At 44.2% G+C, this 144,179-nt stretch overlaps 1 protein-coding gene across 2 annotated transcripts; it reads left to right on the forward strand.

The window, feature by feature from the left end:
• The first annotated feature begins 3,770 nt into the window (after positions 1-3,770).
• Positions 3,771-118,922, forward strand: fat4 (FAT atypical cadherin 4). Of its 2 annotated transcripts, none has more exons than XM_061253194.1 (18): positions 3,771-8,993; positions 63,799-63,930; positions 68,432-68,693; positions 70,135-70,485; positions 75,218-75,405; positions 76,056-76,790; positions 78,632-78,806; positions 92,119-92,299; positions 94,491-94,741; positions 96,591-100,946; positions 102,536-102,640; positions 103,124-103,431; positions 108,241-108,326; positions 109,042-109,221; positions 111,223-111,347; positions 111,809-112,038; positions 113,103-113,364; positions 115,776-118,922. In XM_061253194.1, the coding sequence occupies exons 1-18, from the start codon at positions 3,888-3,890 to the stop codon at positions 117,722-117,724; spliced, it is 14,982 nt and encodes a 4,993-aa protein (XP_061109178.1). In that variant the 5' UTR covers positions 3,771-3,887; the 3' UTR covers positions 117,725-118,922. The 2 variants fall into 2 exon arrangements, with proteins under 2 accessions (XP_061109178.1, XP_061109179.1); XM_061253195.1 differs by having other exon boundaries at positions 94,497-94,741.
• Positions 118,923-144,179: the final 25,257 nt, after the last annotated feature.

Below are 144,179 nucleotides of genomic sequence, written 5' to 3' on the forward strand. Positions count from 1 at the left end.
GCCTAGGCAATGGAAGAGGAAAACAGATGGGGTGTCCCAGTAGACACACTGTGCACTACATCCGGACATACTCACACACACTCATGCACACACACTGTTAAAGTATATTGTTTTGGAAAGGGATTTTTATAAATTAATTATTCATTTAAATACTACAAAGCATAATTCATTTTATTTTAAAAATGCATGTATATTTGTAAAAACGGATTTTTTTTCAAATTATGTTAGACATAGGCCATTGTAGATTTCATGTTTAAGAATGAAAGTCTTTATTTTTCATTTGTTTTATTGAAAAGAATGTACTTTAAGCCTATGCACAAGTTCTTGTGTAAATGTAATAGTATGGGTCTGATTTAACTTTCCTGTTCCCGTTACATTCATCCCACGGTAGTGCTACGACTCACCCTGGAAGTGGTGTAGGTTGCATCAGTGACAGTCCTTGTATTAACTCCATGTCTAAATGACAATGAGTATTTGTAGCAGACAGTTGTAGGTACTGTAGCATATATCAAAGTTTGAGAGCTCTAGCATAAACACTCATTGAGTTATACATGTTGGAGCAAAACGTGTTACAATTGTCCCCGGTTTCCCCAACAACAACTACTACTAATAATAATAATAATCTTATTAGCGGTGGCACATGCATAGCACCGCTGCCTCACAGCAAGGAGGGTTCGAATCCCAGTCGGCCGTGTGGAGTTTGCATGTTCTCCCCGTGTTCATGTGGGTTTCCTCCGGGTACTCCGGTTTCCTCCCACAGTCCAAAGACATGCAGGTTAGGCTGATTGGAGAGTCTAAATTGCCTGTGGGTATGAGTGTGTGAGTGAATGGTGTGTGTGCCCTGCGATGGACTGGCGACCTGTCCAGGGTGTATTCCTGCCTTTTGCCCAATGTATGCTGGGATAGGCTCCAGCCCCCCTGCGACCCTGTTCAGGATAAGCGGGTTAAGATAATGGATGGATGGATGGATGGATCTTATTAGCGGTCAATGACTGTGATATACACTCACTGAGCACTTTATTAGGAACATTTTTACTTTATTACACCTACTTATTCATGCGATTATCTAATCAGCCAATTGTGTGGCAGCAGTGCAATGCATACAGTCGTGTAGATACAGGTCAGGAGCTTGAGTTAATGTTCACACTAACCATCAAAATGGGGAGCAAATTTGATCTAAGTGGCTTTGACAGGGTGGTTTGAGTATCTCAGAAATTGCTGATCTCCTGAAATCCAGTGGGCAGCAGTTCTGCCGACAGAAAGGCCTTGTTAATGAGAGAATGGCCAGACTGGTCAAAGCTGACAGGAAGGTGACATTTAAGCGAATTACCACACATTACAACAGTGGTATGCAGAAGAGCTCTCTGAACACACAACACATCATAACTCTTAAGTGGATAGGCTACAGCAGAAGAATTCAAAAAAATAAGTCTAATAAATACCTAATAAAAGTGCTTAGTGTATGCAGTAACTGGAGTTCAATGTATTGTTCAATGTTTTTAACTAAAAATAGGCCTAATAATATTTCTAGGCCTAATTTTCTAACAAGCTGTCACTGACTGTGATATATGCATTAACTGGCAGAAAACTTTATTCTACAATGTGATAAACCGATGAATCAAACTTTAGCGCATATTTACACGCGCACGCACACACACACACACACACACACACACACACACACAATACATACAAAAACACAATCTAATGTAATCTCTCCACATTTGACTACTCAGACAGATATCTGCATTTCAAAGTAATTCAAGGCTTTAGAACAAACAGACAAACAGCGTGGTTAATGCGTGTTCTACATTAAAAACATCCTGCTAGTCACAGGCTTAGACATAATCGGTTTACTTTCTTAGCAGGATGGAAAGCCGCATAGGGCGTTAAGCTGCTTTGATACTGTCTGGGGCCCGAATATTAGGTAGACACGTGTATGTTATAACAGCAGGTCTTCTGGCCAATGGCAATTAAGCAAATATTTCATTACCAATGACAAGTCTACAGCCATTTTTATCAGTTGTCTATTCCAGATATAAAATGAATGAGCAACCCATGTCGATATCAGAATATTTTATTTCTTATGTAAAATAATATATACACGTCACCGTTGTATTTATATGTATGCAACTATGTAACTGAAGATGTTTTCAACTTTTCTGTCAGGTGGAATATATCTTTGGAGCGTTATACTACCGGCAGAATTAATTGAGTATGGACACTAGATGGCGATATTTACCTTCATGAGACTAACAAAAACGCATACCAAATCATTAACTTGGTCTGCATAAAAAAAATTAAACTCTAAATGTAGTCTCTGTAAAATGAAATTAATAACAACATAATGATAAGACAAATAATAATAATAATAATAATAATAATAATAATAATAGATCACACATTATTATTATTTTTATTAATTATTATTATTATTATTATTATTATTATTATTATTATTACTATTATTATTATTATTATTATTATTATTATTATTATTATTATTATTATTATTATTAGTAGTAGTAGTAGTAGTAGTAGTAGTTGTAGTAGTAGTAGTAGCAGCAGTAGTAGTTGTAGTAGTTGTACTGGTAGTAGTAGTAGTCGTAGTTGTAGTAGTAGTAGTAGTAGTAGCAGTAGTAGTAGTAGTTGTAGTATTAGTATTAGCCCAAGTAATAATTATATAGCCTATAGTAATACGAAAAAGAGGACTGGTGATCTGGTGGACTGGTGATTTGAAAAGTAATTTTCGATATGAGTAGACTTTATAATAGCCTATATTAAATGCTGCATAAAATATAGGCTGCTATATGACAGTAATGATATAGGCCATATCTGATCACATATTGTTTTGATGACACATATTGTTTTCCTTGATGTGGTGAGGCCGATTTAGTATCTCGTCAATCTATGCCACTAGACGAAATTAATTAAGAACGTCTGTCAACTGAAAGAGTCCTTAAATGTTCTGACATTCTTCCAATTCTTGCCTCAACGAAACAGTTAATAAAACGGATCCGTGCGCATTCCAAGACAAAACACATAATCCCATATGAGTTATTATAGCAGGCTAACGGTCCTGTATCCAGGTCTTCTACCTGCTCCTCCCTTACCGTACTAATGCCTGCCCTTCAATCTGATTGACACTCCCCTTCGCAAGCATCGGCAAGACTTGTAGTTCACATATGGAGGTAGGATAGAGCCAGGGGCGGGACTGTGCGAAAACGTCCAATAGACTGGAAGGGGGGCGGGACTTCTCCAAAACTGGAGCTTTGTTGTAAATTGGACTACCGAGCGCTTCAGCCTAAATGACTGAAGTTTGCTCCCCGTTATTCTCCCTGAGACTGCGCTGCTGCTGGAGTTGTGATAATTTGAAAGCCAGCGTCCGAGTGTATAACTTCTTTCCTTTAATTTCTTGAACGTGGGAAAACGTTACACTTCTAAGAAGTGCTATAGTTTCTTTTTTATTTTATTTATTGCTTCAGTGGTTTGTTTCTTTTTTTTTTTTTTTTACTTAAGATGAGAGTTATTTTAAAACGGAAAAGTTTGAATCACCACACATAGGTGATGAGTTCTCTCGCAGTAGGGAAGTTCTGACTATTTTAAACCGAAAAGCGAAGGGATCTTACAGCAGCGTGAGCTACCCGATGATGCGCTGAACACTTCGTTGGGATTCCTCTGTTTGAAAAGGAGACACAGCTGAAGGAATTATTGGACTTTTGGACACGTTCTGTGAGGAATATATTCGACTATCCGGCAGTACAAAACTGGAGATCACATTTACCGTGCCATCATGAATATTATGCTTTGCGCTTTGTTACTGTAATCAAAGTTGATGAATTGTTGGAAAGGACTTTGTCCTAAAAAGGTGGACTGGGATTCTGACAATGGCGTTTGCAGGTAGAAGTTTCAACCGATGTTATTTGATTTTGCTGATGCTGTGGACTTTATGGCAGCATTCCGCCTCCAGTCAAATTCGTCAAGAGTTTAAGGTACTAGAGGAACAGCCGATCGGGACTTATGTTGGCACGATAGAGACGAAACCCAGCTTCACGTACCGCTTCAGCGAAAACCACAAGCTCTTTGCGATCAACGGAACTACGGGCGTCATTTATACCACATCTGTGATTGACAGGGAGGTTTTGCAAAGTAGCATTATCAATGTTGTGGTGCTATCCAGTCAGCCTACGTATCCCACTGAAGTCAGGATTGTCGTTCTGGATATAAATGACAACTCGCCAGTGTTTCCCGACGCATCAATTGTTGTGTCTTTCAAAGAGGATGCGAGTAGCGGCAGACAAGTGATTCTAGACACCGCTACTGATTCGGATATTGGAAGTAACGGAGTAGATCACACGACGTACCGAATTGTGAACGGCAACGAACAAGGAAAGTTTCGTTTGGATATTACAGTGAATCCGAGCGGAGAGGGGGCATTCTTACATCTGGTTTCAACTGGAGGATTAGACAGAGAATTGGCCCCTTTTTACCAGCTCTTGATCGAGGTTGAAGATAAAGGAGACCCAAAACGTTTTGGATACTTGCAAGTGAACGTAACTATCCAAGACATAAACGACAACCCGCCAGTTTTTGACGAGGAAGATTATCAAACCAGTGTTCTGGAAGACGCAGCGATTGGCAACAGCATCCTTCAGATAACGGCTAAAGATCATGACGAGGGATCAAATGCAGATATCAGGTACATTTTGGATGAGGGGAGCCCTTTCCAAATTGATCCAAAGTCTGGGACATTAACAATAAAAGAAACTCTGGATTATGAGAGCAAGAGGGAATATTCTTTAACTGTTCATGCGGTGGATAGTGGGGTTCCTTCTCTGTCAGGTAGGTCAGAGGCTACCATCAAACTTATTGATGTCAATGATAATGACCCAGTGGTGAAGTTTAGATATTTTCCCACCAGCTCAAAATTTGCCTCTGTGGATGAAAACGCGCAAATTGGCACTGTCGTAGCCCTGCTGACAGTCTCTGATTCAGACTCACCAGCTGCCAATGGCAACATATCGGTCTCCATTTTAGGGGGCAACGAACAGAGGCACTTTGAAGTGCAGACTTCCCCGGTTCCCAATTTGAGCCTAATAAAAGTAGCCAGTGTTCTGGACAGGGAAAGGATCTCCTCGTACAACCTGACTGTCTCTGTGTCTGACAATGGCAGGCCCACCCCCAGGTCCTCTTATGCCAGCCTGGTTATTTTTGTGAATGACATAAATGACCACCCCCCCATATTCCAGGAGGTTTTCTACAGGGTCGACATCAGTGAGGATGTCCCAAAGGGCAGCTACATCAAAGGGGTTTCAGCCACAGACGGTGACTCGGGGCAGAACGCCAACCTGCGCTATTCACTAGTGTCTGGGAACAGCCTGGGCTGGTTTTCCATCAGTGAAAACAGTGGCCTGGTCACTAGCGCCGCCCTGCTGGACAGGGAGATTGCATCAGAGGTGGTGCTGAACATCAGCGCCAAGGACCAGGGGGTGCAACCCAGAGTCTCCTACACTAAGCTGATTGTGAACATAACGGATGTCAATGACCAGATCCCCACTTTTACACAAAGCTCTTACCACGTCTCCTTTGTGGAACACTCACCAGCAGGAAGCGAGCTCCTGGTGCTGTCTGCCACTGACGACGACCTTGGCGCGAATGGAACGATACGGTTCTTGTTCGATCCCGAGACCCCAAGCAGCGTGCAGAACCTGTTCCGTCTGGACTCAGTTTCTGGCCGTCTAAGCACAGCCGTAGAGCTGGACAGAGAAAACCAGGCATCCTACCTGCTGTCCGTCCAGGCAAAAGATAGCGGCTTGCCCCCTCTGCACTCAGTCAGCAAGGTGAATGTGATGCTGCAGGACATCAATGACAACAGGCCTGTCTTCTACCCGGTGCAGTACTTCGCCAACATCAAAGAAAATGAGCCATCAGGGTCCTACGTCACCACCGTTTCGGCCACTGATCCAGACCTGGGCAGAAACGGGACAATCAGGTACTCCATGACGGCGGGAGATAACTTCAAATTTCACATCAATGCCAACACGGGCCAGATCACAACCCTGGTGCCACTGGACCGCGAGGAGAAGACAGCCCACCAGCTGCAGGTGAGAGCCACGGATGGTGGTGGACTCCACTCTCGTGCCCAGGCTATTGTCACTATCACCGTCATCGACACACAGGACAACCCGCCCACCTTCTCCCAGGTGATCTACAGCTTTGTCATCTTTGAGAACATCAAGCTACACTCCGTCATTGGCATTGTGTCGGCCTCCACATTGGACCTCAACACCAACATCACCTATCTGATCACCTCCGGGGACCAGAGGGGCGTGTTTGCCATTGACGGAGCCACAGGTGTTATCAATGCCGCCAGCCAGATTGACAGGGAGGAGCAGGCGTTCTACCAGCTCAAGGTCATAGCCAAGGGTGGGGAGGTGACAGGCCAAGCCTTCGTCAATATAACAATCAAGGACCTGAATGACAATGCGCCCTATTTCCCACATGCGGTGGAGCATGTTAGCGCAGTTGAAAACTGGGGCACGGGTCATCATATATTCCAAGCCAAAGCCACAGACCAAGACGATGGCAGCAATGGGATGTTGACGTACAGCCTCAAACAGAACCCTAAGGGCCTCTTCCACATCCATGAAAAACACGGACTTATCACCTTGACGGGGCCTCTGGAGGTAACCACCAGTTCGTACCAGGTGGAGGTCTTGGCGTCTGACCTAGGGGTCCCTCAGCGCTCATCAAGCCTGATCCTGACAGTTAGCGTCTACGATGTGAATGATAACTCCCCTGTTTTTGACCAGCTGTCCTATGAAGTCACTATTCCAGAGTCGGAGGTCGTGAACAGCCGCTTCTTCCAGGTGGAGGCCACCGACAAGGACTCAGGCTTGAATGGAGAGATCGCCTATGACATTGTAGGTGGCAATGCCGGTGACATCTTTGGCATCTTCCCTGACGGGCAACTGTACATCAAGGCGGAGTTGGACAGGGAGGTGCAGGAGCGCTACCACCTATTGCTGGTGGCAACCGACAGGGCTGTGGAGCCTCTCAGTGCCACTGTCAACATAACAGTGATTCTGGAGGATGTGAATGACAACCGACCTCTCTTCAACAGCACTAATTACGTCTTCCACTTCGAGGAGGAGCAAGAACGGGGATCACCAGTGGGGCGTGTCTTTGCCGAGGACCGGGACTTTGGGCCAAACAGTGAGGTGAGGTATGCCTTCGAGACGCCGCAGGCAAACTTTGAGCTGGATGCCATCACAGGGGAGCTCACCAGCACGCTAAAGCTGGACCGCGAAGGACTGATGCGTCAGAGGGGGGCGGCGGTGTTCAGCTTCACCGTCATTTCCTCTGATCAGGGCCTGCCCAAACCTCTGCATGACCACGCCAAGGTGCAAGTTTACGTGCGTGACGTCAATGACAACCTACCCAGGTTCACCAAGGACATATACCAAGCCTCTGTCTCTGAGTCGGCACAGAACGGCACCCAGCTTCTCCGCGTGTCCGCCTCAGACGTGGATGAGGGTCGGAATGGGCTTGTCCATTACCAAATTGAGGAAGGGAACGAAGAGGGCCGCTTCAGCATTGACAGCGGCTCAGGCCAGGTCGCCCTGGTGGGAGGCCTAGACTATGAGGCCACTGCCTCCTATTCCCTAAAAATCATTGCTGTGGACGCCGGGGCAGTGCCCCTGTCCTCGTCCTGCATGCTGAGCGTCAGCGTGCTGGACGAGAACGACAACTCACCGTCCTTCCCCAAGGCTGCTCTGACTGTCGACGTCCTGGAGAACATGAGGATCGGTGAGCTGGTGGCCTCGGTGACAGCCACCGACTCAGACTCTGGCGATAATGCAGAGATAATCTACAGCATCACTGCTAGCAACAACCATGGCACCTTCAGCATCAGCCCCAACACTGGCAGCATATTCCTGGTCAAGAAACTGGACTATGAGACCCAGGCACTCTACAGACTGAATGTTACAGCCAAGGACAATGGGAGACCATCCCAGTCGTCCACAGTCCCTGTGGTCATTCATGTCCGGGACTTCAATGACAACCCCCCAAGCTTTCCCCCGGGGGACATTTTTAAGTCTATCCCCGAAAACCTGCCTCTTGCCACCTCTGTGATGACTGTCACTGCTCAGGACACAGATGCTGACATCAACGGGCAGCTTGAGTACTCCATCATGCAGCAGATGCCCCGTGGGGGCCACTTCACCATCGATCCCAATACAGGGGTCATACGCACCTGCCGCGAGATTGACCGGGAGTTCTCCAACCTATTTGAGCTGACCGTCAAAGCCACGGACCAGGCGGTTCCGGCTGAGTTCCGCCGCTTCGCTCTGAAGAACGTGACGGTGTGGGTGACAGACCAGAATGATAACATTCCCTCCTTCGTCTCCCAGAACGCCCTGGTGGCCGACACCACTGTGGTGGTGGGTTCCATCCTCACCACCGTCATGGCCTTCGACCCGGACGAGGGGGCCAATGGTGAGGTGGAGTACGAGATGGTGCAGGGTGACTCGGACACTTTTGTCATCGACCGCTATAGCGGGGACATCCGGGTGGCCTCCCGGCTTGAACCCTCGCGGTTGGTCTACAGCCTGACTGTTTCGGCCACTGACCGCGGTTCGGATCGAAGAGCCTCGAGGACGGAGTTGACCGTCATCCTGCAAGGCGTCGATGGGCCTGTCTTCTCCCAGCCCAAATACATCACCATCCTAAAAGAAGGCCAGCCCGCCGGCACCAACGTCATCTCGCTGGACGCCTCCAGCCCCCGAGGCTCAGGGGCTAAGGTGGAATTTTACATTGTGTCGGTGCGGTGCGGAGACAAATCTGCCGGACGGCTCTTCACCATCGGCCGCAACACCGGCATGATACAGACTGCTGCCGAGTTGGACCGAGAGCAGGGCTCAGACCTCTACTTGGTGGGCGTGTACGCTATCGAGACCGAGGCAAGCCAGCCCAGGACGCAGAAAGCAGAGGTGAGTCCACCCCACTTTTTACTGCTTTTCTGGGGCTATTTGCTGGATCTGCTAAGGTTTATGAATATTTTTGTGCCTATATTCATGAAGTGATATAATGTTTTAGATATTGTAATCTAAATTCAATTACATTTTTTTTGTAAAACTTTTTTGTAAAAATGTGTTTTATATGTGTACATTATGTGTACATTCTTGCATCACAGTCAACAGTTGTATGTAATACAACTTATCCAATTTTTGTAAGATTCAGACTACATGCACCTCTGTCATTTTGACTGCATTTTATAGATACTGTACCTGTATCTGCTCAGGAGGTATTTTGTAAGATAATTCACTTCAGTGTTTTTCCCCGTCTCTGACATCTTGACCTCTCATTCGAGTGTGTTTATGTTTGGACTAGGTTTCTCTGGGCTCTTATGTTGCATTAAGTGCTATGTTTCTGTGTTGAATGTTGAAGGGCTGCACAGTATGAGCGAAGTGGAGATTGGTTTTGGCAGACTGACCTCATTGTTCCATTTCCCAAAAGGCAGAATGCTCTGGTGATTATTGTGAGCGCTGCACGTTTTATGGGAAGCACAACCCATTCCCACTGCATCCCTGCTGTGACTCACTCACATGCCCTTATGAGTAGGCACCAAGTAAATACTATATATATATATTTTTTTTAAGTTAATGGAACAACAGAAATGTTTTTGGCATTAGTCATAGAAACTGAATGTGTGTTATATCAAAGCCAGAGAGACAAACACATAAACAAATTGATAGATGGATTGATAGATGGATTGCGAGACAGACATATATTGATGTTGCATGTTTTTGCAGTATGTAGGTGTTGCATTGAGTTTCTTTTTTCTAGTGCATGTTAAAAAGTTAAAATCCTCGGTGAATGCCCAATGGGGGGTAGAAAAGGCTAAAAATCTACAGTAAACCAGAGATGCAGAGACTGGTTTCATATTAGATGTCCAACTGCACAGGCTTAAATGGCAGCATTGCCAGGTTGATTAAAAATTCCAAACCAAACCAAAATTGCATTACTTGGCTAAGATGCACGTCAATGCTTGCAACATTTGTTAATTCTGGAATAACTCCTGGAAAAAAAGTTGCCAGCTGAGCATTTGAAAATAGCAAATCCCTAGAAGCAGAAAAATATGACTATTTGCTATTTAGATAAAACCCAGATTCCTAATCATGCAGTCAGCGGGAAACAATTGTAAAATGATATTTTCCTAATTTTGCCAAAAAAGGGCTTACTTGTGGCTTACTTTTGAATTTGTCTTCAAAAGAAGAAAAAGTATTTCCACATTTAAGAGTTACATTACAAAATACATTATTTAGTATCAGTATCTTTCCTAACCATCAGGAAAGAGGGCAGGGGTAGGCTACAGAGGATTTGATTTGGGGACTGTGTTGCGACAGGGAGTGATTTGGGGACTGTGTTGGGATAGGGAGTGTTTTGGGGGCTCTGTTGGGACAGGATGTGATTTGGGGGTTGTGTTGGGACTGGGTGTGTTTTGGAGGTTGTGTTGGGACAGCTTGTGTTTTGGGGGCTCTGTTGGGACAGGGTGTCATTTAGCGATTGTGTTGGGACAGGGAGTGTTTTGGGGGTTGTGTTGGGACAGGGTGTCATTTGAAGTTTATGTTGGGACTGGGTGTGTTTTGGAGGTTGTGTTGGGACAGCTTGTGTTTTGGGGGCTCTGTTGGGACAGGGTGTCATTTGGCAATTGTGTTGGGACAGGGAGTGTTTTGGGGCGGCCTGTAGCAGCCTGTAGGGCGGCCTGTAGCGTTGTGGTTAAGGTAAATGACTGGGACACGCAAGGTCAGTGGTTCTAATCCTGGTGTAGCTATTATAAAATCCACACTGCTGTTGGGCCCTTGAGCAAGGCCCTTAACCCTGTATTGCTCCAGGGGAGGATTGTCTCCTGCTTAATCTAATCAACTGTATGTCACTCTGGATAAGAGTGTCTGCCAAATGCCAATAATGGGTTGTGTTGGGACAGGGTGTGATTTGGAGGTTGTCTTGGGGCTGGGTGTCTTTTGGAGCTTGTGTTGGGACAGCTTGTGTTTTGGGGGTTCTGTTGGGACGGGATGTCATTTGGAGGTTGTGTTGGGACAGTGAACTCTTTCAGTTACAGAAATCCTGAATTTAGTTTGGAGGACTAGTTGAAAATGGAGAACAAATTCTATGTATGTATGTATGTGTTTTTGGAAATTTCAGTTGGAAACTAAAATAGTATTATTACAGGCTCAGTGTTACACATTTATAAATCCTTTTTTTTTCAAGCTCAGCCAAGATGATTTCACTGCAGCTTTAGAGGAAAAAATACAAATAAAAATGTTTTTGGTTTGTTTTTGGCACTATTACTGTTAAACTTGCTGACATTTTAAAATGGCTTTTAGCCTCTGAGTACAATCATGGGTAACACTTTACAGCAATGTTACATGAATTGCTTGAACTAGTGTAGTTGTTAACTATCTAACTGCTGACAAGTTAAGTTGTTCAGCTTTGTTTACATATTTGGACATAATTAACCTTAACAACAACATTAGTTAATGGCAATTTATATTGGAATGAAAATGTATTTGTTAGTGGTTAACTAATTATACATTTATCCTATGGTTTTGCTAATGTATAAATATTAATGTAACTAATACATAAGTTAGTCGTTAAGAAATACATTAACTAATGAAAAGTTTTGTGCTTAATTCATGCATTTGTACATCAAATAATTCATGAGTTAATATCAATTCCTGTACCGTATTGTAAAGAAGGGAAATAACTGTATAGTATGAACTAATTCCAGAATGATTTTCTCCGAATTTGTGCTTTTGTTTTTTGCGAACACTCGTGTAACTTGCTTGAACTTCAAACTGCTGCCATTTTGTGTTTCTATCTTAAACGTTTAAGACAGAAAGTCAAAGCTAAATGTATTCTGGAAAGAATAACTATCCGATTTTGGTACTTATTCTGATTACAAACCACATTTTTTGAGTTTGTAGTCCAGTATATTTTTATAGCGACGTTTTATTTTGCTTGGTGAGGGATGACTTAAGCATGCCAGAGGACTGCAAGTCATTTATTTTTATTGTTCAAATGTTTCAGCTTAAACTTCTCTGATTTGATGTTCTCTGAAATGATTGTTTCCTTTTGGATGATATGACCTTCCCAGTTCTGCAGTAGCTGCAAGCATTAATGCTTATAAAAGGTGTTTGGGTACTTTTATAACTCTCTTAGTTGAGCCTAATTTGCCGTTCTGTTTTGGTAAAGGATCAGTTATGTCTAAGGTGAGATGCTACAGTTCGGTGATTTATGCCTTTGCGTGATTGGAAAATCTAGTACCACTGCAGGATGTCGCTGGCCAATGAAAATAGCAGTTTACCCTGTCTGAGCACTCATTTTATATTCTCTCTGCTCCAAAGCCAGAAATAATGTCTTTCCAATAGATGTATTTATTTATTTATTTATTTATTTGTGTTCTTTTGGAGTGACAGGAACAAAGACAAGTCTACGTAATGTGTTTTATTTGTGATCGTGATCGTGATCCCAGTCTAGGGATATGACTGGAGAGTAGAATGAGCCTGCTGCGGCTGCCATTTTGATTGGATAGCACAAGACCAAAAAGTTGATTTCTCTGTCTCGATCTCTAAATAATGGCTTTCCCCTTCCCATTCCAAAAAAAAGAGATGTTTTGGAGATGAGGTGCCATGTCCACATATTTCATTTTAATGTCTACATTTTCTGTCCACTTGAAAGCACTGCACTCTGCACTCTGGAAATAAACAGAGTTGACCTGCAGCAGACAGTTAGCTCTTTCCAATTCACAGGTATCAAGTTGACCTGTCCTTGCCTTGCTGATGGTGATGGCGTGTGTGTGTGTGTGCGCGTGTGTGTGTGCGTGTGTGTATTGAGCTGAGCCGAGCAGTGCTTCCACATTCCTGGCAGTATTCTTAGACATCACAATAGAGGACACAGATGGTCAGAGCAGATAAAGGTGTCCTGTTATTGTTTGCTATACTCTCTCCCTGTTGGAGTGCAGTGCCCAGAGCCAAGACTTCACAGCCCAGACCTCACAGCCTAGACCTCTGAGCCCAGAACACCAGCAGCCCCCTCTCCCCTGCCTGGGCCTGGTGTATATCACACTGTCCCAGCCACCAAGTCTCACACTGCAGCCTAATGCAGCCCTACACCAGCAATAATCCAACAGAATAAAACATTGTGACATCACCTCACTAGTAGGAAACAGGAAGGGGCTCCACCAATCACAGAGGACATAGGTAGCCACCAACAGAACAATGCCAATGGTGATTGGTGGATAGTCTTCTTGGAAATCCACAGGCCAGGAAGTAATGTCCTTCCCCCATTTCCCCCATCTCATTTTCATTATCAGGCAGTGATAATAATAATAATAATAATAATAATCATGATAATAATAATAATAATAATAATAATAATGATAATAATTGTAACACGTTACTATAAGGATCCATGAATTGGCAAGAACAATATAGTTAATAGTTAACTAACTACTACTGAGAAGTTAATCTGGACAGCTCTGTTAATGTATTTGTACATCAGTAATTAATGTCAAGAACTACATTAGTTCTTGCCAATTCATATTGGAATGAAAAAGACAGTTAATGATTTGCTCATGCATAAATATTATGTAACAAATAGTTTAGTTAGTTGTTAACAAATGCTTTAACTAATGAAAAGTTGAATTTTGTACTAAATTAATGTATTTGTTCATCATTAATTCAAGTTAACAACTACATTATTTAATGCCAATTCATTAACCGTAATTGTAAAGTAAATGGTAAATGGTTGGCATTCATATAGCGCCTTTATCCAAAGTGCTGTACAATTGATGCTTCTCATTCACCCACTCACTCATACACCAACGGTGATTGGCTGCCATGCAAGGCACCAACCAGCTTCAACACACCCTGGACAGAACCGAACTGGCAACCATCCGACTGCCAGACGACCACTCTAACCGCCTGAGCCAATGATGCCCCTGAAGTGTGGCTATAATAATAATAATAATAATAATAATAATAATAATAATAATAAACAGTGTAGTGGCTTAGTGGGACTCTTGTCTCGCAAGAAGGAGGTTCTGGGTTCAAATGCCAGCCTGGCAGATCCTCTCTGCATGGAGATTGCATGTTCTCCCCGTGTTTGTGTAGGTTTGCTCTGGGCACTCCGGTTTCTTCCCACACTCAGGGACAGGCATGTCAGGTTACTTGTGCTCCTTGTGCCCTTGTCCAAGGCTGAACTGGACAGTAGATTAATTTTTTTTTCACAAAATAGAACTGAATTTCAAAGACTGCGTCAACCCCCCCTCTTTCGTTTACTAGAACCCATACCCTTCTGCAGCTCAGAATCCTGTAGACCCTCACTGAGGCCACGCCTCTCGTCCTGCCGCTGTGGGCCTGGGGAGGCGTGGCTAACTGCACCCCGGTCTAGGAAACCGACGCCAGCCAGTCGCACGGCTGCTCAGTCTTCACGGCTACCGGCTCTGCCCGCGTTCCGTCTGGGGACTTCAGCTGGGAATTCTGTGTGGCAGCTGCTCGTGTGGGCACTCATGTTACTCTCTCTCTCTCCCTCACTCTCTTTCTCTCTTTCCTTCTCTTTCTGTCTCTCTTTGTCTTTCTCCCCACTGCTCTTCTCTCTCTATCTCTCTCTTCCCGTCCTCTAGCCTTGTCTTTCTGTCTCTGTCTCTCTCGCTTTCTCTCTCTCCCCTCCTCTGTCCTTCTCACCGTCTCTCCCCCCCCCTCTGTCTCTTTCTCCCTCTCTCTACGTGATTGCTTTTCTGGTGGGCCACCTGGACCTGGGGGGCCACTGGTCCTGTGCCTGTTGCTTAGTGACCACGATACCCGTTTTAGGACACTGGCGGGTCACCTGACACCCTTCATCACCCCGCCCTCTGACCCGGGGATCGGGGTGCAAGACAGGCACCCGTTCCCCTCTCTCTCTCCCGGGTCTCTGGATCCCTCTCCTGGGCACTGGCCTTCTGTTCAGTCCTTGGCAATAAGTTGTTGAAAGAAATCCAAATACTAAATGATTATAGTATGACGACTTGCTTATTTTCCGGATTTTTTCACCATTTCATTTATTGGCTTTTTGTCCAGAAATGTTGGGGGTGAGTAGTGGGGGGGGGGGGGGGGGGGGTTGATGTTCGGCTGCTAAATAAATAAATAAACTAGCTGTGGACTGAGCTCCGGTTGGACCAGACGTCTGCTATAAAATGGTGGACGTTTGTTTTCTCTTGAGACATGGGTTCCTTTCCACATTGCGTCTGATTGTCACGCCTCATTAGCCCTGCGATTTCAGAGCACTGAGCATGTGCCCAGAGGGAGCCAGCGGAGTAGAGCAGTAACAGTCCAACAAGTCGCATTCATAATGCCTTAATAGCTGCTTCATAATGCATCATAACATAAGCACTGTCATAAGCATATATGAATGTTATAATCATCCCATATGACATGGGTTTCATAGTACAGTACATGTCAGGTTATCGTGACAACATTCTTGTCTGTATGTGTTTAATAACCTTGTGTCAGTTTCATAGTGTTATGCAGGGTTATGCAACTATTTACAGCTCATGAGAGCATTACAACAACCTGCTTCGAATAAAGCATTGCCCAAAAAGAATTTGTTGGCACACCCATTCGCACTTTGTCTAAACCAGAAAGGGGCTGCTCTCTTTGAGAGGTTAGTAGCAGTTCAGGACTTGGCACATCAGTACACTTATTTCACTGAATGTTTTACAAAAAATGAGTTTTCAGATAGCTGCAGCTCGTGTGTATTACTGTGTGTGTGGGGGGACTCGCGCTGAGCAACGATTACACATGACTTCAGGCAGGGTGCCAGCATCGGACACCCAGGGAAAATAGCTTAGCGGGTCAGTGGACCACATCGGTTAAAAGGTTATGTAACGGTCACCCGTATCCAAGAGAGGGCGTGTTCATATCTCCTTTTATCCATTTCGTCCTGAAGACAAGACGGACTGCTGGATTACAGGGCTTTCGGGGCCTCAAAGCACGATGACTCATTTCTCAGAAATGCGCGGGATGACAGAAAAAGGTTTATTTGCGCGATCATGCAGAGAAGAGAAAAGTGGGCTGCAGACCCGGCCTTATTTATTACATTTTAACCTTCATTTTGGGATTCCAGTCCAGGGGTAATAGATCTCTTCAGAGTTCATGACAGAATGCTTGGATATCATCAGCCACCATCTATCGAGTCTAAAGTACAATAAAAACCATTTTGAAAAAAAGAAGAAGCTTATTTGGAAAAGGATATTTTGACTATGTTGCAGAGCACAGCAAAATGTTCTGCGTTAATTTAACTCTGAGTTTATGGGGTGTATATATAGCCAAGAAGGATCAAGCACGCTCTATCAGAGAACAAGGTTAAACCAGAGGTGATTTAACATTGAACATTTTGTTGTGTCGATACAGGCATAATATTGTGGGGATTTGGTGGATGTGGAGACTTTAGACTTTCATTATATTCATTATATTCGCTCACACAAAGAAGAACATGTCCAAAAAGCACCCCCATAAATATTCTCCAGGTTTGCTTTTAAGAGCATGAGCAGTTCAGATCATCTTAAAAGACACCGCACAAATCAATATGCGCAGAATGCACAGAAACACCTCTAAAAGTTTATCAATGCAGACGGTACCTATGTCATCAGATATCTGATGCGTCCACACATGCTGAACACACAGTCACACACACATACTGTCCACGCTCTCATGTACACAGACAGGTACGTGTGTGTGCAAATACACATACATACACACACACATGCATGCACACACTGACACAACACACACACATGTGCACGCACTCAGATACACACACTCACACCTATGCACACACAGATTCTCACACACACACACTCGCATGTACACACACATACATACGTGGGGGCGACATGGCTCAGGCAGTAAGAGCAGTCGTCTGGCAGTCGGAGGGTTGCCAGTTCGATCCCCCGCCCAGGCTGTGTCAAAGTGTCCCTGAGCAAGACACCTAACCCGCAAATGCTCCTGATGAGCTGGTCGGGGCTTTGCATGGCAGCCAATCGCCGTCGGTGTGTGAGTGTGTGTATGAATGGGTGAATGAGAAGCATCAATTGTACAGCGCTTTGGATTTTTACCATTTACCATTTACATTTACATACTGTACTCTCTCGTGTACACAGATAGGTATGTGTGCGTACACATACACACATGCACACACACACTGATACATACACACATACGCACGCACACACATACATGCACGCACACGTGCACGCACACATGCACACACCCGCACACACATGCACACACACTGATACATACACACGCACGCACACGTGCACGCACACACTCCCACATACACACACACACATTCTCACTCGCACACAAACAGATACATGCGCTAACAGACAGGTACCATTTGTGCGGCGTTGTTCTGCAGGTTGCTGGTGCAGCTGCTGCTCATGTTCCATCCTCATGCAGAGTCACACTGAGAACCTCAGAGCTCTCGAACTGTACCTGTTCTGCTTTAGCGAGATTTACAGGATCTCTTCACTTTACAGCGCACTAAGCCGGGGAGCAAAAGGGCTCAATAAGAGCCGGAGAACAGTTTCACCTGCGAAAGACAGAGATGGAGAATGAGAGAAAGGAAAAGAGCAAGGAAATAGGAAAAGGCAGACGGAGGGGGGAGGGAAGTTAGTAAAGGAGAAAGAAACGTTAGGGCTGTGAAAGATAACTCAAAGGGTATCTTTTCAGAATGTAGACTACAGCACGTCCCATAAACGGCACATGTATTATAGATACCCCCTGCGGGCTGACTGCACTGCGCCGTGCCACACTAGAGGGCAGTCCTGGGGGTGTCTGGCCTGCTCCACGTCTTTCTGGGTCAGCTTCATCTCTCCTCGCATGTACCGTAACACTCCTGCAGTTAAGCACCGCAGGCTGTTTGACATTTGATGACATCAAAAAAACAAGGGTGGGTGGTGGGGTTCCCACCCAGCTTGCACCTTGGGTACCCCCCTCCCTATTGCGATGGGTAACGGAGGTATGGGTTCGGAAGGCTGCGGTATCTTCACCCGCCCCCCCCCCCCCCCAGCCCGGATAATTTAGGATCAGAGGGGAGCTAGGAAGAGGCTGTGGGAGGGTTGTGGAATTGCGGGAGAGAGTACTGGAATGGTCTCTGATGTCAGGCCTGCAGACGGGGAGAGATACGCTGGCACCACAGAAGAAGTCCGGGAGGGTTTTTTGTTATCTTCCCTTGTTTTTATGGCTTTTCCAAAAGAGGAGTGCACAGATGCCCTGCCCCTCGACACAGCCTGCTCAGGCCCGCACATCCAACAGGGCACAGTACTACATCCAGGGCACTTAGTACAGAGCCAACTAAGGCCCGTGCACCCAGCCTAGAACAGCTCTACAGCCAGGGCACTTAGTATAGAGCTGGCCGTCGCATGGGGAACAGCACTGCAGGCAAGACACTTCCTACGGAGCCGGCTGAGGTTACCAAGTTCAGTGTAGACACCGTTTTCTTATTTTCTTGTATCCTAACACAGGCTCTGCGTTACTGTGTAATTCGGTGATAAAATCGATCCCCTTTCCACCGGCCCTAGCAGGTGTTTGGTTCCCTTTCCCGGTATGCTTTGAAGTAAGCAGTGAAATCGTAATAAAAACAGTCTTTTTTTGTTTACCGCCAATTAGAGCAGGGAGGAAAGGAATCTGACAGGTGGTGTGTAGACTCAGCGGGCCGCAGGGCTCCTCCGGGAAAAAGTAAAACATGCTCAGAACTCAGCGGGCGCTCGCTCGCTGCCACACGGATCCTGCATTGAGATGAGTCAGTGAACTCAGCGACCTCTTGGTGGGGTGGGGGTACCCCCCTTTAGGGTCATGCTCTGTATCCAACGTTACTCAGCTTCACAGCGGTCATTTTCACATTTTCATCGTCGGCCTTCTATATGTTAAATTATTTCAGAACTAGGAGGATGCTCTCAGTGCGTCAAGCCAAGTAACTTTACCGATGAGTTCTCTTCATAAATGAAACTATTATTATGGATTATGAATGCGCGTATTGAATAAGCAGCCTGAAAAAAGACAGTGAGCGAAAATTTGCAGAACATTCTGGCCCTGTTTGCAATTACAAAAGCTAATACAAGTTGTGTTTTTATGTGCATCTATGTGCCATTCGTGCCCAAATACGTAAAGGAAAATGAGTGCATATCACAAATAATTAAAATGCACAACCACTGCATCTTTTTATGGTAGAGAGCTGGACCAGATCGCTGCTGAAGGGAAGCACATTATTTGAATGACCTCAGTGAAAATAAAACTCGATTTTTCTGTTCATTTCTTTTCCAGAAACTTGCAGTTAAAAAGGAAAAAGAGAAAGAAAGCTAAAGTGAGTTAAAGAAAGAAAAGCACAGTGCTTAAATAGCTGCCCGTTCTCTCTCCCTGTTCTTCTGTCTAATTAAAGACATCTGGGTAACAGATTAGGCTGTGATGCACAGGCCCATGTGACTCCAGTTCTTGTCCCTGATTGGCTCACCTGAGCTGCCTGCTTGGCTTGGTTGTCGGGGAAAAAGTTTTGCCTTTATTAAACAAGCTGATATCTTGAGGAGGTTTTGGCCCCGTTTGGCCAGTTTGTGCCGTAATCGCCAGGGAAAAGAATGCAGCTCTGGCTTTGATTACCCATGATGCCAGGCTGTTTTTAGTTTTTGACTTCTTTTTTAAATCATACGAATAAAAATTGTCGAAAAGGCCTAAGTTGGTAGGTTTTAGAGGCAAAAAAGGTGTGTGTGTATTTTCTCACAGATACATAGATAAACTCACACATCTAGCGGTGGGTTAAAAGACGTAAGGCTATAAGGCTGGGGTGTTTCTTTCCCATAATATTCAGCCAAACTTTACAGGTTTTAATAAAGGGACAGTGAATGGGGTTGAACAGTGTATTCAGGCCTTATTGTGTTAACTTTTGACATAGATTAATTGGGACTAACCAAATGGCTTTTATTCAATTAAATGTTATGTAAATGATTCTCCCTTCACTGGTAGTCAGGGAAAATTTTGTGAAAGACCATTTTTGAACAACAATGAGCACATTTTATTACATTAATATTTTGATGTAATTATTACATACAATATACAATTAATTTGTATTTGTAAAATGTACTAACTGTTAAATCATTTTTTCCCCATAGAGTCATTAAGTAAAAAAGTGTCTTTCATTACTTAGTCTTTCAATGCCTTAATTATTATTTTTTTGCTCATACAATATTTTTTGCTTGGACATCATTTTGGTTCTTGTTTTCCATCATTTTAAAGGAACACATTTAACCAGAGAAGGAACGTTTGTTTCTGGGGTTGAGTTTCAGGTGAGGCAGTTCGCATGGTGCGCTCAGTAGGAGTTGTCACTAAAAGCTACCCTAGAAAGGACTAAACACCACGGGCATAGGAACCCTATTGGCCATAATGTGCCCTTAAATGGCTGGCATGCTAGGATTAATACAACACACGTTGTTCACAGGGCAGGACTTCTGTCCTTTCTAGGGTAGCCATCTAGTGGCAGCTCTTGAAGTGGGCTTTGAAGGGTGGTGCACTATCTGTGATATCTCTGATAACCCTAGGAAACGTAGGCCAGTGTCCAAGCATACAGCATACACCGCATACATCATTTCTTCTCAGCTGCAGACTTAGGCTTGTGCCAGCATCAGTTTTCACTGAGAACTATGGAAACAGACTTATGTAATTATTTTTCACATTTAAAAAAACGCAGACTGATAGTTCAATGATCAGAGACGTTCATTTAAAGGCCAAGCTGACTTATTGATGTTGAAATGAGTCCTACTGCTAGCACTCAAGATTCAAGCAGCCACAGAGGCAAACTATCTGTATCGGACAGCTGGACTTTTTGGGTTCCGCTGCCTTTTCCTCTGCAAGCGGACAGGCAGACAGCTCATTACAGAGTCACGTCTGATTGGGCGGCAGTATCCAGGCGGACATGGTTATAACATTTAAGGGAGTTGTTAGAAGATTAATAACCTGTTTCCACTGGAGAGCTTTTGAGTTTTTCTTTCTGAAGATATTGTTCCGTGACAGAACAAACTGCATAAGGCCACCATTGGGCAGTGCAAGCCCCTGTGTGGAGATTCCTGCCAGGCATAAATCATTTATATTATACTTTTATGGCATTTTGGCTTTATTAAACATCTTGGGTTCATTCCATCACCGCAGAAAAGTGCAGAGATGGAATTTCCTTCTTTTTTTTTTTTGGTACGCGTTCTTCCTGCTTCTGGGCCAGGCAGGAACAGGATTGCCAAAGTTACAGTTTTCCCCCATATATGGGGAAATTTGCTGGGAGTAAAAAATGTAATGGGACTCAATGGTAGATATGGGATTTTAAAATGAGGTTTTGGTGGTATGGGGCAAAGTCTGTATGGGAGGGGACATTTGTATGGAAAACATTTTGAGGAATGTTTCAGGGGATAAAAACGCTAGCATCTGGCAATGCTGAGCAGTAAATACCCTGCTTATCCAAAAAAAAAAAAAAAAAAGAACAAAAGGACATAACAGATGCTTTACGAAAATAAACTAGCAAACCTTCACGAGCGCTAAGCTTCCCTGCTGAAAAAAACAAAAACAGCTCAAGCTAGGTTTTGAACCAACGTGGTTTGACCAGCTCAAACTGATAGCTGGACATTTCGAGCTGGATTTTACACTGGGGTTGCTGGAGGTGATGGCAGACTCGGAGGGGGAGAGGACCTGCGAAACAGACCCTCAGCGAATCCCGGCTGGCCTCGGCCGGATGGGCGGGGCCGGGGGTGGAGGCGTCGACTGGCAGGCCCAGGCGTGTGTGTGAGGGGCCACCGTGGCAGGGGCCGGTTACTGGCCGTGAGCTCCACACGGGCACCCTTTGTGCGGCTGGCGTCCGTCAGGTCCGTGACGCTGTAACAATCATCGGCGTGTTATTTCCCAGCATTCCCGCTGCGGGCCATAAGCAGGAAGCTGCCTGCTCGCTCAGACTTTCCTTCCTTTGTTACAGATAGGTAGCTGTTAGCCAGGAGTTCACAGATAAATGATCCCCTCCCCCCTTCTCTCTATCTGTCTTTTTTTCTCTTTCTCACTCTGTCTCTCTTACACGGTCTCTCACACACTCTCATTATTTCTCTCTGTCTTGCCCACCCCCTGCCCCCCTCAAACAGGCTGGCCCACTTCCTCCATCTCTGTTGAAGTGGTGACTGAAGTGCAGACACACGTTCGCTCTCAGACGTTTCGCTCCCGAATTTGTCGCCGAAAGACTCTCCGCTTTCGTTTTAATGCGGTTAATAAAGCTGATGAATACTTTATCGCGTAATTAGAGAAAGGATATGCCGCACTGTTCCTGTCCTTTTGGAGCCCTTGCCGTGACTTCCTGAGACGGGTTTATGTGCTTCCTGTGAACTCCCGTGCACTGGCTCTTTAGAGCCCTTGCCCTGGCTGTGCTCGGCCTGCCCTCTGCTCGCAGGGTTACTGTTTCCACCATTAAAGATTCACACTTTCTGCAGAGACCTCATCTTCGTTCCCGCAGGGTCGCGTTCCTGCCGTCCTTAAGTTTCAGGCTACGGGGTCGCGGAGTGTGTTTTTTTGCGCGTACGCGTGTGCTGTATGCGTGCGTACGTTTCTGCACACCGCGGGGCAGCCGTGTGTTTTCCCAGGGTTGTTGCGGTATATTAGTCAAACGGAGTCGGTTGTTAAAGCACAACTCGATCCTCTGACTGTCAGGCGACCTACCTGCCGCCCGCGTCGGGTTTCGGCGGCAGTACAGCCTCGACGCTCCGCTCCGTGGAATTACAGGAACTGAGGTTGCTGCGCTCTGCGTGCAGCCCTAGAGCAGTGCACCGGCTTCTTATAATATTTACCAAGGAATAAAACGTTTGTCTGGACGTATTACAGCTAAACACACACACACACACACACACACACAGTGCTTTCCAACAGAAACTTCTTTTCAAAATGGTATTGGACCGTAGGTGGGTTCATTTTAATTTTCGCCCCGACTCTCATTTAGTCAAGTATTTCAGTATCACAGGTGCTTACAGTCACAGAAATTATGTGTGTATTAAAATAAGACAGAACATGACAGGAAATGGAAGTTATGAAGCGAAACGGGAAATCAAGAGGATTTCCACTGACAGCAGTTTGGAGTGTTGGTGTGTTCATTCACACCTGTTTCCACATTACAGGCACAAGTCTCCTGTTTTATTCATGGGCCAATGAGCTCGGGAGAGAAGCTGCTTTTCTGACTAAGTGAGTGCCAGCCCACTCACTTTCACACTCATCACGATGCAACTTATCATATATTTGGACCGTATGCTTTTCAAACAAATCAAACCGGCACCAGGCTCGGTGGCTAAGGGCTGGCTAGATCAGTGTAGATCAGAGGCGCAAATCCTTAGCAGTCACACCTTGTCTATACAGTCTGCTCGTTCTGACATGTATATTGCTCATAGTTCAACGAAAGAAATGGCTGACTTTGCATTGAGCATTTACACCAATGGCCTCTTACAGATATTTAGAAAAAAATAAGGAACTTAGAAAAAATATGGTCACAAGCTGAAGCAATTTGTGGTAATATTTAAAAGCATTTAGATAACCGTGAGTGTGAGAGTGATTGCACGGCCTTGTAAATATTGTAAATATTGTGAATATTAAGTAATATTCCTTGATAAACGATGCCTTGATGTTTTTGCCCATCCTAATAAAGGCTTTTTCTCCATAATTTCACCTGGAGAGTGCCTTGGTTTTCCTTCCTTGGTGTCTATCTGCCGTAACAATGAGCACCTATCGCTCCTGTATCCAAGCAGTGCTTCATTTTGATCACGGCCTTTTGTAATTTGGATTTAACCACACAGAGATTAATGTTTCACTGTGTCAGACAAAAGCTAGACCACGCTTGTCCAAATCTCCGATGGGGCTCATGAGAAACAAAGGGCGGCACAGGTGTGGGAGCCCCCAACCGGTACTTCAGAGAGCTGAGTCAAGGTGCTCCATCTGGCATTTCCAGCTGGTGCTGACGAGCCCTTTCTCTTTCTCCTGATACAGACTGCCCCACCCAGCTCTCGCACACTGAGGTCATCTCCCCTGTTCACCAATTCAGGAAAACACGACGAGTGTATATCAAGTGCGTGGCGCGTGTATGTTCACATGGCCACGTGCGTGCATATTAGCGTAGGCCTCCTGCAGTTTCTCCTCCGAGCGTCTCCCGGGATTTGACGGGAAGCTGTTTAGCCATTTAGTGTTTTTTCTTTTCGCTACCGCTAATGCTAACCACCGGCAGGGCCTGATGAGGCCGACCCACGATGTGCTGAGCCCCGGCCGGGTCCCGTCACAGGGCGCTCTGAAAGATCCGGGACTACTGCTAGCGCACGCTAGTCTGTCCCAAAGTTATGGCTCCTTAACCGCACCTGTTTTTCCATCCTGAGCGCACGAGGTTGTCCCATCAGTTTTTGATTGATTGATTTATTGATTTAATTTGACATTTAAAAAAATAGAAATAGTGTCAGTAGCCCTTAGGCAGCAAGAATATACGCTCACTGAGCACTTTATTAGGAACACTATATTAATACTGGGTACGGCCTCCCGTGGCATGGATTCCACAAGATTCCTTTGAGATTCTGTTCCATGTTGACATGATTGTATCATGCAATTTCTGCAGATTTGTCAGCTGCACATTCATGCTGCGAATCTCCTGTTCTACCACACCCTAAAGGTGTTCTATTGAAGTCAAAAAAGCAGTTCTTCTACATTCACTATAGCAGGCCACGTCTACTGATCCAAATGCTTGATCAGCACATTACTTACGTCACATCCAGAGTGACTTTTGCTTGGTATTAATATACAGCTGAATATACAGTATGCTGAACAGACCTGGGTCAAACACGTGATTATTATGGATTCAAATACTGTTCTGCGCTCAATGGATTTTGCCTGGAGCAATTGATCCAACCAAGAGGACCAGAAGGCAGGGATTGCACTTTTTGAGAGTATTTCATGGGTTCCGGTACACCACACAAGCTCAGTAAAGTGTAGAAAAATATTTGAATCCAAAAGAACTACATATTTGACCCATTACTGATCCTGAAAACATTCAGGTTAAGAACCTTGCTCAAGGGTATGATGCCATTGCATCACCTGGGAATCAAACCTTCACCCTTTAGGTTACAAATGCAGTTCCTTACTCATTACTCAGTACACTGCCAGCCCCAATATAGAGTTCAAAAAGTCAGACAAATGATCAGTAGGCCTTTGTTCTTTAAGATGGATTTTGATTTCTTTATCTCTCTCATTAAGCGAGTGTTCATTACGCACTGCATTGATGTAATTACGAATCCCCAAGACAGCGTGCTCTGCATCCTTATCCCTGTTGTTGTTTTTCCTCTCAGACCAAATTTATTCAGATTAAAAGTTCCATCCTAATTAATTTATAATGAAATCATCTCAAAAACCCCAGGACAGTTCTGTAGGTTTATGAGGCTGTTTTTAATCACTCTCGCACTGACACACACGCACAAACACAAAACCACAATCAGCCAATTACTGTAGTGTTGCTGTTGTTACTGATTCACACCTCAAACAGTACAGGAGTCTTGTGAGATGGTCTGTGTTGTTGTTGATTTCCAGTTGAAACAGTAGAGAAGACGTGTATGATTGTGTTGTTATCGATTCCCAGTTCAAACAGTAAAAGAGACTCATATGATTGTGCTGTTATGGGTTCCCTGCTCTTTCTCCCTCTGTCACACGGTCTTATTCACACCATCAGTATGAGAGCCAGAGATTACACGCATGCTTGTTATCCCATTAACTGCTCTTATGTTACCAATTTTATGCTTTCAATTTATCATTTTAAACCTTCAAAAACACTCATTAAATAATAATAATAATAATAATAATAATAATAATAATAATAATAATAATAATAATATAATGTATAATAATAAGAATGATAATAATACTACTAGTAATAATAAGACAACAACAATAATAATCATAATAATAGTAATAATAACAATAATACTACTACTACTAATAATAATAGTAATAATAAATATTGTTGCTAATACTAATATTATTAGTATTGTTGTTGTTGCTGTAATAATAATGTAATGACTTTTTTGTTAATAATTGCTTTTTTATTGGTGAAGCCTAGTTTAGAGTAGGTGATGGGAGAAATGACTGGCTCCATTGTTTTAGCAAAGTTGTAAAACCAAAGGCAGTTAAGTGATTTTATCGTAATGGCAAGATTCAGTACCGTTGGTTTTAGACTTGGGCCTTATGTTTATTCGTCTCAGCTATGGGCAGCATTTTATGATCAAACAGCATTTGCCGAAATCATCTAAAAAGTGAAAAGGACAACTTACTCAAGGTTTTCTGAAATGGGTTAAAAATGGAGCTGGTCATCCTGTTGGATTTCAGTTGAATTCTTGCAATTTTCAGCATATTAATCTTTTTGAGGGGAGTACTGAGGGCTTTTTCCCCCTCCTATTTTTTTAAAGACTGGCTGTCAACAAGGCTTTTTAAAGTAATGCTCTTAGCAGGTCATTTAGCATTCGGAGACTTTTTCAGCGAGTTAGCCCAAACACTAAGACCCTGTGTCTCTGGCTTCTGATTAGTGACACTTTAATAAAGTCATTTGAAGTTCAGTGGACTGAATTTTCCACCTTTTCTAGTGTTTCTATGGTCACAGGGAAACGACCTGTATTCAGCCCCATATACAATCTTTTAAATGCAAATCCTTTAAAAGTAACTGTGTAATTCTGTGTATGGGACTCTAGGCTGGCAGGGAGAGAAAGTGTCTTTTATATGTGACCACAGTGCCGTTTCTCTCCCTGTCTTCTTGATCTGACAGCAATTGACTAAACCGACCCTTAAAAGCTCGACAAAAGGTTGGCAAAATCTTTTACCCGTCTTTTTTTTTTTTGTTTCCTTTTTTTTTTTAAAGCCGCAGCACTTTTTGTGGAAGGGGGCGAGACAGACAAAGGTCGCCCCCTCTTCCACTCGATTAGCCCGCAAGGCTGGAGTAAATGTTTGGTTGAAAAATTTCTTAACATTCTCCGGATTTTTTTTTCTCTCTCCCACTCACTCCACGTCTCTCCTTCCCTTCTCCTTCTCCCTCTCTGTCTCCTCTCCTGCGCTGCCAAGAGAGAGGAGAGAAAAAAGTATGTCGAATCGGCCACAATTGAATCCTTCACGGTGAGCTCACGCAGAGGGAATTAATGCGTTTTGTATTGGGCCCGTGGAGCTGGGATAGACAGCCGCCCCCCGCCTCCCCTACACGTGAGAATTCCCAGTGTAAAATTATGGCTGTCACCCGCTTCGCGAGGGAGCGGGAAGTGGACCATTGACTTGATTTTCATGGGAAGTCGGGCACCGTGGCACCGACAGTCCCAGTGTGGACAGGAATCTGGGGGGAGGGGGTGGAGTGCGCATGGGGCATTGTGCTGCGGTTTGTTTGGGAAAAACAAGAGTCCGGAGACAAAGCGCTGAATGGGAACAGTGGTCCCTGTGTCCCGTTCCCCCACCAACCCCCGGACAGGCCTTCACGGGCCCGATTCGGTAAAGAACTGTCTCCTCTCTCCCTCTCTCTATTGCTGTCTCTCTCACTTTCTCTCACTCTCTCTCCCTCTGTCTGTCTCTCTCTTGCTCTCTCTCCCTTTATCTCTCTCTCTGTCTTGCACACACACACACATACACACACACGCTCTCCCTTCCCCAAGAGGTATGAGTGTTGGGACTAGCTATCCTCACATAGTGCATGTGTGTGATTGTGTGTGTTAGTGAGAGAGAGAGAGAGAGAGAGAGAGAGCGCACGCGAGTGTTTATTTACCAGCTCCTCAGATTCTGCCTCAGTAGTTGGCGGTTTGCTGGTCTGCAGGTTCTCAGGCTGGGGGGGGGGTACTAGCGTTCTTGCCCGGTGCAGACGGTGTGGTCATAGAGCAGTCGGCCCTTATCTCTGCCGGGGTTTAGGGAGCAGCGGGACAGACAGCCGCCCCTCGGACTATCGGAGGGGATGGGTCGAGCAGGGCAGTAGCGCAGTTATCCGCTCTTCCCTTTGAAAGCAGCGCTGGCGGGGTTTCTCACACATGAAAGAGTCAGTGAGTGAGTCAGTGAGTGAGTGAGTGAGTGAGTGAGTTGTTCACTCAGCCAGACAGTTCTCTCCAGGTTCTGCGCCAGTGTTTAATCTAATATATTCTAATATATTTAGTCTAATATAGTCTTGTCTGTGCCCTTTTAAGTTTTTCTTTAGTTCATCCCAAAATAATCTGTTTGGAGATACATTACACGGAAAGTCCCGAAAAAAGTTTGAAAGCTTGTCACTGGGGTGGTACCCTATAGGTACATAAAATACTTCCCCTTGCCATTGGATTAATAATTAATTTGTACCTTTATAGTATCAGTCTCTTACCTTTCAGCGTACATTTTGGAAATTTGTTCCTGAAAGAGCAAAAATGTACCTCCACTGTACCCTTATTTCTGAGAGGGTAGGATCTTCTGCAACCTTGTTTCTGAATCTACAACCTCTAGGGTCATGCCCTTTGACCTATCGGAGTTATTGTTATGTGGCCAAGAAATAACAAGGCCAGTCTCTGGTACTGCAGAGGAAGCAACACGCCCCCCCCAAAGAATATGAAGAACTGTCAACAATTGAACTTTATACTGGTGTTTCCAACCTTATTGTTCATGCAAAAGTGTGTAAAACAAAGAGGAAAAAACACAATACCTCTGGAAATACTAATACAGCACTCATAGTTTTTCCTGTCCTTGTGTCCTTGGCTGGCAGCTTCCGTGATGAACCGCTCTTTGTTCTCCTGCTTTTTATTCTTCTCCTTCCCTAGTTCTGCAAATAACAGGTCCATTCTGTTGACACTTTGTGTGTCGCCATTTTGTTGTCTGCCAAATGAGTATCCTTTTATTCATAAATATGAAAAATCAGTGAGAAACAGTAGAGGTTTGTCCTGAGCCTGAGGTTTGACACCTGTATGGGAAAGTGCCACTAGAATCATCCAAAAAGAAATCTGAGATAAAAGTAAAAAATGGTTCTATTTTATATTTTCTTAGATTTTATATAGATATAGACGGTAAAGCTAACCCCATGCAACACCTTTGCATGCAAGTTTGTACAGTACTTTTGAAAACATAGCATTATTATTATTATTATTATTATTATTATTATTATTATTATTATTATTATTATTTCATGTTTATTGTTTAATCCCATAAAATTAGACCAATGGTTAACTGGTTTTTAAGAGTTTTCAAACACCGAATGGGGACAAATAGACCCCAAACATGAGTTGAAACAGCATGTGAGCAATACTACTCATACTAGATTTCAGGCTGATAGTCATTGAAATGTAGTGTGAGTAGTATGCGGTTTAGAACAAAGCCGTGATATGAAGGTTAACAGAGTGCAAGGTACCGGGGTCTGCTTCCTCCCGCTATGCGAGGATTGAGAGGAATGGTCATGTGAGGGTGTGATTAAGGAACTGTGCGGCCCCCAGGATTAAACCCTGTCGCTTTCTTACGGCTCCTGTCCTGTGTGCTGTTCAAAAGTTTGGAAGAATATTTAACTTAAAAAAAACTATCATAATTGCAGCTTATGTTGTGAAAAATGAAATAGTAAAGTAAGCTGATTTTACGATTGAGGCACGCTAAGTATCAGCGCGCGGAATCGGACAGAACCGGACCCCTCACCCAGAGCCAGCCGGCGGCAGTCCGATGGGAATCTTTTTGTTTTCCGCTGCATTTCTGTGCTTAAAAGAGGTGGCGTATCGTAGCGTTGAAGCGGTTTCTCATGCGACCGCCCCCCCCTCCCCTCCCTCTTCCCGGCCCGACGGACTTGGCGTCTCGGCGTGGGCCGAGACAGACCGGGCTTAGCACAGAGGGCTGTCCTGTGACCGCGACGGAACCGCCGACCGTGGTACCGCCTGGGACGACCGAGATTATGCGCCCCGCCGCGGGCTCCAGGCGTCACATGGTGGTCACCGCCGGCTTCAAAAGCGCCCCCTCCCCCCCCCGCCCCCCTTCCACCCCCTCCTCCCTTCTCCTTTCGTCAACTTGCTATCACGTTCCAGCAATAAATTTGGAAGCGAGATGGGGGAAAAAAAACCTGATGCTGCTGAAGTTTATTTCTCCGCGGATGGAATCACAAATCTCTTTCTTCTCCCCTTTCCTTCTGCCCCTCTCGCCCCTTTTGTCTTACACTTCCACAAAGGTTTTGTGAGAGACCTTTTTGGAAACGCGTGCTTGGAATGTGCGCCCTTTTCTCTCACCATCTGTTAAATGTTCATGGTCAGAGAACTGTTCTCGGAGAACTGAGATCGCACCTTGATCCAAGGAGTAATACTGAACTTTCTCTCTAAAGCTGAACATTCTCTCTCAACCTGAACATTCTAATACTGAACTTTCTCTCTAAAGCTGAACATTATAATACTGAACTTTCTCTCTGAAGCTAAACATTATAATACTGAACTTTCTCTCTAAAGCTGAACATTCTAATGCTGAACTTTCTCTCTCAACCTGAACATTATAATACTGAACTTTCTCTCTCAACCTGAACATTCTAATACTGAACTTTCTCTAAAGCTGATTATTTGATTGCTGAACTTTTTCTCTAAAGCTGAACATTCTAATGCTGAACTTTCTCTCTAAAGCTGAACATTCTAATGCTGAACTTTCTCTCTAAAGCTGAACATTCTAATACTGAACTTTCTCTCTCAACCTGAACATTCTAATACTGAACTTTCTCTCTAAAGCTGAACATTCTAATGCTGAACCTTCTCTCTAAAGCTGAACATTCTAATACTGAACTTTCTTTCTGAAGCTGAACATTCTAATGCTGAACTTTCTCTCTAAAGCTGAACATTCTAATGCTGAACCTTCTCTCTAAAGCTGAACATTCTAATACTGAACTTTCTCTCTGAAGCTAAACATTATAATACTGAACTTTCTCTCTAAAGCTGAACATTCCAATGCTGAACTTTCTCTCTCAACCTGAACATTCTAATACTGAACTTTCTTTCTGAAGCTGAACATTCTAATGCTGAACTTTATGTCTAAAGCTGAACATTCTAATACTGAACTTTCTCTCTGAAGCTGAACATTCTAATACTGAAATTTCAAAAGCTGAACATCCTCTGGGTTTGTGTCCTCATGACTCTTCTTTATGGATCGGACATTCAAGTGGGAAAGGCATAATTTCTTGGGAGGATTTCACTGGCAGGAGTATTTAAGAAGGCAGCGTTAAGGATGAAATAAGAGTGGTACTGTATTGGTTTTCCATACTTTGGAAAGGAGGAGGAAGATGAAGATATCTTCAGCCTAGCCTGGTTGTCATGTTATGGTTGGGTAAGCGTGTAGAGCCATGGAGAATTAGACAGGACTGCACGCAGAGACTGAGAACCCCTCAGAGACAGGATGGAACTGCAACTCCTGTTTCAGAGCCAGAGAGTCCCGTCTGTTACACACTCTGTCTCTGGAGAGAGAGAGCAAGAGAGGGAGAGAAAGGAAGGGACGAGAGACAAGAGATAGAAGGCAAGAGACGGAAAATGAGAGCATGAGAGAATGAGCAGAGATGTTTGGAGAAAGAGAGGGGGAGAAAGACAGACAGAGAGAGAAAGAGGGACAGAGAAAGATGTGAGATGGGAGAGAGGGAGAGAATGAGAGGGGGAGACAGACGGAGGAAAGCGGGGCAGATCTGTCTCGGTGTGTTTAAGTCATTAGCGGCAGCCGTGGTTTCAGCCCGGCAGTCTAGTTCTAATTGTCATTACTTCATTCAGAAAAGATTTATCTTCCCTGGCTAATGTTTACACTGGAATACTCAGAGGTTTTTTTTTCTTCTTTCCTGGTATGAAGGAGGGAACAAAAAATATTAGGGATGTTAATATAATATTCTTCTCTACTCAAGCTGATTATGTAATTCAATAAGACAAGTAAGAAAAAGTATTTGAATTCTCACTTGGTTCTGTAAAATGTTTTCCTTTGTCACAAAGCGTAATTGGTAATTAATTGCTTCTTAGTGAGACATCCAGAAGGAATGTGCTTCATAGCTGGAGGAATTCGCCACTTTGAGAATATATCTTCATCGTTAGTGAAGAAAACTGACAATATTATATATATTGCCATTTTTCTTCAAAAACACTAAGCTACCATACTCCATGGTTGGCATTTTTATAGCGCCTTTATCCAAAGCGCTGTACAATTGAAGCTTCTCATTCACCCATTCATACACACACTCACGGCGATTGGCTGCCATGCAAGGCACCGACCAGCTGGTCAGGAGCATTAGGGGGTTAGGTGTCTTGCTCAGGGACACTTCGACACAGCCCGGGCAGGGGATCGAACCGGCAACCCTCCGACTGCCAGATGACTGCTCTTACTGCCTGAGCCATGTCGCACTCCATCTCTTAGCAGGCACATTCTAAACAGATATTTCCTCGCACACGCCATACTAGCACCAGCACACCATCTCTTTTGACAAAGGTGGGAACCTCCATTCGCCTTTTCACATTTAAGACTTTTATATGATCTTGTCAGCTTTCCCTGCTGACAAAACAGCTCAAGCTAGTTCATGAAACAGCTGGTAGCTGGTTAACCAGCTCCATACTCAACATGGTTTGACCAGCTCAAGCTATGTATTGAAACAGCTGGTAGCTGGTCATTTCAAGCTGGTCATATCTGGATTTTACACCAAGGTTAGCAGGCCCCAGTCTATAGATTAGCTAGAGCCTGGTTGTAGCTTAGCCGTTAGCCGAGCTCTGGATGGGGCAGAGAGTAGTCTCAGATTTGGCCGATCCCTGCTGGGGAAACGACAAAGGCTATGTGTGACGCTGAATGGCGGAGTGAGAGGATTTCCTGGCTTTGAAAGGCAGCTGTGATAAATCAGACACAATCCCACCCTGGTGGTCCTCTGCATTATCGCCCTGTCGGAGTGTATCGGTAATTAAAGAGGAGTCTAACCCACCCCCTCCCTCCCGTTCCTCCCAAATTTGCCCAGCACCACCCCCCCTCCAGAGTAGACTGCGCACCATGTTACTTAACGAGGTGCGGGGAAACATCTAACATCCCAGCACCATCCGCCCCCGAAGTCGTCTGACAAATAAAAACAATCGAGTCCCTATTTCCGAATGCATTTGTTTACACGGCTCGTTGTGAGCCTGGCCCCCCTCGTCTTATGTACAAATGGAATGGTGTATTAGCGTGTGAGTGGGGGGGGGGGTTTGGTCCATTATTCTAGAGTGGGGGGGTCTCAAACAGGGCTGAGTATAGATTGGCGGTTTTGGGAGTAATTCCAGGGTACATTCTTTCAGGCGGTAATTACTAATGCAGATTTTAATCGCAGATTACTCTTGAGAGGATCTAACGGTGGCTGGGCACCACTTATGATTCTTTTTTTGTTTTGCTTGTGCGCTTTTTCTTTCCTTTTTGCGTGAGCTTTGCTGTCGCATGCGGCTCAAACCTCAAGCCATCCCTTGTGCTGAGAAAACAGCTGACGGTGGGCTCTAGCGGAACACACGCTGCTGTGCCTGGTTTTACAGCGATTTTTACAGCGATTTTGCTCCTTCTCTTGTTTCAGCCACGACAGACGAACCTCCATTAACTTGACGCATATGACCCTGTGTAAGAGGATTCTTTTTAGTCCTGGATGTGTTTATTTGTCAATGAAAAGAACAAAAAAAGGACAAATGCAGTTTAAGTGATATTACGCAGGACTGATCCCAAGATGATAATTGTTTTGCTTTTGTATGTGTGCCTGTGGGTTGGTGTGCATATGTGTGTGTGTGTGTGTGTGTGTGTGTGTGTGTGTTCATGTGTGCCTACGTGCATGTCTGTGTGCATACTGTATATGTGTGTGTATACAGTATGCATGTGTGCGTGCATGCATGTGTGTGTTGTGTTTATATGTTATTGTGTGCATGCATAGGGGGGCAGGGGGAGAGGATATAGTTCCAGCCCACTCCCTTCCTCCTGGTCGACACCAGCGCCCCCTCTCAAAGCCCCCATTCCGACTGCAGTCTGCACAGTGGAGGTGAATACTGATCCCCGCACCCCCCACCCCTCGCGATTCAGGGGCCCCAGGGGATGACAAATACGGGGCCGAGACCCTGAAAGGCAGGGTGCGGGGCCCCTGCGGCTCTGTTTGCAGCCGGCCCCCGGAGGCCAGCACTCCTCCGCCTGGGGGGCTGTCAGTTACTGACGGCGCTGTTGTGTTCAGGGGTCCGGCGTGAAAGAGGGCCGGAGAAGCTGCAGGAACCCCCTAACACACATGCACTGAAACACACACACCTACACACACACACACACACACACACTGAAACACACACACACACACACGCACTGAAACACACACACACACACACACACACACTTACACACACATGCATTGAAACACACACATACACACACACACATGCACTGAAACACACACACACACACACACACACATACACACACATGCAATGAAACACGCACACATGCACTGAAACACACACACACGTACTGAAACACACACACACACACATGCACTGAAACACACACATACACACATCCACATACACACACATGCACTGAAACACACACACATACACACACTCATGCACTGAGATACACACACACACACACACACACACACAAACACATACATGCACTGAAACACACACACACATACACACACACACACATACACATACATGCACTGAAACACACACACACATACACACACACAGATGCACTGAAACACACACACACATACACACACACTCATGCACTGAAACTCACACACACACACATAATCACATACATGCACTGAAACACACACACACATGCGCGCACACACTACACACACACATGCACACACGCACCTATGCATGCACACACACAGCACATATATGCACACATACACTACACACACACATGTGCACAACCACCACGCACACTCACACAAGCACACACACAAACACCACGCACACAAACACACTCACACAAACAAACACACATACACACGCATGCACACCACACATAAGCACCACACAGACAAACTCACACACACATGTGCACGCACACAACACAGACAAACAAACTCATACAGACATGCCCAAACACCGCACACACACACACATGCGCGCACACTCAAATGCGCACAAACAGCATACAAACACACACACTCATTAAACAGTGTGAATTAATGAAGTGCCGAAGCTGGGAACTTCTTACCCCCCCACCCTTTCCACAAGGGGAAAAAAGTGCTTCACTTCCTTAGCATTTCTATGGGGGCCCCCCTCTTTTCTTTTCATCCCCCCCACGTTTTTTCACTTTTTTGAAGTCATTTAATCCTTCGGATTTATGCCGGGGACTGCGGCCACATCCCATGAGCAGTTTTAATAAGCAAAAAAAGAGAAAGAAAGAAAGAAAGAGAATGAAAGAAAAAGGAAAGTAAAACCGGTGGTTTTGGGAGTGGGGGGGTTGTGAATTGGTATGTAAATGTGAAAACGGGGGGCCGATAGCACTGGTGGCTAACGGAGCCTGCTGGCTAATGGTGCTGAGGGAGAGAGGGAGGGAGGGAGGGAGGGAGAGAGGGAGGGAGGGAGGGAGGGAAAGAGAGGGCGGCGGATAATTCTGAAATATGTGCTCGCAAAATCAACTTTCTGACTGCACTGAAATAACTAACCAAGAAAGTAGTCTGATGTTTGCCATCAACCAATGCTTGAAGTGGGCCAGGAACTCTTCGGTACGTTGTAGCGGCACTTCTTCATTTTGCTCGAGTTCCGTGAGCTTTTCTTGCATACCGGCACTTATTTTAGGCTCCTGGTACTCTATTCTCTCCCCATCCAGCCATATACTCTCCCCACTAAGAGAGCGTTGGAGTTAGCATGGTATTGTTAGAGTGCTTGAAGTCAGCTGGAACAGGCCGGTACGCCATAGCCTACCGGGACCTGTGTGTTTTGTTATGTTTATTTATTTCCGCTTCAAGCACTGCCATCAACATTTATTCTAATAATTTGACTGGCTTTATTGACATTATGCGTTGACTCTGAGACTCAATCTACATGTTTGATATTCCGAATACTCCTCGTGTCCTTTTGTGACCGTAATGCTGTGTGATTTCCTTCAGAGCACACGGAAAACAAACTGAAATTACTGTGTTTTCACGGCCCTTGCTTCTACATTGTTGGTGGAACTGCTCTACGCAGTATTTGGATACTTCTCATAGCATCACATGTGCAGAGATGGCCAATACCACCTAGTGATCTCACTAAGACCTAAAAGCTAGCAGTGATAACCTTTACAGAGGCCACATCTGTGTATTTTTTAATCTGAAATCCACGACATCTGCCAAACAGTTACGCTACTGACCACGCTAAAATTCCTACTGGCATACTAACCGAATCATACAAAATAATTACCCTACTGACATAATAAGGACAGAAACACACCAAATAACTACACTAATGGCATACTTAGAACAGAATCCTACCAAATAACTAACATACAAATAGGCTACTACCAAGTAACTACCCTTCTGGCCAGCTGTACTAACAATCAGATCCGATCAAATAACTTGCTCTGCCAGCATACTAACCACCAAATCCGGCAAATAGCTACCCTACTGGCATACTAACAAAAAATCCTGAAATAACCAGCATGCTGGGATACTAACAAGAACCAAACAGATAGGTTCTTGAAATATATATGTACTTTGCAAGGCACAAATAACACTTCTTTGTTTCAATGTTTTCATTTTGTGAGTGTTGTCGCTGCCAATGTATATACATTTATTTATTAATTAACTTGTTATGGAGGCACAGCAAATAGTGAATAAATACCCTATACATCCTACATTCGACTATAGCCAGAGCTAATTATTTACTGCCTCCTTCTATGTGTGTACACCAGCATTGCTGGTTTGCTGCAAGTGATTTCATTTCTGAAAAGCGGCAATGTATGTTTACTCAGCCAGTCGAGATAAAAAAAGAGAAATAAAAAAAGAAAGAAACGCAGAGAAAAAGTAGCTTCTGTTTTTTTTAATCGAATTGGTTGTGGAGAAATAACTTTATTCTGGACATGAATGTCAATCCTCTTATTCTCTCCTTTTCGTGAAATATTTCTTTATTAAGATTAATCATGGCTGGGCTGTCTGTGTGGAGTTAGGCTGTGCAGAAGTCTGGCAGTGAATCTGCCTAATGCACAGCGTGGTGCTGCGCAGATAACACTGTTCTCTTTGAGGTGAGCTCTGGGCAGGAGCCAGGACTTAATGGGAATATGTTTATACTTTGCATTTATCAGCTGGTCTGCTCGAGAGCGCTCAGACGCACGGACAAAGGGTGGGATTTCACCCACCGAGCCTGTACTGCATAGCAACAACCGCAAAGAAAGAAACAACAAAACGAAGGAGAAAAAAAACCAACCGGTCAGAAAAAAAAAAAAAAACGCAGAGTACTGTAGCTTTGCCGAGTTCGGTTGAAAACATTAATTCCTCCGATGTTATCGGTGGGATTTCGCCTCTTTTTTAGTTTTTACGAGGCAGACTGCGGCAGCAATAAGCCACGCGGCCCACTTTACCAATGCAGAGAGTGTAAACAGGTTTTGAGCGCTGCCCCCATTATGAGAGGAAAATTCCTTTTAGTTTGGGGCGCTGATGGTGACATGCGATACGCTCTCACATAGGGCAGGTTCTGTGGCGCAGAACTACATCTTTATGCTGCACCTAACTGATGCAGACACGCTATACGACTGTCTGACAGCGCCAAATTTTATGGTGCACATTCAAGCGTAATTATTAAGTCGACGACATGCTAATTCAGTCTCGGGAAGGCTAAGAGATCCTCGTATGCACTCCAACCCCGGTTAGTCCCCTGTAAAGACGCAAATATAAAGTTACCATGACTTTGAAATACTCTGACGTGAAGCTGCTGCTCTTTCGACCTGTGCATATTGTATCAAAAAGTGCATGAAAGTCAGAAAATATTTTTTGGAAGGGGGTTCTTCTGTGTTCCTATGATTAATACCCCAGTGCAGTAGTACTGTGTGCCCTGGAAGGTGTTCATGATTTAGCCCCAGCTTTGTGGCCTCCTGGGAGCCCTAGTGCACCTAGTAGCAGCTTGGGTTACTCATTGCATGCACTGGTGTGTCTTTCCCAAAGTCCCCCCATCCCTTCAGCGGATAGTGTCAGTGTCACTTACACACTGGAAATAACTAATGGGCCTGTGGCTCTCTTTTGGGGACCTGTGGTGGGGGTGGAGACCCTCTGTTCCTGCTCCCTACCCCTGCCCCCTACCCCCTACCCCCCTACCCCCTGGCTTTTGTATACTTTGTCTACTTCCCCCCTCTGCACTGTGCCCCACAAGCGCCCCCTGGTGCTGTGGAGGACCACTCTGCACCCTCTGCACAAAGAGTGAAGGAATGCAGGCAGAGAAACGGACGCCCCCCCCCCCCCCCCAAAGGCCCAGAGACTCGGCCTCACTTGAAGCATTTTAAGGCCTTTCATTGAGTCCACTTTAAAGAGGGTTATGAAATTAGCCAATTAGAAAGCACAGGGAGGGTGGGAGCAAATGAACAAGACAGAGCCAGAGACTGAGAGCGAGAGAGAGAGGGGGGGAGGGAGAGAAACTCCCAGTGAGAATTAATCACTCTGTCTGGGAAAATGAATGGCCGTTCACATCGCCGTAATTTACAATTAAAGTGGTTAAACAATAAAAACTCAGGATATAGAGTCTACTCGGGCTTTGCCTGCCCCCTCTATCCATCTCTCTCGTTCTCTCATACACACATACAGTACTCACAGTCTGTCCATCGCTCTTCTTACACACACACACACACACACACACACACATACACTCCCTCTTTCTCTCCCTCCCCCACCTCTACCTCACACACACACACATATGCGCACACACACATACACAAACACACAGACACAGAAACACACACTCACATAGACTCACTCAAAAACACACACACACAAACCCACTCACTCTGTCTCCCTCCTTGACCGTGTTGAGAAGTAACAGACGGGTGGAAGCAGAGGATGTAGTAGGAATGTCCAGGCCTGTTAAAGTTTGTTAAAGTGGCATGTATACCTGTTACATACAGTCTGTATGTAGTCTATAGCCATACTGTCATACAGCCAGACAAACACTTTTTTATCCGTTTTCCTTGCTTTATATTGTTTCCCCCTCTCAGGGAGGGAGAGGGGTCCTTTGGGACTTTGGGAAACCTTAACCAAACGGGACCTGCGTTCATTACAAAACAAACAACAGGAAGCCTGGCCTAGACAACAGATTGGCAAGGACACCCTCTCTATAATACTTGATGTGGTCAAAACAGGACCCTGTCGACACTGCACTTCTGTATGGGGGGAAAAACGCTTGTTCTTGTATTGTTGTTCATCAGTTCTTTGAGCGATTCTGCAGCCAAGTGTGTGTGTGTGTTTTTTTAAACCTCCCTTTGTTCTATTAATAAAAGGGAAGCAAGAAAGATACAGTATGATTTCAGCTGGGAAAATACACTCACACCTTATCAGCTTGTCTGAAAGTACATCGGAAGAGCATCGGCTCCAGCTGGACCGCCCTTGGGCTGGGGTTGAGGATGAGGAAGAAGGACACCATTTTATTTGCTGATTCTAGTCGCCTGCTAACACTTTAATTAGCATCGACGGCATCTATGTGCGGTGCGCTGTGTGAGGTAAACATGTGCGGATCCATAATGAGGCCTACAGAAAAGGACCATGGCGTCATTGAACCCTGCAATTTTGCAATTTGAAATCCTCTCCCCACTTAAATAAAGGGACACTCCTCACAGATTACCTTGACATAAGATTGGAATCCTTTCGATCTCTCTCTCTCGCTCTCTTTCTCTCTCTCTTTCTCTATCTGGATTTTATGTGCTTTGTATAAAAAATATTTTAAAAGGCCTTACTTTTACGGGTAGGAATCACTTGCCATCGTTTCCTGGATTGAAATGAACTTTTTATTTTTAATGGGGGTGCTGGGGAACAATTGTAGAGAATTTTAATTGTAGCGATTTTACCGGAGATTCAACATATTAAATGTGCTACATTCCAGGAAAAAAATGTATGGAAAAAATATACAGAAAGATTGAAAATGTTTAACAGAAAATAGCATCACTCCCTTCCATTGCCAGGTCAGTGGCTTTGCCAAGAATAACAGCAAAGGGAGCCTACAGTTAAGGCAGTTTACTCTTTTCTGGAGCTGAAATTTCATGGCCTTTGTTGAACTCGACCAAAAAATTACCGCTGTCACGCTCAGGAAAACTCTCCCCGACTCCAGAGTGCAAACGATCATGGAAAGATTTCGGGCTGTTTGGGACGGCACGTTGCCGTCTAGCTCGCTCATACGGTCACCTTCCAGAAAGCGCTGGAAAAACTTCCAAGAAAAAAAAAAAAAGTGCGGGCTCCCCTCCTGTTAGCCTGTGCGGTGATAGATAGTTATCGCGAACAATGAGGCGGGATTTACATCAAAAAGAGTGCCGCTCGGAGGCCGGGCGGCCATTGAGATATTAGTACTGTGTCACCTCCTCTGTAAAGACCTTAACTTAAGCCCGCATAAATTACAGGGCAGAGGTGAGAGGAGGCGCTGGACCCGTCCACGTAAGAACCTTCCGCACGACGCGGCCGCCGTTAGCATCCAGGGAACGCCGCCTGTGAAAAGCTTCTGGCCGGGGAAGGGAAGTGTGGAGTTCCCTGATTTATAGCTATGACCTCCTGGGCTGTGAAAGCGGACAGGGAGACTTCTCCATCGTCTGCAACTGAGATTAATAGACCATGCCGTCTTGTAAAAAAATAAATAATATACCAGCCTGTACTTAAAAAAAAAACTTGAAAATATATGACAGTGCTTAGGTTGGATCTCCCCCTTGTCAGTCTAGGAAGGTGCAGTGCGTGAGCGCTATTGTTTATAAAATGGCTGTCTGGTGTTGATGTGCTCGGATGATGTGAGAAACATATGAGGCGGAGGACAGAGGCTGTGTGTGTCGTAATTTAAGGAATATATTTGACAGGGGCACATCAATAACATTTCTGTACGTGTGCCAGAGTTAGCCAGAAAGGTTCATTTTCATCTGTTGTCCCTGAGTAACTTGTTTTTGGCGGTGGAAGGAAAGCAGAGGACTCTGAGGAAACCCGCAAAAACACGGGGAGAGTATGCAAACTTCATGAAGAGAGGATACGTGTCAGTCATGTTCAATAGCCAGTAACCTAAATTCTTTTTATGAAAACAAATGCCGGATTCCAATGAAATACATCACCTGGTGGCTAGGCTATTTTCACGTCAAGAAGGCAAGACATCAAATGTTTGTCAAACGTTGTCATGACATTTGATTTCCAATTTGTCGTGGAGGACAAATTCATTTCCAAAGTGAGGGAGGCTGAGTTTGTCGGTACATTATCGATTGACAAGGTCATATTTCAAATTCTGGCATGGAAATGAGGGCTAAGTGACAGTATATTACAACCAAACTACAACAGCTAATCATCATACATTGATATGAATATTATATAGGCTGGCGAACCAGCATGGCCACTATGGGGCTTTTTGGCACCAGAACATGCACACTGGGTACCTAAATGGGAAGGAATGAATGGGAATTTAGAAAATCTTGTAGTGGATCAAAAAATAAATTCGCCCCTGGAGAGGAATGAGTTCAGAGTGAAGCACCTTTTTTAAAAGTACTGTCCGAAATAGTGTAAGTTCACCAGGGTAATTCAAAGTTTTGAATGGACTTCAATCTCCTTTTTGGCACTAAAGCATTAATAAACTCAAGCTGGAATTCACAAGCTTTTGGGGAAATGTCAATCCCAGGACCCCCTGGAATGCATTGGTGACGACAAGCGGTCACGCCTTTCCCAGTCACCCCGGCTGGGGGGTGCCTGGCATCGATAAACGAGCGCGCCCATAGCCGGTAAAATGTACGTCTTATTACCGAACTTCTATAATACCATGACACGATTGCGTGATGGATAGGCCTGCCACTAATCATATGCGTAGGTGACCAATTCACCAAATTGGTCAGCGTTGCCGGAATCCCCGAACGGGTCTGTTCGTGCAATTCGTTGCATTCCTCTATTATCTTCTTTTAAAACAAGAACTTCCTCCTTAACAAAAACACTGAAGCATCATCCATTTGTCTCAAGCTGAGTCTTATTTATTTTTCCCCTGACATACTTAGTGGATTTATGAGATAGTGAGCCTTTCCCTGCCGCTGATGGAGAGGTGATAGCCTACGGTCTGGGGCCACCTCGGGAGATTTATGTTTGTATTGTTTTAGCGCTCGGAGAGAACTGGCTTCGCTGTCTTCCTCGTCTCCGCCGTTAGCGGGGTGACTAAACTGCGCTGATTAAAATCAGCGACTGTGGTGTTTTATGGACAGAGTCTAACCGGGACTCTCAATCACGTAGCGTCACGTTTCCCACTGTCTTCGAAACAAGCGCCCAGGCGCCTCTTTTCATTTTAATGCGTCCCCCTGGCCTTATTCATATCTCATTTGGAGGCGGTATTGACATATGGAAACCACTAAATACTTGCGTATTCCCTACTGAAAGCTTTCCATGATTTTGTCATTTTGGAAAGGCGCTGCATTGAATTGGCCACCCGTCTCTGCATTTCATCGTCTCTGCGTTTCATTAAATAACTAACGGCCATCGGAGTTAATGCCCAGCCTTGTAGTAGGCCTATGTCTCACTGCACATTTCAGCACAACGACCCATAATGCAATGAAATATGAAATAGGCTACTTTAACATGTGAGGATTGCCTAGTTTGCTCGTCCTGGTCCCGCTGCACGGAGAAAGAATGCACTCAGTGTTGACAGACGTGCTTCTGGACGCTTTCTAGTGACGACCTTAGACGAGATGAACCAGCCTGTTCTTTCATTTAAGCTTTCTCATGTTTCTTATGAATGGATACACTGCCGCAAACACTACATTTGGAGCGAAATTAGTCACAGCCATTTTGTATCATTAACTGCAACAGGAAAATCCCTGGTGTTGGTAGGGACAATATGCAATTCATTACATGACACAAGCATTACAGTTTAGTCCACTGTGGACTCGGAGTGTGATAAAATGAAGTCTAGGTCCTAATCGCTTTAGCAGCTGCTAACATGACGTCCATTGAAGCCCCATTTGCAAACCAGATCCAGAACACAAGCCCTGACGAGACTAAGAAACTGGGGTTCATATATTATTCTGTGTTTCAAAACAGTTCACTTTCCCAAACACATCAGTTTCCTTTTTTTGTGCTTGGAAAGCAAGGCGAATAAAGAATCTGTCCCAGCGTAAACAGTCTTTTTCAGGGAGGGGGGGGAAATGTTGGAAACATTATCCCATCCCACCTGCGAAGTACCGTTTGACCCCCAGATCCGTAGATTACCACACGGTAGTTAACTCGCCAAGGCAAAGAGCCCTAATAGAACAAGCTGGAAGAAACAAAAATTGTTTATTGGAATCGCTAGCCGTCTGATCACAACAGGGAGTGTCAGGTGTTCAATGTTATTCCTGGTTTTCGCCAGTTTTTTGACAGGTTTGGTGCAGGCCCGGGGTCGCTCTGACTCATTTTCCCTTTTTTTTCCGTTTTCTCAACGGCCGTGGCGTGTAGGCTGCGCTGGGGAGCGCGCTTTAAGCCTCTCCAGATGTTCTGGAGCGCAGACGTGCCGAGGAGGCACAGTGACTTCAGCTGAGGGGGTATTTCAGCCCGGACCAAGAGCGATAGCTAGTGGACCGAAGCAGACTCTTTGTCAGATTGCATTATGAGCTTCCATTCAGTGAATCAGTGCCAGTGAGACACAGTGCATTTATTCCAGCTCATTAATAATAAGAATAATAATAATTACTCTTCTTCTTAAAATCATTATTATAGTATTTTTCAGACTACCATCATAGGCGGTATTGGCTTGCCTTGTTCCCTGCCATCAACCCCTCCCTTCAGCATGACCAAGCTGGTCATAAAGCTGGTCTAGCTGGGTATGCTGGTGGCCCGGGAGCTGGTCTGAACTGTTTCAAAACCTAGCTTGAGCTATTTATTTCAGCAGGGATGCCCCCCCATCCCCCACGTAATCTCGGCCTAGGACAACCATATCAAGTATTTGGTTTGTTATCCACATAGTGCTGGACGCTTTATGATGACCTTTAACCTTTCTCCAGCAGCAGTTTCTCCAGTGTGTTGGTGTTTATAGCAGTCTCGTCCCCACCACTTTTGTGCCCGAGCTCTCAGCACAAAATCCCTGGGCTGATCTTACCCCTAACTCATAATGACCACGTGGGGGACAAATCCAACATAAATAAACACGCAAGCACACTGATCCTGGGTCAGCCTTCGGTGATGCACTCCCTCAAACAGAACTTTCTACGCAGGAGAGTTCCACTTCTCTCACAGGGACTCGGACTAAACTGACCATATTACTGAATTAATGTTATTATGTACATTTTTGTACATTGTTTTGCTTTCTTTATTTTGTTTAAGGCTGTTGGCATTTCACTTATCTGAATGACGGCGGTCACGGTGTCCGTGTGTCTTCCCTCATGCCTGTGTGAATCCCTTCCCTATCAGGTCTGCTTAGCTTGCTAGCGCAGAGGTGTTTGTTGCTTTTATGGCTAATGGCAGTGCCGTGCAATTTTCCATCTGGTTTGACCCTAATATGCATTCGAGGCCTGTCTCCGCAAATGAGTCATTCCTTATTTATCTCGCATGGGATAATGGGTTTGAACCCGGGTGCTACGGAGACTGAACCAAACTCTGTCAGATAGAGGAAGTCCCTTCTGTTTGTCGTCACTCGCCTGCAAGGACACGGCTGTTAACAGGAAAATGGCCGCCGTAGCGTTATTCAGTTCCTGTGATATATGATGGATGTACGTACATTAATTTTTAGGTATTTAGCAGAAACCCTTATCCAGAACAACTTATACAGCTTGAATTATTTAAAAAACTGTCCATCAACAGTACACAGCTGGATATCTACTGCAGCAGTTCAGGCTAAGTAGGTTGCTAAATGGCAGTGGGAATCAAACTTACCAAAATAAATTTGTTCCCCAGAAAACACAGCAGTCAGGTACTGATATTATGGAGGTGCTGTGGAATGTGCCACAATTGATAAGTACTTCATGCCTGTGTTACAAAAACATGAGCTCTGATGAACCAGGTACGTTCACATGTTGTTTCTTCATATGACATATGAGAGGGCACAGTCATAACAGGGTAACTTTGTTTTAATGTTAAAGGTCAGTGTTTCTGTATTTGACATAGTTGGTACTGAGAAAGCAGTTTAGTTCTCTTGCTTCTCTACTTATTTTTTTTAAAATACTACTGTTTTGGAAGACAAAACATGTTGCCGTAATTTTTTATTTATTTTTTATTGATTGCCTCTTAGTGTCAGTATTGGAATAGTACAATATAGGTTTCTTGAGATTAAGACCAGATACTCAGGTCCCCTACAGGGGACAAACATTAATTGGAGGATAACACAAAAGTGATGAGGAGGAAAGCAGTCCAGTTCATGCTTTAGCAGAAGTCCTGTGCTCAGATTGGGGCAGGGTACGTAGCAGGTCCCAGGTTATGGGAGATTTGTAGAAGTCCCACTTCCACTCTGAGATATATGAGTCCACAAATGGGATTAGATGTCCCAGCAAATGCAATGTTGCTATGTATGAGTACGGGATACTCATGAACCCCAGCTGATTCAATGAGCACGACCCTGTGTATGAGTACGGGATACTCATGAACCCAGCTGATTCAATGAGCACGACCCTGTGTATGAGTACAGGATACTCATGACCCCCAGCTGATTCAATGAGCACGACGCTGTGTATGAGTACGGGATACTCATGAAACCCAGCTGATTCAATGAGCACGACGCTGTGTATGAGTACGGGATACTCATGACCCCCCCGCCCTCCCCTTCCTCCCTGCCCTCCCCTTCCCCCCCCTTGCCCCAGGACAGCCCCAGGGTCAAAGTCAGGCCCTCTGGCAGTAAAAGACAAGGCGTGTCACTTTTAGGAGCGAGCACTCAGCCTTGTCCCCCCTCCTTTGTGAAACCAGAGCCCGCTGGGGTTATCCCTGGCTGAACAGACGCGGCGGGCAGGCCACGGGTCCTGGGCGCGGCCCTCCTATGCCAGGGCTGGGTTTCAGCTGCGGGGCGAGGGCAGTGGGGGGGGGGGGGGGGGGGGGCCTGCAGGGCATGGAGAGGGAGAGGTGCTGAGTGCTCCTGTCTAGGAGAAGATCGTGTTTGACACTTTAAGCCTTTTAACTCCCCCACTCAGAGGCGGCCCTTCTTAAATCACCACCACTCCGATGATTGACAGCGCCCAGACACTGGATAGGATTGCCGATTCGCCTCCCCCCCCTCCCCCGCATGGGCTGCCTTTTGATTGTGATGTCACAGTTTATTTTTTTGGTTTTGTTTTTCACTGACATCTTGAACTTGTAGCTCTGGCTATCGTCAGAGCTTTCATTGGTCGCTTTTTAACAGTGGGAGGGGCTTTGCATACCTATATACTGTAACTCAGTTGGGCTGTCCAAACTGTCTTTCATCTTACCGCCCATATTTATTTATTTATTTTAACGTTTTGGCTTGTTCAAAGAGTAAAGTTTGTCTTTTTGTATATGCACTTCTCAGACCAGACAGACCGTAATGGTTTTGTAGTGTATCTAGAATAAACAAGACTGAAGAGTTTGACCTTGCTTTTGTCATTTTGAGTGTACCAAGAAAGAAAAGAAATATTCAAAAACAAGTTATCAGATCAGCACGTGTGCTGTGCACACCAGCATGTAAATGTTTCCCTTCAAACTACATTGGCTAGGTACAAAGGGATAGTTCACAAACACAGCTGTCTTTATTATGAGTACTGCCTACTTTTTATCAATACATTTTGGGTCAGAGTGTACAGGATTGACTTCGTAGGTACGCTCCTACTAACTCTACCCAAGTAAGTCTTTGGGTGAATTAGAATTTTTTTGAACACATTTTATCTCTTTATGTTTCACTTTTAAACAAATTTTGAATGATGTTCATCGACTCGGCGGAGCACGGTGGGGGACGTGCAGATGAGGGCGCACTCTCCTCAGAAACACACCGCTAAACCAAAAATAAATTCATCTCAACAACTGAGACTTTCTTTCACTTCTTTGTTAATTAAGACAAAATTATTTCAGATGCTGTAAGAGTTTGCCTTATTTCAAGATTCGCCAATTGTATCTTGCCAAACAAACAGCTACTTGAAAGATGGTAATATTTTCAAACGTGAGAGAAAGTCTTATACTTGAGATCTTAAGTCTTATTACAAGACATTTTTTTTTCTGTGCACGTTGCACGATCGCAGCGACAGCCTTCGAGTCTCAACGAGCCAGGGAGACAACAGGGGCTCCGGTGAAGAGTGCAGAGGGGACGGCAGGGACTTGTATTCTTATTCGCCTTCCGCGCGGTCGGTATCAGGCACTAGAGCACTGCCTGCTATCGCCGAACCGATAAACCAGTGCTCTGGTAGGACAGGGTGCTCGTCAGCCCCTGAGGTTAAAGAGTTTTGTTGATCTGAAGTGCCTTTGGGGGCTGTCCGGTCCCTCCTCCCAGGGGAACACAAGCCTGCCCTCAGTACATTCCCTAACCCCCAACCCCACCCCCGAACCCCCTCTTCCCCAAACTCGTGAGAGAGAAAGCACTGGGATACGGATTTGTAAAGCCCCCCCCCCCCCCCCACCCCTTTCACCCCCCGCACTCGCCCATTGAAGATTCGGAGGGGCGGGGTAGGGTGGGGGGGGGGGGGTGGGGTGCAGAAGAGGACACAAAGTAGATGTCAGGACAGAGTCAGACGGAAAATAACAAATGACAGTACACTGGTGATCTGAAGAGCTGACCCTGGATCAGCCAGGGGCCCCCAGGGAGGGCCCGGGCACAAGAAGGATTAACGATGACCTCTTACCCTACTGAGCACTGCTCTGTGAGACTAAAGGCCAGTCCACACCAAGAATGATAAGTATAAATATTCATTCTAAAAATCATTCCAGCTCAAGTCTGTGGCAGAGTCCACACCACAACTATAACTACAACAACGGTGACAGACAGTATTGTTGGGATCAGTTTCAGAGCGATTTCGCCAGCTGCATGAACGATAAAACACTGACAGCCAATCAAAATACGTAATAATTAAAGGGCATCACATTAATAATGGCAGATGACGTAACCAAGAGGCTATTTACAGAATGTTATCGTTCATCAGTGTGGATTCTCGCATTGCTGTTGTTATAGTTGTGGTTATCGTTCTTGGTGTGGATGGGCCTTAACACAGTAACTCTCACCCTACTGAGGATTGCTCTCAGAGACTAACAGGTTATGGAGAGAGAGAAATAGAGTGATAGGGGAGTAACAGGTTAGAAAGGGAGGGAAAGAGAAAAGGAGTGGTTGCACAGAAAATGTAGGTTAGTAAAAATAATAATACACTTTTTTTGCCATTTGTCATACTTGCACTCAAAGCACTTCACGGATAATGTAAGATAGACAGAGGGTCCTCATAGTTTAGGGAGATTGGGAAGGAAGGATGGAGGAATAGATTTGGACATGATTGGTTAGCGGGGAATATTTAGGGTCCTTTTTTGGTCACTTTAACACCGTTTGATGGGTTTATGGGTGTAGAAGGACTGTTCCGGTGAGTTCTCTGTGATAGATTGTTTGTGAAACTATTCAGCTTCGTTCAGGCGTGGGTGGGACAAAGCAGAGTGGGCATGAAGCAGCCATGCCGTACGGCTTTTTAAATGCTTCTTTCTGCTCCTCTGAAAGAGCTTGCAGCTGTGGTCGAACCTGTGCCAGCCGGCTCGCTACACCCAATTGGTTCAGCGGTCAGAACACAGGACTGGCAGCATTTCACGCACGCATTTATGTATGTTTTATGTATTTCTGCGTTTGCGTGCACATTGTGTCTAATATAGGTTATAGGCCGGTGTTGTTTTTGTTTGGTTTATTCCTCTATGCCGCTTGCAAAGTAGCTTACGCAGTCGCCATTTTCAGAGGAGTTTGCAGGTGCATTTATTTTGGAGGTATTTTGTAGCAAGCTACCAATTAGTTGGTTGTTTTCAGTCTGTTCTGATGCATCCCCAATCCTTTGGGGGCTTTGTATGTGTGTGTGCGTATGTACATTCACGCCAAATACAAAATACCAATGTTGGCTCGGTATTATGCATGTAATTGTAAACGCTTTATATGTGGTATGCTATGAATTGTGTAAAAATGGTCTCTTAAAAAGATGGAACAATGATCACTGAACAAATAAACATGTATTGTGAAAGTATACAGTAACATAAATAACTATTTTGTCAGTCCAGAGTCATGGCACAGATTGTTGGTTTTAATCATCGTAAATGGAGTTTTAATTGAAACAAATAAATCCAAAAAACGTCCATCTCAGCACTATCTTCAGAACGCACCGCAAACAGCCTGAAGAACAAAGTTCTCTTCACAGTTAGGGAAGGAGCGAGAGATTAAACATGTGAACTCAGCTACCCCCCTCCCGGCATGAAGCTGGTTAAGAAGCAGTTTGTGCGCAGGGCCCACAGGAGGGTAACCATCTCCGACTGTCAAGTTATTTTGCAGAAACCTCTTTCGCTGCCTCATGCTAAATGCATCAACATCTCTCTCTCGCCCTCTCTCGCTCTTTCTCTCACTCTCGCTCTCTCTCTTTTTTTCTTTCTCCACTCAAAATGTCTTCAAATCAAAGGCTCCAAAATGGCTGACAGACGCAGGGCACCAGAAACCAGTAAAGGTTCTGCTGTGGAGAAAAGAAAAACAAAAACCTCGCCTCTTTCTTTTTCCGGGGGGCAAAGTTGTCAGGGGCTGGAATTAAAACGGCGTTTAACTCTTGACAGTATAAATCTGTTTCGGTCCTGTGCCGGGAGTCTGAAGTCTTCAAAATGAGTCGGCCACCTCCTTCTTGCCTCTTTCACTTGCAGCCTGAACCCCTGTCTGATTGTAAAACTGTCACAGTGAAAGAGTCTGGTAATTGCCCAAAGCCTTAATACTGAGAACACAATTAATTCTGTTTCCTGCCTTGTTTACCTCCACTTTAATTTGACAGTTTTTTTTCTTCCATACTTTCTTTTTGCAACACCAGCGAAAGACGCAGCGATAACCGGGTCTGATGGGGTCGCACTTTGCATGACAAACGCTTTTTGCGAAAGCATACGGTTCGAGAAGAGAATGCTAACGTTGTTCCAGCCACCAAGCAATTTTCACATGGTATACACAATGCTCGTTAGGGGAAACATTATCGCAAATTCAAAAAGAGATTAAAATCACAGAAGTGGTGTGAATATTTAAGACAGGAGAGCCTGGTCCTGGTAGCGTTGGGCGTGTTTTGCCGTTAAGTTGATATATTTAAGTCAGTGATTGGCTAAATAGTTCACATGCATTGTTTTCCGAGGGCCTAAATTGACTACGGGGTGAAAGAGAACCACAAAAGCGTGCAGACACTGCGGTCCTCCAGGCCTGGAGGTTGACAGCCTGATTTAAGCGGTAGCTAATGACGAAACACACAAAGGTGTGATTGTGGTTCGTGTTCGGGGCTGGGGTCTTGGCGCAGGCTCTTTTGCATTGTTAAAAAGTGGGTGGGTGTCTGGAAGCACCCTTGCCCCCCCACCCACACCCTGATGATGAGGTGCTGAGAGCCCCCCCCCCCCCCTACACAGCTCCTATTAGGATTTTGGGACTTTGTGCACAAACAGAGTCCATGGGGTGCTGCTGCCACCCTCCTGTCTCCAGTGGTAGGCCTTAGAGCCCGAATGGTGTCCCTTCCCCCCTTCCATTAAACTTCCACCCATTTAGAGGCATGGGTCTCTTGCACCATGACATAGGCCAGCATGTCCCAGAAACACATCCATCTCTCCCTCTCACTCACTCAGTCTATTTCTTTTTCCTTCTCATTCTCATTCAAATACTGTTTCATTCTCTATCTCTCTCGATCACACATGCTCTCTAACAGTCTTTTTCAGGGATTAAAAGAACTTGTAGTCTCTCTCTCTCGCGCTCTCTCTCTCCCCTCTTTCCCTCCCTCTTCCTCTCTCTCTGTTTAAATAAGACCAGGCAAAGCTGCCTGAGGGCCTACATCTGATCAGGGGATTAATGTGCCTGGCAGGTGACAAACACAGGGCGCTGGAGAAAAGAGCGGCACATTCTTTTTACGGCTCCCACGACTCAGATGATGTCATCGCCCAGGCCCCCGCCATGCCTGCATGTGTCGCCTCAGCATCTCAGGCACGTCGCCCGCTTTCCGGAAAGATCCGGGAGCGTCACGTCTTTCATTTAATTGATTTTTAAAAAAAACTTTGCGTTGTACATTTTTCTCGTTTTCTCTTCTCGTGCCCTTTCTATAAAATTAACATCATATTACATGTCTGCATTAGACTAGGCTGCTAAGTCTTCCTTCCAGGCTGTAAGCCATCTGGACACTCAGGTCTGTATTCACAACACAGAGGAGTACTGAACTAGAGTCAGCTTGTCAGCCTGTTAATTTGAAGTTCACAAAGACAAATGTTCCTGGCCACTGACCACAGATCAGTAGCCCTACTCTAGGAAGCTTTGTGAATATAGGTCTCGGTCGTTCATAGGGAAGCAATCTTGGGACGACTGGTGTCTTTCAAAAGCCACAGGCTCATGTAATGTGTAATGCCGATATTCTGGCCATTCATAACTAGGGGGAACATTTTTAAAAACATTTAAAAAATATCAGAAATTTCAGTCCTACATTGAACTGACACTGATATTATTTTAGCTAAATCTGCTGCTGAACAAATGTGCCTTTTGAGGGTATCAATAAAATGGTGGCATATGGAAGGAATAAATCTGGTGGGGTTTCTCAGTCTGTTCAGTTTATATTTTAAAAACGTTCATTTGGAGAGGAAAAGACATCCTTAGGAAAACCAGTTCCTCTCTGTGCATATTAATCTGTGTCAGATAAATACTGTATTAAAATATTGAAGCCTGTTACATATCAGTAAAACACCAGCAGATTTTTGGGGCATTTTTAAAAGAACATCTGTTTTCAGAATTCTTAACATAATTTCTATTCCATGTGACTGCATTTTTGTTTTATTTTTTTCTTTTGCTAAAATACAATGTTTCTTCTCAGGAATTCGCTGGAGCATTTTCAAATGTAACCCCTTTCTAAAGAGTTTAATTATTTCAACTGAAATTATTTCAACTAAGCCCAGCTGTGGTGTAAAATACAAATGTTTTGTTCCTCTGCTGAATAGTCTTGGATTAGACTCCTCCACTCCAAGACGTGTGTGGTCATATGCCCTTTTATCAGATAAATACAAATCAGCCCCATCTGAAAATTGAGTTCGTTTTGATTCTTTTGTGTTCTTTCTGTATGCATTATTGTCCGCATTGCTAGTTTAGAAGCTTTCTCCACCACTTATTAATACCAGCTCGTCAGGAGCTATCGCTGTTGTCCAGCGCATTGAATGTCTGCAGTCTTTGAACTGGAGCTTTTGCTATTTCTCAAAGGCCTGTCTCAATGCCTAAATCAGCCAGCGGACACTGACAACTGCGCTTAATCCCGAATCTAACAGAAGATAATCTTCTGTTTGGGGAGAGCACGGTCATCCCTGGGCACGCCTCACTCCAATGTTTTTTTTTGTCTTCTTCTACTCATCCTTCTCTGCTTCTGAAGGTGGTCGTCAATCATAGCTTGACAGCAGCTATTAAGCAGATAGTCTTTAAAGGCGAGCTATGCTCTTCTTAAGGTCCTGGAAGCCCACATCAGTGGCTTGAAAGAGACGTGGTTTGTTTCGCTCAGATTTAGGAGATTTTTCGCCTGTGTCTCTGGAGCTGGAGTTGAAAGGGGATGGCCGACAGGCGCAAGGGGGGAAGGGGTACGGCATCTTATCCCTTGCCCCTAAATCTTTGTGATTAAGTATACGGTTGCAAATCTTATAAATGCCCATTTATAAATCTCTTATCACCTGCTACCACATGGTATTTTCAGTTTAGATTTTTTTTTTCCTTTATTGTGGTCCCGAGAGTTGTAGGGTTAATATCGCAGTCCAGTACAAAATTGTTTTGTGTTTTTATGCGGTTGCAGTTCCTTCCTCTTTCTTTTGTGTTTTATGAGCAATTAGCATGTGCTGTATTGATTAGTTTCATGCCGGGTGTGCTCTGAAGGCAGTAATCTTTGGTAATGACAGATAAACAGGCAGCGATAAGGGCAGCTCAGCTCACGCCAGGTCCCGGCCCCGGCCCCCAACAGGCTCTGATGCGGGGGCCCCCACTCCCCCCTCCCTCCCAGCAGTCTTTGCGTTCACGTGTCTGTGTCCATACCGAAACTGCAATGCGCTAACAATGACAAGCCGTTTTATATATATATTTTAATTTGTCTTCAAAGCATAATTCCATATTTGATTGTATCTTCAGGATCTTATAGGGGGGAGGGGGGGTTGATGAAAAAATAAGGTAGAGTTGCTTCTTTGATCTCCACACATTTTTAATTCTTCTTGTTATATCTTGGGATGTAGTGCCAAGCCTAGCGAAAATCAAAGGCAACAGGACACTGTCTACAGTCCGCGGGAACGATGCGTATCTAAGCACGTGTGTCACGCACGCACAGTATAGCGAGGCCAAGGAATGCAAATCATGCACAGGGCATCGACATGTAAATTTGTATCCCTTTTTTTGCTTTTTTATGTATCATTGTGTAAACGTGCCTTAAAGAAACGCTAGAACACTTGCTTTCCGTTTAGGGTTGCTTCAGGCATGTTTAGATGGCAACCAGTGAAAATATCTTGAGTGACAGTGGGCTGATGTCGATAGATGTCACCGGTGAAGTGGGGGGGATGGGGGGAGGGGGGAAGGCAGGAGGGTTCTGTGGTGTGGAAGGGGGGGCCTGAAGAGGCTATGCAAGAAAAACTGTCTTTTAACAGTGAATGAAGTGCTCCTTTGAGAGGGGGTGACCAGGGCTTTCATTAAAACCACTTGTTTGGTGTTGACTCCTCACTCTGCCTTGTTGGTTACATAAGGAGAGAGTGCTTCATGACGGTCTGCAGACTCACAGAAAGGCCTTTTCTGGGATGGGGGTGGGGGCATATTCGGGAATGTGGGGAATCCTCTGTCTCTCTCTCTCTCTCTCTCTCTCTCTCTCTCTCTGTCTATATGAACTCAGTGAGCAATTTGTTAGGTAGACCTGTAAACCAGCTTGTTCATGCAAATATTTAATTAGCCAATCATGTGGCAGCAACTAAATGCATAAAAGCATGCAGACGTGGTCAAGAGGTTCAGCTGTTTTTTAGACCAAATGTCAGAATGGAGAAAAAATGTGATCTAACTGACTTTGACCATTTAATGATTTTTGGTGCCAGACATGGTGGTTTGAGCATCTCAGAAACTGCTGATCTCCTGTGATTTACACACACAACAGTCTCTAGAGTTTACAGAGAATGCTGCAAAAAACAAAAAAACATCCAGCAGTCTTGCGGGCAAAAATGTAATGTTAATGACAGAGGTCAGAGGAGAAGGGCCAGACTGGTCAAGGCTGTCAGGAAGGTGACAGTAACACAAATAACCACACATTACAACAGTGGTATGCAGAAGTGTTGGGGGGGACTGATTGGAACCACTTGCAGACTCAGGAATGTAGTGAATGGCAGGCTTTAATGGTGGTACACGGAAACAGGTCAGATAACGGCAATCAGGGCAATTCAGGTGAGGCAGTAACATAGTGAATTCCAAGCCACAGGTCAGAGTCCAAGCAAAGGGTACGGAAGTTCAGGCAGGGTGAAGTACAGGACAGGCGGAGGTTGAAGACAGGTAGTCAATCCAAGGGGAGCGGGAGAGCAGGAGGGCTGAAGGGCAGGACGCAGATGGGTAGACAGGCAGAAGGGCTGGAGCAGGACTGAACAGAGAAGCAGGCAGGTAACAGGAACAGAACAGGCACTGGCAGGGTCTCAGGAACTTGCAGGGGGTACAGAAACGTGCAGGAACCAAGGCTAGGAAAACAGGACACGAACACAAAGCACAGTACAAGACGAACTAGCCAGAACAAAGAACCAGGCAGGCTCATGCCATACTAATGACTAGACAACGAGAAGCAGGTGAGACGATTACACATGAGGAAACACATATCAGTTGCGGGGGGCTGAGACACGGGAGAAAGGGAAAACATGGAACGGAATGTAAACACAGAACACATTGAAATGGAGATACAGGGAAATGAACTAAGACAGAGACACGGGACGTGACAAGGAAAACATGAAACAGAACATGGAACTTGAAAATACATGGGAACAGGGAAATCAGGAAATGAAAAGAATGTGGGATAGAGACACGGAACATGACACAGAAGAGCATCTCTGAACACACAACATGCCAAAACTCTTAAGAGGATAGGCTACAGCAGCAGAAGACTTAATAAGTCTAATAAATACCTACTAAAGTGCTCACTGAGTGTTTATAGATCAGTGACAGTCGCTGAGCTTAAAACTGAGGCAGAAAACACCCCCTGACACTTATTATTTATCTCAGCTTATTTTAAGTAATTTTCCTATTGAAAAGTCAGAAAGTATTCAATACCATCAGGTGTAGCCAGAGCTCAATTGGGTAAGATGAGAAATAAGGCAACAAATCAATCAACCTTATTCAAAATACAAGCGACTAGCTACTCTCTGTTTTCTTCACATAATCAGAGTATTCAATATGCACATTTTGGAATTCAAACAATCTTGAAGCGCTGGCCTTTATTGCAGCACAGTTAGTTAACAGCGTATATGTTGTCATGTCAACATTGTGCCAATCAATTTTTGTATTATGGCAGTGACAAAGCTTACTGGGTAGGGAATAAAAAATATCTTTCAAAATATCATTTTTGATCTCCCTAATATTGTGTGAAGAAAGAAGCAGTGTCTGTACCTGCCAATGGATCATTCAGACCATTGGTAAACTTGTTAATCAAGGAAAATGATTGAAAACAGGTCAAGACCAATAATCAATTTCAGGGGAAGTTTTCAGCTCAGCAGCCTATACTGATGCTTGTCCTGGCGCTGGGATTTGGGGACCTGGCAGCCCTCCAGCTGAGCCCCCTGGTCCCCGGCCCCAGCCCGAGGCATACGCTTGTCAGGGTCGCTCTGTGCCTCGGACAACTTCCTGTACCCTTCCCCACACGCGTCTGTTCCCCCGAGACGTCCCGCAGGGTCAGCGATCGAGCCCTAGCAACAGCTTTTATTTACGTCTATCATTTTCATACTTTAAACCCATTCTTTTTTGTGTAGGTGTAAAAAAAAGTCAATAAACAGTGAGGTTAGGTTCATTTATATCTGGAAGATTTAAATGATGATTCAAAAAGCCTTTCTTGATCATGCATGTAAAAAATGGCAAACAATTTTTCATTACTTGATCGTTTATATCATTCAAAAACTGCCCTTTATGACTTTTGTCCCTTTTCTTCTTTTTTTTTGCATAACAACAGAGCTACTTCAGGAGTGTGGATAGATTAGAGTTTTGACCCGTGAAGCTCATGGGTGCTTAAGCCAACATGGCTGTAAATCTTTGGGCGAGCAGAGCGGTTTTGACGTCCTATCCAAACACTTAAATGAGTAAGGAGGAATGGGGGAAGACCGAAGATGTGAAATAAAGATGGTCTTTGTCTGCATGGCCCCTGGAGTCAGAGGAAATGAAATCCGTTTCAAATGCGGTTTGCGTATATCACTGAGAACCACTGCCATTCTCTAACCCAGCATTCAGCAAGCCTGCTGTGTGTGTGTGTGTTTGTGCGTGCGTCTGTGTGTGTGAGTGTGTGTTCCCACTTGTTTGTGTATGCATGTGCGTATGCATGGGTCTGTGTGCGTGTGTGTGTTCCAACTTGTATGAGTACGTGTGTATGTGTGTTTGTGGGTGTGTATACATGTGTGTATGTGTGGGTGTGTGTGTGTGTGTATGTGTGGGTGTGTGTGTGTGTATGTGTGCATAGGCATGGGTGCGCGTGCATTAGTGTGTGTATTTGTGTTTCTGCGTGTGTGTGTCTGTGCGTGTGTGCTTGGGTATGTGTGTGCATGAGTGTGTGTATTTGTGTGTGTGTGTGTGTGTGTGTGTGTGTGTGTCTGTGCGTGTGTGCTTGGGTATGTGTGTGCATGAGTGTGTGTATTTGTGTTTGTGTGTGTGTGTGTGTGTGTGTGTGTGTCTGTGTGCGTGTGCTTGGGTATGTGTGTGCATGCTCGCTTGCTTATTATTTGGAATATTCAGTAATGCAAACAAAAGAGAGGATTGTTTTTCTTGTGTGAGCTGTGTGAAATCCATGGATCCGTGTGTGAAAGGACAGAATGTCTCTTTTGATTAGATTACATTAGATTTATTTTATTTGATACGGACATCACAATAACATTGGAACTCTAACATACAATTATGCACACTCACCAGATGCACTGTATTTAGTGTTTGTCACAACACAGGAGACTTTTCTTTTCTTTTTTTAAAGCAAACAAACAAACATTAAAACAAATTAATTTTCCATACAGGTTGTATCTCTTTCAGCCGTGACTTAACACCTCTATTAAAAACATTGAAAGTGTGTTGCCTTTTCAGCGCAATGGGTTTCCATAGTTTTGCTCCTTTAATAGAAAAAGCTGATTGACCAAATGAGGTTTTGCACATGACATCATCTGACTTCTCTCTGCCCATGTTCCAAGGGCAATTTAAAGTAAACTTTATTATCCATGCATAAAATACCGTACCGAATCCAGATTAAAGCAGGATCAGGTTACTCTTTAATTGATCATCTGTTATGCTGTTTGTTCACATGGAAGAAGAGAAAAAACAAGTGGATGACTTGGTATGCTTTGAACATCAGCAACATCTACATGTAGTCATCTTATCTTATTGCGTCAAACTTGCCTTTTTAATGAAATCAGATTGTATTTGTTACAGTCCAAATCCTTAGGCATTACTTTCAGACTGACTCCAAGTCCAGTCCTGGAGGGCCGCAGTGTCTGCAGGTTTAACTCCAGTCCTGGAGGGCTGCAGTGTCTGCAGGTTTAACTCCAATCCTGGAGGGCTGCAGTGTCAGCAGGTTTAACTCCAGTCCTGGAGGGCCGCAGTGTCTGCAGGTTTAACTCCAGTCCTGGAGGGACGCAGTGTGCCTGCGGTTGTTTTCATGCCAATTTTCTGAGAATGCTGGGTAGTCGTGGGTTTTTGGCTTTACTGTGTAATGAAGAACAATATTCAGGCGAAATTGCCCATGTGATTGTGTTTCCTTATATAACCCGCTTTAAAATCCAGCTACGCCAGCTTGACCAGAGTGAAAATTGAGCTGGTCAAGCTGATCAAAAGCTGGTCTAGCTGGGTATGAGTTGGTCAAGCAGCTAGTGCTGGTAGCTTGTCTGTTTCAAAACATAGCTTGAGCTGGTCAAACCATGTCAAGCTGGGAGTTGTCTGAACTGGCCAACCAGCTACCAGTTGTTTCAAAACCTGGCTTGAGCTGTTTTTTTTCAGCAGGGCACAGTCAACATCTTCTCCGTACTGCACAGTAATACATGCGCTGTTTTGTTAGGTTGTGTATATGTATATTATTTTATTTAGAAATAAATGTGAGGTTGAACCCAATCTGCTGTTAACGAAGGAGCCAAGCTCTGCCACCACCCACATGAGGTTAGGCTGTTTTGACATAATGACATGCCTTCTCATTTTATGTGAATATGCACGTTTTTCTTTTTGGCCGGAGGCTCGGAGTGCAGTTCTTTTAGCGAACGCGCTGGACACGTCTTACGCTTCGATGGAGCCGTGTCTCTGTGTACAGCACTCGATGTAGGGCGTGCTGAAAGATCGTTTTTCAAGTACAAGGCGGCTCATTATTACACGTGAAGCTGTGACTAATGCTGTTTTCTTGCACTGTAAGGGCTACCACTAGTATCTATCTGTCCTTCTTTCTATCTATCTAAGCAGAAGCGACGTAGTCAGGGCCGGAGGCTCGGTTTCTGTTCTGCAAACTGCGACTCCATTTCTGGATGACTTTCCCCATATTTTCGAAGACCAGAGTAATCTTGGGGTTTGGCTGCTTTTCTCCGCTATGTGGAACAGCGGTGTGCATTTTTTTATACAACGATTATCCATGCTTGTTTTTGTCTTGAGGCGAGAGAGGGAGGGAGAGGGAGAGAGAGAGAGAGAGAGAGAGAGAGAGAGAGAGAGAGAGAGAAAGAGAGAGAGAGATGCAAACAGGACCTTTTTTCTTTTTTAAACTATTATTTTTTTGCAAACATGACCTTTTTTGCTTTTTACAATGTTCCTTTTCTCTATAGAAATGCCTGTGCACTCTCAGCCTTGTAGTGGTGAGGCGGTGAGGGAGATTTAACACTGAAAGGAGTGAGTCTTAGGTCAGGCGGATACAGGTATGATCTGTTAAACCACTGTGGTTCTCTGTGTGTATGCGTTTTCTTTCCTATTAAAAATGAAGCCTTCCCCCGAAGGCAGACCTTCCTCCATGTCGATTTTATTAGAGAAGGAATGGCTCTGCTCTGATTAGTCTCTGGAGTCCGGGCGGTTTTGAAGCAGGAAGTCGAACGTTCTTTATGTTCATAGAACCACACATTGCTCAGGCTGTTACATTTATGATAGCAACAGAACTGCAAGCTAGAATGCCCGTCGGCCCTGCGCGGTAGAGAATCGCAAGCTTCCACAACGCTGTTCTATCGAGTTTCCTGTGTTCCCAAGGAACGTGAGAGGAACTCTACATGAACTCAAGTGACAGATGGAGCTATGCTGAACTGTCAATCACTTAACTTGTTTGAATGACTAACTTCAGAATACCAAGTACAAACATGAAAAAAGTATGGTCTTTTCTCTATTCTATCGTGCCAATTATTGGTAATGCATAAACTGAGACTGAATCTTTACCAAAATAAACAAATATGTCAGTCAAAAAGCAAACAAACAAACAAATAAACAAATGAAATAAAGCGAACATTTTAAACAGGTTTGACTGTTCAGCCCATGGCAGGGTCATGTACTCATATGGATAAAAGAGCTTGAAAGAGCTGGGAAGTGTTTACATCTTGCATTAAAGTACTGCTCTCTAGACTAAACTAGAGCTCAGGAGCTGAAATAGTGTGTGCGCATTGAAAAGTCAGAAAAGTCTTTGCTGCGAGACAAAGGAGAAGGGTAATCTTACACTGGCAGGCTTCAGAGCCATTAGCCCTTGCAGCTGCTAGGTTTTGAGAGAAATATCTGATTTTAGACTTGTGCTTGTGTAATCTTATATTGTGTCCAGAATGCAGTTTCCTTCTATATTATGAAATATCTTCTCACGACTTTGATAAATACGCATTTATCAAGAATAGTGTTAATAATAATACTAATAATAATAATACTAATTATTTCAAAGTAAAATAAGATAAAATAAACTATAATAAAAATATATATGATCATAATAATAATATTCAAAATAATAATAATAATAGTTATCAAATAGTTATCATCATTTTCATACATCAACATACAAAAAAGTATAGAACTGATACACGTCCTTCGCTAGCAGGGGTGTAACGTATGCGTTTGATATTTTTAAAGGCATGATAATCGACAAGACAGTATTGGCAGTCCGTTAATGATTCATGGAGGCATGAATAATGGAGGCCGGCTCCAGTGGGCAGCTGGGCCTGTGTAACGGTAGGAGGTGAAAGAGAATCGCTTTAGTGTAAACCAAGGTGTTTCACCTGCGCCAGCCCCGGTAACAAACCCCCTGATCAACAGGTAGGCCTGTAGGGCTAGAGCCAACCCTCCTCATCTTCGTCCCCTCCTCCCCCCTCTCCGATTAATTTTCCACTGCGCACTTTGATAGGAGCCTCGCACTTTCTCAGGGGATCACGGGCAGCGCTAACCAAAAATAATAAACGTGGGGTGTAATTATTTCTCATAACTCGGCTTCTCTTCCCTAATTAGCGGCGTTGGTGGAACGCACCGCGCTATTTACACTTCAAGAGAAGACGAGCGTTAGATAAATATTCATTGTTTACCTACTGGCTAATTCCCCGTCGCACTTCTCAAATTTTTGCAACTTACATTACCCATGGCCGGCAGAAGACGGATGCGTTCCGTAATGATGCAAAATATGATCCGTAATGATCTCCACGTCCTGTTTGAACTGCAGGCTGATATAAATGGAGAAAGTAGGGCCAACCTCCCTCCTCCACACACACTCTCACACACACACCATCTTATCTGCCGTGGAAACATACTGGTTCCTTTTTTTCCTCTTTTTGGCTACAATCACACCGCCATATAGCATTTGGTCTTGTAATCACTTTCTTTTTTTAAATAAGATGAAGGCTGGTGCTTCTGTGGTGCATTTTGTCTTGTGTAAAGTCAAAGTGTGAAGGGGACATTATGGGATTACACCAGTAAGCAGGGATAATGAGAGAAGATGTCCGTGCTGGCTGGATCCCAGCCCACCCAGGCACTGCCCTATAGAATTAATAAACATGCTAAAAGAGCCATGAACAGACTGTCAGTCATTATCGCAAAACCTACCGAGCTGTGGGGTCTGCGCCTCTTCTTATTAGTGAAGTGAATAGCTCTCTCTCTCTTTCTCTCACACTCTTTCTTTTTCTTCATCAGTCTTACTCGTTCTCCATCTCTCTCTCCCACAATGTTAACTCTTTTCTTTCTTTCACTCGCATTCTCTCTGTCTCTCTCTCTCACTCACACACACACACACACGCACACACATACACACACGCATTTGTACAATTGTTTCCCATCTCTCACCAACCCACACTTACGGTATCAACCCACACTTTTTTTTAAAGTAACAAAGAATTATCCAAAATGGTTCCCAAACTTTTTGCACAGGGCCCTTTTCATTTCTTATCATTTCTTATCATTTGTAAACGGTAAAAATTAAAATATTTGAATAAAATAAAAAGCAATCTTGCTTTAGAATTTGCTGAAAGGTGAATGTTTAACTCTGCAGCATTTACAGTTCAGGTTTGCTTTAGTTCACCAGGATATTAATTGTTCAAATCTTTTTGACCAGGGGTGGCCAAATTTTTGCATATGATGGGACAGTTGCTGACACTCTCACCAACTATATTCTTTCCAACTTTCTAATTTTCCTTTTCAAATTCTCTCATTCTCCCTTTCACAGGTTCAGTGCATCCCATTGCATGTGCAAGAGCTGCTTTAGTCCCCTGTCCTTCAAAAGAATATCTCCCAAACTAATAAACCAAATTATTACATCTTGTTCAATCAATTCCTCACAATGATACACTCTGAATGAAGTAGAGAGAGGGCAGTAATTCATGTTTGAGAGAGGGGGAGAGTGGGAAAGCCAGTGGTGTTAGGGGATTACCACACTTAGTATGAAGACTAATTAAGACTGTGACACCACCATTGCCAATTTCTGTATCAGAGCTCATAAGCAAATAATTTTTGGGGGGTTGAGGGTTTTCTTATAATTAATATACTACCATATACATGTTTGTTTGCTGGGTTTCAAATGCATGGTTACATTAGTGTACATTGTCGGAATGCAAAATATGAATAACATGATCAAATTCTCAGTGCTGCATTCCTGGGTCTGTTGGAGATGCATTATACGCACAGCAGATAATTTTACGGATGAATGTCTTGCTTTCAGATTGCGGCTTCTCATTATGTGATGTATCAAAGCGGCCTATCTCCAGCACTGATAGCTATTAATATTACAGTAATCCAGTGGAACTGTAAACTGTAAAAGTATATTACAAGTCTTGGATGACAGAAACATGCTACAGTGAAAAACTATATACATAGAGTCCTCTCAAAAAGTATTAGAACAGCAAGGTCAGAGGGTTGCTGGTTCGATCCAGCCCTGGGTGTGTCAAAGTATCCCTGAGCAAGACACCTAACCCCCAAATGCTCCTGATGAGCTTGTTGGTTCCTTGCATGACAGCCAGTTGCCGTTGGTGTGTGAGTGTGTGTATGAATGGGTGAGTGAGAAGCATCAGTTGTACATCGTTTTGGATAAAGGCGCTATATAAATGCCAACCATTTACCATTTGAGGTCAATTGATGTACATTAGATGACAGATCCGAATTTATAGATTTTATCTAGATTTTTATCTAGATTTGCTAAACTTTTACGTGAGCAAAAGTATTGGTACATGTGACTGACAGGTGTTTTGTGTTGCCCAGATGTGTCCTGTTTGATTGATTGGTTAAACAATAAATAGTTCTGAATGTCGACTCTTGGTTTTAACCTGGGGTTTTGCCTGTGTAGATTGCATTTGTGTTAGAAAAGATAAATGAACATGAAGAGAGTTATCTTTGGAAGAAAAGCCAGCCATTTTGAAGCTTAGAAAAGAGGGGAAATCAGAGCCATTGCACAAGCATTGGGGATAGCTTGTACAACAACTTGGAATGTCCTGAAAAAGAAAGAAACCGCTGGCGTACTGAGCAACAGACATCAAACAGGCCAACCAAGGAAAACAACAGCAGTTGATGACAGAAACATTGTGAGAGCTGTGAAGAAAAACCCTAAAACATCAGTCAGTGACATCACAAACAATCTCCACAGGGCAGGGGTGTTTCTGTATATATATTTATTTTTACAAAATGTCCCTTGAACAAAAGGTTTCAGCATAGTAGAATATGTGGTTGTTAAAATTAAGACCAGAGACTAATATCCTCCACAGGGGAAACTGGGTTTTAACTAGGATGTTTGTCTGAAACTGCTTTAAAAGAGTGCCCAGTGTCAGAGCTATATTTAAAAAAAAAGATTGCATAATAAAATAGTTTTTTTCCTGTTTCCGCAGGTGGAGATTAAGCTTCAGGACATAAATGACAACCCACCTGTGTTTCCCACGGACATGCTGGATGTGACCATCGAGGAGAACATCGGAGACGGCTTCAGAATCATGCAGCTGACCGCTATCGATGCCGACGAGGTAAACTTCACTGCCGTCACCCTGACCAATCAGGTGCAGGTGTCTGCATGATGCGTCTCCCTCTCTATTTCTGTACAACTCAAGAGAAGGGCCTCAGGAAATGGCAGGCAATTGAAATGTGTGTGTGCATACCAAATCAAAATCAAACATGAAAACTCTTGAGTTACAAACTAAGTATTTATACTGCACTGCAATACTATTGCAGCTCATTAAATGTTACACTAGATACATGTACTGTAAACTTTTGTATGGACCAGATTGTTTGCTTGGGCTGCTCCTCTATAGCAGGGTTCCTACCGAGATCTCCTCCCATTAAGGAGTGTTTTTCTTCGAACTAGGGAATTTTTTTTTTTATGTCAACTTCTTGTTTTTTGGGGGTTCATGCCTAATCTTCATTTCTGTTTCCTCTGTACAGCATACTTGTGACAAAGCTATGCTTGTTCTTGGACTGAGTCACAATAGTGTGGCAGTGTAATGTAACGGTTAGGAAACTGGACTTGAATCTCAGGGCTTTGATTCCCAGGGGAACATACCGCCCTTGAGATGCTTAACTGAATTGCTTTACTGAAATACACTGCTGTGTAAATGCATAGCATGTAGAAAATGAAGAAAGCTGTGAACGTCACTCTGTACAAAAGTGTCTTCTCAACAATTACATGTGAATGGGTGATGCCACGTACTGTAACTTGAGAAGTGGTCTCATTGCCTGAGATGTCCCCATGATGGGAAGCCTGGGAAAGGGGTTGAAGGAAAAAGAGTGGTGAACGTCTCTCTGCGTCGCACTCGGACCCTGTCTTTTGTCTACCCTGGAGCCGGAATCGCTTCATAAATGGGGCAGGACATGGAAATTAATCCCAAGGAGGGGGTTGACCAATCGCCAGACCCCCGGCATTAATCCCAAGGAGGGGGTTGACCAATCGCCAGACCCCTGGTTGACCCTCGCCAGACCCGCACGATGGGGAGGCTCTCCCCTGAAGGACAGTGCTGGGAGGTTTTGGGAGAGGGGCCCTAGCAGAGGAGCCGTGTGAAAATACGCCCTCAAATACTTTACAGTTGCTTTAAAAACGGAGACGGATCCTGTTGCCTAGCCATTACCTCACCATTGGCTGAAATGATTTTGTGAGAAAGTGCCAGCATCGTTTAATGCCCTACTTCAATATTTCATTTCCTTTTATGAATGCACTGAAGACTGGAAACATACTCCGAAAATACTTCTTCTTCTTCTTACGGTTTTACATACAGCGGGCTCCAGAATCGTTGGATATTATATATTAATATGCACAAATAAAAAATGTATTTCCCCAACAAACAGGTTCCACAAATATTGACACGCCTGTTTTAATACTTAACACCCCTAGCAATTATTTCTGATTTCTGACCCCTTTTCCTAGCATTATTTCTGATAAGTTTAAGGAACACATTTGGAGGGATTTTTGACCATTCCTCCATGCAGAACCTTTCAGAATCATTGATATCCCTGGGTTTGTACTTATGGACCCCTCTCTTCACTTCAGACCAGGGGTTTTTGATGGGATTTACAGTAAGTCTGCAGACTGAGATGGCCATTGCAAAATATGGATGCTGTTTTTATTTAACCATTTCTTTGCGGATTTTGATGTATGTTTGGAGTCATTGTCCTGCTGGCCAATCTACCTATGACCAAGTCTCAGCTTCCTAGCTGAGGCAACCAGATTTTCTGACAAGATTTCCTGGTAATTTCTTGAATTAATTGTACCATCGTAAATAGTGATGGTCAATTACCATCTGTGTCTTCTGAATTGACAGATCTTTGGCTTTTCCCATGCTGATGGTTGACAAAGGGATTTTGCATGCTTGTTACCTCATTCCAATGCCAATTTTACTTTGTTTGATTTTATTTACAACAATTGTTAGGGGTGTCAATAATTTTGGCACCTGTAGTTCTGAGATTACTAGAAAAAATTAGATGACTAAATAAATGTATGTTTCAACATATCGATCATTATCCATATTGTTTATTATAAGCAGCCTTTTAAATCCATTTTTATTAGGAGTGCCAATAATTCTGGAGCCCACTGTATGTTCTGCTATCAGAGACTGTGGGCTGGATGTGTGGATGTGATCTGGTCCTGGCCTCCGGGCTGTAATGTCATTGACCTGGCAAAATCAAAGCCGCCATCTCACAGGGTTGATTCTCCTTCTGAACACAAGTCTTACTCTGTTTTTTTTCCCTAATCCCTATTCTGCTCCTACTGATTAGCTGAATCACAGTCATGCTCAGACATGCTCCAACCTGGCCCTCCCAGCCAGTAATAGTGTTAGTTTTATTTTATCATTAATTTGTGAAGTAAACAAGTATAAACTGAGTAATTCTTTAAACGGTTAGAGCCTTTCTTTAGTAAAAAAATAAATAAATCCAAAAGTGGTCCTTATATCTGAAAAAAGAGCAAAAGTTGTAGGGCTAAAAAGCTATGAGGAGCTTCACAAGCTAAGTGCCTACCGGGGACACACTCCGGTACAACTTGCCCTCGTCAGTTCTTCTCCGCTCCGTCAGCGATACGCCCAGGCCTCTGTCGTCAGCTGCTGCTGGCGGAGTACCGGGGTTGGCTGAACGCTAGATGGCAGACCGCCGCTCAGCGGATGAAGCCGGGTCGGGTCGGGGCGTGCGTGCGGCCTCCCGACAGCGCTGCAGACTCAACTTCCTGTCACCTCCGGCTCCCTGCTTAACCAGCGGCTCTTTAAATCTGCTAAATGAGTTTCCTCAGCCTGTTCGGCTGTTCAGCTTCGGGCTTTAATTGGTCTGTTTTCTTCAGCTGAGCGCGGTAGAGGGGCTGTAAAAGGCAAGGTCTAGCTGAAGGTCAGGGAAGTGGTCAATTTTTGGAGCTCCCCTCCCTCGCCCCGTCTCCCTTGAACCCCGTCACACAATTAATTGGCAGATGGAGGGGTTTTCAGGGGTCTGCTGGGTGAGGGGGAGGGGTGGGGAGTGTGGGGGGGGGGGGGGGGGCACAGTGCTCCCTGGGCTCGACGGGCCTGAGCAATGGCGGTCGCGGCAGCGTTTGCGGTCCAGGTGTCTGATGGTTTTCCCAGAACCCCTTGGGCCTGACTGATGACAGCTGGACCTGGGAAGAATAACAGCAGCTCTGGGATAGGACACCTGAGAAAAAAACTAAAGGAAAAAAAAAAGCAGCAGCTTTTTCTTTGGCGGGTAGTGGGGGAAGCTCCGGAAATTTCTAGAAAGGTTACCGACCTGACCTTCCCCCCCCGACACACACACACACACAAACACACCCTACCACTAACCTACCCCGAAAACAGCCCACTACAGTGGCCTGGGGAAAAACAGCTGCTGAATCCAAATGTGTTTGTGGATAAAATATGTTTATTTTCTGATATGCTTCCTTGAATCCAGGATAAGAATTGTTTAAAAAGTTATGTGATTGACATTTATTTTTCAATGGGGAACCTAACCATTATTGCAGCAGACATGAATACAGTGCACAAGGCAATATTAAAACTGAGAAAAAGACTGTAAAACGGTAAAACAAATAAATATCAGGCACTTGTGTGGAAACAGGTATTATGCCTTGTAACTAGCAAAATGGAGTAGAAGGTGGACTTTTATCAGATCGTATAAAACGTTCCAAAATCAAGCTGTTCCATTAGTTACAAAGTTCAGAAAAGTTCAGAAAGTGTGCTGCCCAGAGTTTAACGATCAGCTGGCTTGTTGACATCTGGTGGCGAATGCAGGCAGGACAGGATCAGAAACCCATTAACACTGCTGTGTCGTTCTCAGCCCAGATGTAAATGTCCAGTCTGTCCATCTGTCTGCAGCTTGTGTGCTGTATCAGTTTCTTTCTCCTTCCCCTGATTCCTGCGCGGACTGAAGGCTCTGTTCGCATACCATGCACTCTTACCCCCAGTTACCAGGGGATATATTCACTGAAGTTCAGAGACCACAACCTGAACCTCAGCTCCCCTCCACCTTACCCCTCTAGCCAGATAAATCTGCCTGACCCCCCAGTTCTAAGGAGGGGGTCACAGCAATTCTGGAAGAATAGCAAATCCCCAAACATTTTCTTTTTTTTCCCCAATGGTAGTCAACAAAAACCTCTGGTGCCCAAATTCCCAATACAGGTGTTCTGGCCATTTACAATTGTTGGAAGGTAAGCAATCATAAATAGAATGCTTTCTAGGTTCTCTATTTAACACCAGGCTCCACTTGTTTCCAAGGCCTGTAGAATCCCGATTGCTTTGAAGGACACATCAATATAATTTTGAGGTTCTCACTGTTATTTTTGAGAAAACAAAGTTGGTTTCATAAATATGTAGTTTATAGGGCACTAAATATTTGTGTGAAGCTTTACACAAAAAACATTGTATAAAAAAAAAAAAAACGTTTAATGTGCTTGGAGCCCATTCACTTTGGATTCTTTGAAGTGCAATATGTCAAAACCACTAATAAGAATAAGAACCGTAATTCCACGGTCACAAGAGCCAATGCCTATTTGGAATTCTCCCTCAGGGTCCGAACGCTCTGGTGACCTACACCATCATCAGCGGGGCAGACGACAGCTTCCGCATCGACCCCGAGTCCGGAGACCTGATGGCCACCAAGCGGCTGGATCGGGAACGCCGGTCCAAATACTCGCTGCTGGTGCGCGCCGACGACGGCAAGCAGTCCTCTGACATGAGGGTCAACATCACGGTCAGTGACATCAATGACCACACGCCCAGGTTCTCCCGCGACGTGTACTCCTTCGACATTCCCGAGGACATGGCCCCAGGTGAGACGCAACAGGAGCATGAATCACTACGCCACATTACTGTATGATTACAGTGTACCTTCATGGTTAGTGAACTGTGCTTCAAGGTACAATAGGTAAGATTTTTGTGTTAAAACATTGTTATGAGACCATTGTAAATCCCTTCCTATCGCTGACATGTTGACTCACCCTCTGCCTGTGTTTATAGTCCTTAAATTCTAGTTTCAGAATATACCATTGACGGCCCCGACACTCTGTACCAAAACATTGTATAGCTGTACAATAATTCAAGCTCATTGGTTGAAAATTGGTTATAATTGCCACAGCCAATGGCTTTTCAACGTCAGCATGTTTACAGAGAAGGGGGAGGGATAAACGGTGTTGTGGTTTGAAGGTGTTTGTTGCTGCTATTCTTGACCGTTAGAAGTCCAAAATGACCTATTGTACCTTTAAGGCTGGTCCACACCAAGAACTATAACCATAACAATAACCATAACAATGTGAACATCCACACTGTTGAGCAATAAAATACTGTAAATAGTCTCGTGGCTATGTCATCTGCCATTTTGCACATTTGTGAATTTGATTGACTGTTTTATCATTCAGGTTGCTAGAAAAAATCACTGAAAGTGATCCCAATGATGTTGTTCATCATTGTCGTTTTCATTACAGTTGTGGTGTGGACTCCGCCATCCACTTGAGTTAGAACGTTATTGTTATATTAATCGTTCCTGGTGTGGATAGGCCTGTAGAAGTTGCAGGTTCAATTGTTTGGTGGAGTGCTGATGTTGCACTGTCGAACAAGATTGCTCTAGAAGATATCCAGCTGTAACAATGGCTTTTATGTAAAATGTAAGTCGGTTAAGTTGCTCTGGATGAAAGCTTGTGGTAAAAAAGTAGACGTGCAGCCTTTCAACTTTTTATATGACACAATAAACAAATTAAAATTGGATTTATTAATATTTTACTAAGCGTATATACAGTATTCTATCACCCAAACCTCAAACCCATTTGCTACCCAAGTACATTCCTCTTTTGCGTTGAATATAATTATCTTTTTAATAACTAATTTTTTACAAAGGTCAGATTAGAACTCCTATTCTAAACTCTTTGTGAGGTTTGTGAGGTTATTCAAAATATCCCCCCTTCAAAGTAAAAACAACAAACACAGACCAGAAAGGCGATCGCAGGCATTTTTGCAGCCAAAGCAAGTTACTTCATGCTTGTACTTCATGCCCAAATCTTTAGGCCAGCACCCACAATAATAACCATATTAGACAGTTTTGTTTTCTGTAGACTGTTTGTTCTCTCTTCTCCTGCATTGAGTATTGTACAAAATTGAGGACAGAGAGAAAGAAAAACAACAAAAAGAACAAAATTCCAGTGGTCGTGCTGCCGTGGCTTCGTGCGTCACGGAAACCGGAGCTCACCAGCTCGCTCCTCCTCCTCCCGCCCCTTGCAGGCGCCATCGTGGCGGCCATCTTGGCGAGCGACGCGGATGCCGGGGCGAATGGCGAGGTGACGTACTCGCTGGAGGAGGACGATGAGGAGGGGACCTTCCTGCTCAACCCCATCACGGGCGTGTTCAACGTGACGCGGCCGCTGGACTTCGAGACGCAGCAGTTCTACATCCTTACCGCCAGGGCCCTGGACGGCGGTGGCCAGGCCAGCTCCGTCAGGGTCTACTTCAACATCCTGGATGTCAACGACAACCCGCCCGTCTTCAACAGCACCCTCTTCAGCGCCTCGGTGATGGAGAATGTCCCCCCTGGCGCCAGCATCCTCACCGCAGCTGCTATGGATGCTGACGAAGGTAAACTTTAGCCAATAGCAGCTATACATTAGCTGTTAGCCATTGGCCATTAATAGAAATGAATTGGTCACTCCATTATTCAAGAGGCGGCGGCACGGATGGGGCAGTGGGTAGCACTGCCGCCTCACAGCAAGGAGGTCCTGGGTTTGAATCCCCGTCGCCTCTCTGTGTGAAGTTTGCATGTTCTCCCCGTGTGTGCGTGGGTTTCCTCCGGGTACTCCAGTTACCTCCCACAGTTCAAAGACATGCAGGTTAGGCTGATTGGAGAGTCTAAATTGCCCATAGGTATGAGTGTATGAGTGAATGGTGTGTGTGCCCTGCGATGGACTGGCGATCTGTCCAGGGTGTATTCCTAACTTTCGCCCAATATATGCTGGGATAGGCTCCAGCCCCCTGTGACCCTGTTCAGGATAAGCGGGTTAGGATAATGAATTAATGAATTATTCAAGAGGTTTATACTTATAATAACAATAATAATTGTAGCAATAATAACTTGTTTTGCATAGCTGCTGTCATGTACAGTACTGTGCAAAAGTCTTCGGCACGTGTAATTCCGTAAAGCAAAGATGCTTTCAAAAATAACGAAATGGACAGTTTTAAATATCTAAAAATGTACAATACAGAGCAGTGAACAGTTAAAAACTGAATCAAATAAATTTTTGCTGTGACCACCCTTCGCCATTAAAAGTGAATAAATTCTCTCTGGTGCACTGTCCTGCAGTTTTATGAGAAAATGAACTGGTAGGTTGTACCAAACATATTGGAGAAAGTTCTTCCGCAGACAGTTTGTCTCACTTGCTTCTGGCTATTCAGGTTATGTCAGACAGCCTCAATCTAATTTTTATGTGAAAAGTCTAGTATTTAATATGTTACTTTATTTAACAAAATCCCAAAATCCCAAAAACATTAAATTTTTCACAAAATGTATGTTTAGAAATCTCAAATGTGCGTTTTTGCACTGACACACTAATGCAGAAAATAATTTAGGAAAAATATCTAAGACCATTTATATTTTAAGGGTCCGTAAGACTTTTGCACAGTAATGTACCTTTCACTGTAGTTCAAATTGCTTTCCATCAAAACATAAACCTAGAAATGAGAACATGAAAGTTTCATTCATCTGCAAAAAAAAAGCACATATGAAAAAAACTATAGAATTGTGACAGAAAATAAACACAGAGTAGAGCTGATCATTATCTTCCCAATGGGCAATTAGCTTTGCAGTGTTTCATACAAAGTTTTCACAAACATTTTCACAGACCACTGCTGGCCAACCATAGTCCTGGAGAGCTGCATGTTTTTGTTCGGCACTTACCAGATCTATTAAAGCCATCAATTACACACTCACGCCTGGTTTCTTGGGTCTGAATTAGTTGATTTTAAGGTGAAAGAAAAACCAGTAGAACCATGCTGCTCTCCAGGACCAGGGTTGGCCACCCTGCAATATACAATTACACAGAATTTATTAAATTACATGCATGGAATAGCATTGAATTTCATAGCAGCATAGCAAGGATTTAACCACTTGCTCTTGTGCCATGTCGCTGTGGGTATTTTAAGACATGATTTCAAATTCAAATTGCCTTTGATATAAAATAGGGTTTTGGTCTGTTTGTCTTGTTCAGAGCATAAACGGTCATTTAGGCCCACAGCCATGGAACAGCCGCACAATTCAGGTTTCATATGTTTTATTTTCCATTTTTTATTTTAATTGTGCGGTATTGAGAGGGCTTGAATAGCTTTTTTATGTGATTAAAATTACGTAAACATTCTAATGCTCATGTAACAATAAATACTGGTAGTTGAAAGAAACGGAGTTCTACAAAACTGCTATTTCAAAATACAAAAACATTCCAAAAAACGTACTTTTCTAAGACTTGATCACAGTGTTAGCTATGCCTATGATGAATGTGATAAGGAAGCCGGTGCGAAGCAAGGCATTGTTGTCCCCCAGTCCTCCTTCCCTTAAGAAAACAAGGTCTGCAGATGGCTTTAACGTATATGCGTAGGCGCTTCCAGCTCTGTTTTCTTTGCAGTTGGGAAAATGAATTATAATGTGAGATGCACAGACAGCTTTATGCTCTCGTCTCTATCCGTAGCCCCGCTGTATGAAGCTATCAGCCTGAGAGGACTGCAATGTGCCATCGAGTGTGGGGGATTTCTCCCAGTCTTGATTTAAGGCACGGCACGGCCCTGACTTAAAGAAGCGTGCAAGTTTTATTAAACCAGGCCGGAGCTCTTCCAAATAGAAAAACCTGCTAAAACATCTGCTGCCCAAAAGCCCCATGATTGAATGACATTAACATCTGTTGGCCTCAGAAAGAATAAGACAAAGCTATACACACTGTTTGGATTTAACAGTTTTTTTATATATGTTCTTTTGTTCTGAGTTAAATTGGCTTCCTGAAGTGCCTTTTTAATACAATTCCTTGGCACCGAATTAAGGGCAGTTTGAAAGTACAACAACGGCAAAAGCGCTGCTTTTTCACTCCGAAACACCAGAACAATGTACTCCGTCTGACCTACCAACCAAAAGCCCGTCTCAAAGTGCAAAACGCAAATTCAGCAAAACTGCATGAAAATAGCATTACGCTGATGGATTCAGGACCCCTGCGCGTACTGACAGCTTAAATTCCTTAAATCGAGTGCATGGACAGAGCAAAAGATGTGCTTTCATTTTAGTGCGACAGTTATATTTTTGGAGCTCAGAAACAGTTTGCGGTCGTAACAGATTTGAGTAAAAAGTAACTCGAACCAGTTGCTTTTCGAATCACACGTTAAACGTGTTCACGGTCACGTTGGTGCGGTCACATGATTTTGCAGTCAGCATGTTAAGTTGGTACGGGTCGAGATGGCGATGGAGCACCCTGCAGGCATTCGGTCATGGCGAATGTGACCAGTCCGCTTGCGGCAGGCTGCTGATGGAGAATGTCAAATGCACTGCTATTCTTGATCCCCCCTCCCCCCTTTAAAGAAACTGTATTGTTGGTGCTTCCTGAACCCTGACTGTGGCAGACATGGCAGTGGCTTATGCTATGAACACACCGAAATGATACTCGGGCCTTTGATAAGGACTCTGTTTGGGTACAGGAAATAAAGGGGCAGGAGGTGTGTGTAACTGGGGAAGAGGGGGGGTTGTGGGTGGGGGAGGAGATGGTGGGGAGGGGAGGCTGTGGGAAGGTGCCGGCTCTTTCCACATGATTACCCCGCTGCCCAGAATTAGAGCCGCTCAATTTAAGCTCATTTCACATTCCCTACTGGAGAGCCGGGGATTAGTCTGGATGGTAAAGTGTCATAATAGGCGTTCTTGTTTGAGTTGTGTCGGCCTGCACGATACTGGGGCTAAACGGTACATTTGCATTAGTGTTATCCCTCAAAATGATTATTGCTGCCTTGTCGTCATCAATCTCGTTAAAACAGCAGAAGCCATTGCTGCATCGGCTGCATTCATAAGAGAGACGTGAAAAGCCTTAATTTTCATAACGTCTACTTTATAAGATGTATCGCACATTTGTTTTTTTAAACTTTCAAACACTGGAAGCACACTTTAATGTGTAATATACAAAGCTTTGTGTCAAAGCCTTGCTTAGTCAACCATGCCAAGTTCGGTGCCTTTAAAAATAGTCATTATTGATGCTTAAACAGAAGCAGCAGTGAGGAAAAGCCTTATTCTGCTGCTTTATAACTGCCCAGACAATAATCCGTGAAGCAGGATAAATCCAACAATCAGTCTGTCAGACAGAATGAACATTTCCCCCAAGAGTTGTCTTTCTTTGACAATACATGGAAATATACATTGATAGCAGGGTAGGCGATTTATCACACACATGCATACCAATCACATGTAAACTTCCTAATACAGTATAAATGCCTGCCAGTCTTATCAGTGGAAAGAGCTGTTTTATTCTGGATGGAAACATGTTTGAAAGACTGAAAAATAAATGCATAAGGAAACCACAGGAATTCATTGTGCACCATTCACCAAAACACACTTCCAGTAAACTTCCAGTAAAATAAGCAATTTATTTGGTAGACCTGTACACCAGCTTGTTAATCCAAATATTGAAATAGCCAATCATGTGGCAGCAACTAAATGCATAAAAGCATGCAGACGTGGTCAAAAGATTCAGCTTTTGTTCAGACCAAATGTCACAATGGGGAAGAAATGTGATCTAAGTGACTTTGAGCATGGAATGATTGTTGGTGCCAGACAGGGTGGTTTTGAGTATCTCAGAAACTGCTGATCTCCTGGGATTTTCACACACAACAGTCTCTAGATTTGCAGAGAATGGTGTGAAAAACAAGAGACATCCACTGAGCAGCAGTTCTGCAGGCAAAAGTGAGTTGTTAATGAGATAGCTCAGGGCCAGACTGATTGAAGCTGACAGGAAGGTGACAGTAACTCAAATAACCATGCACCACAACAGTGATATGCAGAAGAGCATCTCTCAACACACAACGCATCAAACCTTGAAGTGGATAAGCTACAGCGGCAGAAGACCAAATAGTCACAGAAATAAGTCTAATAAATACCTAATAAAATGCTCAAGTGTACATAAATTGCCTTGGATTCAAATAGTTTTCTTCACTTCACCGAGCTTGCCTGGTGTAAAATAGTTTTGAAAAGTGGGAAGCAAATTACGTATTTAGCCCAGGTCTGATGAAGGGTGACTTACACAGTGGAACACATTCCTGATTCCATTTGTTTTTGGGGGTTTTTTCTCGTATTTAGGACCAAACGCAGAGATGCTCTACAGCATCGCGTCCGGAGACTCGCTGTCCCAGTTCGTCATCGATAACGGCGGAGTCCTGAGGACCAGGCAGGCCCTGGATCGGGAGAGCCAATCCTTCTACAATCTGGTGATCAGAGTCCAGGACCTGGCCCCTGATCCGGCTGCCAGGTTCACCAGCACAGCACAGGTACAGCACAGCTTGCACTGCTATATACCACACACTGCAAAAACAAGCATTTTAGTTTCGGAAGAAGGCTTAATACTTGAGATTTTTTTCTCAAGAAGAATATGTAAGTCACCGTTTGCTTGAATAGTGAATAGTGGCAATATTTTTGTCTTACTTCGCAAAAAGAAGTCAATATATGACCAAATTACTTGTTGAGACCACGGGGGGCCCGGTCCCAGTGAGACCCAGGGTCTGCTGGTTTTTGCCATTACTCAGCACTCAAACCATATAAAACAGTTTGTTTCACTGATAAAACTCACCTCTCCCGGCGTTAGGAATAAATAAAAATGAGAAAAACTATGGCTTTCCCGAAGCTGGGTTGGCCACCCCTGGTGCCAGTTCACGGTTACGACTGTGTGCTTATGTTTTATTAGATTTTTTTATCCTTAATATGTATTGTGCTACTGGCCATTCTGTCCCCTTGTGACTGTGTTCCGTATGAAATGAAGGCTTGTAAAGTGTTCCTTGAAAACAGCAAATCCTTCAAAGCACAGTTCAATTTTCAGAACTCTGAAGTACAACAAGAACATTTGAAGTTTTGTGATGCACTTGATCACATGACGTTAACGTTAACGCGCTTGATTTTCTGATGGTCCTTGTTAAATTGACAGGTGTCAATCATCCTGCTGGACGTGAACGATTGTCCGCCGGCCTTCACATCTCAGAAGATGACCTACGTGCAGGAGAACACTCCCGTGGACACTGTGGTGTTCACCGCCCAGGCGTCTGACGCTGACAGCGGTCCCAACAGCTACGTGGAGTACTCCCTGCGCGGGCCTTTCGGGAACAAGTTCAGCGTCGGCACGGTGGACGGAAGCGTGCGATTGGTGGGCGAGCTGGACCGCGAGGAGTTGTCCAACTACACCTTGACCGTCGTGGCAACTGACAAGGGCAGCCCGCCGCTGTCCTCCGCCATGGAGGTCACCGTGATGGTGCTAGATGTCAACGACAACGCGCCGAGCTTCTCGCAGAATGTCTATGACGTGGAGATCGAGGAAAGCACGCTGACGGGCGCCGACGTGCTGCAGGTGTTCGCCAGCGACGCCGACGAGGGCACCAATGGGCAGATACGGTTCACCATCGCCGCCGGCAACGGCAACGGAGACTTCCGGATAGACTCAGTGACCGGGGTCATCTCGGTGGCCAAGCAGCTGGACCGCGAGGTCAGGGCCGCCTATTCTCTGACGGTGCAAGCGGCCGACCGCGGGAGCAGCCCCAGGATCGACCGGGCCACGGTCAACATTGTTCTCCTCGACGCGAACGACTGCGTGCCCATGTTCGAGCTGTCTCCCTACACCGTCAGCGTCCCCGAGAACCTGAGAAACCTGCCCAAGACTATCCTGCAGGCAAGTAACACCAAAGGTTGCCAAAGGCCTCGTTCCATTGTTTAACCCAGTGGTCCTCACTCTTGGTCTCGGATAGGCGCAGGGTGTGCTGGTTTTTTTTTTGTCTTGATATCAGCAACCAATTCAGACGCAAGAGACCAGGTGAGGTGAGTTAAATGTGTAATTAACTGGTTTAATTGATCAGTTAAGTGCTGAGTAACAACAGCCGCCAGCATACCCTGCAGCTCTCCAGGACCAGGAGTGAGGGCCACTGGTTTAGTCAGTGTGTTCAAAAAGGGATACATATAATTATACATATAATATAATCACTTTTTACTTGCTGTACATGTACAAATACTTTCATGTTTGCTATGGATGAGAAAAGGGAAATATATGTACTATATTTGAGGATTAGTACAACTGAGCTAACTAAGCTTGACTAACATCATTGGAGTGTGTACAGAGGGAGTTGCGATGATGACAGGCAGACAGGTTCTCATATTTCCTGTGGGGGACGGGGGGGCGCTGGAATATTTCCATGGACACTTTGGGGGCAAAAAGGTTGGGAACCACTGTTCTGGAACTCTAGTACTTTCAATTAGCAGTCGTGATTGGTACATCAAGGTAGGAATGTTCAGTTAAGGGTATTCTTGTCGCATATTTATGATATTACACCTTACAGGCTTAAAGGGATAAAGATAGTGATTTAATATTCTGGTCTTCACCTTGAGAAAGACTGACCAGTTTGATGTTTCTGACACATTCAGTGCTGATTTGTTTATTGCATAAGAAACATAACATAAGAAAATCATAGCAATATCCATACCGATCGTAAAATATTTGAAATTGTATTATTAATATATTTAATAAAAGAATACAAATATGACTCAATGACATATAGAGAAGGGCAACATGCTGCTTTGCCTTATTTTATCAGGATGCTTTATCACTGTCAGATTGTTTAGGGAAAATGAAGTTATTAATTTGGTTCATCCATATGGGTTCAGTATTATGGTGTATGAGATGAATGGCAATTTCCACTTTGCTCAAGACATTCAGCACCACCCTGCTTACAGCTACACCCCCCTCTTTCATATTGCTCTGACACCTCCAGAAGAGAAGTGACATGCACACTGAGGACGTCTCAGCCACAGAGTAGAGAAACTTTTCAACAAGCACAAGTGACTCCTTTGTTGTATCATTATTCCAACAACCTCAAAGTCTTAGTAGAGATTACCTTTATTTACAAGAATGAAGAAAAGAGAGGAAGCAGCTGAATTCAAACGCAGCATGTGCTATAGGCCAGTGGAGGCGCCAGAGAGAATAACAGTCTTTGTTTAAAAAATAAAAAGGCAAATATATGTGGCCTTGTATAAACATCTGTGGCCATAAATATTTGACAACCGATGGAAATAAATTTGTTCAAAAGAAAGCTACTGAAAATGAAGATTCCAGACTTATGCAGAGTGACTTATGAAGTTATGATTTTTTAAGCTGTGACAAAAGCAAATTAACCTCAGTCCATATCTAATGACAATAAGCCTCAGCTGCTGGTATTGGAAATTGTCCAGGGAAGTTTATGGGAAATTGTGTCATTTATGCATCCCCACACAGAAACTCCCCCCACAGGAACTCACCAAGGGTCCTGTGTCCCCACACAGTGTCACATAGGGAAGTACCAATCAGCCTTATCTGTGTGGGTGTTTCTGTTAAAACACAGTTACTGCATACACACACACTTGCGTCCTCGGTCTCACACACCTGTGCTCACCTGTGCTGGAGGTAGCGCTTTGAGCAGTCGGACTCTCTACCCGTACTGTGGGTTGGGCTCTGTGCTCTCTAAGCCTGTACCTGTGTTGCAGGTAGTGGCCAGAGATGATGACCAGGGTTTGAACGGTCAGCTGACCTACATCCTGAGTGGGGGGAACGAGGAAGGGGCTTTCAGCCTGTCTCACGATGGCCAGCTGAGCATCACACAGAGCCTGGACCGCGAGGCTCAGGACTCCTACACCCTGGTCATTACCGCCTCCGACTCCGGTAAGAAAATAAAGCCATTTTCACTTGGGATTCCTTCACCTTGTACACACATTTTAAAGTGAAATTTAATTTGTTAGACAGAACAATTGTGCAAAAGAAATAATAAACAGAGGCTGCGTTCGAAACTGCATACTGCTCCTGCATACTAAGCTGAATACTACTCATACTACTAATTTTCTATGAAAATCAGCCTGAAATTCAATACGAGTATGCTAGTATGTGAACACAGCTGACTGTTGGAGTAGGATTCACGTACATTCATGCCATAGCGATTAATGTATGTAACATTGTTCCACAATTATATCACACATCTTAAAACAATTAACTGGTGGACAAATTCCATTAATTATGGCTGGTATCTGGAATGGATCACTAACTTATAGTTACAGTTAAGTATGTGGAGTGAATGGTTAATCCATGTCTATAAAACTAAATTATGTTGGAGGGCATGCAAAAGAAGTCAACTAAAAGTCAACTTTACCATTGCTGGCTCTGCTACTGCCGTTGTTTTTCTAGTTTATTGAAACAGTTACCCCGAGTCAACACTCCGATGTTACTTCCAGCAAGAGCTCTGTGATGACATCACAGTGCCCTGCCAATGATTAGTCACATATAACACAGTGGGAGGAGCCAGGGTTACATTGCACAATCAATCTTGTCTACTGGACACAGTGTCTTGGAGTATGTTTAAAACTTTCAATTCCAAGTTCTTTTGTTTATAAATCCAAAACCTGGTTTTTACTTAATTATTGCTCAGAGTTTCAAACAAAAAACAGCTGTTTGTAAATATGTCGCTGTTTTCACTGTTCGGAGCACAGACATGTAAAATATGTTTATTTTGCCATTTTATTTAGTAGGGTAAATAAAGGGGGTAAAGGGCAGGTGTCTGTTTAATCTGAAAACACTCCATCTGTGTACATTTTTCTCTGGAATAGAAAAAGGTCAATGCTTTGCTCCATGCGCTTTCACCCTAGTTTAGGTCATTATCTGCGCTGATTCTTCCTGAATGCCACCGTTTAGACCCGGGTTACTTTATGCAAAAACGAGGTGCCCCATTACGCAGCCAGTGTAGGCTGGGAAATGTATTTATGTAAAAAAAAAATCTAATCAAGGCCTTGTGTTCTCTTTAGATGAGTTAGAGAATGTTCCCATGAAACAAGAGAGGGAGAAAGACGAGGAGAGGCATTTATGAAAATCTGAAAAATACCACAAATATCAAAAACAGTGATCAGTACAGAGTATAAATTACCCTCTAATTCTTTCCTGGTGGATTTGTTTTTTTCGGACAGTAGGAAATGATTATCCCATTCGGCACCTGGCAAGGTGGACTGCAGTCACTGGCCGTTGCTCCACGTTCTCTTTCCGTGAGCGTTTTTAATCAGGGATACCCTACACCCATCCGCTCACGGGCCAGAGAAAGATGAAAACGAACTGAAAAGAACAGACTGACTTCCATTTTACATTTTAAGAAAGATGAGGATGCATTTGTATCAGTATTTTTTTTGTTCCATCGTGGTTCCGGACGGACAAAAGTATACTTGCATGCCTCATATGCGAATAGTGTTATCTGGAATTGCTTGGTCGTTTTGTATGAAATAGGCTCGGTTTGGCTGAAGGCGGAGGGTCGTTGTCCCTTTCGAAACGCTTCGAGACTTTGAGCGAAGTAGAAGGCCATTATTAGTGGGAATTGCAGCTCTCTCGACTGAGTGCAATCTGCGGTGAGATGGATGGGAACAGAAGTGCTCTTGAGGTCCTGCTTCTCATAAGGGGCTCCTGGCCGGACAGAGGACTTGGTACGCTCCTGTCATTATTCGTTCTGCGTCTCCTGGACCGGATTGGCGCGAGTGTAACTTGTGGTGTTTCATAAGGGGGCTCATTCGAGGGAACTTGGATTTAAAAAAACATGAACTTTACAATAGAAGGTTGTTGGCAGTGAAGGGAAAGCGTATTGGGGAGAGGGAACAACTGTGCAAGGACTCAGGCATTATTAGCATTAGCATTAGGATCATGGATGGCAGTGGGTGGGTTTAGCGTGTTGCTTCAGCACATGCACACACACACACGTTTTGGAAACTATGGGCCAATTGTGCTGCCTACATCATTGATAAGACTATACATTTTCAACTAAGGATAGTGTTTCAGAGGAAGTGATGTCACCATTCCCAGAAACTTGACATGACTTACTTTTGCACACTGGACATTTGGCAACCCCATGTTAATATCAAAACATGTCCATTTCATTCACTGAAATACTTTAGACGTCTGTAAAATTTTAAGACTGTCCTTCAAATCCTTAAGAATTGTTGGTGTTACTAGTGTCGTTGATATAACATGTCATCAAACAATGCACGCGAACAGTACTGTACGAAATAATAATTTGTGTCTGGATATCGGTGAAACTGGAGGCTTGGTTTTTTAAATCAATAGAAATTGTAGGTAATCAGCAGGAATGTTAGTGGTGTCTAAGGGTAATTTAATGGTAGTGGTGTAATTTAAGTATTTAAAATAATGATTTGATCCAGGCCTGGTCCCAAGCAGACGCTCTGTCACATGATGCTGGGTGGGATAAGAGGGTGCGGGAGAACAGCCCTTTCTTTGTGTTCAGATGGCCTTAAATCATTCACCACATAGACACACACACACGCACGCACGCACGCACGCACGCACGCACGCACGCACACACACACACACACATCCAGCATACCGAGTGGCACCAGCAGAACAGCAGCTGTGTAGTGATTGTGAGTGTTTCAGTTACTTGAAGTATTTCTTGCTTTAGAACAGAAACTGCTGAATGCTCCAATACCTGCCATTGTAAACTCCAACTCCAAGAAGTAAGACAGCAATATGCAAAATGTTCTTTATCCTTAAAATATTCTTAACTGGCCGTGTAGTTAAGAAACGTCACAAGGTCTTGAGAGCCAATACGAAACATGCAGTAGACTACAGCAGAAATATACCGAAAAAAAACTCTAGAAAGTGACCTCTCGTTTAAGATTAAAAGTGAGTGTCTGAAGTGAAACCAGTCTTGTTGCATCACGTGGCAGCCTGTGGTACATGACTGGGACCCAGAAGGTTGGTGGTTCAAGCCTCAGTGTAGCCACAACAAGATCCACACAGCTGTTGGGCCCTGCAGCAAGGCCCTTAACCCCACATTGCTCCTTGCTTTGTCTAATGTAGTGGAGGCAGAAACTGGGGGTTTTCAAGACCAGGTGTGATACGGTCCTCAATACTATTTAGCCTTGTAGGCAGTAACTAAGCAGTAGGTACACTTAGGGGTAGAAAAATGTGAGCATTACTGGGCTGAATGGCCTGTTCTCAGCATTACCGTGTTATGTTATGTTGTGTTATGTTATGTTATGTTAATCAACTGTCAGTCAACATCATGAAACCAGTCTAGTTGCCCTTTGCGGTACTTCAAGAGAGCATCTACAGTACATGCCAGCAGCACTCTGCACCCGTTTGGCTCAGTTAAACATTTGCAACATTATGTTAGCTGGCCATCGGGTGTATTGCATTATCACTTTATTATTTTTATACAGTACAGAGATACTGTATCCAAGAGGCCGGTGGAAATACTTATTTTTTTATTAAAAACTCATCACGGGTAGCTCCTGGAGAAACTATTGGCTGTCCCCTGTGGCCGTAAGTGTTTTATTTATTGGTTGCGTGGACACACAGCTGGGCCCTGTGGCTGCTAACGATTGCAGCACTGAGTGCTCAGAATCAGCTGCACCGCTCAGCCAACAACAGGACACGTTTTAAAGAGGCTCTTTTGGGACTCCCTTTTAATTTGTAGCATGTTTAATTAACAGATTGACTGATGTTGACAGCCTGACTGAAAGGACAAACCCTGTTGGTTGGGTTCACAGATTTTTTGGGAAGGGCTTCTCAGCCAGCAGTTTGAAAGATGCCAACACTGTTACGATCTTACATTTTGAAAGCGAGACACCCGCTCCCTTCCTGCTTAAACTCTTGCATCCCATTCCAGCTGGCCGCAGATGATAATTCGGCACACAGTCATTTGGCCTGGATGCGTTTTCTGTGAATTATATGTATCCACCTTTCCGCCGATGTTGCGCTGTCGGTTATTGACCTGGTTTGCACTCAAAACTGTTTGGGGCGGGGGGGGGTTCCAGAAAGTTCTGGTGTCCTGTTTCGAAGAGCGGATTTTCCTCCTGGTCTCTCATGCAGATGGCATGGGATACCTGGGAAAACGTGTACCTCTGTACATTACCGGCGCTGAAGAGCTTATATCACTGGTCCTACAGCCTCCTGGCTTCATCCTGATGGTGGGTGGGAGGTGAGGAGGGGATCCCACAAATGAAATAACCATTTCCATTCATCGCCAATGTCACAATCATGGATCTCTAGGGGGCTGCCATCTGCGTTTTTTCCCTCTTATATCGACTGATTGTATTTTCAGCTACGCGCAGCATCTGCAGGTCATTTGCACGTGTGTGTGCGCACTCATGTTTTTACAGTGGATGACTGGTCCATTCTCATTCAACCTGCTCTCCATCTTTTATGATGTAGTGGTCGATGATGTGAAACCGATATAAGGCCCTCAGGCTGACCGCAAAGGATGTTCTCCATCTCAAGGAAGCATGTAACTATTTCTTCTGCTTTCCCGGTTACTCAGCAATGTAACAACCTAATAATGTAACATTGTGATGTAGCGTTATATTGGGTGTACATCTCTGTGATCAGGGCAATGGAGCATGTTGTGAATGAATCATGATGATATCTGAATTTGGATTTGGATTTGATTGGCTGCATTCGTTGTGGGGGATTTTAAGGCAAGGCACTAAATCTGCACAGAAGCAAAGGTCTACATTTGAGAATTTAATTACTCTTAGAATTGGTAATTGGAAGATTTGTCAAGGTCAAATTTGAATATCGCTGTTTGTCCTAATGTGTGCATGCATCTAATATTTTTACTGCATTGCTTGGGAGATTTTTTCCTGTGTTAAAACATTTTTAATTTTTTTAATTACACACAGCTCTGAGAATTTCCCTGTGCTCAAAGAGTGTCGCTTTTCATTTGCAATGAGGTTTCTTGGCTATACGGAAAGGCTATGCAGGAGGCTACCAAAGAAAATCCCTGTGTTGGTCTTGTGAGAAAACCAGTAGAAGACTTCAGGGACACCATGTTTGGTCATCCTTATGAAAGGAGAGGAGGAGAATCCGCTCTCCGCAGCCTATAGTGGAAGTTTTGTGTCGCAGAGAAGAGGGAAAAAAAACCTTCATTCACGTCTTTGTGTGGGCCACAATGTTTGCGCTTCTACTTTTCAGAGCTAAATGACTGCTTAGCAGATAAAGAATTTTAATGACCGCCCCATTTAAAGTGTGGACCCTTTGTGCGGCACAATGGCGCTCATGAATCAAGGCCAGTAAACCTTCAGATTTCTTAAACGCTTCCAGCTCAGTCGTTCTTACTTCTGATACTTGCGAGAGGATTGTTAAATATTTATTATGAATATATTAGCATCTGAAAAAATATGCGGGCATCGATTGTTTCTCACCTTTTTTGAACTCCATTTGCGAGCGTGCAGTGCTTTTTAGCACCTTGAAATAATTTCAGCGTTAAGGCAAGCTGATGGAATTTTGATAAATAGTGGTAAAACACTATAAAAGCATGGCAAGGACTTGCCAAATCACCCTCCAAATTTGCCAGGATAAACTCGTTAATAGTGTTGTTTTGTGTACTTCTCAGCCAGTTTGGTCTAGCAACAACAGAAATGTGGCCAAATAAAATATCAGGTTCCTCAAATAAACTTTAACAGGCCTGTAACATTCTATATCAACATCTAGAAATCACACAGATGCATTGTTCTTTTGCAGAGTTGTTTTTTTTTTGCCTAACCTCTGCTTGAACACAATAGTAGTATGAATAGTTTTCAAACTCCTAATCTAATAAGGTTTTTTAGAGGCAGTGTGGCATGGAGATTAGTGTCTTCTCGAGAAGTAAAATCTCTGGCCGGTCAGTTGCTCCATGCATGGCTCCAGACTCTCTTTTTCCCCTTCATGTAACATTCACCAAAACCATCAGCTAGAAACAGATATATTAAGTGTTACACCGCAACACACTGCATGTAGCTCTCTAGTTTCTGGAGAAAACAGACGTAAATGTAAAGGTTGTCTTTCTTCATGAGAATTGTGCTCTTTGGGCAAAGGATAGGACCAGATAAATTTGGAGACATTTCCTTATGGAATTTGCTTACTGTGAGCGTGGCACATTTATGTGATTTTAAATGACACCATGGAAAAAGTAGTTTTATATAAGCCTCATGCATTACAGCTGTTGAACAGTCATATTACATTTATAATACAAAGCTGGATCGCTCAATAAAATGTCAGCAAGCACCCAAAATGGTGCAAAAAAAAGAGGACATCATCCCACTTCTTATTTAAGTGGAGGGGAGTTACCCATCTGCCTGAAGGATCGAGAAGCATCTCTAAGCATGTGGAACGAACACGCAAAAACCTTCAGACCTAGCTATCCAAAAAATAATTGTGGGGGGAGTCCTTTCAAACATGCTTCATGAGATGCAGAATCAGAGTTTATACTAGCTTCAAAGAGAAGGATGTTTTAACCACGTCTCTACTTTAACTGCCGGTCTAAAATGTCCTCTTTGGCCACTTTCGGCTCGTTTGTTGTAAGAGGAAGAAAGAAAACAAAAAGAAAGATGGAAAAAAAACCTTGTTTACCTCATTACGTCGGGCAAATCCAGAGCTTGGGTAACACACATACGGCTCTCAACTTTGCGGCCTATTCAGCCATGTCTGAGTGCAGAACATTAAAAGAAGCTTTGTTGCAAAGCAACGGACTCTCCGAAGTAGAAAAATGTTCACTCCGGCAAAATCGTGGGCTGTTTTTTTTTTTTTTTTTTTTTTCAGCGAGTGATGGCGGGTTTTATTGACAGTGGCCCAGAAGAGGCACAGTCAACCGGGAGTCTATAAAGCATAATTAACCATTTAGCCTTAAGCTCGGGGGTACAGATGGCTGTCTTATGAATGAACATGTTCATCCATCTTCCTGGATCAACGTGTCGACCCTAACCAATCAGGGAAGCGCGGGAGGAAAAGAGTGGGTTTTTACGCGACAGGGACCGGTCTATACAGTAATGCACCTCTCAGTAAAATCTGATTTTAGACAGGAGAATGATGATGACAAGGCCTAATTTTTATTTATCTATTTTTTATTAATGCCACAAGAGATGCTGTTCTCTTAAACCATAAACCCAGTTTTACAAATGGTTATTTTCATGAAAAATATCAAACCAACCAAGGGAACAACATTTCAATTGACCAAATAAATCATCCTCGGTTCAGGGAGAAACACTTTGCTCTTGGTTTCAAAAATGATTTTATGGATCCATTATTTATTCCATAGAAAAAACCGTCTGGAATTTATGTCTCTTCTTCCACAGGGAACTGGTAACATAATAGCGACTGTAATTCTGTTCTTGACAAATATTACCACGTATTTCTCACTTGATCCAGCACCAGTCAAATTATTTTTATGTGCATGTAGTATGTGTGCTTTGTCACATGTGGCTATTATGCCTTACGGGAGAACTTTATGCTAACCCCAAACCCCTTTGAGTGTTTATGGGCTGTTTCTGCAAGGCAGATATTTTAATTATACATCACCCCCCACCCCCTCCCACCCTATGGCCCCAGGTCCTGGAGTTTTCCCCTGTCACTCTACCCCCAGCTAATGTGATCTGTCCCACAGTAATGTACACTAATAAGGTGCTTAGACTCTGCCATATGTTTACGGGAGACGACGGTTTACAGCGAGGGTTTTAGGTGGGCTTAGAAAGAGAGGCGTCTGTGTTTAAGGTGAGGCGCTGAAACAGATGGACGCTGTAGGTACTGCATGGTACAGCTGAGGTCTTTTAGTGCAAATAAACAAGGTACGGCCTCGAGAAGGGGTCGATGAGCCACCGTGGATTGATGACAACAAGGTCATCAAATAAGATTTGGCACAAAAGTTTGTCTTAACTCAGATGACCTAGCCAGGGGGAAAAAAACATACTGTGGAAACAGATTGGCTTCAAAAAAAAGCCTGCCTTTAAGTCAAGTTTTTACGGGATGCTCCAAGCCGATTGGCCCTGAAAATGTTTTTTTTTTTTTGGGGGGAAGTGCAGGAAAGGGAACGGTGGAAGAGCTTCGACCCCGCAGTGGCTGTTGGTGACATTACGCTTATCCAAATAGCATCAGTCTGCAGTTTCTACGCTGGAGATCTGGCAGGCTGTGCCTCATCAGGACAGGGCTCCAGGCCTACTGCATGTCAGGAGCCTCACCCAAATGGCTCATTTCTTTCTTTCTTTCTTTCTTTCTTTCTTTCTTTTCTTTAGGGTTTTTTTTTTTTTGGGGGGGGGGGGGGGGTTACTAGAGATCTCAGATGATGAATACTGTCTCATGAAAAATGTTTTTTCTTTTTTTTTTTCCCTTCTGTGCTTATTGGAACGGCGCATTTCTTGGACGACTTAAATCTTTTATTTCTTTTGCTCACTTCGGGTGACACGTTTTGATTGCATCTGCTGCGTACGCACAGCTCATTTAGCACTGCTTACATTTCCTGGAAATACAGTTTATAATCAAAGGGGGGAAGAAAGCCCTGTGGGAATGTATACAGTTTATCTCTTTAAGGAGTAGGGTTACGTTGTATTACATATTTCACTCTTAAGTAAACTGGGAGGAAATTTCACCTAAAATCACTGGCAAGGGCCAGACCAGGCCACTGGGCCTCATTCGTCCAGACTGAGTGTGCTGAAAGGATTGTAGGATACGATATTATAGCGAGTCTGTGCAGGTGTGATTTAATGGTGTGTGTGTGTTTATACTACTGTTTGTGTATGTGAATATACTGTGTGTATGTGTACTACTGTATGTGTGATAGCTCAATGTGTGTGTAGTGTGTGTATGTGATTAAACTGTGTGTGTATGTGTACTACTGTGTGATTCATCTTTGTGTCTGTGGTGTGTGCATGTGAGTAAACTGTGTGTGTGTGTGTGTGTGCACGTATGTCTGTACTCCTATATGTGTGATAGCTCTTTGTGTGCGTACTGTGTACGCATGTGAATAAACTGTGTGTGGGCACTCTTAGGGTGAGGTCTAGAATTATGCCATCAACTACAATGGCTACTATTCATAGCCATTGTGTATATAGCCTATTTTCAGTCATCTTTATCTAGGGTGCCAGTGATCATGTACTCGTCCATTTGCCTTAGTGAGAGGAGAATGGATGTGATCTCTGGTCCTAGGTAATATTGTGCACGATATGTAGGGTTTATTATTTTTCTGTTCATATTTAGAGCGAGGCCCTGCTGGACACACACTCAAAATAGCAGGAAAGCCACAGCACCTGATGTGCACTGCCACCTGCTTTCATCATGCAGATGGAATCTGGAATAGGGTCCATCTGAAAGTTGCTCTGCGAGATGTGTTACCGTCTCCTATGCTGCTGTGCCCCGCCCTGCCCCGCTCTGTCCTCTTCCCTGGTAGCTCCCCAGAGTTCTTAGGTCACTGGGAAGGGTTGACCAAATGGTGAAAACGTGGGGCAAAAGGTTTTGGGGCTTCAAGCTAACTTGTAAATAGCGTGTAAAAAAAAAAACATACACATACGCAGGGAACTGCCGTTTCAGCAGAAATAACGGAATTCTGAGAAAAAGCATCCTTGGCAACGCGGGCCTTATTTTCCCGCCACGGTGCCATGGCACCCGCAGAACTGGCCACGCGGATTTCCGCCATGTGCGTTTCCACAGCGATGTGATATCAAGCGTGTTGATCCCCCCCATCTCCTCACTCCTGGAAGTGAATAGCCCTTCCCTCTACCACCCAAGTCCCACCCTGCCACACACTCCAAACCCCCCCCCATCCCCCCACCACCCGATCGTGAACTCCACACATCTGCCCTGCCGTCTCTCCAACAGGAAAACCAGGAATGCCTCTTCACACCTCACAGTTGGGATTATGAGGTTTACACGCAATACCATGCTTATGGGGACCAGACAAGGCTGCTGCACTTTTACACACAACAAAAAATAAAGCGTAAAAAAAAAACCAAGTCAGCAAACTGTTCCCAGCGTCTGCCGTTGGCAAGCCTGCTGAACGTGAAGATGTGGGTCTGCGAGCAGTTGAAAGCAGTTTTTTTCTTCTCTCCCTTCTTGTCTGGTATGAATTAACCCCTGTAGGTTAAGGGCTGTTCGCACTGGTAGGACAGTGGTGTAGGGGAGACTGAGGAGGCATGTGAAAAATGCTCCCCCTTAGTGGGTGGGAGGTGAGGGGGGGGGGGGGGGGGGGGTTGTCCAGTTCAGTGTGGGACCAGTAGGAGGGAGAGTGAGTTTCCACAAGACTGTATTAGTAGTAAGTAGTAGTAGCCAGGGTAGATTTTTAAGCTTGGGGGGGACTGACACAGAGCCTTTCCCTTGGTGGGGTCAGTGAGTTTCTGCATGCCTGGCACAACAGAGTGACTCTGCAGAGTGGAGTAACTGTCTCCTTCTCTGTGCTGAATAAACAGGCAGAATGATCATACAGAAACCACCTGACACAGACACAGGCTCTCTCTCTCTCTCTCTCTCTCTCTCTCTCTCTCTCTCTCTCTCTCTCTCTCTCTCACACACACAGTTCCACAACCACCTCCCTACCCCAACACAGATCCACATCCAACCCCCACATATATAATATACACCCAACTCCCACCCCCACACACACACACATCCACATTCACCCCCACACATATACACACAGATACATACGCCCCACCCGTAACACACATACATCAGGCACATACCTTCATAAGAAAGAGCAAAATGTCTGGAACAGAGTCAAAGTACTGTGCCCTGAACTGGAGGGTTTCCGTTCCAACTGCACAATGGAATGGAAACTACGTTTCCCCCTGGCAGCGATAACAGAGCCAGGTCCCTCACTGTAGGAATGCACATTTGCTTTCAGTTTATAATCACACTTTCTGTAGCTTTTTTTTTTTTTTACATGGGTCAATGACGAATATTTACTGAAATATAAGCTGTTCTTGGCCTTGTATCTGTTGCTGCAAGATGGAACATGGAACACAAGGCTCCCGATGCGCTGTTGTCCGAATCCTTATGCCAAATGCAGCACGGCTGGCTGTCTCACCTGGTCTGCAGTTCAACCCTAGACTTGGCTAGGTCAACCCTAGCAGGTTATACTGGGGTCCCGACCCTATTATGAACTGATGTACACGGATCAATCTGAGCACCTCCACTGTATATAGACCCAAATTGCACACAGACACATATTTACATGCACTTTTTTTTTTTTTTTACATTTTTGTCATTTGGCAGACGCTTTTACGTACACACACTTTCCATGCACATATGCACACACACTCACGCACACACACATGCACGCACAGCATGCCTCTCCCTCTCTGTACGGTTCAGTATAAGCGTCTGTGTATACTTACAGTACCTGGGCCACAGGGAATACACCTTTGTGTGTGTGCATGTGACGGGGTATTTATGTACAGAACGGCGCACTCATTACATTCACCTTATGAGAGTTTCTCTAGCTGATAACGCTGCTCATGGAAGTGCTTGAATTGTGCTTAATTCTGCAAGGAAAAGGTTCTGTTGAATGACTCTCCGGAGAGTGGTCGGGTATTTAGCGCGGTACTGCAGACACTAGCTAGTGCTCACGAAAAGAGTCATACTTCGTACAGGTCAAGGATTGCATTTGGTAGCAGCTGTGCAGAACTGCTCGGTACAGGCTTTCTGAATCTTGCACTATTCAACTTCTGACTCACCAGACGAAAAAGCTCCAAGGCCTGTGGTTTTCTGGAAGCGGCATTTTTAACTTTAGCCTTGGTCTTCTTGGTACGTATTTGTTTGTGCGCTGTGTGCACGTCTGCACTGAAATTTCTTTTTCAGAAGCGTATGTTTACGCGCTGAGTTGTAATCATTGTTAGCCATACATATTTTCAGATCTGGCCTTGTATATATTCAGTAAATCAATGTTATAAATGTTTGTGCGACTGTTCTCAATTCACCCAGCTTGTACCGCAAGTGTCTCCGACAGAGGCCGAAGATTTATCCCCTTCATTTGTTGGTTTGGAGTTTGTTTCTTCCACTTTTTTAAATTCACATTCTTAAATGAAGAAAATCCCTGGCGCTGGGTCCCATTTGCTCTATGCGAATTCCTTCCCGAAGTTTTTATCCTTCTCTAACCCAAATACACAAGTAAACAAGAGTGTACATGCAGAGTGAAAACGCACCTGCTCTTGATTATTCTCTTCTATGAGCTAAACAACGAATGTGTCCCCCCAGCGTATCTTGCATTTCTTTATGCGAGGACGTTTCCAGTTTTAAAGGGACTGCAAAATCTCCCAAGCAATATCTTTAGTTTATTTTTTAACTTGCTTTTAAAAGTTTGGGCTACACAGTGCACAGCTTTATGAAATTTTGCTATCGTAGTATAATCTAATGTGAGCAGCAAATTCGTTTTAATCACGATCTGGGGTAACGTAACAGAGCAGATGTTTAGATTTTTCGGTATATTATGCATAGCCATTATTCATCTGTTATTGATTTAAAGTATATCCCTCTGGATCGTGCAAAACCTTTTTTTCCCTCGTGTCACTGGAGGTGGAAAAATGGTTTGATTTTCACTCAAAATGGCTTTTCTGTGTTCTCCAATTCCAGAGGGTAACTTGAAGAGTGTTCTTTCCCTTTATAGAGATACCCACGTAAAAAGATTAAATACACAGAGAGCGCTCAGAAATCCCCTCAAGGATTTGATATGTGAGCTGGATTTCAGCACCGCATAACTCTTAGCAATATTGAGGATTACAACGCTCTTTAAGAATCGCACGCTACTATGTCTGAATATTACAGTGAAATCATATTTGCTAATAAGGTGAAATTTGCACATATTAAGAAAAGTGGTTGTATGATTCTCTCTCTCTGTCTCACGTCCCCCTACCAGGCTCTCTCTGCCCCCCCAAATAGAAATTTAAGTTATAGTGGAATTAAATACATTTGGAAATATTGCCAAATGTTCAGAAATACTGCAGTTTCATTATGGGCTATACTGGTAAATGGTCTGCATTTACTGGAATGAAATACATTTCCTTATGGGATTGATTAAATGTCTTTCTATTTATCTGTCTGTCCGTCAGTCTATCTGTCATCTACCTAACCAACCGTCAATTAATATCAGAGGAGATTTATCAAAATAACCATCAGCATGAACAACAGCAGGAATAAAAACTACAAAAATGATAGCAAATAACAATAACATTTGTTTCCCACCCTCCCGAAGGCTCTCCCTCATTGAGCGGCACAGGGACGGTCACTGTCCAGATTGACGACGTCAATGACAACATCCCTGTCTTTACTTCCGGAACGTTCCACGCCACGGTCCCCGAGGATGCGCCCACGGGCACAGACGTGCTGCTGGTCAACACTTCGGATGCTGATGCAGGACCCAACGGCATGATCAGGTACCCCGCTGGGGAGGGGAGCGGGCGGGGCTGCTGGTGGATGGGGCCAGGCCGAGGAGGGGGTTAAGGTGTATAGAAAGAGGGCCAAACTGCGAAGTGTCCTGGGCAAAAGATTCATGCACATCGCCCCTCGGAGTGATGGGGGTAGTTTTAAGGGTTCCTGTGGGGGTGATGGTAGGGGGGTTCTTGTTTTTGGATTGATGGGGGTGCAACAGTTGGAGTGTAGAAAGGTGTGGAGGGGTGCAGTGGGGTAATTCTGGGGGAATGGGAAGGTGATGGGGGTCGTTGCTTTGTAGTTTGGGGTGATGGGGAAGGGGGGGGGGTGTGGAGGGTTGAGGGGGAGTGCTAACCACAAAGCCAGCCCCAGACCTGCACCGCCCTACCCCACTTTGGGCTTCGGCTTAGGTCTCCCGTGGACAGGGGCGAGAGCAGCAATGGCGGTAATGAGGATGTTAATGAGCCCTGACAGGGGGGGAGCAGCGGTACCTGTCGGGGGTCCCCTGGGACTGCGCAGGAGACAGAGCTGTTTCTCGGTCACTCGTGAAGTTCAGCTGGTCCACCCCATCCCCCCAATTCTGATGTCTCATAACAAGTACAGCTGCGGTAACACCAAAACTTCATGTGCAGCACCGAACGAAACTGCGAAAGCAGATGAGAATGATGAGTTTTAGTAAATAAATGACTCTTCAGAATGGTCCACATCAATACAAAGGCAAACAAACAAAATAACTGTTCCCATAACAACAAGCCCTGAGTCACTTGAGGGGATCCATCTTGTCTTTAGTCTCTGTACGAGACCATTGTATGTGTTGAATGTTGGACCAGACATTGAAAAAAAACTTTAGTCGTTCACACTGAACAAAATTTCTCCCCAAACTGAAAACGGATGGCCTTTTCGGATCTGAACATGCTGTAACTAAATGACTTTAGAGGTCTCTGCCCTTCTGAGCACCTTCAGCCTGAGAACACGTATGATATGGGCGTGAGCGTATCTGCGTATGTCACGCAGGGTTTATTTCTGGGTTATACAGGAAAGTTTTGGATAAGGAGGTGAAACGCGATACTGTTTGGAAACCAGAAAGTATAGCTTTCTGGTCACAAAGAATTCTGGGATACATCCAACACATAACTACAGCAGAAGACAGTTAAAGCTGAGTGCCTCTGCTTACTGAAAAGAAAAAAAAGGGTGGAAACTGATTGATGTACAGTACATAAATAAACTTAAGATTCGTTAAGGCTGCCCTTCTTTTTCGGTTGTTGTTTTACGGCTTTCTCCAGAAATCTGATGGATGTCTTTATTTTGGGCGTCTGAGAGAGAGAAAGAAAGGGGCTGTCGTTCTCTGATTGTGCTCCAAGTGGAGCCGCCACATCCAGAATAAACTTGCAACAGTGCCCTCTTCAGGACTTTCCTGGCACTGCCAAGCCAGCAAGAGCCAGAGACTGAGATATTTAGAAGAAAAAGGTTGGATGAGTCTTGTTATTTGCCTTATGTTCAGCTTGAATTTGAACATATGATTGCATAATGAGGAAAACAAGCCATTCAGCCGGTGCTCAAACTCTAGTACTGGAAGGCTGAAGTATCCTCAGGTTTGTGCGTCACTTCCTTTCAATCAGCAGCCAGTTTGAGCCTTGGAAACAAGGTGTGTGGACTCTTTAGCTAACCAGAAACCTCAATTAAATGCTTAAATCAAGTTGTACGACCTGACGATATCAAAAACCAGCAGCCATGGCTAGCCTCCAGGACTTGAGATCACTGTTCTCAAGAGTTTGCAGTGATACGTCAAGCTTGAGCTTGAAGGACTACATGGGCTGAGAAGCTGCTCCGCACATTGATTGCCCTTAATACAGAGTATTAAACACTCTGTATTATGGGCTTTAGTGCTGTTGTGATGTTTTAAAAAGGTACAACTTAATTGTATATTGCTGGCTAGGGGTACAATTCTATGTACCTCTAGAGTACCACCCCAGTGACAAGCATTTGTACCTTTTTAAGCCTTGCAGGGTGCAGGGTTGTCAGATGCCCGTTTTCAACCCCCACTAGTCCGGAATTAGTTCTAACAACCCCCCCAGTGTGCAATCAGTTCTGACAATACCCCTCAGTCCTGATGTGTGACCAATTATTGCCTATGTGTGCATGTTTGTGCACGGTGTGCAGGTTTGATTCTAACTCTGCCAACCCTGTCGTCCGCAGTTACAGCCTGACAGGAGGGGATGGGAAGTTCTCCATAAACCCAGCGACAGGCCAGATCATCACCAGTGCCCTGCTCGACCGAGAGACCCGAGGAGGCTACCAGCTGGTGGTGGTGGCATCAGACGGAGGTCTGCCCCAGGGCATGTCCAGCTCAGCCACGGTGGAGGTGACGGTGGCTGACATCAATGACAACCCACCGCGATTCCACCATCACCCCTACGTCACCCACGTCCCTGCCTCCACCTCCGCCGGTGAGTTTTGAGGGCTGTGTAATGCTTTTCTTTTTTCATCCTCCTCATCCTCTTCCTCATAGAGTACAGTGATTCCCTGGTGTGAAATCCAGATATGACCAGCTTGAAATGACCAGCTACCAGCTGTTTCTAAGCATACAGTGCCCTCCATAATGTTTGGGACAAAGACCCATAATTTATTTATTTTCCTCTGTACTTTCAGGGCACCATAATGTTTGGGACGCAACAATGTTATGTAAATTAAAGTAGTCATGTTTACTATTTTTTTGCATCTCCTTTGCATACCATAACTTCCTGATATCTGGGACCTATCAACATCTGGATATCTTATTTTCAGGTTGTCCTACAAACATTAATAAAACTCTTTTGAATCTAAATTTGAATGGATCTCTATGAGATTTGGGGGGTGGGACTAGATTCAGCTGTAAATTATGCTGATACAGTATGGAACACATTTGTTGGCTACATGCTTTTAAGTCATCAAGGGTCCAAGGTATGAAATGAGTCTGAAATCATTGTGCTGCGGCCAGATATGCAGTAGATCCAAACATTATGAAAGGCACTGTAGCTTGAGCTGGTCAAACCAGGTTGAGTACGGAGCTACAGAGTCTTACAGAGTTAATGCTACACAAGGACTGAAATACAGCAACTGGTCACCCCTCCTCTGTTTTATCATTTATCAAACGAGTTGAATAAGGACAGTAGTAAAATTAGCAGTGCATTAATAATGCCTACTCTACAGCAGTAACTATGCTGCAAAGATAACACAGTGCTAGTGAATGAGTTATGCTAGTTAATTCACTGCTGTAGTTATAACTATTTCCAGCAGAAACAGGTCTTTGCAAGGATGGTGCTGCCTGCACATTTATAACAATATCAATGCAATGACAATGATAAAATGGCATGATTAAGTAAATAGGAGTCATGCTGAAATAAACACAGAGCTCAGTAATGCTTCATAAACACAAAATTACAGTGCATGGTGCCAAAATGATTTCTGACAGCAGCTATAGCCTGTGTTAATGAAAAGAGCTGAAGGAGCATTTCTGAGAAACACTGGCAGAATCACATCACTATGTGCAGTTTGTGGAGAGTGTAAGTGAAATTTATTGGTTAGAACTCCCACAAACACCTCATTTGAATACATCTGAAGGGTTGAACATCACTGAAATTTTCATCTCGAATGTAGAATTCTAGCAGCAGGGTGCTGTATATTAGCCCCTTTACAGTTCTCTTCTGTAATGCCTGCAGAATCCCTGACCTAACCTTACATTGAAGCCTTCCTGCGGAGACAACTTAGGAAAAAAGCAGGACTTGGAATTGATGGGATTAAACATGATTATCTGGAGTGAATTGGCAAATAATAAATTCAATAATTAAGTTTAAGCCTAACCTTCCCCTTTCAGGGTCCGATATCGCACACAACCAAGGAAAATACCTGCACATACTAATACAACAGGTGACAGGAATTGATAGGAATACATGAACAGGAGATTCCATGAAGACATGAATTTGCAGATGACACTTTGGAAAATAGGTGGGGGGGTTTTGGATATATAAAAAAGATTGAAGATTAAAGGACATTTATTCCTAAGGACATTTTGAGTTATCAGTAACTGATTTAATATAGTGGTTTGATATCGCTGAACTGACAGTGATATCAAACCATAACTGCCGATGCAAATGGCAACAGTAACCTAAACTATTACAGCTAATTAATATTATAGCTATTTACTGTAATATTTACAAATTCTTAGGGAAACAGTAATAATGATAATATTCAGTACATTCAAAAGTTTATTTTGATGTTTCTCTTATTTGGCTGTATTTCTGTTTCTGTGGTGTCCAGGTTCCCTGGTGTTTGCTGTAACTGTGACTGATGAGGATGCTGGCCCCAACGCACAGCTTCACTATTCCCTGACGGGCCGCAACTCTGAGAAGTTCAAAATTGACCCGGTGCGTGGCTGCATTACGGCCAACGAGAAGCTGGCAGGCAGCTCGGAGCTAACCTTCAGCGTCCGGGTCAGGGACGGTGGCTCCAGCCCCAAAACAGATGCCACAACTGTCACTGTGAGGTTTGTGACGGGTGGAGACTTTCCCGTCATCAAGATGGGCCAGACCAGCTTCACCTTCCCAGAGAGCCAGGCCCCCAACACGCTGGTTGCCACGGTAGCTGGCTCTTCCAGCAGGGGTGGGCCCTTGTCCTACTATGTCGCTAGCGGCAACCTGGATGGTACCTTCCATGTGGACCAGCAGACAGGGGATTTGTCCATCAAGAAAGCCCTTGATTTTGAGAACATACAGAAGTACGTGCTCTGGATTGAGGCCCGGGACCAGGGGTTTCCACCATACTCATCCTACGAGAGGGTGGAGATCACAGTGCTGGACGTCAATGACAACTTCCCCGTCTTCGAGAGGGAGCCCTTCCAGGCAGACATCTTGGAGAACCTGTCCCCACAGCGAGTGTTGGTGGTGTCAGCCATGGACCGGGACAGTGGCCCCAACGGGCAGCTGGAGTACACCATCGTCGATGGCAACAAGGAGAACAGCTTCAGTATTAATCGCGCCACTGGTGAGATACGCACCACCCGTCCCCTGGACAGAGAGAAGGTGGCTCAGTTTGTACTAAAGGTCAAGGCGACAGACCGGGGCTCCTCTCCCAAGAGCACAGTAGTCAGGGTGGTCATCAGCGTACTGGACGTTAATGACAATGCACCCAGATTCTCCAAGATTTTCAGTGCAACAGTCCCCGAGAATGCCCCAGTGAGCTACACCGTCACGCAAGTAACCACCTCAGATGAGGACGCCGGCTCCAACGCAGTTAGCCGCTACTCCATCGCAGACACCAGCCTCCCATTTGCTATCAATCCCAACACTGGCGACATCACCATCAGCAGGCCCCTCAATCGGGAAGACTCTGACCGCTACATTGTGAGAGTCTCTGCCCGTGACTCGGGCTGGACCGTAAGCACTGATGTCACGGTTTTTGTGACAGACATCAATGATAATGCCCCCCGCTTTAGCCGCCCATCCTATTATCTTGACTATCCTGAGCTCACCGAGGTGGGATCGGTAGTTACACGTGTCTCAGCCTCTGATCCTGATGAAGGACCCAACGGGCAGGTGTTCTACTTTATCAAGTCCCAGTCTGAGTTCTTCCGGATAAACTCCAGCACCGGCGAGATCCTGGTCAAGCAGCAGCTGAGGTATCAGAACTCCACCGGAACAGGGAATATCAACATTAATCGGCATAGCTTCATTGTCACAGCCTCTGACAGGGGCACTAAGCCCCTGGTGAGTGAGACCACTGTTATCATCAATGTGGTGGACAGCAATGACAACCCTCCAAGCTTTGAGTCCTCTTCCTACTTCACACCCGTCACCAAGAGTGTCAAAGTAGGCACTAAGCTCATTAGAGTGGTGGCCAGTGACAAGAAGGACTTTGGCGCAAACTCCGAGGTTGAGTACTTTGTCTCTGGGGGTAACAGCTCTGGAAAGTTCCGACTAGACAAGCAAAATGGCTGGCTCAGCGTAGCTTCATCCTTGACCTCAGATGTGAACAAGCTGTTCCTTGTTGAAGTGACAGCAAAGGACAGAGGAAATCCACCTCTTTCCACAAAAGCGGTGGTACGAGTTGCTATTACAGAGGAGAATCACCACACACCGGAATTCTCCCAGGCCCTTGTCACCGCCACTGTGCCTGAAAGCCTCACTGTTGGTGCCACAATTAGGACGCTTTCAGCCAGGGACAAGGACAAGGAGACTAATGGACTGATCACCTACAACATTGCCACAGGCAATGAGGCTGGAACCTTTGCTGTGAACCGGAGGACTGGGGCAATGACCCTGGCACGGCCATTGGATTATGAGGAGAAGCAGACCCATGAGCTGAAAGTGATAGCCACTGATGGCGGCTGGATCGCCAAGACTGGCTATGCCACAGTAACCATTCATGTGACAGATGTCAACGACAACCCACCTATATTTGACCCTGAAGAATACTTTCCGACCATACAGGAGAATGTGCCCAGTGGCACCAACTTGGTAAGGATGAATGCCACTGACCGGGACTCTGGTACCAATGCTGCTACAGCCTATGTAATCCAGTCCTCTGACAGTGATCTATTTGTCATTGACCCCAACACGGGCATCATCACCACCCAGGGCTTCTTGGACTATGAGGCTAAGCAGGCCTACCACCTGACAGTCAAAGCCTTCAATATCCCTGATGAGGAGAGGTGCAGCTTTGCCAATGTGAACATCCAGCTCAAGGGGGCTAATGAATATGTGCCTCGATTCGTCTCCAAGCAGTACTACTTTGAGATCTCTGAGGCCGCCTCAAGAGGAATGGTAGTGGGGGAAGTGTTTGCCAGTGACCGCGATCTTGGTGTCGACGGCGAGGTCCACTATCTGATATTTGGGCGAAGCAGAAACAAGGGCTTTGGCATCCACAAGAAGACGGGGCAGATATATGTAGCTGGACCCCTCGATCGTGAAAAAGAAGAGAAGGTCTCCCTGAAGGTCTTGGCTAAGAACGCTGGGAGCATACGGGGTGGGGACATCGATGAAGTGTTTGTCAACATCACTGTGCTGGATGCCAATGACCCACCCGTCTTCAGTTCCGATGTCTATAATGTGCAGGTTAGTGAGGGACTCGCCCCCGGGAGCTTGGTCACCTTCATCAGTGCCCAGGACTCAGATTCTGTTCCCAGCTGGAGCCGCTTCTCTTACTCTGTTGCCACAGACAACGAGAAGAATGCCTTCACTGTTAATCCCCAGACAGGACAGGTTTCTGTGGCAGCCGAGCTGGACAGGGAGTCCACACCCTTCTATAACTTGACCCTGCTGGCAGTGGACTCTGGCACCCCTCCAGCTACAGGGAGTGCCATCCTTATTGTGACCCTAGAGGACATCAATGACAATGGCCCTACTCTGGTAACCACCATTGGGGAGGTGATGGAGAACCAGCGGGCGGGAACTTCTGTGGCCACCCTCCGCTCCACTGACCCGGACCTCCCGCCCAACCAGGGTCCATTTACCTACAGCCTCCTTGGCTCTGCATCAGGCTCTGCCTCCAGCTACTTCAGCCTCTCTCCAGCAGGAGAGTTGACCACCAGCCGTGAGATAGACCGAGAGCAGATCGCAGATTTCTTCCTTCCTGTAGTGATACGGGACTCGGGTGTCCCCCAGATGTCTTCCACGGGCACCGTTCATGTCCGAGTCAATGACCAAAACGACAACCCATCTGAGCCACGTACAGTAGAGATCTTTGTCCACTACTTTGGGAACCTGTTTCCTGGTGGCTCTCTGGGTAGCATCAGGCCCCGCGACCCAGATGTACAGGATGCCTTCCGTTGCTCTCTTGGCCAGTCAGCACCCAGTCTGTTCAGTGTTGCCACTGGCACCTGTGACCTCTCGGCCCACCCCCGTTCGGCAGAGGGCACCTTTGAATTCAAGGTGCGCAGCAATGATGGTGTCCATGGCGCAGTGGACAACAACGTACGAATTGTCTTAGCCTCCTTCAGCAACACCACTGTTGACAACAGCATCCTGATCCGCCTTCGCACCCAAGGTGTTTCAGACTTCCTCACCAACAACTACCTAAGCTTCCTGCGTGTCGCTACCTCCCAGTTGGCCGGGCTGGGCACTGCTGTGCAGCTTTATGGTGCATTTGAGTTGGGGAACTATACCTTCCTCATGGCTGCTGTAAAGAGGTCCCACAGCCAATATGTCAACCCCAGCGGTGTTGCCACCTTCTTCCAGAGCATCAGGGATGTCCTGCACCGGCAGAGCGGGGTTTGGATGGAGGCCGTGGATCATGACCCCTGCACCCAGAACCCCTGCATGAACGGGGGAAGCTGCAAGAGGCGTTTGGGTGTGGCACCTGAGATGACAACAGAGGAGAGTGTGCCTGTCATTCTGGTTTCCAATCGTCCCCTGCCACCCTACGCCTGCAGCTGCATGCCAGGTTATGCTGGCGGGCTGTGTGAGACTGACATTGATGAGTGCCTGCCAGCCCCTTGCCACAACGGTGGGACCTGCCATAACCTCATAGGGGGCTTCTCCTGCACCTGCCCCGAGGGCTTCACTGGGATGGCCTGCGAGCGCGATGTCAACGAATGCCTTTCCAACCCCTGCAAGAACGGGGCGCTCTGCCAGAACTACCCCGGTGGCTTCAACTGCCTCTGCAAGTCCGGATTCACAGGTAATCCCTTTCTGCCATCCCCACTGCTGACAGCAGCCTTTGCAGCACAGCCCCAAACCCAAGCTGTTAAGCTTTTTAAAAGGATAACGCATTTCTTTTTTAATCCCTCCTGCTCACACATGTGCTAGAGTCCAAGTAAAATATTTGCTTCAAGTTGATTGCAGAAGTACTTAATAGCCTTGATAGCAGTTGGGGTCTGAAAGCCAAAACGTTTGCTCTTAAGATTAGTAGTTGGGTGGTTTGCGGCTTTAATGGATATCAGCATGTTGTGTTTGTCTTAATAAAGGGGATGATGCAAAAATCAACCCAAGAAACAGCTCACAGGTCATGGATCTCGCATTTCACATCCCAGCCTCCCTCCTGCGGGTCTAGAACATTTTATTTAACACATTTATTGCTTTCCCCCGGTAAATCAAGACTTTTTCCCTCCTTAGTCAGGCTTGCAAATGAAGTAATGGCTTTAGAAGGTAATAGCTTTCTATGAGATGTCCATTATTAATCCTTGAATGTCTTTGTTAGCTTCAGAAATTGATCAAATGAAATTGATTGGCTCCCCATGGGTCACTGCATGCTAATAAATCACCCTAAAAACCCTCCTGGCCTGCTTAGCTTGTGTACAGTATGAGGTTGATCTTTTGGGATTAAATAATAGCAAGGCTTTCTTTCGCTGGAGCTAGCCGAAGATGGATTTGTATTAATTAGGAGGTTTTTGGATCATCTTGTTTTCTCAGCTGGCTGCCATATTTATGGCATAAGTTGTTTTTTTTTTTAATGGGCCCCCGTGCAGACCGCTTTTGCATCGGCAGTGAATGATTAAGTCATTACTGTCCTTCATCATTATGACCACCACAAATGACCGTAAGCCATTTTATGTTGTATTCACAGACAAACGACCGTCCTAAAGAAATATACCTCTTGACTTACAGTAGTTTGGTTGCCCTCAATACAAACTTTTTATTCACAGTTTTTTTTTCTGCTGTTTGGGGTGGGAGGTGGACTGAGAATGTAAATTATTTTGTTTAGCTTGATACAAATCAGCACTTGAAACACTATGAAAATCAACTTCACAATAGGTAAATTCCAACATACGCCCCCCACTCCCACCCCCAACCCTACATACGCACACACCCCTCATGCATTGTGTTATATCTGCCACAGCAGATATCTTCTTTCAATATTATTGTTTTAATCCTCCTCATTTACATTATGTTTTTGTCTTAGCTTTACTTTGGGTGTCTCCTTTTATCCAAGATTATAACAGAATGTAGCTTATCTCCTGTGTCATCTTAATGTCTGTGTGTGTGTGTGTGTGTGTGTGTGTGTGTGTGGGGAGGGGGCCATATAAATTGCATCAGTTTACAAGGTTCAAGATTTACTGAATTATTGCAGGGCTGTGATCGTGGATATGGAAAGGCATTTGTGGGATACGGGTCCTGATAAACATTCTTAAATTGGAGGGTTTGGATGGGTGTTTGGGTACCATGCATGTACTGTGTGACACTGCTCATCATTTGCTCACACCTCCTACTTTCATCCATTTTGTATTTTTTGCCATTTTGTTTTGTCATCCCCCCCCCCCCCCCCCCCAGGAAAAACGTGTGAATCTGCCATCAATTACTGTGAGTGTAACCCTTGTTTTAACGGCGGCTCCTGCCAGAGCGGGCTGGATGGGTATTACTGTCACTGTCCCTTCGGTAAGTGATGTGATCTGCCTGGAGTCTTGACGACAAGGCCAGAGGCTATCCATTCTTAAAGGAGTTTCCTTGCTTCCCCTGCTGTGTTCTTTCTCTGAACACTTTTCCAGACTGGAGCTTGCTGAACTAACACTTTTTTGGCTTGCCATACTGTAAAATGCCTTTTTTTTTAATGAGCTGCTTTCTTTCTTTCTTCCGTGTGCTGTGTTTGCTGCGGGGATCACATCTAATCTGTGATCGCAAAGAAGTTTCATAAAACTGAAATATTCCATCATGTCCTTATGATGTTAACCAATAGTTATGTATGTTTTGCCAGGAAAAGCAGAAATAGACAGCTCATTGGAGCACTTTTCTTTGTCCTAATTTCTAGCAAAAAGATGGTATTCCATGTTAATGTTTGCTTTCAGAAATTTGTTGTGTTTGAATTTCACATTGTTCCTTTCCATCTGAATTCTTATCATCTGCGGATGCCTTGACTTTCAGGCGTCTTTGGAAAACACTGTGAGCTGAACAGCTATGGGTTCGAGGAACTGTCCTACATGGAGTTTCCCAGCCTGGACCCCAACAACAACTACATCTATATCAAGTTTGCCACCATCAAGAGCAATGCCCTCCTCATGTATAACCATGACAACCAGACAGGAGACAAGGCGGAGTTCCTGGCCCTGGAGATCTTTGAGGGCCGAATGCGGTTCTCCTTCAACCTCGGCAGCGGAACATACAAGCTGATGACCATGAAGAAAGTTTCTGATGGACAGTTCCACACAGTCATTGCCAGGAGAGCTGGGATGGTAAGCACCATTTTATTCCAAACGATTGACTACAATGTTTAGACTGTTCTCATTTCATGAGTTGAGTGACCATTTCCTGTTCTGAGACACATAGGTTTGGGGGGAGACAGGGAGACTGATGTTCTCTTATGAATTAAATGGTTGTCATTTATTTAGCACCTTTATCCAAAGCACTGTACAACTGATGCTTCTCATTCACTTGTTCATAAACACACTCACAGCCATTGTCTGCCATGCAAGGCACCAACCATCTTGTCAGGAGCATTTGGGGGTTAGGTGTCTTGCTCAGGGACACATTGACACACCCAGGGCGGGATCAAACCAGCAACCCTCTGACTGCCAGATGACTGCTCTTACCGCCTGAGCCAATATCACCCTAGTTAATTGCTAGATTAGCCAGTATGTTTGCGTGACTTGATGTTTGACTATGCAATACTAGGTGGTGCAGCAGTGCAGCAGTCTCCCCCAAAGTTGCCTATGCATGAAAGTAAAGGCGAACAAAATTCAATTTCTTCTGTGACTCCTTTCAAGTCAGTCCTTCAATAAATCAATTCACTATTCAATCAGTCTGAAGCATTTATCAGTCTAGGAAATACTTATTAGTCGAAGAAATACTAAGAAATACCTTGATTAGCATTATCAGGAAACTATTGCGGTTGCTAATCTTGCTGTAAAATCAGTTGGTTCTTTTTGATTTATTAGTGCGGTTTTTCAGGTCACTAGATTTTGTCAGGTGTTCATTTTCTTCCAGTATAATAAACGAGTGAGTTCAGCCCCCTGTGTTTTAGGTACAGAGTGAAAACCGGGCTCTCAGAGGCCTCTCAGATGGGATGGATGCACCGGACTCGTTTATCTCAAACCCAAAACCAAACACAGAGCAAATTACGATTGAGATTGATTTTGTGTCTGCACACCGTTACGTTTAATGCCTTACAAGAATGCCTGTTATGCAAAAAATATACTGTGAGAAAGGCCAGATGACACAGATAGAATTTAAACTTACAAACTGACACATGTGTACAGCAAGTCCAGTCCGTTTTCGGCCAACAGATTTTTCCTGTGATTTTTAATTGTGGAAGTGCTGTCCAAAGAAAATCATACTGGCCTCCACATTTGACAGGCATTTTAAGCCTTTGGATTATAATTACACTATTCACAGTGCTAGTTTTGTTTGTGGCTTATATAGTCTGTAATTACGTCTGAAAACCAAACTTGTTTTGATTTATGTTAGAGGCCCTACACTGTCGACGACCAAAAATGTATTTTTTCTCCCCCAAACTTACAATTTCTTTCACCGTATTGTGAGACTGTTTGGAACCGGGTGGCGGGGGGGTCACCAGCTTGTCAAACGTTTCAAAAGTAAGTCTCCAGCAGGGCTCAAAATCTGTCATTTCCCATAGTGTGTAGGGATTTGGTAGGAAACCGGTAAAATCGTTAAATGGTCAGGTTCTGAGGTGACCCGGAGTGCAGTGACATAGGAGAGAAAATGTGTAGCTCAGAATGAGATGAGGCGAGAAACACAATTCCACAGCAACACACTGTAAATTAGGACCAGTGTAAAACCTGTCCTGAATGTTTAGATGGTCCTAAAACTGAATTCTCTGAAACAATATCTACCATACATTAAATCTGTTGCTTCCCAAGGTGTAAATATAAAGAAATAAGGCATGTTCTATTTTTGCTTTTAATAGAAACTATAAGTTACAAGAATTAATTAAGCTACACTTCATTAATTAAAGTAGTTTTTTTGTGAACATACAGTGAGCATTTAGCTCAGGGGACCCTATTAGCATTATTTATTATTTACATTATTTACATGAAAAGCACTAGTATAACTGAGAGACATTTATGATAAATCGCATCTTCAGCCGAAGGTGTTAGGGTAAGGGTTTTTTCAGGAAACTGCATGCATCACTTGCCTACTGTGTTAGGCCAACTTCCATCTCAGTTCCATATTTTCACTTTTTTCTGTAGTACCTTCTGTTTTTCATCCAGTCAAAGCAAGTTTATTGGAAAAAATTTTTTTACCTCCACACACAAAAAAAAAAAAGGCTATTAAATACAATTAATATAAAAAGGCTAACATGGGTGTCCCCATTAGCTTTTCTTGTGTGGTGCATTATGGGACTTTATGTAAACCTGGGATGCTTTATTACATAAAAGTCCTCTGTTAAACTCATTACCAGTGTTTATACCACTCCCCCCAATGTTAACCAAAGAGAAACACGCTCCAGTTTTTCCATGGCTGGACAGAGAGTATTTGATATTCATTTAGAAGCCATTTTAAAAGGCATTACCCGTGCCGTACGTAAGACTTCAGTGTGTGTGTGTGTGTATTCTGCGGTCTAGCATCAGGCCTAGTGGGGGAAAGCAAAAAAAAAAAAAGGGTTACTTTTCAACATATGGATCTGATGCGTAACACTTCTGATCCTTTCTCTAACCGAACATTAAAACGGTGTATATTATTTTCTTTAAACTCGGGTTAATGTTTTATACAAAAGAGTATAATTTTCCATTATTTCCCCCTGTCTTCTCTTGTTCCTCTTACAGTTAGCACGAGTGTGCCTGTGTAAGTAATTACGGTGAAGCCACACATCCTCCGATTAAATCGCCTGGCATCGCTCTTGCCTCCCACAGTCGGTAGCTTGTGGGCGTGTTTTCTATTTTCGACACATCGTGTTCTTAAATGCAGTCTATGTTCCAGTTTCATGAGGGTTCTGGCCTTTGCTTAGTGCACTTATCCCGCTAACTCAGTAATCCTGCTTTCTGAAACTGGCTGTGTATCAAATCGAAGGTTGGTGCCTTGCTGCCTTGTTGCCTCATTGCCTCGCTGTCGGATTAGTTGCTGTCCTTCGAAGGAGTTTTTGGAGCTGCCTGGGCAGCACATAATGGAATGCATTTGAAGTCACAAAAAAGTAACATGATTACGTGATGCGTAAGGATGCATGATTACTAGCAAGAAAGCAGGCTGGTTCATGGAAAGCTCACAGATTCTTTCTTTATTCCAGTCTTAAAAATTAAAATGTAGTTTAAAAATATAACTACAATGAATTATCACGCTTGCTGTGCAGCCACTCTTGTAGATAAGCTCTTACACAGTTCTACGCAAACACTGCTGCTGTGTTCAGCCGCAGTTATTTTAAGGGAAGTAAGAAGCCTGAGGCAATTGCAAAGACTTATGGGATATCCATGCATACTGTCTTCAAAATCATTCAAATGAAGGCCAAGTCAAGTAGAATTTTATTTGTCATACAGTATGCACAATACAGACATGAAATGCTGCAGTTGACAGACTAATTTAAAAAAGGCACCTTAGAAGGCATCGCTTTTTGCTAAATTCCAAATGGGGCGGCATTCCTGGAATATTGCCTAAGAAGGCAGCGTTGTTGTTGTTTGAGATCCAGCCAGGATGTCACAGTCTCATTCTAGTCACTTATTTGATCCTTTTTTCTTTTCTTGTTCCTTGCCTGACCCAGAAACTGATAGAGTTTTGCCATCTTTAAGGACAATCCAAACCGTTTTCGTAGGAGCTGTGAGCCAGGAGCTAGGAGGCTCCAAAAATCTCTTGAACAAGGAAACTTGGCTAAATTCCCCAAAATGTTCCCTTTTAATCTGCCTCCTAATCAAGCCCTGACTTAATTGGCAATATAATTGTTCTCTCCCTTTCCACCCCAGCTGATGTGTGGTGAGAATGGCTGTCATTCCATCACCCAGGTGGGTGCTACACATTGGTGATGGTTGAGGCGAGTTTCCCCCTCATTGAGTATGTCAAAAGCACTTTAGAAATGCTAGGAATTATTATTTGCCCTTAGGAATAGGAGTGCTTCGCCCCCCCTTGTTGCGTCTCTTGGCTGGTCATGGCTTAACAACTCTGCCCGCTAAGATATGTTTACAGAGTTAGGGTGCACGTGGAAATAGTCCGGTCTTTGTTTTTCAAGCTAATCTGTGCATGTGCACACTCCGTTTATTTATTCTTTTCCACTGTGTGGCCCAAGCAGAGAGGATGGAGGGCACGTTGCTGGCTCTTAAAACATTTTTTGGATATAACTTTTTTTTTTATGAGACCAGACCCTCGGTCAAATATGCAGTTTTCCATGCTCGATTGATCTTGCCTGGTGCAATTCAGCCAAACAAGAACCAGAAGATGGGTTTACACTTCTTGACAGTATTTATTCATGGGTTACAATACACCAGACAAGCTCAGTAAAGCGTAGAAAAGTATTTGAATCCAAAACAATTATGTAATTGCCCTAGGTCTGAATAAGACATAAGGTAACCTGCTCAAGTAGCTCCCTGCGGCCTCTTGCCCACCAAAGCCTTGGCAGAACTGATCTGAGACCAGTGCTCCTCTCACTGGCTGAACCTCAGACGAAATTAATGTCACTCAGGAATGTGTTCACATTAGCTCACTTGAAGCCAGTCAGGGAAAGACATGCAGTGATTCACTCACTCTGTGGTTTTGACTGAAGTTCATTCGGTTGCTGGTGAGAAGAATATTACACGGTTGTAGCATATGGAATCATAATCTCATACTTATAATGCAAAGATGATCAAAATGAGATTGAGTTGGCATCCTTTGCGTGTGGCTTCTTGTTTACTCCCAGACTCATAGCTCATACACTCATCGTATACTGTATATAACAATGAACAGAAACCATCTTTTGCACTGTATGGCTTCGAAAAACTCCCGTTACTACCTACCCAGACCCTGCTGGCCGTAGGTAGGGGAGAGGATGGAAGAAATGAAGCACACCATCTGGTTAGCCTATAAAATGTGTGGTTTAACCGTGACCTGTCTTTGTGCTGTAGGCTGCTTCCCTGACGGTGGACGTGTGTGGAGAGAGTCAGGACCCTGGATACTGTGCTGTCAGCAATGTGGCCGTCCATGCAGACTGGTGAGATGGCGTTTACAGATTACGTTCATTTTATTGCCAGCACACTAGATATACAAGGCCAAATAGCTAAAAGCACCAGAATAGTGACAGTGGCACCGCATGTTATTCACAAGTGAATTCAATGAAATGACTTAGTGTTGTTTGTACAGTCATGAAATAATAATTTGGTAATCTAAATCTAAATTTAATAATAAAGTTGGTAATCAAGTTGGAAAGTGCTCCGTTTTACAAACTGGTACATACTGAATTCAAATATTAGAAAATATATGCAACATTTCTCAATATTGGCAAATATATATATGCATTGCCTCTTTCAGTTGTTGAAGTCTATTATTATTATTATTTATATTTGTTTTGTTTGGGGAGGGGGGCGAGAGATATGGGAGGTCCTGAGCCTAAACAAAGGCTGGCTTTCAAGAATAACCAGAGCACAGGAGATAACACAAAAAGTCACATATGAGAGGGTGGTATTTCACAAAGTATCCCTTTTATTAAAAACAAACAGAAAATTAAATAAGCTGAAAGACCTGGCCTAAAGTGATTGTGTGGATGAAAATACAGTATGCTTGTGTCTGTCTGTGTGTGGGCTGGGTGGGCAGCTAGCTCCAGTCAACTGAAGTTTTTATATAAAGACCCAGGGTGGAGTGGAGGTTACTCAAACTGTGTTGTTGCCCTGCCAACGCAATGACCCCTGGCGTGTTCATTTGCCACGCAGGATCCTGGACGTTCAGCCCAATCGCCTCTCTGTGGGGGGCGTGTCCTCCATTGAGCCCATCCTCCACCGCCGAGGGCAGGTCGCCACACACGACTTTGTGGGCTGCATCATGGAGCTCGCCATCAACGGCCGACCTCTGGAGCCCGGGCAAGCCCTGGCGTCTCGCGGCATCCTCGACAGGTCCGACTACCATCGTAACATAAATACAAATTACAGTTGATTACTGTTAAGCAGGGGACAATTTTCCCTAGAGGAGTCCCTGTGGGGTTAACCCCTTTGCGCAGATGGCAAATCTGGCAACCCAGAATTGTTCTACTTTGTGGCTTTATAACTCCAGAAATGAGCATCACAGAGACTTGATAAATGGCTTACATGAAGCAAGACACTTGTACCATTTCCAATACCAACATAAGGGCCTTGCTCAAGGGCCAAACAGCTACATTGATCTTATTGTAGCTACATCAGGGCTTGAACCACCAACCTCGCAGTCCCAGTCATGTACCTTAGCTGTTAGGCTACAGGCTGCCCCACCGTTATACATTACTACTGCATTACCTAATTTACATTACCTTCATTTAGTAGGCACTCTCATCCAGAACCACATACAGTAAGTGCATACATAAACAACATTCCCAGACCAATGAGTGTGCATGTACAGTGGCTTCAGAAAGTATTCAGACCCTTTAGATGTAATTTTAAATGGATAAAATCACCATTTTAGGCAAGGGTAAAAAAAGAAAAAAGAAAAACATTGCTAAAGCTTTGAGTGTTCCCAGGAGCACAGTTACTTCAATAATTGTGAAATGGAAGAAGTTTGAAACCACCAGGACTCTTCCTTGACTTTGGCCGTCCGGCCAAACTGAGTAACCTTGGTTAGGGAGTTGGCCAAGTACCCAATGGTCACTCTAAAAGAGCTTTGGAAGTCCTCTGCAGAGATGGTAGAACCTGCTGGAAAGATGACCATCTCAGCAGGCCTGACTCTGTCAAATAGGCCTTTTAGGGTAGATTGGCTGGACAAAAGCCACTTTTGAGTAAAAGGCATATGACAGCCCGCTTGGAGTTGCCAAATAGCATTTAAAGTATTCTGAGAGCATGAGGAAAAAGATTCTCTGGTCTGATGAGACAAAAATTTAACTCTTTCACAAGAACTCCAAGCACTATGTCTGACGAACACCAGGCACTGTTCATCACCTGGTTAATACCATCCCTACAGTGAAGAATGGTAGTGGTGCTTCTTAGCGGCAGGGACAGGAAGACTGGTCAGAATTGGGGGAAGGATCAATGCAGCCAAATACAGAGAGGTCCTTGAAGCAAAACCTGCTCCACAGTGCACACAACTTCAGACTAGGGGACAGTTCACCTTTCAGCATCTGACTGTCCTTGATTGCCCCAGCGCCAGACTTAAACTTGATAGAACATCTGTGGGAGACCTGAAGATGGCAGTTCACAGATGCTTCCCATCCAATCTGACGGAGCATGAGAGGACCTGCCAGGAAGAATGTGATAAATTGCCCAAAACTAGGTGTGCAAATCTTGTAGAGACTTACTCAAGAAGACTCAAAGCTGTAATTGCTGCCAAGGAGCTTCACCAAAGTACTGAATTATTTAATTTCTGAATACTTATGTAAATGAGAGATTTGCTAATAAATGAGCAAAACTGTCTGAAAACATGTTCTTACTTTGTTGTTATGGGCTATTGAGTGTGGATTTATGGGTAAAATGGCAATTTTATCAATTTAAAATAACATCTACAACACATTAAAGTGTGCTGCCGGGGTCTGAATACTTTCTGGCTATAGCACCAATAAGCATTCTTATACTTCACTTATGGCGCCAGCTAATATGCAATATATTCAATGTGCTAGCTTGTACAGAACATTTTCAAGAACTGTTTAGGGAAACGTAAATGCAGGAAAACTTGAAAGTAAAAGTTATTTGAGTTGTTAAGGACCTGCACACTTTGAAGAATGCATAGGGAGAAGATCTCTTGTTTTGTTCTTGTTCGAGGGCATTGGGTTGAACAAAAAGAGGCAGTCTCCCCCATTCATCTCCAGAAGTGCTTCATGAATGGTTGGCGAAGAGGATCTTTTAGCATGTTAATGCGGTTGTTGAAAGGCACGGCCCTCCCTTACCACTTCAGCTTGCCCTGTTATTGGCTGACTGGTCTTCCTGTTCTGGCAGGTGTCCCAGGTTGGAGGGGGCCTGTACCGCCAGTCCCTGCAGACACGGGGGGACCTGTGTGGATCACTGGTCCTGGCAACAGTGCAGGTGTCTCGAAAGCTTCACTGGGAAGTACTGCGAGAAGTGTAAGTATCACTTCCATCTCTTAATTTCTATTTTTATTTTTAGTTAAATGTGCAGACACTGTAGCCCTCTCGGTCTGGAGCTAAACCAGCAGACGCTGCGGCCCTTCAGGACTGGCATTGAACTTGCAGACACTGTAGGTCTGGAGTTAAATCTGCAGACACTGCAGCCCTCCAGGACTGGAGTTAAACCTGTACACTGTGGCCCTCCAGGACTGGAGTTAAACCTGTACACTGTGGCCCTCCAGGACTGGAGTTAAATCCGCAGACACTGCAGCCCTCCAGGACTGGAGTCAAACCTATACACTGTGGCCCTCCAGGACTGGGGTTTGAGACTCTCTCACTCTAGTTGGATACTATAGGAAAAGCAAAGATCTTGGATGGGCTGAGTGGCCTGTTCTCCTAATCAAACACCCTTGTTTTTATGTTCTCTCATGATGAGTGTCTCTTTCCCCACCAACCAGACGTTACAGCCGACACTGCTCTGTCGCTGGATGGAACTGGCCGCCTGGACTACTCCATGAGCCAGACCCAGAAGCGTGACCTTTTATTGGGTCAGAGCCTAGGGAGTTCCGCCCCCAGTCCCACCCCTCGCCGCCCCGCCCAAAGCAGCCTGGAGGTTAAGTTCCGCACCCTAAGCAAGAGCGGGACTCTTTTCCACATCCAGGAGACCAGCAACTACACCACCGTAAAGGTGAGACAAGTGGTGGCCATGAATTAGAGCAGGGGTCACCAACCCTGTTCCTGGAGATCTACTGTCCTGTTGGTTTTCATCCCAACCTCAGCAAAGCACACCTTATTCAACAGCTAAAGATCCTGTTGAGATGCTAATTAGTAGAATCAAGTGTGCCAAATTTGAGTTGAGGAGCTCTACAGGAACAGGGTTGATGACCACTGAATTATGGGATCACAGACAACTCTTGCAAGGTGTCTGTGAGGAGCAGCACTAGTCACTGTAAAAGAACCAACTCTCTCTTTGTCTGTCTGTCCTTTGTTTATATTTTGTTTATATGTTTCTCTTTCTTATCTATCTCTCTCTGTTTCTCTCTCTCTCTGGATCTGTCGCAGTACCCAGAAATTACACAGCAGTACCCAGAAATTACATTATTGGCATTTTGGCAGACACTCTTATCCAGAGCAACATACAGTTGATTAGACTAAGCAGGAGACTATCCTCCCCTGGAGCAATGCAGGGTTAAGGGCCTTGCTCAAGGGCCCAACGGCTGTGGGGATCTTATTGTGGCTACACCAGGATTAGAACCACCGACTTTGCGTGTCCCAGTCATTTACCTTAACCACTACGCAACAGGCCACCCCAAATTACCCAGCAGAACCCAGAAATCACGTAGCTCTAGCAGGGTTAGCTCGGCTAGTTCGCTAGTGCAGAAAAGTGAAGGCTTGTAGCAGGTTACCGCAACAACGCACTCTAATGATGTAACCCTCAAATTCAAAGAACGCCATTGCCCTTGGCTCGAGGCAGTTTGGTCTTTAGTGGTCTTGACTGGTAACGCGTTTGTCTAACAAATCTTTGGACGAGTGAGGGGCCTGGGTTCAAATCCCACCTTGGACTCAGGCAATATCACTCTTGTTACAGCAGTACCTGGAAATCACCCGGAAATCACCCAGAAATAATGCAGCAGTACCCATAAATCACACAGCAGTACATGAGAAATCACACAGCAATCATGCACCAGTATCCAGAAATGACACAGCAGTACCAAGAAACCACTCAGCAGTTATCCCCTGTGTGTTTTTCAGCTGAAGAACGGGGTCTTGCACTACATCTCAGACGCGGGTGTGGGCGGGAAGGTGGAGCGGACCCTGAATGAGATCGGTCTCTCGGACGGCCAGTGGCACACCCTACTCCTGCAGAAGAACGGGACGGCCACCTCCTTGCGCCTAGACGGGGCGCACACCAAAGAGATCCTGCACCACACCCAGGATTTCGGAGGGATCAACGTCCTGACCCTCTCTCTGGGAGGAGTGTCCTCTGGTTCTGCAACACAGAAATCAGCTTCAGGTGGGTTTCATTGGGAAGGAAAGGGAGGCTCAGTATGTGTGTGTGTGAGTGTGTGTGTGTTCAAATATCATCATGTGACCAGGATCCCTGACCACAGAGAAAGTGATTCCTTTTGAATGCAGAAAATTCAAAGTTGTGAAAGTGCTTGGACTTTGCATTTCGCACAGAGAGCTCTTAAAAGGAAAGAGAAAGAATTTTATGAAAATCTCCCCTTTCTGTGGCTATACAGTAGATGTCCCATATATCTAAACAGTACAACCAAGAGTGTTTTCCGTGACATCCGCATTCTCTTTTCCAAAGCATGCTATCTGGTATAATGTGAGGCTAGGGTCATCAAGTAAAAATGTCAACATTTTATTTAAGTCTGTTCAGTCATTTCTTTAGAAAACAAAGTATTGGAAAATTGTCCTCAAAGGTTATTGAAAAGTCCTTGAATAAAAGGAAAATCATTATAAATACCACAGGAGTCCTGATAAGGCCTGATGGTTGAGTGGACATAATAGCTTCAAACTGTTTTCAGTGCTGGGATGGAAAAATGGCCAATGTAGCAGCCAGCACTGACCTGGCGTGTCTGATCAGAGGTTACAAGGAAGCTACTGTTGATTAAATAATACTGTATAACCCCTCCGCTCACACACACATAAACATGTATATACAGTCACTAACTGCTTCTTTCTCCCTCTCTCTCTTTCTCTCTCTCGCTCTCTCACTCACATACACACACACATGCAAATACACACGCGCAAGCCACCAGATTCCTTTGAGGCTATTATAATCATCAGATATTTATTTGTTCTAGTTCTATTCGGCCCAATTTTTCTGCTTCGGTAAACTCTGTATCTCAGACATCAACAAATACAGCATCTGCCTTTCTTCCCGCTTCATTCACCAATCACTTCAGCCAATACATCACAATATAAATGTCTCCAGTTTGAATAAAAGCAACTTCAAATCGAAATCCTGAATAAATAAATAAGAGTCATCATTATGTTTGCTTATTTGTTAAATGACAGTTTTTCTGTGCGGGTCTGTGTTTTTTTTCTTAAAGTTCTTTCATTTGTATTGCAGTGTGCTAGTGCTAGTGCTACCACATACATGATATATTACTGTACTGTAATGATATATTATAGTACTGTAAAAGCCTTTTCCAAACAGACTGGCATTAAAATGTCACCCTCATTTGGTTTAGGTGTTGGTAAGTATGTGATACGACACAGTCAGGTCAACCGTATCACTAACCCACAAGTGCCTTCCAATAACAGTGGAGATCTCGATCATTGTCTTTATTATCTTTATAGACTTGTGTATGTGTCTGTGTGCTTGTGTGTGTGTGAGTGTATGCATGCATGCATGCCTGCTTGTGTGCATGTGTGTTTGTGTGCTTGTGCACACGTTTGTTTGCATTGTTATGCTTTGTAAAGATGCAGTTTATCAAACAAGATCTACATTTCTATTACTAATCAGATTACTACTACATTTTATGAAGTAATGCTGTTATGGTTAAGGTTTTCATTTTAAATCTATGCTGGACTGAAGATATATTTGTCTGGCAAAATCATTCCTTTCAGAGGGCTCATATTTCATTTATAACAAACGTAAGAGTTATGTTAACAGTGTGGGAAAATATGAATTGTTGAGGTGTCTTCCTACAGGAAGCATGGTGGAGATTTGAGCCAAATGCTGAACAGTTGAATGTCTGAACTAAATTCCCGCGGTGATAATTGCTTTAGCGGGTTCCTGTCATTGTTGTGGAAACCATACAACCCGTTTTGCGATGCAGTCCATCTCATTCAAACGCAGAATCTATTGCCTTCCAAGCTGCCATTCTGTCTTGATAAGATTCCAAGAGAGTTTCCTGTTATCCTGACAGCTCTTCATTTTTTACCCAGGTTTTACATGTTTAATTTACTGGCGTTTTCACAGAGAGGAAGTAGGTCTCATTCATATCCACTGGGATAAACATTCCAAATAGTGCCTACTTCCTCTTGGTGATGTCAGCTCACAATCAGGTCTAAACAGAAGCAATGATACAGTTTGCCATGGCTTCATGTAACCCTCTTTATTCTATTACAGTGGTTCCCATGGAGGGCCATGTGTATGCAGGATTTCATTCCAACCAATTCATGCTGCCTGAATTGATTCCAATGACCCATTCAGCTATATGCATTTAATTGCATTAAAGCGCAGAATATAAGCAACAGTTGTTGCATACAACAATTTATATACATTATGTGCAAACCTACAGCCCTAATTCAGCAAATAATATAACTAATTATATTATCGAGATCTGAGGCTGGAATAAAAACCTGCGTACACATGGCACTGAGCTTGAGACCAATGTTCTGCTGTATATCTGTTCAATGGAAACATATTCTGTCGAATTAATTTGTTTTATTCTCTGTTCTCCTCAGGCTTCGACGGCTGCTTTGCCTACGTGAAGTACAACGGCGAGAGCCTGCCCTTCTCAGGGGAGCACAGCTTGGCCACCATCTCCAAAACCCGCCTGTCCGTCAAGATCGGCTGCCGGGGCCCCAACGTGTGCGGCAGCGCTCCCTGCAGGGACGGCCTGATGTGCGTCAGCCAGTGGCACACCTACCAGTGTGTCCCGCCCGGCGACTGCCTCTCCTCGCCCTGCCACAATGGGGGCAGCTGCGAGCCGGGGCAGCTGGGCGGGTTCTCCTGCTCCTGCCCGGAGTCGTACACGGGTCGGACCTGCGACACCGTGGTGGCCTGCCAGGGGGCGCAGTGCCCGCCGGGCACGGTCTGCAAGACGGCCAGCAACGGCGGGTTCCTGTGCGCCCCGGGCCCCGTGCCGGAGGAGGCCACCCTGCCCATCTGGGCTGTCCCGGCCATCGTGGGCAGCTGCGCTTCCGCCTTGGCCCTGGTGGTGCTGGGGCTCATCCTGTGCAACCACTGCAGGGGCCGCCGTTCCAAAGCGCCCAAGGAGGAGAAGAAGCCCAAGGAGAAGAAGGAGAAGAAGCAGAAGAAGAAGAAGAAGAAGAAGAAGGGGAGCGAGAACGTGGCCTTCGACGACCCCGACAACATCCCGCCGTACGGGGACGACATGGCGGTGCGGAAGCAGCCAGAAGGGAACCCCAAACCCGACATCATCGAGCGGGAGAACCCCTACCTGATCTATGATGAGACCGACCTCCCCCACGGCAACGAGACGGTGCCCAGCGCCCCCTGTGCCCCGCCCTGCCCCGGCACGGACCCCGACATGGAGCACTACGACATCGACAATGCCAGCAGCATCGCCCCCTCTGATGCAGACATCATCCAGCACTACAAGCAGTTCCGCAGCCACACCCCAAAGTTCTCCATCCAGCGGCACAGCCCGCTGGGCTTCGCCCGCCAGTCCCCGCTCCCCCTAGTGGCCGGCAGCTACACCTACCAGCCCGCCTACGCCCCTGGCCTGAGGGCCACGCCTCTCAGCCACTCGGCCTGCCCCACCCCGAACCCCCTGTCCCGCCACAGCCCTGCTCCCTTCGCCAAACCCACGACCTTCTACCGTAACAGCCCTGCCCGGGAGCTCAACCTGGCCCGGCGCGAGGGCAGTCCGCTCGACCTCCATGGGGAAGCTTGCCAGCCGGCCGTCTTCAGCTACGCCACCCGGCTGGGCCGCCGGAGCAAGAGCCCGCAAACTATGGCCGGGCATGGCTCCAGGCCGGGGAGCCGTCTCAAGCAGCCCATAGAGCAGATCCCGCTGGAGACGGGCCCGCCAGTCGGGCTGTCCATCGAGGAGGTGGAGCGGCTCAACACGCCCCGTCCGAGAAACCCCAGCATCTGCAGCGCCGACCACGGGCGCTCATCCTCGGAGGAGGACTGCCGCCGGCCGCTCTCCCGCGTCCGCAACCCGGCCGACGGGATCCCCGCCCCAGAGTCGTCGTCGGAGAGCGACTCCCACGACTCCTTCACCTGCTCCGAGATGGAGTATGACCGCGAGAAGCCCCCGGCGCCCTACAGCTCCCGGGTGCCCAAGCTGTCGCAGGTCAACGAGTCGGACGCCGACGACGAGGAGTACTGTGGACGCCTGAAGCAGCGGCGGTATTCCAGCCGCCGCGCCGAGGGCGGGCCGGGCCCTGGCTCTGGCCACCAACACCGAACGCAGTCGCCCAACGCCCTCCCCGCCGAGCACCACTACACCCTGCCACACCGGCTGGGCCAGCAAGCCGGAACCTTCAACTGGGACAACCTGCTCAACTGGGGGCCGGGGTTCGGCCACTACGTCGACGTCTTCAAAGACCTGGCCCTGCTCCCCGAAAACGCGGGGGCCGCGGGCGTCAAGGACATTGAGATGAACAGCGGGGACGGCTCCGTCACCATACTCAACGAGGGGGAGGCCGAGCAATACGTATGACGAGCTTCTATTTATGCCGAGTGAAACTTTCTTTTGTAAAACCGCTGCGTATTTCAGTCAAACGGAGACAATATTATAAAAGCAATGAACAATGAAGGACGTTGAAACCAGCAGTAAATATTTTGTCATGTCTTGCTGTTGTTGTTGTTGTTGTTATTGTTGTTATTGTTGTTGTTATTGTTGTTATTCTGATAGGACGATCTTAAATGCAGTAAGGTAGAAAACAGTCCCTCGTGCAGCTTTTTCACACGTGCAGCTTTTTTCTGTGAAAGTTTGCCAGTTGGTCGTTTTTTTAACGGTATCAATATCAACGTCAACATGAAATTATTCAAATACATAGAAGTGGCCATATTTCAGACCAATAATAAGAGTGTATTTCATTATATTTGAGCTTCCACTTCATTAAAAAAATGTTTCCTTTGCTTTGCAATGTCTCCCTATGAAATTACAGAGAAGCAATGTAAGAAACGAAGAAAATGGTGACGTTTATTATTTTGTTATTCTTCGTAAACGAAGCATGTGTGTTTGATGCTCCGTGCAAGAAGGACTGTACAAACTCACCGGTTGGACCGCACTTTAAGTTTTAGCCCTTCCAATGTCACAAGGATGCACCAATACCTTTCACACCTCTCATTCAGGCTCAGAAATCTGAAGAAGGGTCATCGAGAGCTGAGACAAACGAACCGCTGCCTTACAGACATTTGGGGATTTTTTTGTGTCGTTTTTATGGAGTGGGGTGGCGGTGGCGGGAGGAGGGGGTTCAAATATTTTTCAAATATCGCTGCGGTTGCCAGTGAGACTCTGGAGATGGCTTTGTGAATCATGTCTAAACCCCATCATCGCACCCTCCCTACAAACACTATCAAATCTTGTAAATCTTTTCTCGTCGGAATCCCTCCAAGGAGGAGTTGTCATTGTTTTATTTGTGTAAAAAAATATTGAAGAAGGAACAAAAAAACTGTACGGTTTGTACTTTTGTACTGTTTATTAACTTAAATCACTTAAGCTGTGTTTTTATGGATATTTTCATAAAGCTGAAAATAATTTTCTTACTTTCAGGGAAAGTAAGGCAAAGTACTTATTTTTTACTTTTGTTACTTATGTAACACCAGTATTTTCCACTTTTGATAAAACTGTAACATAATGAATGCTTTATACATGTAAAAGCCAATAACAGAATAAAAAAATATTTATTTAATTTCTGTACTTTTCTGTACCTACATTTGTGTAACAATAACAATAATAATAATAATAATAAGAATAACAATAATAATAATAATAATAATAATAATAATAACGTGAGTGTATTACAACAGAATGTGGCATTAAGAAATCGCTACATTCAGGATTAGAAAAATAGTTGTAAAGTCCGTTATAAATGTTTTAGAAACCGAAATGGTGCAGTTTTGAACATCTGGCTGCAAAGTGCTGCTACTATGGCTGGTCAATTGTATATGGTGTGTGACACGGATTCTTCAATCTCTTACATCACTGATGGCTCCTGGTTACTCCGGTAGCTACACAACAGCTCCCCTGAAATGGCCGCCAAATAGGGAAAACCATCTCTCATAGATTATTGGAGAACCAGTTGCAAATCGCACATATCATTCAAGGTGAAGGCAGAGGTTTTTGTGTCTTAAATGCACCCTGAGATTTCTTCTTGAGGATGGTGGTGGGGGGGGAATCTGTACTTGGAAGACTCTCTCTCCCGCTCCTGTATCTGATTACTATTGGATAGTGTGGGTGGTAAAGTACTTCTGACCCACAGGGACCTGCCTCTCTGTGTCTGGGGTTTATAGAGAGTCCCAGGCTGAACCGAGGCAAAGAGCTAAACGAGGACCTGGCTGAAACAGAGACCCTCCTGCTCCTGCCAAAGGCAACACCGGCAAGCAGCGTTGACGCTTTAGGTGGCCCTCTGTCTGCGTTTTACTGTTGCCCGGCGACAGTCGGCCAGGCGGCGGTAGGGTGACCAGATCCAAGCAGGACGAGCAGGTTTGGAGTGTGTTGCAGGACAGAGGAGAAGTTTATTGAGTGGGGGGGGAGCAGGACTGGACTGGACTGAGTGGGCCCAAGATGGGGGCTGCTGAATGCTTGCTGACTGGGAGGCAATGTTGTACAGAGCAACTAAGGTTGGCAGGGGATTGCAATCAGGCGGAGCTGTAGGGGGGGGCAGGGGGTGTGGTGGAGGGAGGGTGAATCTCAGCTCTGGAAACTCGTGAATCCTATTCTTAGACATACAATAAATAAAGTTGGAAAGACAGATATGAAATCTACACTCCGGAGACAGTTTAAGATTATGTGGCTTCAAATTTGCACAAAGCTTAAATGTATAATCCTGTAGTGTGTTGCCGATACCGCTGGTGAATCTGTTCAAACCCTTCCAGAAGGCGCTTCCTCTGGGGCAGTGGTTCACTTACTAACAGTTCTTCATTCTCCTACAGTACCAAGATAATCTTTTCCATAAAATGTCTCTGCATCCTGCTGTTTTTCCTACAGTTCAGGACAGTCCCTTTGCAGTGCAGCAGACACTGCAAACAACTGAGAACAACCTGAAAACCAGCAGACCAGGCCCTCCAGGACTGGAGTATGACACCTGTGGTGTAGATCATCTCCATCAGTTTGGAACAGTGCAGATCTTTTTAATGGACTGGACTGCATTGTATATACTGCTTTTATCCAACGCACATTACAATTACTATCTCTCATTCGCCCGTTCACATACACTCACACCAATGGCGATAGGCTGCCTTGCAAGGCATTGACCAGCTCGTTGCAAGCAATTGGAGGTTAGGTGTCTCATCTCCATCAGTTTGGAACAGTGTAGATCAGGGGTGTCAAACTGAATTTGCTCGTTTTTGTGGTTTCCTTTCAATCAGCTGTCAATTAAGGCCTCGAGAACAAGGTGTGTTGATTCTTTAGCTAATCAATGACTTAAATGAACCACAGGTTCTGAGAACAACCCGAAAACCAGCAGACACTGCGGCCCTCCAGGACTGGAGTATGACACCTGTGGTGTAGATCATCTCCATCAGTTTGGATCAGTGCAGATAATCTCCATCAGTTTGGAACAGTTCAGGTCATCGCCTACATCAGCCTCAGAGAAGGCAGACCGACATTTAATTGCTTAAATTGCATTTGGATGTTTATAATTCTGATTCTGGGGCAAATGGGAACTCGGGCGATGTAATTCCTGTTGTGCTGAAACATACTTAGAATGCTGTGTGCCTTAGAGTAACAGGATAACAGGCTGCTAATGGAAACCATATTAAACGTAAATTTAGTTTTTGCTTTGCCTGCAGTCAGCGTGTTGCTGTGCAGTTATCTGGAGAGTCTCTCTCTCTCTCTCTCCGTCCAAGGACTAATACTTGCTGGCCTGTTTACAGTTCAATGTCCTGGGCACTTTACTTTTGAAAAGCTCAGCGATCAACACAATGGTAAGATGCTTCATGTAGCTGGACAGGAAGCCACTACCTAGAGTCGCAGGAAATATCTATAACATCTAAATTTGTGATAAATGGACATGAGGAAACAGTCCTTATTCTCCATGAAGTGCTTTCATCTGAAATAACAGCAGATCTGCAAATTATCACCCAGCCATAAGGAGTTAGCAGAGGGGTCATCTGCTGTGTGATAGCTGCAGGATTTCTCAGTATTGTTTCAGTGAGTGTTCCAGAGCAAAGCGATGCCTCGTCCTTTGGACGAGCAGAAGAATGTCAGAACATGGAATCCTGTGAAGTTAAGAACAAACAACTAGCCATTTTGTAAATGGTAAATGGCAGGCATTTATATAGCGCCTTTATCCAAAGCACTGTACAATTGATGCTTCTCCATTCACCCATTCATACACACACTCACTGCGATTGGCTGCCATGCAAGGCCCTGACCAGCTCGTCAGGAGCATTTGGGGGTTAGGTGTCTTGCTCAGGGACACTTCGACACCACCCGGGCAGGGGATCGAACCGGCAACCCTCTGACTGCCAGACGACTGTTCTTACTGCCTGAGCTATGTCGCCATGTTTTTTCATGGAGACACTGATATTCTCTTGTCTCCTCGTCCCGTATCCCTTGCTTCAGAAAGGCAAAAATGGCTATCACTTTTTTTGAGGAAAGCATGGCAACACTGGGTTTCATCCTGCCACCCCCGGACCCCCAAAGATGTGCAGAGCTAGGTCCAAAACTCCTCTAGTGCGTTCCCCTCCTCATCAGACCCTACAAAGACCCGTGCACCACATCTGTTTTCAATTCAGTCATGACATACTGCTGGCTCAGTGCTTTTTCGCTTTTTAATTCAAGAGAATGCTGACAGAAGCTCTGCTTAGTTCTATGGTTTGGCAGCATATGATACTATCTTTCCCCATTCAGAGGTGGGAGGGGGGGTGCGTTGGGTTCAGATGGGTTTGGGGGGCACTGTAGCTGCCATTCCATCTTTTTCATTCTCAGACACCCTCACTCTCTCTGACTTGAATGAAATATTTCTCCCCCGTGCTTCTTTGATGGTTGGTAGAATTCCGCATTTGAAGGTTACGATTAGATTTTCTGTTTTATATTAAAAGCTCATACATGGGTTTAATAGGTTAGATTTATAGAAGATTATTAAAACAGAAAATGTTTGAAAAAGATTGTTGCCACATGTAAAAAGGAATATAATCAAGGGTTAGTTATATGCACGCTCTACGAGTATGTGCTGTGTATCTGCAGAATTCTTTATGTGTCATGCTAATTTGTAGAGTGGCTTGACTGTGATTGGCTTGATGTAGTGACATCATGCCTGCGAATATTAAGTGGTCTCTGAGGTTGTGCTCCAAGGACTGAGTTTTCAAACCATTCCAATGGTCAATCTTGCTTGTTCCTGAATGCTAATCATGATTCATTCCCACCAGTGGCATAGGCAGTAATTCCTTTGGGCTTTGAGTGGGGAAAAAGGGGGTTGGAATTCTGAACTCGACAAATGAACTTGGACAAATATTCTGAATGGGTGGGGTGATTACTCTACCAGTTTTTTTCCAGTAACAGCATGCAATATACTTCCACATATTTTACACATATTTCTGCTATTTTGTGGAGGAGGCGGGGTTCAACTCAAACCCCCCTCTCTGGCTACATCAACTCAAACCCCCCCCCCCCCCACCATATCAGTATGGTGCTGTTTCATCTGCAGGCTTGCTTGCCTTCTTGGTTGTGGAGTTTAAGGATAGCCTGTTCATGATTAAACTGAAATTAAAGCAACTAGCAAGACAAGCAATGACAACAACAAAAAACATCTTTCCATTGTCTGTGCAAGTTAACCAAAACCAGTCTTTCATGAACTAGCAGTTTGACCTCAAACTTGACTTTCCAAGTGCCTTTTTTGTCTTTCACAAACTTGTCACACATTTTATGTACAGCTAACAGAATATGAGGTGAGATGTGCAGACAGCACAATGTATTGGATTAGTTTGCCAGGTCATATACTATAGTAGAGGCAGAGACCCTTTGGGGTGTTCATGTTCAAGCTTGATCCAAGCGGATCATTCATGTAGGTAAATGGTGAATGATACATACTCTCTAGTATGTAGGTAAATTCTCAGATATTCTCTAGTTTGTATGTAAATTGTGGGCAATAGATACTCTCTAGTTTGTACCTAAATGGCGAGTGATGTATACTCTCTTGTTTGTATGTATGTGGTGAGTGATGGATACTCTCCAGTTTGTACGTGAATGGCGAGTGATGGATACTCTCTAATTTGTAGGTAAATGGCAAGTGTATTCTCTCTAGTTTGTTGGTAAATGGCAAGTGATGGATACTCTCTAGTTTGTAGGTAAATGGTGACTGAAGGATTCTCTCAACCGATCCAGCAGAAGGTAAAATAAATCAAACCAGACTGTTGCTTTTGCTCTGTCACTTTTCAGCCCCATCTCTCATGAACACATTTCTTTCTTGTCGTGGTTCCCTGGTCTCAGCCACCTACTGTGGGAGAAAAGCACACATTTAACAGCCTGGAACAATTTGAAACATAGTTCAGGTGTGTGCCTACTTAACCAGTAGGCGTGGTCTTCGGATTGCCCTGCTTCTTTTCCACAAACCACACCCTTACTACTCATACATACTCCAGTTTCTAGGTAAATGTCAGACATTCTCTAATTTGTACATAAATTATCGGCAATAGATACTCTCTAGTTTGTAAATGGAAATGGAAAGTGATAAGACACTTGTACGTATTTGTAAGTAAATGGCAAGTGATGTATTCTCTCTAGTTTGTAGGTGAATGCTGAGTGATAGATACTCTCTAGTTTGTAGGTAAATGGTGAATGATATATACTCTAATCTGTCGGTCAATGGGTTGAACGGCCTTTCTTATTCACCTAATATATCGTGGCAGAGCTTCCCTCTGGGTGTTGGCGGGACAGGGCTGTCTGAAGGGGACGGGCGGGAGGGTGGCTGTCTGACCAGCAGTGGGAAACAGTCAAAGCAGTGTCACAGACACCGCAGAGAATGTCGCGGCTCACACAGCTAGCAGAGATGCCAGCGAAGCCCTGCTGATGCCTGGCTGTCTCATGGAAATGCTTACCGGACATGTTTCTGTGGTTAAGCTTCCCCCAGCTTGGCTTATTTGTCCCAGGCCGTCCCCGACGTGACAGCAGTTCACTAATAACTGAAACAGCACCCTACGAGGGAAGGAGCACGACTTCTGCGTGGATGCAAACAGCCCCCCGAGAACTGGGGGGAGGGAGGGGGTATCAATACAAAATAAAAGACATTTATGGTCCAGGATTTTTGTTTGTTTTTGTGGCCACTGTTCTATAATTATTTCCTGTAAAATAATGCAATTTATATGTCTGGAAACTTTAGAAATGTTTCAAATATTCAACATAAAAAAAGGAAACATTAATATGTGCCCTTGAGAACACTTATTAGAAACAGCACTCAGGAAAACAATGAGAAGGGGGTAGGGTTGGGGGGAGTGGGTCAATCTAACCACAGTATGCTTTGTCCCCATCCTCAAGCAAGGAATGTAGTGTGTCTTTTGTTTGTTACCCCCCTTTTTTGTCCTCAAAGGGGAGTGGCCGCTAAACTCACAGTGTTGTGCAAGGAAACAAACAAACAAAAAAGAATGAAGGAAAGAAAGAATAAGAAAGACGCTTGGCTGAAACCTTGAGGACAGAGCGTGCTGCGGTTAGATTGAACCCGGGCCAGTAGGGGAACAGGATGTTGTTCTCATTATGGGGATGTGTCTGGCACACGGAGCCAGGCATGGCGCAAATGCAGTACAGGCAAAAAACACAAAACACAAAAACTCAGAGCCCCAGCTTATCTTCGGCACGACTCACACCCGCTCACCCAGGGTGCATCTGACCTCTGAGTGCAGATAAAAATCAAATCCAGGCCCGTATCTGTAAAGCTTTATGCAGCAGGGGTGCTGGTCTAGGATCAGGTAGGCCTTTTTAGCTCATAAAGAATAAGGTTAGGACACAGGCAGGGGAAACAGATCCTAGATCAGAGCCAGTTATTCCTAAATGCTCCCTGAGTAGGACTGCTGATCTAGGATCAGTTTTGGTATTTTAGCACATCATGAATATGGCTTGGATATGGGCAGTGGCAAGCTGACCTCTGTTCAGAACTCCTCTTCTGATACACTTTATGAACATGGACCCAAATCAGATCAGGGGTAAAATATATAATGCACAGGAGCATTCATGAAGTTGGAGTGCTGATCTAGGATCAGGTGAGCTTTGTCCATATCCTAACCTCATTCATTATGAGCATAACTGATCCCAGATCAGAGACCTGTATTCATTCACCAGTATTCAAAACATTTCAGAGTAGGACCACTTTATGAAGTCTCCTATTTAATGTATAATACACTAGCGATTAATAAACCATTACAATCCGTTAAGAGTAAGAGAATCAACTCGAACATGGATATTAGCGTACAAGTATTCGAAAATGCATCAGGATATTTTTCAAACAACACATTCATGTTACAGTATGTGTGCAAATGTGTTGAACTCAACATTAAAAACACAATATACACATGTTCAACCACGCTCTCTTGCAACTGTGCGGTGCTATTGAAAAAAGAAAAGAAAAGAGAATGAATACCTGTCTCTCTTTATTAAAACAAGGTTGCATTGCTTATTTAAGAGGGGGATTTTTAAAAAATCTAAACAAAATGGCTTCAATTCAGGCAGGAGGAATGTTCAGAGAGACTTGGCCGGTAGTAAAAGAAAATTAATTTTCACAATAACATTCATTGGCCGACTGTCTCTCCCCCCCCCCCCAACCCCCAACTCCCAGTCACAGGGACACTTCAATCAGGCCTGTAATTCCCCCACCCGAGTTTTCCCATGCCCCGGCTATCTATTCTCAAAGTCTTAATCTTTTCATTCCCTTAGACGGGCTCTCTGCAGCCTCACTGCTCTTTCATGGGTCTGGTCTTCATGCTAATTGTATCTCAATGCCCCTGTTTCCTCCCACCTACATAATGCACCTAGTTTCCACCTCTCAATCACCGGCTCCGCCATTCAGCGGCCGGGAAGAAAAAACGCCGGCTGAAACAAAAACCTCTCCTGTCAGACCCTGGGGCCCTAGCAGAAGGGCTGCCTCCATTTTCTACACAAAATAAAATAAAATAAAAAAGAAAACAATTATTGTAATCATTGCCTTTCGAAATTTCTTAGTTTTTTTGGTTTCTTTGTTTGAGAAAAAATTTCAAGGCAGGAGCCATATTGTACATTCTCCTGAACGTGTTGTTCTTTTTTCCTGGGTCTGGAGCATGTTACAGTCCCAACGTGTATGTAAAATAAGATGCGGAACTGATAAGACTGATAATGGAGGGGGAACAGTCAAGAATGCAGGCTGTATCAAGCCGTACATTTTGTTTACATTTAATTGGCTTCGGAAAGAGTTCAACTGTAAACATTGCCATTATGGATAGTATTAATTCTGAATGTTCCTGTGTTATATTTATTAAATTTCTGTCAGGTTTAAAGTTTTCCAACTGAAAATGGGAACACTATTATTGTGCCCTTATTTTTCTTGAGGGTTTCTTTAACTGTGAATTCATTATTAGTTTTGTGTAGTGTTGCATCAAAAACATACACTATAAAGTGCAATTCTGAAGTACTTAACGATATCTATTACAAGGGTACTAAGCAAGATCTTTTTAATAAAAATGAAGTAAGAGCAAAGGTTATCAAAATCATATTTCAGAAGCGAACAAATATGGCTCTTTGGCAGGTTAATTGCTTATCCCTCACACAGAAAGAACACATAAATCATGTTAATTGTGTCTGCACAGACCCCAAAATCCCAAATTAGCTGCCTTTTGTTATGCTCAGAGAACTCAGTAGCTTGGAGCTCGGAGCCTGCTTATAAATGCATGCACCATTAACATCTATTGAACTGCAGACTCTTTGAACTTATGGGTGGGAGGATAAATTAATGCAAATAGGCAAAATAATCTGAGAAAACATCATCAACCATTCAAGTGTACCCAATTATTAAGCCATAAATAAAAGTCTAATTAACCCAAATTGCTTCCATATCTTGTGCTATTTTTACATTGCGTTGAATATTTGTGATGTGCTCGTGCGCTCTCTAAAGAAGTGAACCCTCCATCCAATGTTTGCTTGAGTTATGATGCAAATGCTTCATTTCAGAGTAAAATTGGGGCAGTAATTAAAATTGTGGGTCAATATTGACTTTTTCATGCAATGGTCCCATCTGTTTTTGTTTAATGTGGTACACACTGTACAGCATAGTCAATGTTATCTCAGTTGTAAAACCCAGATGAATTGTGCTGCTGCACGTTGATTAATTATGAGAGTCCTGTTGCCGATTAATATCATGTTTGTCTGTGTATGTGTCTACGTGCATGAGTGCCTGTGTGTGTCTGCATGTGGACATTTATCAAGGAATACGCTAGTTTTCGCGTTTGCTTTGTGCTTTGAAGATGGATGTATACAAGCTGCAAGATTATAAAAAGTGTACAGTGTTTGCACTTCGTAATGCATTTAACTCAGCACACTATAAAACAACTCAATAATTCCCCTGCACTGTAAGCCACTCTGAGCTACTGTATATAGATTTCCATTACAGTTTTGCATTGTAATGCAATGGAAGGTCTGTAAATCATGATTACTGTGTTAGCCCGATGCACACATTGAGCCAAGGGGGCGAGGACTGCTTTTCCTCATGAAGGATTGCCCCCTCTGGTCATTCTGGTCTCTGCAGTCTGCCTGTACCTGGTGCATAATAGGACAATAAGGTGCGTTTTCACACTTGGTTTGTGTGCTTGAGTACAAATCCATGTTCGATTGTCAACCCAGTCCCCTGCCCCCATGGTCTGGTTGTGTTACTGTAGATCCAAACCTCAGTACATGTGCATACATTCATCATTATCCTGAATACTACCCTATGTTTTTGTTTATTTGGTGTCCTTACCAGGTGGTGGCTTGCAATGATGTACAATTGTCTGTCTTGATCTCTGTGGTATTTGCCGCTGGCCGCATTTTAGGCGGTCCCATTTGTCTTACTTACCGGGTATTACTCACAGCGTCCTATGTAACCGATCCATCCATCTCGAGCAAGCGCCGTGTTGCACAGGATGAATAAATGAAGGACTTTTTGAACCTGCTGTTCAGAAAGAGAAAGAAAAAACCCTCATTGCTGCCGGAGTTGCTTTCAGAATTCATGAAAATCTGGCTTTGAGGATGACCACAACTAAAAAAAGTCATCCAATAATTTTCCTGCCATTCCCCAGTGAGCTCAGCCATCACTTTTCCCGATAGGAAAATCTCTGGTTCCTGCATCAGTATGAGGTGGCATTCCCGCTCACAGGGAAAAATAAATCTTTTGAATAATTCTCAACAAAAGTTATTTAGAATCATTATACTCTAGATTTCATAGCATAAAGTAATGCCTGATAACAACAGTTTGTATTTCTGTTCTCAGTTTGTTCACTTGGTTTATTTTTTTAGTACGTTCAGTACCTATTTTTAATCATGCATTCAGATGTGTTAAATAGGCCCCTGGTCAGGTGAAATATTCCTTGAGAGTTCCCTAATCCCATAAATGACACTGATATTGTTTTCCAGAAATGGACATGTGGGATTGATTGGGGGGAATTAAACTATGGCATGAGAAATCTGGGACGAGGTCTCTCCCAAAATCCTCCTCCTGGACTAACCCCTGCATAGAACATCCAAAAGCTGACACAAAAAAACCCTGTAAACATATTGGAAAGACGAAGCGATATTTTATCATCTTCAGAGGACATCTGAAAGGATTTGACACGGGCATGTAAACAGAGGTCCGTTTCATCATCTGTGGAAGTTCGGCTTGGCCCGGGATGACCACGACAACTAGTGTTTGCTGTCCTTGGGAAGCACCCAGTGAATATGTTTTTAATATTACTGGAAACAGCTTTATTGAAAGTTCACATGCACACAGTACAAAACTCCCTGCCGCTGAAGAAGTGACTAAGCTCCGCCTTATGCACTGTGCACGTGAACAGTAAACGATTCCAGCCTGGTGCGGGAGTGAGTGACAAATAAAACTTTACTTCAGTGGTTACTGGAGCTTCTGACAAGCGGGCATTTGCAGTTTATGTCTCCAATTTGTGTTTGTAAAATTGCACTGCATGCGTAAATGGATAATAACCCTGCCATGATACAAATATACACATTTGAAAGACTCTGAATAAAAAGAGAAAGAATAAAATCTTGAAAGTAATCTCAGTATGGCTTCGCTATGCTACCCCGTTGATCTGCGGGAAGAATTACCCCCTTTCAATGCTCCTCCTGAATCAATAATTGCTCTCCTGAGGGCTACAGGACGTCACCCAATGAAGACTTCTGAGCCGGCAGGAATCTACAGCCAGGAAATCAGCAAGCTGGAAAGTTGTCGCCAGAGCAGGTGAACAGCACAGATGAGTTGTGGTACACCCCTCACAATATCGTCCACCATAATGGCAAGGCACGGATTGTTTTTAATTGTACGTTCCAGCATCAGCAAACAGCCCTGAATCAACATCTGGGCCCTTCCTTGCTGGACGTCTTGCTCTGGTTTCGCGAGCATGCGGTATCCATCAGCGGAGATATCCGTGCCATGTTCCATCAGGTCAGACTCCTCCCTGATGACCAACCACTACTTTGTGGAGAGACATGGAAAGAGTGCACAGCCCATATGTCTATGAGTGGGGTGTTCTTCCTTTTGGAACAACATGTAAGCCGTGCTGCACTACCTACGCCCTTCAAAGACATGTCAGAGGCCACCAGAATGAGAATAAGGAGATGTTCCAGTCTAGTCACCATTCATTCTATGAGGACACTCACTCCCGACACCAGAACAGGCTAAGCGTCTCATTGACATCATGAGAGAGCCCTACTGTCAACCGAGGGCTTTGAAACCAGGCAGTGGGCCAGCAATGAGCCAGCAATGTGCCTGAGGTTGTAGCCTACCTACCTACCTACTGTGGCAAGGTCAGCGGGCTGTGATTTATGGCTTGAACCTTAAATAAAGGTTACCCTTCAGACATTTTGGGTTACCAACTCATGCACTGAGCCAACCATTCAGGACATTTACCGTGTGTTTGCCAGCTAATATGACCCTCTAGGTTATATTATCCCTTGCAGTGAACTTCCTGACCTACAAACGGTTGTCATTCACAGACTTTACACCCTCACTGTGCAGATCCTACCAACTCATCCATCCAGCTGCACATTTTCTGTGATGCTTCTGAACACACCTACGGGCCTGTGGTGTATCTGCGCATCAAAGATGCAGAAGGGCGCCCTCATATATCCTTTGTCATTGCCAGATCCCGTGTTGCGCCAAGAAACTCCATGCCCCGCTAGTGTCATAGTAACGGGTGCCCAGCAGGCAAAAACACTACAAGGAGAGCTCACCCTGCCTGTAAAGCAAACCATCCTATGGACAGATTCTACAACTGCCTTAACATGGATCCAATCACATCAGGAACTGATGGGTATTGATAACTGGAGGTGGGTGGACTCAACTCGGTGGATGACATCACCCGGGGGATCGAGTCATGGTCCCAACTTCCTCTGCCAGCCATCGGATCACGTAAAGTACAGACAACATACAGGAACAGAGGAGATCCTCCTTTTACTGTCATGTGGCAGTGACTTACCCTTCTGTACCTGACCCGACTCAATTTACTTCACAGGGTAAGCTGATTTAGGCCACCCACTTTGTCTGCCTCCGCGCACCTGGAAACAGAGTCTGCCCTCCTGCAGAGAGCGCAACAGGACTGTTGCTCTGACGTAGTCCGGAAACTTCAAGATGGCAACTGATCTGACAGTCGGTTAAGAGAACTCTCAGAATATGATGATATCCTTGGCCTGATCAGAGTTGGAGGCCAGCCAAGAAATGCTGTTGATAACCTAGAAAGGAATTTACTGCACCCCATCGTCCTTGCATCTGACCATCCCATCACAAAGCTCATAATACACGACTTTGATGACCGCTTAAAGTAATCTCAGTATTGCTTTGCCCTTCTTACAGAGGATTAGGATCAGTTATCTGCACCTCACACAGCACACACGGTATTCTAGACACACACTATGCATAATGTATGCACATACAAACACACACAAGCATGCACACACACAGGCAGAAATGGATGCAAGTACACAGATTGACAAGTACAGTTGGACACATGCCGACACAGACACATAGCACACACGTACACATACATACACACATACATGAACATGCACACACAAACACACATATACATCCACACAAAATGGCTTTCTTCTTGAGGGGACCAAGCAGTCCAGCAGGGTTGCCATGGCATGATCAGATCATGTAAATCTTTCAATAAAATCCAATATGGCGGCCGCATCAATTAGGTTTACATGAATAAAAAGTTGGCATGTCTCGGCCTTGGGACCTCTCACGGTATCACCAGACATGATAATGATTTTTTTAAGCAAACATATCACCAGTTATTAGCCAAAATGTATTTTTGCTTATTGCAGTGCTCTGAGTGGTCAAATGTTTTTTCTTTGCACGTCCTCCGGAAGGGGTATTGAGTCCATGGACCAAGTTTCGCCGCCGATTTTGATTGGCTGCGATGGCTAGGTCTAAACATGTGTGTCAAATTGGACAAAATCTTGAAGCTTTTTAAATCTTTTTCAGAAAATCTAATATGGTGGCTGCATCAATGAGATTGACATGTAAATTTGCCATGTGTCGGCCTTCGGACCTTTCACCATATAGCCAGACACCAGAATATTTTTTTTACGCAAACAAAACCAAATATTAGCCAAAATGCATTTTTGCTTATTTCAGCGCCCCCCAAAGGTGAAATGACAGAAACATGTTGGTGCGTCCTCAAAATGGGGTCCCAAGTCCATGTAGCAAGTTTGGTTTTGATACATCAAAGCGTTGAGTTATGACCTCACTTCTTACGAACGCTTTTGTCTCGGCCTTAGTATCTCCCAAGATACAACCACACACAAGAATGTGTACCTCCCAAATAGTCTGTTTCACTATTGATTCCAATTAAGAATAATTTAGATTTTCATTATCTAATTTTGATGGACATTTTCATTAGAATTTAGACTTGATTGCTAAAGGACTCTTGTACCGCAACGGCTCACTGAATTATTACCTGTGCTGGTCCCACCGCGTGTCACATCACAGTTATGTGCATGACTCTCAAGCTGGCTAGATGCCTAAGGTCATTTCAGAGGTTGCGTAGGATGCTACTTCTTTAGGTATGGACGTTAGCGCCTCAGGGACCCAAGAAGACCAACATTAGCTATCCCCGTTCTCTACTTGAATGAAAGGTTAAGCGTATAAGAGCTCTACAACAAAATCTACTACAGTCTCTTAGATTGCTTGGCTTTCTCTGCTTATGAGCTCAAACCAGGCCTTTGATCTCAATCTAAAAATGGTCCAATTAGAAATATAGCTCGCTAGGTGGTGGGTGCTGGTCAAGAGATAGAGGCAGGTGGCTTCACAGGGGCAGGCTTCCACAGTTTTCCTTAGGCTATAGAGAGAGTTATAGGGAGGGGGTGATTCAGCAAAGGTGCAACTATGAAAGGGTATTACAGCCATTCTGCCTTACATAATGCAGATACACAGATTCTGATACAAGTCAGTTCAAAGCAAACTATAACTACAATCAGGAAAAAAGTGTTCTTTGACTTGTCTCCATTGGGGTACCCTTTTTAGTTCTTTATGGAACCCTATATCGATGGTATATTAAAAAGTAAAGTATGAAAACTGCAATATAGAGACACAGAAGAGTCTTTTGTAACCCTTTTGTGTGAGAGTGTAACCAATTGTAAATGACAGACTTTGAGGTCATAACACCTCTCATTGGTCTCATGATGCTGTTATTAAACATCAGCTCCTCATGAACCACTTACTCTGGTCACATGAGAAAGTGGTTCAGGTTTAGTGGTCTAATCCCATCTAGGGACATTAAAATAGAATTATCTTCAACTGTCGAATATGGAAATTTATTTCATAATGATACACATTTTTGCAATTTGCACTTACAGCATAAGATTTATCACATCATTTCAAAGTAATTTGGGTTTGATGTTCAGCTTATGCCTGTGGTACACATTAAACACTTGCAGCTTTGGTATTTATTAATTTTATTGGCTCTAGTTATTGCCACACTGACACTTTTGTACTGTATCACCAAGAAATAATAATTGCATTGATGTCATAATAAACCAATCATCAAGCCAGGTTCTGGATCCTGCCCTCCACTCTGCCAGAAGAGTGCATCTTTAGCTTTAGCACACCACAAGTATATAAGGGAGTGATTTTGAGGGCCAACCTTGTGCATTTGTTAAAACATTAGTCAATAAAAATGCCTGGGGGAAAAAATGGCGGCTCATAACTAAAGTGACTAAATAGGAGGCACTTAAAACATGTTAAATGTCTTTATTTAAGCTTTATAACATTGAGGTGATTACAGATGCAATGCAGTTGATGTTTTGGCACAGCCTATGCCTTCTGGTGAAGAACAATTTGACTTTTGATGGAGAAAATGATTTATGAAGGGTACGCCTATGGAATAGTGTAAGGAGAAGACATCTGGGTGGTATGAGGGAACATGACAGCATGTTCTGAGGGAGCCGTGGGATATTAAAATTAAAGGCTGTCATGACAAGACAGAAAATTACTTCTCTGATGTGTGACATCAGCAGCTCTGGTAATGTACTTTAGGTTGAAAATATGACAGAGATATTACATTACTTTACATTATTGGCATTTAGCAGATGCTCTTATCCAGAGCGACATACAGTTGATTAGACTAAGCAGGAGACAATCCTCCCCTGGAGCAATGCAGGGTTAAGGGCTTTGCTCAGGGCCCAACGGCTGTGCAGATCTTATTGTGGCTAATGACTATATATGTGGAAGACAATACTGATCCAATACAGCTGTTCAGTTTGGGCCAGAGGTGCATGGATCAGAGTCAGAGGTTTTGCTAGGGAAACAACTGGAGCCAGAAGTCAGTATTTCTAATAAAGAGTGGTTAACGTTTTATTTTCACTCATATATGTCTGGGGATTGTTTTCTCTGTGTCAGGATAAGAGACAGAAGAACTCAGGGATAACATGAAGAAGGCAGGCTTTATTAACAGAGGGCAGCTCCAAAACACAATTCAGAAACAGGCAATGGTCGCAATCCAGGCAGACACGAAAATGAAGGGCAGAGGTCCAAAACCAGGTAGACAGTCCAAACAAACAAAAGTACAAACACCGGATCCATAAACACAGGGAGCCCAAAGTCAAGCAAAGATAAAAAACTAGAAAATCCAAAAAGACTATATACAGAAAAACAGACTGGAAAAAGGGTCAGAAGATACAGGCTAGAACTGGGGTAGGGAAAAGAATAACAAATAAGACGAACTAGCACTAAACAGAACTACCAAGCAAGTACATTACACATCCTCCCCTTTTAGCTAAATGGTACATTTAGAATGTTACCAACATAATGTGCATGTGTCCATAAACCAGGTACAGCAATATAACATGTTATACAACATATCATTTCCAACAGACATATGATATATTAATTTTTTTTTCAAATCAAATATTATGAAACACAACCTCAAACTTTTCCTTTTACAACTCAAGTACCAAATAGACAAAACAACCCCCCCACCCTTTTTTTTCCATATTATTATAAATCAAGTCTCTGAGGAGGTTTTCGCTGCCTCTGTGGGTAGCGTGTCTCGGACTCTTTTGAGCTTGAATTTGTCATTTCAGGTGAGGTTTCAAGTTCAGCACAGGCATCAGTGCTGGCAACTTTGGGTGAGGCTGCTGGTGCTGAATTGACAGGACTGTCCAGTTCTTTGTCGGGCGTGTCATGGCAAGCTGAGGCAGTACTTTTTACCTGAGCATCAAGAATTTGATCAACATGACGTCTCCAAACATCACCTCCGATATCCACGGTATAGGTTAGTGGTCCGACTCGAGAAGTTATTGTTCCAGGGTTCCACTTGTCCTTCCGATAATCGCGAGCGAGTACTGTTTGTCCAACTTCGAAGCTCCTTGTTGGCTTTTCATTGAGATTTTTGAATTGTTTGTTTTCCACCACTCGCCGCACGTCCGGTTTGAGGAGGTCCATGTGACATCTCAAGTTTCTTTTCAGAAACAACATTGCTGGAGTTTGATTGGTTGTGGCGTGTGTCGTGTTTCGATAGGCAAAAAGGAATTTGTCTATTTTGTGCTGAAGTGGAAGATTTTCATTGTCCATTGCCTTAATTGCCTTTTTAAATGTCTGCACGAACCTTTCTGCCAAGCCATTGGTGGCAGGATGATATGGGGCAGAAGTGAAGTGCTTTATTCCGTTTTTCCGCATGAAACTTTGAAATTCATCAGAAACAAACTGCGGTCCATTGTCAGAGCAGATTTGTTGCGGTAGGCCATTTCTGGAGAACATTGTCCTAAACACAGAAATAGTCTTTTCCGAGGTAGTTGAATTCATTCTTATGACCTCAGGCCATTTAGAATGCGTGTCTACTGCAATTAAAAACATTAAGTCTTTGAATGGTCCAGCAAAGTCAATATGTACTCGCTGCCACGGTGATGAGGGCCATTCCCAAGGGTGGAGAGCAGCTTGAGGTGGGGAAATCTTTTGGCACCCTGAGCAACCCTTTGTCAGGTCTTCGATTTGTTTATCCAGACCTGGCCACCATAGATAGCTCCGCGCAAGACTTTTCATTTTGATTGTCCCTAGGTTCCCTTCGTGTAATGCATCCAAAACCCTGGAGCGTAGTTTGGAAGGAATCACGACTCTTGATCCACACAACAGTGTTCCTTGACACACTGAGAGTTGTTCTCGCCTCGCAGAGAATTCTGGATACCTTGAATCACCATGTGCTGGCCATCCTTTTACAGTGATTTCATACACGTTTGACAGTGTGGGGTCGTTGCGTGTTTCCTTTGCAATGAGCATGTTAGTCACAGGTAATTGCTCAACTACAGTTGGAATACGTCTGCTGGGTCCACAGCTCGTTCTAACTCGGTGGTTTGAAGGGGTAGCTGCGACAACCCGTCTGCATTCCCATGATGTTTCGTCCCCTTGTATTCTATGTCGTACCTGTGTGCCCCCAGGAAGAGTGACCAGCGCTGTAGCCGCTGTGCAGTCATTACTGGAACGCCTTTCCTTGGGTTAAAAATTGCAACAAGAGGCCGATTGTCAGTCAGGAGTGTAAACTTTTGGCTATACAGGTAATGTTTTTTTTTAACTCCCCACACGAGACTGAGGGCCTCCCTGTCTATTTGCGCATAATTGCGTTCAGCAGCAGTTAGTGATCTAGAGGCAAAGGCTACTGGCCTCTCTGAGCCGTCTGGGAATTTGTGTGACAACACGGCTCCGATTCCATACGGAGAGGCATCACATGCCAACTGGATGGGTAAGGAAGGGTTAAAGTGAACAAGCACTTCCTCTGAAGTAATGAGCCTCTTTGTCTCACAAAATGCCTTCTCACAACTTCCTGTCCACTTCCATTCAGACCCTGACTGCAGCAGTGCATGAAGTGGGTGCAGCACTGTGGATAAATTTGGTAGGAATTCATGATAGTAATTCACAAGTCCAAGGTAGGAACGTAACTGAGACAAATTCTCAGGTGGGGGTGCATTAAGTACGGCATCCACCTTGTCCTGAGACTTGTGCAAGCCATTTTTGTCAATTACATGACCACAGTATGATATTTCATTTTTGAAAAATTTGCACTTGGCTTGGTTAGCGCGGAGTCCATGTTCGCGCAGTCTTATGAGTACTTGCTCGAGGTTTGCCAAATGTCCCTTGTCGTTTTTGCCAGTAATGATAATATCGTCAAGATAGCATTGAGTCCCAGCAATCCCCTGCAGTACTTGGTCCATAGCCCTTTGCCAAATTGCGGGTGCTGATGCTATCCCAAATACTAGGCGGTTGTACTGGTACAAACCTTTATGCGTGGTGATTGTGAGGTACTGTTTAGATGCGTCTTGCACCTCCATCTGGAGATACGCTTTTTGTAAAGCGTTCTCCTCCTGTTAAGGAGGTAAATATATCCTCAATGCGAGGTAGGGGATACTCTACTGCGTGTAACACGGGATTGACACTTACTTTAAAATCCCCGCAGATGCGCACCTTTCTTGGTTTCCCCGGCTTTGTGTCACCGGTCTTTTTCATTACCGGGACAATGGGTGTTGCCCATTCACTCCGCTCTACTTTGGACAGGACTCCAGTCTGTTCCAGCTTTTCCAACTCGGCTTCTACCTCCGGGCGGATGGCGTAAGGTACTGGTCGAGCCTTGTGGAACTTTGGGCTGGCGTTCTCCTGAACCTCAATATTTGCCCTTATGCCTTTTAGCGTCGCAAGTCCTTTTTCAAACACTTCCTTTGAATCTGCAATTATTTTTGACAATTTTTCAGAAGTGATGCTATTCACATTTTCCCCTGACACAAATAGCACTTTAACTGCGTGCCAGTCAAGGTTAATTTTCCGGAGCCACTCACGTCCGAATAGTGGTGGTCCCCCATTTTGCACAACATACAGGTTTAACTGTTCAATTTTGTCCCTCTATTTTACAGTCACACGCATTTTTCCTTTTGGAGCCACACTTTGTCCAATATAGGTCTTTAGCGAAACCTGGGTAGCCTTGAGAGGTATGTGCGAGTATAGTGCCTTATAGTCATCTACAGAGATAACTGATAAGGCAGAGCCAGTGTCCAACTCCATTTTCAGTTTTAACCCTGCCACTTCTGGCGTAATCCAAATTACCTTGCGGTCATCTGTTTCTTTAACACTATGCAGCTCAAGACATGATAAATCATTTTCATCTGAATCAGAGTCACTTTCTAGTTCATTTGAGCTATTTTTAGTTACCTTATGGACCCTTTTGTGTTTTTCACTATGTTCATGCACTTTTTTGTTACGTTGCATTTTGTCATTGAACTGCTTTTTGTTCATTTTGCACACTCGTTCAATGTGGCCATGTTTGTGACATTTTCTACATTCTTTGTCTTTGAACCAACAGTCATTTGGATCGTGAGAACTTTTTCCACAGCGATAACATTTCTTCCCCGATTTAAGAGACATTTTATTAGTGGCATATTCCACTGCCTTTTGTTGTAGTTCGGAGGCACCCCGTGCAGCAGTTTCCATCGATATTGCAATATTTAGTGCCCTTTCCAATGTGAGGTCTTTCTCAGACAAGAGTTTCTTTTGAATGCTTTCACTATGCATTCCACACACTAGCCGATCCCACAATGCATCGGCTAGCCCAGCACCAAATCTGCAGTGTTCAGATAATTTTTGCAACTCAGCGACATATTCTGAAATGCTTTCCCCTTTACTTTGATTCCGTTTGTGGAATTTAAATCTCTCGGCTATTACAAATGGTCTGGGACTTAAATGTTCCTGTAAAACGTCCAGGATTTGCTTAAAAGTTTTAGCTGACGGCTTTTCAGGAGTTAGCAGGCTACGTAGCAGGCCGTACGTCTTTGCGCCCATTAAGCGTAACAGCACGGGTACTCTCTTCTCCGCTTCCACGTTATTAGCCGTATAATACAGTTCTATTCTTTCAACATAAGCAGCCCAGTTCTCCGTACTGCTATCAAATGGGGCAATTGCGCTGATCATTGTCATTTTAGTTAATTCAGTGCAGTTCCTTAATACAAACTAGCGTTTCGCTTTGTCTCCCTTTTGCGTGCTAACACGCTGGACGCAATCCTTTCTGCTGTTTGCTGAACACACTCCGGCAATGCGAGAGCGGCTTCTTCGGAACTTTATTCCCCTTTCCTCCGCACCTGCTGTTCCCTTCAGCGGCATTACGATTATGGATGCACGGCACGGGTGCAAAACCTCGTCGCCAGTTTGTTGTGTCTGACCTTTGTAACACAACTACATAAAATAATAAAGCACGGAGCAGAGATAACGTTTCACTTTGTTTACTGGGCGAACTGTAAAACATATCACTGCGCAGCATACGTGCATACATTATAGCAGTGTATCAGTGCAACATAAAATAGTTCCGGCTCTTTGCAAGTACATTACAAGTATAGTAAGGCTACTAATAGTAGCTATCTCGTTGATTAGGCACAACTATTTAGGGTTTCAGGCACATTTGATACATGATACATTCTTGCATAACTTTACCCCATTAGAATCTCAATATTTGCAGTTATGTTACCCCACATAGATACATGTTGAAATTAATGGAGTACATGTTTCGGTAGCTGTCTAGTTACTGTAGCTTCACATCGGGGGGTTTATCACAAAGTAGTGTTACTGAATTATTCTGATGAAAAAAATTCCCTCCCTCCAGGATACATGAGCTCAACGCACACAACATTGCATGTTTAGGCCAATTGTGCACTGGTGTGCCACTGTAAAACAAATCTTTGACTAGCACTACCTTTGGAGATCACAGCAACGCAGTGAACAATGCTCATTTCACAGTGCTACGACGCTAATAACAGTATTCTACTTCCGCATAAAATTTAGTCGAAAATTACATATCGAGCTCATTCCAAAGTTTGCCGAAAATTGGACAGTATTACATATATCAGGGCTTAGTTCTTGACTATAATGTATGCTTGTCAACATTGTAAATCATAAAATAGTAAAATAAAATACAATAAAATAGTATATAATAAAATACAACTTCTTCAATTTGGCAGGTGTAGCTCATTTTTTAAAATATCATATCTTACCATATGAACCCTTTAAAAACAGTTCTATAGCCCAAGCAGACTAAAGCTTGCTAGCCTCCTGGACCCCATCCTTGGTAATGGGTCATGGCTCCAGGTTCAGGGAAATGTTCCATAATGTTCCAGTTGGCATTAAATCTTTTTTTTTTAGCATGGAGGTTATGATAATAAGCTTTGATGTTTTTTTTGTTGTGTTTCCCTTGGTCACCGTTCATGTCACTGTGCCCTTATTCGTTTGCCAACAATGACTTAATTGTAATTTTCCATCCATTTTTACCATAGGCCAAGATTTCCTGCCTTCAGGCTGTTTGTGTGGTGTATGTTCTGGGCTTATAATGTGTAAAACATTGACTAGGTGCAGACTAAAGGACAAAGGAATGCCTATGGAATAAGAGCAAGCCTCCTATATTAATGGAATCTACAACTAAATCTGCAAACCAGGTCACTAACAGCATAACAAAATCCTTTCCCCTGCATCAGGAGCATACAGTAGAACAGGGAAGAGACAAGCGGTTTGAGAAATTTCCCTTCTCTCAAACCAACTTCTCACTTTGGGCCAGCGTTGCTTAGGAGGGACAGAAGCAGTGAAATACCACCACTGACCCCTGAAGAAGGTGCCATACATGTTAAAAAATTCCCTTCTAGTCCCATTTGTTCAATGCGTTAAGTGATGAGTAGCTCTACCTTGTATCTGGTTAGTCTTTTTTAAATGGCTGAAACAGAAGATATAGCAGCACTATCTTCCTCGATATTACGTATACATGAGTGAAAAGGATCTTTCACAGTGCTACGAAGCTTGTTTCCATTTTTGAAGGGTGGGGAGTCGATTCGACAGTCAAATGAGGATGCACACTGAAATGAATGAAATGTATGAAATATATGAAAAGGATATCCTTTGGAGGCCAATGGAAAATTGACGGAAATCTAAATTATTGTAGAAGTCTTTAAGTTCCACCCACTGGTACACCCGATGACATAAAAAAATCTTGTAAAATCTTGTTTTCCACAAAGTGGAAAAGTATTACAATTGTATTATTTTTGGTGGAATATATACTTTAAGACATTAAGTATTGGTTATCTAGAATTTACTAAATTGAGGGAAAAGATTGTCTTTAAGTTACCTGGGTAAGGGATCTTTTCATGTATAAAAAACCCAGTTGGGATCAATTATATTAGTAATAGAATGAAGATGTGTGGACAGTCACTTTAATGAACCAGATCCAGTGCTGTAACAATGCCATAAAATCATTTAATCGAGACAGCATATGCAGAGTAACTACTGAGTAACGAACCTGGGCCAAAATTAAAAAAAGATTTCATAATAGTTAAATTACGGATGCATTAAGAAAAGATACAGGATTGGAAACAGAAAAACACTAAGAATTGTTGGGAGGATGTGACAGTCCTTTTTTGTCTAATTCTTATTGAAATATTACAATTTATATTCATCTTTTCTTTGTTTCGTTCAAATTTCTTTGATTATACAGTGCAGACCGTAAATATTTGGAGAGTGGTACAATTTCTGTTATTTTGGCACTGTACTCCAGCAAATTTGATTTGATACATCCATCAGGTGATCCGTGGAGGTGTAACAACCCTTTTTGTACATTTCAGGATGCCATTTTATTCACGACAAATGGCTTCACAGGTGTTTCTACTTTGGTGTGTTCAATCACTTACTTGGTAAGAGAGCTTTCAGTATCTAGTCTTGATGATATATTTTGATAAGCCCATTGCTTGGCCTATGTTTCTGACTGTTTCTTATTTCTCAGCTTCACAAGGGCTTCCTTGACTTTCATTGGCTGGCAAAATTCTGTTCCTCATGTTGACAAATATCAATAACAGGCTTGAAAGCCACTCAACAGCCTACAGTCAAGATTATGTGTGTGTATGAATGGGTGAATGAGAAGCATCAATTGTACAGCACTTTGGATAAAGGCACTATATAAATGCCAACCATTTACCATTACATACTGAAAGCTCTCTTATACCTGCCCTAAGGAAGCAATCCAACAGACCTGACTACACGGGATCTCCCGATATGGATACATTCATTAATTAATTCTCTTAACCTGCTTATCCTCAACAGGGTCGCAGAGGGGCTGGAGCCTATCCCAGCATACATTGGGCGAAAGGCAGGAATACACCCTGGACAGGTCGCCAGTCCATCACAGGGCACACACACCATTCACTCACACACTCATACCTACAGCCAATTTAGACTCTCCAATCAGCCTAACCTGCATGTCTTTGGACTGTGGGAGGAAACCGGAGTACCCGGAGGAAACCCACGCAGACACGGGGAGAACATGGAAACTCCACACAAATTATACCACTGTCCAAATACTTCCGGACTGCACTGTATACATTTATTTTAGTTACATCTGAGGAGGTTAAGCTAGTTCTCCTCTGCCGGAGTCATCGTGCTTTGAGTAGTTTGTATAAACGTGCTTTATTCCTCCCCTTCCTGGGAGTGTCCAATATGTTCGGCTAAGCTTTCTAATGTTTCAGAAAACACCTGAGATTCTGAAAGGTTGGTTGTTTCAGCATTCTTGCCTTCCTAAAATTCACTTTATTTGTGTACATGAAAAGTATCTTACAGTCTGAAAACTTTAGTCATTCTGGCATGCGGTTTTGCTTAATGCACTTTGGGTGAATTGTACCGTTAAACACACTCATGCCAGTGTTACAGCAAAGTCTGGGGGTTTTTGGTAACCAGCTAAAGCTTATCTTAAAGTAATCGCTATGGTTAAGCAACAAGAAGCTACAGAGAGGGGGTGGGTGAATCCAGGAAGCCATTATAAGCCATCCTTGCATAATGTAATGTAATTGCAGCAGAAAAAATAAACACGGTACCAATTTAAAAGAAAATGTCCAGGTCTGAAATAACAGTTAGGATGATGAATGAACTGTCTGTGTGCAGGTTCCTACTGCCTCCACCACACACACACACACACACACACACACACACACACACACACAAACCCCTCCCTAAAATTGGCTTTAACTGGAAACACAGCCATGCTGGTGATCAGGTTCCAATGCTAGAGGGTAATAAAACAAATCCCGGGACTGTGTTGCCAGGTGGACTATGATCAACCCAGGAGTCAGACATGTAGTTGAAATCTTAAGTTTTTTCAAGGGAAGACCAATCTAGTGTCAGCTAGCCTCATTAGTACCTCTGTTCCATTAAATCACTGCCTGTATACCTTAACATTTGCAATCAGACTGGCATGCACCATATCTACTTAGGAGAATATTAACATAAATAGGTTTAGGCATTGAACAGAGATGATCCAGATCATTAGTGTCACAATGGAAGGTATTAGGAAGTCCATAGGCTACAGCATAATGTTAAGTGCAATAGTACTTAAAGCTTTATGTAGCAAATGGGTTTACATTACATTACAGGAATTTTAGCACACACTCTTACACAGAGCAATTTACGCAGCTCTTACATAGCATCCATTTATATACAGTAAGTACTTTGCTCAATGGTACAAGTGTCCTACTAGGGAATTGTACCTGCAGTTTAAGTTACCAGGTAAGTTCTTTACAATTATACTGCAATGCTGCCCCATGTATACAGTCATAGAGGTTGCATAAATGCTCTACTCCTTCACAGGGGCGGTTCTAGGATTTTTTTACTGGGGTGGCCAAGGGGGGTCCAAGGGTTGTCTGGGGGTGGCCACCATATTTCTTGGCTTCGCACGCGCAACACATTTTTGGGGTTATGTTTTACTACAACTATGCATTACTAGTCTACTAAGACTAAACATAAATTAATAGGCTAGCGGCTACTGATAAGCTAATGTACAGGATGACCCTTCTCTGAGCTCACTTACAAAAGTTAAGGCTTTTCAGTAGACAAATGCTCTTAGCAAACCACCAAACAAAAATGCATTATGCAAACCCTGGGTTTGATCTTTCTCTAAATTTACACAAAGGGCACAATTTTGAGGCCCTTACTTTAGTGCGCTGTGCGCTAAAACAGGGAGTGTGGCCAAAATGTGACATGGAATAAGGGCTAAGCATATGGAAAATGGAATGGAATGCTCTGTGTCTACACATACAGTAAGTAGACTCAGAACATTCGATTTTCCATGCCACACTGCCTGTTTTAGCATACAGTGCACTGAAGAGCCTCAAAATTGCACAAATTATGACTAATCTGAATTACATAGTATCATACATTACATCATATATTGTTATTGTAAGACAATTAGATGTTTATGGACCAAGAATAAAAACAAATTGTTTGACCATATTTAAGTCA

This window comes from Conger conger, chromosome 8 (genome assembly GCF_963514075.1).
Source record: "Conger conger chromosome 8, fConCon1.1, whole genome shotgun sequence".
NCBI lineage: Eukaryota > Metazoa > Chordata > Actinopteri > Anguilliformes > Congridae > Conger > Conger conger.

What these genes read in the sequence shown, in the direction of transcription:
- fat4 (XM_061253194.1), top strand. Translation starts at nt 3,888, where the DNA reads ATGGCGTTTGCAGGTAGAAGTTTCAACCGATGTTATTTGATTTTGCTG. An exon ending in CCCTGCCTCCACCTCCGCCG is followed by an intron (nt 94,742 to 96,590) that starts GTGAGTTTTGAG and finishes TGTGGTGTCCAG; the next exon opens with GTTCCCTGGTGTTTGCTGTA. An exon ending in AACACAGAAATCAGCTTCAG is followed by an intron (nt 113,365 to 115,775) that starts GTGGGTTTCATT and finishes TGTTCTCCTCAG; the next exon opens with GCTTCGACGGCTGCTTTGCC.